The sequence below is a fragment of the Dermacentor silvarum genome, chromosome 4, assembly GCF_013339745.2.
Source record: "Dermacentor silvarum isolate Dsil-2018 chromosome 4, BIME_Dsil_1.4, whole genome shotgun sequence".
In the NCBI taxonomy this organism is placed as follows: Eukaryota; Metazoa; Arthropoda; class Arachnida; order Ixodida; family Ixodidae; genus Dermacentor; species Dermacentor silvarum.
The window spans coordinates 120,399,623-120,543,801 of record NC_051157.2 but is presented as its reverse complement, the minus strand read 5'-3'; the positions used below and the strand labels follow the sequence as shown (position 1 = coordinate 120,543,801).

Sequence of the window (144,179 nt, the reverse complement as noted above, 5' to 3'; positions counted from 1 at the left end):
GCTTAGTTGAGTAACGTGGAATCCCAGAGTGAAACGTTCTGTCAGTGTTTCTAACAGTCAGTGTAAGCTGTCCACGCAATACTGTATCGCATGAGTGGCGAAGCTTAGCTAGCATAATAAAACTGCTCAAAGTGCTGACTAAGCGTTACTGTGTGAAAATCTCTTTTAGCGCAGTGTTTTGCAGAGGCTGCTGAAGTTATATTGGTGAGCAGCTTTTTTTGTAATAAATGCAATTTAAGCAGGGAGGTACGGATTGTTGATGTTACTAAAAGGCAGACATGCAAACACTGACACAAGCATGGGATCGAAAATCGTTTGCGTTGTTATTTTGGTTCTTATACTTATTTCCGGGTTAGCATGCCTGACTTTTTCAGTAATATGAATTGCTTTTGCTTGCTTTCACAGCGTCTTGTTGCTTTCACAGCGTCTTGTTGATTCTGGGGAATATTTTGAGCCCGAAGGAACCTTGTGAAGGCTTGGATGACTGCATATTTTTCATTACCGAATATCTGTGCCCATGAGTAGTGGATCGTTCGGTCATGATGACTTATACCGAGGAAAACTGTATGCTTTGGCTACTGTGAGGCTGAGGAAGCAAACACAAAAGAGTGCACGTGTGAAAGATTTGTTACTAAGAATCGCTGTGTATATACTTACGCGTCACAGTTGGTGACGGCAAAGGTTTTGCCTACAATTGTTCCAGAGTTCGATCGAACTATGGTCGAACTGTTCGATCGATTGTTCTATCGAACTGTTCGCAACGATTTGAGCTGATCTGACAGCTTAACCCAGTTTAACGATTCATATGTTCGATAGAAGTTTCAGCTCGCGTTTTTAATTTTCATGTACTTATTTCTCTGATAAAATAAAGCGGTTCTTCGGAAGAGCTAGCCTTGCGCGCTTAAATGCTTTTTGGTTTCCTTCTCAGGCAGGAAATAAACACTTTGGCAGCCGTCTCGTCAAGTAACCGGGGTTCATTTTTCACTTGCAGGAAGGAAATTACCTGCGCGTTGTCAGCGGCATGGAGATCAAGGTCTCCAAGCTCCACTGGTTCCCATGGATCTTTGTGTTCACGCTGACGATCAGCGTCATGATCGTCTACACGTGGAGCGTCCTCATCGGAGACGTGCCCGTGTTCCTGCCATACGTCAGGTAAGACACATTTTCCGGAACTTCTTCTTCGACTTCACAAACACTTGATTGGAATGACCGACAGTGCTTCGTGCGATGTCTGCGGTTGCGAAGAGAAGCGTTCGAGCGTTTATTGTGGCCCTGTCCTCGATTACAATCGCAAGGGCAATCACTCTCCAACGCATTGCGACGCCCGGTCGATCGGCCGCTGTGCGTGGAAGCGCGACTCGAACACCGTCGGCCCACAGGAGAGTGAAGGCACTTTCGCGCTTCTTTAGGGCGACTGACCTGTGTGGACGACGTCTACTGTGCGGCGCCGTTCGGGCGTATGCGAGTTTTCACCACGTTTCTCCTTGCCATTTCTCTCATCTTTCTATTCCGCTACTCCCTTCCCCAATCGCAGGGTAGCCAACCAGACGCTTTTATGGTTAACATCCCTGCCTTCACCCCTTTCTTTCTCTCTCTCTCTCTATCATCTCTATTTTTCTTTCCTATTTTGCATTCCCTCTATAGTCATCGTGGAGAACAGCTAAAAGCGGAGAAATTTACGGGGTTTCCGATTATATGATATGAGAGTTAATTTTTCTTTATTCTTTTACAATTTTCCTGGAAGGCATATACTGTGTGATGTGCTCACGTGTTCTCATACAATCTCGTGAGACTTCTTGTACATTATAATACGCGTGGCCTTCAACAGTTTTCAATGCTAACTCGGAAGCGAATGCGTAAAATAATCACTCCGAATATAAAGCCGAATGCATGAGGAACTGCATGGAAGTGGTTATGCTTGCCAATCGCCTTTTGTAAAAATGAACGCGATTATTGCAACGTTACGGACAACCAGAATCGCCCGTTAAGTGCTTTCGAATACCGTCAGCTGGCATGAATATACGGGATGCAGAATCTTCTTTCTGGGGTTTTACGTGCCAAAACCAGTTCTGATTATGAGGCACGTCGTAGTGGAGGGCTCCGGATTGATTTTGACCCCCTCGGGTTCTTTGACGTGCACTACAACCGAAGCACACGGGCTTTTTCATTTTCGCCTTCATCGAAATGCGGCCGCCGCGGCCGGGATTCGATCCCGCGATCTCGTGCTCAGCAGCGCAACGCCTTAGCTGACTCAGCCACCGCGGCGGGTACGTTATGCAGAATCAACATGACATCAACGTAACACGAGATGTTATACCTCCATGTCTGTGTTTGGGCAAAGAAAAACGGTTTTCAGGGCAAGAAACATGATGATACAGCTATGTTCTCCGATACAGCTATGCTGCCTTTAGCATCGAACCCGGGCATTGAAAAAGAAGAGAAATAATTTTTGTTGAGGGGAGAGATTTACATTCGTCACGTGCAAGCCGCGGTAATAAAAAGCGAGTAATAAAAGCGGTAATGAAGAGACATGAAGAGCGATTATGTCTCACAGCGGCCTTCGGGTGTAAACAAAATATTCACAGTGCCTGTCAGCGTATTTTCTGTCCCTTGTCTATAGTGCGCCTTTCATTTTTTTTTGTTCGCTAATTTGCCCTATGACGTAAATACGGAGTTGCGTATCATGTGTGCATACATTATCTATAAAAGTTTTAGTTATCCCGTTGACGTATATTGTCCACTTGCCCAGCTTGCGTTTGATATGACCGTTTAAAACGATCAGTTTGACGCATTTCATATCTTGCTTAAATTGCTAAATAAATAAAAGTAAAACATTATGAGAGAAACAAGACAAACGTGATGCAGGGGAAAATCTGAGCTTCATCGCCGTCTTTCTTTATTATGATGATGGAGCTTATCGCAAAGTTAGCCCCCTCATACACAATTAATTATACATTTCACATAAAGAAAGAGTTCGTCCCCTCCACCCCCCTCCCCTCGACTTCCCTTGCTTCGTTATTTGTAGGCTTCACATGTTTCTTCCTCAGAATCAAGGCTGTTTGTTCTTCTGGGGCTGAATTAGCAAAGCGTTTCTGTTGCAAGTGCTCTTTTTCATTGTCCGGTCCATTTCACTAGTAATGCACCCAGCCTTATGATTGGATAGCGTTTCATCTTACGAACAATGTTAGAACGTAAGAGCTTTTGGAGTATACCATCCCTGATTCGTCTTGGTGGAATTTCCGGCATTTTCCTTTATTTTTTTGTTTGTTAGTTTCAGGAAATCCAATTACTCGGGAGATTTTTTTTCTTTTTTGTCTGTTTTTAACTTTTCTGCTAAGGACAGGTTGCATCATATGGTTTCAGAACACAGGGAAAACCACTGCAGACGCAACTTCTTCGGTAACCTATGCGTTACGCAACCAGAGCAAGAATGGATGCCTTTTGTTCATTGTGTCATTGGGTGTCGCTTCACTCGGTGCGATTATACTAGCGGCCTGCACATCTGGTGAAACGGCAATACTTTCTCGCGCTTCCAAATCTGCTTCCTTCAACGATACACTTAAATTGCACCATGTAGAACTAAACGGGTTGCATTTGTACTCATTTTCTTGTCAGTGAGTCTGCGCGCAAGGTAGCCTATTATATCCCTACGGATGTCATTGCGATATTCTCTCTGCCTTTCCCACCACGTTTGTCTCTCTCTCTCGCATTGCGATAGCTCTGCAAAATAGGAGAGTTAGTTCCACTACGTGACCCTATGTTTCGTATGAGGAAAAGTAGCTTCTCCGTACCTTCATGCATACGCCTGTCAGAGGACTCAGCCATTTCATTGAAAAGATAGCGGCCGCACCGCTCAATGAGGGACACGTGGAACATTGCATTTGTGTGTTAAAGTCATTGTTTCCGCAAGGTGAGTTCTGTTTTGTTGTACTCTCCACAACCTTCACATTTGCCGAGACGTGCTGAATGAGGCAAGTGGAAAGAAACGTGTTGTAGGTCACGTAGGAGGAAGTGTATACATTACGTGACAATAACACGGAAACATATTGTAGAAGAGGAAGCTGCGAAGGAAAAAACGGCACTCTTCTTGAAGGTCACGGTACATTTTGAAGACATTTGGTGCTGTTATTTCTGCAGGCATTAAATGGCTGATTCCGTTTGTCGATACGGAGCTTTTTTTTTTCTTTTTTTGTGTATGTGTGCTCTGAGCCTTTGCTCAATGTTTTCTTGGTTTTCCTCCCGAAGTCTATTATGTTTTCATGTTTCTTTTATCGTTATTACATTTGCCACCTTTGCTATTTAGCCTGTTTCATGTCGTAACACTGGCTGAAGGTTGTGAAAAGTTAGGTCAAGGAACAGATCCCTTAGAAATTGAGAAGGGATTAGGTACTTCGTAACTCCGCGTTAGGCATCTATACCTATTATCATGTTACCCATTACATTACGGATATGTCTTTCTGGTTCCGTGCATCTACGGGGAACGAAACGTTGACATCAGGAAGACAGCAGAAGCAAGTTATCTTGATCGCCTGTTGACTCTTATCTCCCCAAGTCACTTTTATGCAATGCCCTTAGTTTAGAAATAACTTCTTAGAAGCAAGAAAGCGATGATAAGACAGAGCAAGTGATGTTATAAACCCTTTCTACCCTAACGAACATACTGTAGATAGTTAGGAGCAATCGTAGATTTCAGTCATTTTGTTCCCACTGTTTCCTTTCATTATTGCGAAACTTGACTTTAGTGGGTATCACACCACGAATTCTATTGGTAAGTATAATTGATAATTTCGGTTCACTTTAAAGGGGCACTAATTGATACTATTAAGGTCAGCTTCGTTAGTAAGTTAAATTTCTGTGATAGCAAAGCGGCCACCCTTACCATGTGAGAAGGCTTGGTAGGCCTCCTTTCGCGATCCCTGAAGGCAACCGGGCCGAGCGACTGCCTGTGATGCAAAGCTCAGAATTTTTACTACGGTAAGGGACTATGTCGATGGCCTCGTACTCGATTAAAAGGTCTCGTCTCTGTAAGCCCAACGCGCACCCATCCACTCGTCTGTCCGTGTAGATGACCGAGTCTGTCCAGTGTCTTCTAAAGGGGGTAGGGCAGACACTGGCCCCTCCCTATGCTTCTCAACCTACTCAATACTTCGGAATGATTGCCGCTAAATATACCCGCCAGACAGCTGATTATAATTTCACAACCTTTCTACAGTCAGCCTTTCTACAGCCACTACAACGAAATGATCTGTATAGCGAAGAATTTACTCTGTCCTGGCTAAAGACTATCTTTCATGTCTATTGTTAACGCCTCTACAGCGAATACCACTAAAACGAATTTTCTGTACAACGAAGGAATTTAGACGTCCCCTACGGCTGATTTGTTGCTTTACAACGAAGACCACGTAGCAGTGCCACCATTGCCCTCCCCATGTGCGCGCCACTGAGCTGCGCTCTATATACGCTAGCGCTAACGGCAGCACTAGCGACGCACTTCACGTGCATGCCGATGTCAGCGAGCGTTACAGTCCTGCTGCAGTGCTCCACGAATTGCCCAAGCCGTAAGATGCCTTTAACACAGCAGCGGGCGCGACGGCTGACGAATACGTTACGGTTGATGACGACGGGATGATGTAGCCGTAACTGGCGATCGACAACGTCTTCAAAGCGATCTCCAGTGGAATGAACGCGAATGTCAATGAAAGAAACAGTGATAAAGAACCTACAAATGGACCAACGTGTATGACGGCAAGGGAGGCGATGGCAGGATTTGACAGTGTGCAGCTTTCTATAACTTGCGTCACTGCCGTGTTTCTGTGCGGATCATGCCGTGAACCTCGGTGCAATAAGTTTGGTTGCAAACGCACATTCTGTCAGACGAAGTGTCACAAAAAAAAAAAAATCACCTTCACTACCTTGACTAAGTCTCCCTTCAATTCACGTTAAATAACGGTTTTTCGTACTTCAACGTACTTAGCTTGCTCTACTGTGAGCCTTATTATGTGCGATCTTTACAACGAACTGACCTGTACAACGAATAATTTTGGATGTCCCAGGCACTTCATTTTTACAAAGGCATTTGACTCTATTTTCTTTTATTTTTTTTGTTACTGTTACTTTGTTTGTGGTCGTCTCTGTTCTTCTGTCTCCTCTTCCGCTCTGTTGCTTTTTTTATCTCCCTACACTTCCCCCGGGCAGGGTAACCAACCGGAACTACCTCTCGTTAACCTCGCTGCCTTTCTCTGCATCCTTTCACACAGGTCTGGTATGAGGCCTGTGTGAAATGGCGCGTCAATGGCGCAGAAATCTATCCGTGCGCTAGTGCAGTTCTTGAAGAGCACCCGCCTCAGAGACCGATTGTAGCCCTGTGGTGCATTCTACTGCGAGCGCGCGGTGCGCATTCTCTCAATTTCTCCCTTTTCCCACCTCTTTCTAGTCCTCCTTTTCCTTTCCTCGGGCAGGGTAGTAAACCCGACGCTCTTCTGGTTGATATCTCCTTGCTGTCTCCCTCTGTCTTTCTCTCTCTTGTTGTTTTACGGCGGAAGCTGTATATGGCTAGGCGACACGAAAAACCGTTCGTCCCACGTTTCTCTAAACGTCTCCGTTGCCATGGCTGCGCCGTCAGTTACGTCGTTCTCTACGTCGCACCCAAGCGCGCGCGCCATTAGCAGCGCCATTAATGACGTCGTTCTCTGCGTCGTACATCTACTCTGGCGCAACGCCGGCTCCTCGGCTCGCCGTTGTCGCATGCGTTCGATATCTCGAGTTAGCTCGGCGTCGTGGTTAGCAGCGTCCGCCCGCCATTGGCGCTTGCGTTCCACTATAAATAGGAAGCCTACATGCAACGCCATTTTAAAACGGCGTTGCATGTAGGCTCCCTAACTAGAAACACAAACATTTAACCAATAATTGAGAAACGCTTTAATACAGCGTCGGGATTGACCCACTGCTGCTAAACACCGGGGCTGCACGTTTCAGCTTCGCTGGTTAACCATCCGTACGGAGTGCTCGGGCGGCGATCTTTCTTTTTTTCTTAGGTAGGATTTCGAGACATCTGGTCCTTGCTCGGGCCAAACGCTCCATGTTTCTCGCCCTATATAAAGAAGAAAGCTCATCGCTGTGCGTGTGACCGCGCCTCCACTCGCTTGCCCTCCCGCGAGCCGTGAAGTCGAAATGGAAAAGCTACAGTGCGTGCGAAGCGGCGCAAGCCGCAGTTAAAAACTCGGCACCGGGCCCAGACACAATCACAAATTCAATGATTCGAAACATGGATTCGGTGGCCCTAGCGAAAATAACAAAGGTTTTCAATAGCGAGTACTGGGCCAAGGGAGATTTGCCCCAAGAATGGAAATTGGCTAAAATAATCATGATCCCCAAACCGAAAAAGAATCCCCCGATTGATACCCTCCGGCCGGTATCGCTCACGTCCTGCCTCGGTAAGCTCTATGAGAGGGTGATCCACAGCAGACTACAGCGATACCTGGAAGAGCGGAGCTGGTTCCCAGACTCCATGATAGGATTTCGCACAGGTTTATCGTGTCAAGACGCGTTCCTCCTACTAAGGGACGAGATTCTAACCAATATTCCATACGGTGACGAGAGACTAGTCCTAGCACTAGACCTCAAAGGAGCCTTCGACAATGTCTCTCACGGCGCAATACTCGAGGAACTCGAACGTTCGGGTTGTGGTGAGCGCACCTACAATTACATAAGGGCATTTCTTTCCAACCGCGAGGCCAGCATCAGTATTGGCCAAATCACATCGCAGATATTTAAAATGCCGAGCAAAGGAACCCCTCAAGGAGCGATAATATCTCCTTTGCTCTTCAACATGGCGATGTGTCGCCTCGCGCGCGATCTCGATCGGATACCCGACCTAGGTTACACGCTTTACGCTGACGATATCACGCTGTGGGCGAGCAGAGGTTCCCTAGGGGAAAAAGAATGCACGCTCCAAACCGCGGTATTAGCGGTGGAGAAATTTTCCCGAACGAGCGGGCTGAAGTGCGCGCCCGAAAAATCCGAGGTCATCCGGATACACGCGAAAGGCTACAAATCCAGAGGGTCGATTAACATTGTGGTTGAGGGCCAAATGGTCCGAGAGGTACCTACGATGCGAGTCCTGGGTTTGTGGCTTCAGAGCGACGGGAGAGCAGCACAGACGCTCAAAACCATCAAATCCGCAACCCACAACATAGCCCAAATGATACGTCGAGTGACGTATAGAAAGGCGGGAATGCGAGAAATCGATACCCTAAGGCTCGTACAGGCCTTAGTGATTAGTCGAATCACATATGGCTTGCCCTACCAAATCCTGAACAGGGAAGAGGAGAGGCAGGCCAACACGATAATTCGAACAGCTTTCAAGGCGGCTCTGGGCCTGCCTAAATCTACCTCCACGGAGCGCATGCTAGCTTTGGGAGTACACAATACTTTCGACGAACTGAGGCAGGCCACTCTGATGCGACAGAGGGAGCGCCTCAGCTTCACAAAAACTGGTAGGGCAATATTGGCACGACTTAATATCCCAGCATACCCGATTTATCTCACCGAAGAGGCCGTACCTCTCCCTCCTTCGGTGAGATCCAAAATTACAGTAGCTCCAATTCCCAAGAATATGCATCCCGAGTACAACAAGGAAAGGCGCAAAGCACGCGCACAACATATTCAATCGATGTACTCCAATAACGCTAAGTACAATACGTACTACACGGACGCAGCTGCGTATGCAGAGGCTACCGGGCAGCGCTACCAAAGGAGGTACGCCCTGGCAGTCGTGAACGCGATCAGCCAGCAGCAAATTACCGCGTCGACCACGGCGGGCTCCCCCACCTCAGCCGAAATGTTAGCAGTGGCGATCGCGCTCGCTCACGCGGAGCGTTCGGAAAGGGACTCAGTCGTGGTCACTGACTCCCGGGAGACATGTTGCATGTTTCTTAAGGGGCACGTGACTGCGGCTAGCCTCGCGATAATCCCCAAATCGTTCAACCACCGCCATCGCCTACTCTGGTGCCCGGGACATTCGGGGGTACAGGGGAACGAACAGGCTAACGCTTTAGCTCGAGCGTCTACTAACCGAGCGATGGCGTCCTCTTCGAACCCCAACCCCTCACACTATCCCTCACAAAATCCCATCAATTTAAATGCAAAAGACATCCTTGCTCATCAGCGCGGAGTCCGCAGAAAATACCCGCCGCCTAACCCACAACTTAGCGGGGAAGAGGCCGCCGATTGGCGCAAAATACAGACCGGGGTATTCCCCCATCTAAAACTGCTAAATGCCATGTATCCCACCCGCTATAGGGCCACATGCCCTTGGTGCGGTGGCATACCTACACTAATACATGTGACCTGGGAGTGTAGTAAGCACCCTCATAGGCCCACTAATAATATCTCAATGGAGCAGTGGGAGGCACAGCTCGCCCGTTCCGACTTGGCAGGACAAAAGTCCTTAATTAGCCAGGTCAGGCAGGCGGCAGAGGCCAGTGGGGCCCTGGACTGAGGGGCTCCGACCACCGCTATACTTCAAATATTTTCCAGCCAAATAAAGTTTCTATATATATATACAGTGCGTGACATCAAGAAAGCCTGGCGGCGCTACCGTCACATTCCGTGCGGACTAAGGTGCAGTTTTTAGAACTATACTAGAGAAAATGAATAAGCATGGCCAAGAGGAGAAAAGTCCCCCTAAAATAATGTACTTTGAAGCGGTGAACAGCGAAAAAAGAAAAGTGACCACATAGCCGTCTGCTCTTTTTGCATGTGATATGTTTGCTTGATAGTTTGTTTGTTGGGAAACATGTTGATTGGCTATAAGGCCTCCTGGACGACCAGTCCATGCAACCCTATATCTGAAACGAGAAGTGACTCGAATTGAAAAAGGCTGGCTGCTGTCATAGCAATGCGCATCGCATGACCTACCCGGACCAGGCAACACGAAGCAGTGAAAGGAGAAGTAGATAACAAAAGACACCCCCAAGGGACAAATGACTGCGTTTCTTTTTTTCGAAACGTTTTTTTTTTTTTTTGTAAAACAGGTGAAGCATCCTAGAAGTACTGGTACAATGCCAAGCGATTGGAACGTGATACTCGGAGCGCATATGGGCAGGACCTTTTTGCGCAGCCGGTGAGCGCTGAGTGATTGCTGGGAGGCCAAATATAGTCAAAATGTGTCGCAAAGCCGCTCGCTTTCATCGTATACCACAATGCATCCGGTCGATGACCTCAGAGCACACCGGCTGCTCAAACAACGCTTGTAGCCATGCACTCCAAGCATCGCATTTGAATTGCTGAGCACTGTAGATACATAGCTAGTTCTCTTCAGTGAGGTCCAGCAGGGATTTATGGTGCAGTCCATAGATCCACAGATGATAGTCCGGTGGTTGGCTTGTATGTAACCCAACTTTCAACAGGTAATGGCGCCTTGATGAACGCCGTCCGGACGAACTCTGGAAGAGGTGAAGTAGGTCTTCGAAGGCCGACTAAAGATGGCCGTTTAGCTGAGCTAACCTTATGCGTAAACAGGGCGCGCACGGTGATGGAAGCATTTGTTGTATGCTCAACATCTAAAGCGGCGGAATTATGTCAGTGTGGAGAACTTTTGGCACACAAGTTATGAGCGTATTACACTGCCGTGTAGGTATGATTTACCAAAGCGCAGTATTAATAAATATGGGGTGCCACTGCTTCATATATATATATATATATATATATATATATATATATATATATATCCATCGTAGTGAGAATCATTGAAATATATGGCGTTCCTACAGCCTCCTGTACGCAGATTATACGGCCTTCACGGTAACGTGGTTTCTTTCTTATTTTTTCTCGCTTGCTTGTTTTATAGAATACTCGTTTGTTTTATATGCACCTTATTTCAGTGATAACTGGATTCTTACAATGAGCGGGTGGTGGTGATATACTACTTTTTCTTAAGTGCATACGTTTCTTTATGTTCTGCTTTGTGATGAGTCCTATATTATCGTCGTTTTATGTTCTTCCAGCGACGCTGGTGGCAATCCTCCGCAAAGCGCACTATTCGGACTCGCCCTGATCGCCTGCATCCTTTCGGGTAAACAGCCGCAGCTTTTGCTCTCCAAAGTGTTTTCGCTGTTTTCTTGTGAGCTACGCGCTCGTGACGTACCTTTAGTGCTGGCGAGCATTTATTGTTTTCTCTGGTATTCAGCGCAATCAAGACATTCACAATAGAAAAAATATGATCAGTGCTATCTCATGACTAAAGGACTATTGTGAACACGTAAAAGCATACGTTATCTGAAGGAGAAATGTGGCAATAACAGAAAGCTGATTAAAAACAAAAGTTATTATGTATTGTTGTGATCTGTCAGCAAATACACTCGTTGGCTTGGTAAGAGCAATAACAAATGGATGCGCTAGCACGTGTTCTTTGTTCGGACAAAACTTACAATCTACACTGCAGATTGCTGAGGATTATCTTATCTAGAACTATGCGGATACACATTATCAGCCCGTTCTCCGTTGCTCAACCGCCCACTGCGCTGACAAAATATGAAGTGGCGCTTCGTATACGATCGGGAACCTTGGCGTATTTTGTGCCTTTAATAATTTTTTCTACGCCACGGATACTTGCCTAATTTTTTTGAAATATTCGCATGTTGGTTATTTTAGTAAATGCTATTCTACTAGTGCTTTTTATTATTCTTGCATTGGTGTTTTTTGTTTTTTTTTCATGTGAGTTTAACTAAGCCTTATAGGTTCCATTAGATTGCACATTGTGATCAGCGTCTGGGAGGGCCTTTTCTAAAGCCTATATTATACAGTATAGGATATGGTCCCCCTGTGGTGTCCTGAAGGGAACACTCATGGCACATTTGACTGGTCATTTCCGAGCGCTTGAAAAGAGCTTGAAAGGTCGTGTAAGAAAGCAGGGAAACTTTGCAGTGATTACGAACCGGTTCTGATGGCTAAAGTAAAGCCTAATTATGCCTACTATACCTGCTCATTCTAATAAGACAGCTCTAAAGTATTTTGTAGGAAGGTTGCATCATTTGTTGGTGGCTTTTGCAGGATAGTCATAGCGCTGTAAAATGACCAATCAGAAGGTGCCTTCAGTCATCACGGAACACCAAGCAAATATTCTTGCGAGATTTTGCAGAATCACTCTGAAAAATTCGGGCCTGGTGGCTCGTTGGTTGCCTCAGGTACCTGGTAAATGGCGCATATTTTTTCGTCCTACCGGTTCCCAAACTTTCGCATCTATATTCTCTCGGCTGCCATTACGCTTCCATGTTATCACATCAGTTGTCATACAGTGTACCCGAGAAGAAGGGAAGAATGGGCGTTCTCGCTTGCAATCGCAGGCCTCATACCCATGCTGGTGCGCTTCTTCGCTGTGCGCGCGGTGGAGTGCAAGCGCAAGAAGTTCGTCACGCTGCTCAACTACCTGTCACTGGTTAGTGGCCTGCTAGCCGGCATCGGTTTGGCCATGGTCGCTACCAACCCCGTCAGTCACATACGTCGGGACGGCACATGGGTGAGCCAAGCTCGATCATGGGCGAACTGATCCTATCTATCTATCTATCTATCTATCTATCTATCTATCTATCTATCTATCTATCTATCTATCTATCTATCTATCTATCTATCTATCTATCTATCTATCTATCTATCTATAGATCTATCTATCTATCTATCTATCTATCTATCTATCTATAGATCTATCTATCTATCTATAGATCTATCTATCTATCTATAGATCTATCTATCTATCTATATCTATCTATCTATCTATTTATCTATCTATCTATCTATCTATCTATCGATCTATCGATCTATCGATCTATCTATCGATCTATCTATCGATCTATCTATCAATCTATCTATCTCTATGTTTTCGAATCTTACTATGTTGCGTTTCCGCCCTTTATTGACAGACTTTTTTTTTTCGTAAATAAAAAAAAACAACAATAGAGTGCTAGTAGCTCGCACGCTTGGGAGTAACTACCCGCTCCATACTTTATATCTGACAGCTTTTCTGCTGCCTGATCTGTATGGTATGAGGCTGCGCTGCTACGTAGGCACACACAAGGACACTGATACGTAAGCAAGAAGCAAACTCGGATCTTGGTTCGTGTTTCCGTGCCAGTGTCCCTTTGTGTGCCACCTTAGCACCTGCATATAATAAATATCATTCCGTACCAGCTATCTCCCTTGGAAGCACGTCCTCATCTATATGCGCTTATTCTGCTCGCGTCCAATCAGAATGAACACACTCCACTTGGGTCTGGACCAACTCTTGAAAATGTAGCTATGAATGAGACGCAAAATAATTATTTTGTTCTTTTGGTCGTTTTGTATTTTCACGTCTTCTATCTCGTGTCCTGGCAGTGGCGGCTTTTCATGTTTCAGTCTCTTGGCTGTCTTGTCACATTTCCATATTGAGTAGCAGTTTTGACAAGTGTCCTCAGCTTCACCCCTGAAGGTGCAGCACCCGTGCGCTTCCCGTGATTGAATCGTATGGTGAAGTACGAGCCATGTCAGCGTTCTCCCCTTCCATCCCCCTCCCCCACCCCCCGATCCTTTGCTACGAAACTAGGAAATTACGACGTGCATTCATTTTTGCCGTTCATGCACTGTTGTCCTATTTTCCCCCAAATTAGGGCATCCTCCCTCCGCCCCAACTGCACCTTTACTTTCACCCCTTCGGTCCCCTGAGATTTAGTTTTCTATTTCATTTTTTCCCTTTCATTTGAAGCTCTACAAAGCAATGACAACATAATGCCCTCTATTATACAGTGCAATCCCGTGATCATAAATCAGGATTTGAGAACTTCATCTCCTTTTTACTGCCCTGCCCTCGGTCTTTCTTTTTACAGCGAACTTGTTATAGGCTAGGTTCCAAGAGATCGCGTCCGGCAACGGAAGCGGACAGACCGGATCCTCTGTTGCATGTAGCTGTTGCATGTAGCATGCAACAGAGGCGTGCAACATGACTGTTGCATGTAGGCTCCCTAACAATTTCAGGCGCGTCGCGTCACCTTGTGTCGTCGTATAAAAATGTCGGGATGGCGGCGTTTTTAAACTTCGGGGTCGCAAAAAAACTTGTGCACCCCACCGAGCTTTTAACAGGAACTTATGTTTGCTTCGTCATTACGTGACGTAGCTCACCCTGCCGGCCACGTGAGCACGTCAGCGCTAGTAAGCACGGTGCGATTGGCGCATCCGTCTTTAAAAGCATGCTGCCCGCCAGGACCGCGAGGCGGAAAGAAATGCGAACCGTTCATGTGGCCCCGATCCCGCAAACTTGGAACATTTCACCAGAGCAACGGTCAATTACCACATACACAGCTTCGCTGGTCATCCACGTTAAAAAAGTGGAATGACACTGAATCCTTTTTTCTTTAATGTTGCACGCATTGGAATTTGGAAATTTTGGGGGGTTCTCCGTGCAAGACAGCTGCAGCGGAAGAGTTCTTGATGTGTGGAATTCGCCATCCTTTCTCATTTGCTTTTTGAACGCACGAAGAAAGAACTTGCATTAGTGGGCTGATCAGCACTACAGCACCAATCGAACGCGCGAACTTTCAAGTGTATGTAACGTAGCAACTCAAACATGTTCTGTAGTGCCGATTAACGCGTTCCATTGCTTGCCCTACAGAAATTACGAAATGCCGTCGGCGCCCGTGTTCATTGTTCTTGAGGCTGTTCCCTTAATTCCTTTAGTCGACCCTCACCTGAGCGCTCGGCGCAGCGGCATGAAGAGCTGAATACTCTTTCTTCGGATCATACTTCTGCAGTATTTCATCGCGACAGTACTCATCCACCTCTCAGCCACTCCTAGCGTCATAGTCACACTAGTGAGAGCTAAGTAAGAAATGAAATGTCTTCTTGCGCCTATTACCTATATCTTTAACTCCTTGTCTGTCTAGAGAACTTCCCATGAATGCAGTTTTTCCCTGCATTCCTATCTCAAGACACTCGCTCCTTTCAGTGTAAATTGCATGTCAGTTTCACTACCTCTTTTCTTTATCTGTTAATGTCTCTTATTGCCTTCTTATACCTGAACGCTACTTTCTCCTATCTTTCTCTTCCACTTTATTGCAGACTCTCAAGTCGGCAAAGCGCCTGCTTTCGTAAGAAGCTAATGCGCAGACAGTAAGTGTCGAGTGGTTTCCGTGGGTCAGCCGCTACGTTCAACCGTTGCCATTTGCACACTGCTGATGGGATAAACAGTTAACGTTCAATTTTTTCGATACCCGGTAACGTGCGAACGTCATTTAGTGAATACTCATCTTCAGTAAGCAAACCAACCTGCAATATTTTGAAACACGTACACACTCCAACAAATTTTTATGCACGTGAGCACGCTAACATGCGTGCACGCGCATTTACTTAAAGGGACACTAAAGAGAAAAATAATTTCAGTCGTATAAGTAAATTACTATTCTACAATACTAAACAAAAACTAGTCTTACCGTGCGAACCACCTTGGTAACCCAGAAAATACGCAAGAATAAAATACTAAAATACAGGTAACGACGCCGCCTCAAAGTACCAGGACCAGCTCGCCGTGACGTCATGGGTTCTTGCGGTGTCTGCTCAGGCCTAGATCATTTTTTATTGGTAAAGCCAGACCTCGATATAACCAAGCGGCATATTACGAAATAACGGAAATAACGAAATGAAATTACATTTCAAATCCCCCAACGAGATCCATACTGCAGTAGATGCAATAATATATTTAACGGAGTAATACATATAACGAAGCAATTTTGACTCCTCCTTGAACTTTGTCATAACGAGGTTTTACTTCACATTGCATCCTAAAGAAGCCAAATACTAAATTAAGTAAGCTTCAAGATCCTTTACTGGGTCACAATGGCTCAAATACAAAAATACACTTATTTGGAATCCGTGACGTCATACTCCCAAATCAGTTTCCTCGTGGACCACTGACTCGCTTTGTAACATTAAATAGCTTCCTCTTACCTAAACCCAGGACCAATTACGGCAAGTCTGCGGCAAATTTTTCATCAATTTCACTATGCAATTATTTGCCTGCATGTATTAAGAAAGGATCTATGGTAATATATAAAAAAGAAACGCGTTCGTACTTGTTAAGCTCATGATTATTTCATATAATTCATGCTAACTCCTTTTCCGAGTTTAATATGGCCAGCTATATTCATTTCCAACTTGCATCAACATTTAGTATAATTTATTTTCTTGCGTTTACCACTGTTCACCACGATGTTATTAAGCCATGTACGGTCTAACAAGAGGTCTCGCTCTCATTCTCGTGGCTTTGAGACTTCCTTCAGCATTTATGTATCTTTCTTTTTTTTTGCACTGTATCACATGTTTTCTGACTCCTAAATACCATATAATAAAAAAAATTGTGAAATCTGGGCGCACTGGCTCTTGAGTTTCGGCGCAATATTCATGAAGTGGAACTTTGTCGTTCATTTTCTCTTCTAATATTTACCCATTACGATGAGATTAACAAAAGTAGAGCTTGAAGGAATACCTTATCAGTCTAACTGACTTAGTGTTAGATACAATGCGGCACTTTCACTGTTCACGAAGGATGTTCTGCTGTATACAAAGAAATAGCTTTGAAAGTTTCACGGACGCTATCACTAACGGTAAATACGCTAGCCATTTGCGTCAAAGAGATATAACACCGGTAACGCCATGATTTATGTTTTTATTAAGAATGCTTCGTTTGAATCTGTACGATGCTATCGACGATCGAATGCAATTTATACTTGAGTCCAATCACCCGGTCATAAAGTAGCCCTTGTTTTAATTTTGCCTCTTGCAAAAGCGCAATTTCTATTTTTCCCAATTGCTTCTTTATCAAATTGCAAGCATGGCATCATTTTGCTATATGCTTTGCTACATCAGACCTAATCTGCATTGTAGTGCCGTAAATAAGTGCGTTCTTAATATGCAAGCAGTTTTGATGCGCAAGCGAAATGTTTACGAACGTGCGTGAATTATACGCCTGGCTTTTTTTATGCTGTTTATCCTGAACTTTGGAGTCTTATGTGCTGATTTTTATTGCGCAGTTGCTCCCGGTTCTTCTTCCACACATCGCTGGCGCTGGTCTGGCGTTCGTTTTCTCGACGGGCTACTTCATCATACAAGCCATGTTCGTGTGGTTGCTGGGGCGCGACCACTGTCGTCCAATGCTCGGATACGCCAGGATAGTTCTCCTGCGTGGCCACCATTGGCGGTTCTATGGCCAGTATCCTTGACGAACACGTTGTTTGTTGTGAACATGCTTCCCTCTTCCAGGCTCGGAAGAAGGGACGGACTTATCAGCCAGTATTAGTGGGTGGCCGGGATAGAGAGGGAGGGGTAACTTAATGTAAAATTTGAGTTTTATGGAAAGTCGAAACATATCCTGACACCCCTAGCGAATCGTTGAAGCCAGAGATGTTCTCGCATGCGTTGAAGTATGCAGAAATGAAGTATTCTAAATTACCAATTGTTTATACAACAAAAAATACATAATTAATGTGAAGTAATTTAGACCACAATTCCTGAAACACCTAAGGATAATGGTACCCGTTTGAAATTTACGGCGCTGCAAACAATTGAAGTAAGGTAGGTAGGAAAAAGCTTTATTTCGTCAGCGTTAGATGGGGTTATTAAGCGCGGTTTCTTCAGGCTAGCCAGATGGCCTTCAAGCGATGTTTGATGTCGACCTCTACAGCTCATTCTATGGCCTGGAGTGAGAAATTATATTACTCGTAGAACAGTAGATATTAGCTCGTGTCAGCTACGTCATGAGTGAGGAGTTGCGTTCACTCCCCACTCTTACACTCTCCCACACACACACACCTTTCCGCCAGCCCGTGTTTGGGGCTGTAATCTTATGTGTCGCTTTTTTAACACGAAAGTGTTTTATGCCGGGGTCCACCAAGACTTCACTGACGTATTTCCGTCACGGAAATACGTCATAGAACATAATACAAAGAAAGAAACCAGAAGAAAAAGTTCCACAAACATGCAAAATTTGGAAATCGAACCCACGACCTCTCGGTCCGCGACGATAGATCGCCGAGCGTTTAACCCATTGCGCCACAAACGCATTTGCAGAGAGCTACACAGACGCGCCTTATGTATCTAACACTCCTCCGTGTACCCGCGCTCTTGCTCGAGGCGGTGCCGCCGCCTACGAGCAGAAAAGAGAAGTACTGCATTATGACACTAACGCGCACCGACAGTGAACGCTTCGGTGGTCTCAGCACTACGACTATAGTGCCTAGAATATACTTACTAGTGTGCCGACCGCGGGCTTTCCGGTGGCACGGAGAATGATGCGTTCTGCCGGCGGCCACCAGACGGCGATAGCCGTACGGACCGTGCTATGCCGAGCGGCGTTTTTTTCCATTCGTTTATCGTTCTTCGTAGTTTAGTTTGATCAGTTTGAACACGTTGATCTTAACCAACAGGCTAAGAGGCCGCAATGGCTGCTATATTGTCGCACTGCTATCACACTGGCATGCGACACGCGTAACAAGCACGTAATGCATAACAGATGAACAGCGGGTTTCTCGACCTTGTTATTTCTCTTACATTTCTATGCATGCTGTCTTTGTCGAATAGACTGTAGCTATGCATCGAACTCGAATGTCAAACTATTGAAAGTGCGCTGGAGAACTTCAGGCTTTAAGTTATGACACGATTCTGTGACGCGATTAGTGAATGTGTTCTAATTGCCAAACTTAATCTTACAAAGAGAGAGTGTGTCAGTGTCAATCTGACGGCATCAGTCTCCACGCCGCCTAAAAAAATGCACTTCCATGTAAGAGTAGGTTCTTTTTTTTTTCAGTTCTCTTCATAGCAGTTTTCTTTTCTGATCTGGGATGCTAGTCATTCACGCTATGATTTCTACTATCCTGTTTTGGTAATTCCAGCAATGTTCGTCACATTTTACTGCTGTCAAGAACACGCATAGGACTTCTCGCCCCGTTAGTTATAAACAAAGTGTCCGCCTGTGGTGGTGGTGGTGGTAATGTTTGCCCTAGTGTTTCCTAATGACGCGCTTCTTAGAGAGCCTAGTTTTGATGGTATTTAAAAGTTAATTGATAACAGCTGTTTGCATTGCGTTTAACGCTGTCGCCTGTTCTGGTGGCTGGGCGTTGAACAGGTAGCGTACCTGTAGCGCATTATAATATGCAATCCCCATGCGAAGCGTATTCCTCTTTATTACGACTTCTATTCTTCACGTTTAACTATTGGCATTTTTTACGATGTAAAAAAGTTCCGAATGCTGGGCCCGTTCAATTTAACAATTTCACACAATGTCACACAATTTCGCACAAGGCCTCACAATTTCAGGAGCAGCAGTTGTGGTTTATGTTGTTGGTCGCGCTTTTTTCTGCATTGCCTGCCAAGCTGTACGACATTGGCCAAAGATTTTTGTCTGCACCAAGATATTTGCGCATGAACTGGGTTCTTTCTCAATCAATCTTTCCTTATATTTGATGTATTATGCTCTGCATGCAGCCGCCAATACGGTATGATTTATATTTGTCATCGTCGCATATTTTGCTAAGTAGCTGCACATTGTTCCTTCGGCAAAGATGCCCCACGGTATCGTGTTTTCTGCGTTGGTGCGAGAAGTAGGGGAGTTGTTCGAATATCTATTTGCAAGTGATGTCCGCACAGTTTCTTTCGAACCATCACATTAGCCATCGAGCAGATGTATAATAAAAGAGAGCTCTCTCGGCTTTCAATACCTTCATTGTTTTAAATATATTTTTTCCCGGAGAGCAACTACTGAACTGATTTACTGTCTCTAGAACTGTCGCGAATTGAGCTAAAATGGGAGGGACCGCGCACAGACAACTGGCTATAGGTACCTAGCGCCAGGTATCTCTGCTTCAGCTACGTAAGCAGGACCCAGTTAGCGTTCAATATTATTTCAAACACCTGGTATTCTGGGAATGTTTTATAAGACGTGAAGTCCCAGAAAGCAGAAGTACCGCGCTGTAGGACTCTCTCAGAAGATGCGAGCGCCGCGTCTTGCAAACAAACCCATCACCTTCTGCTCGGCGAGCAGAAGGCTCTACGTCTGTACAACTATTGGACGTGCCTCTAAACCTCGCATTTGATGCGACTACCGCAAAAACTCACTCTTCAAGTTTCGCCACTCTGACATGATACATTGCGTCGCTTACACAAGAGCGTGTGAATCTACCCACGACGTAGCGGTTAGCGGCTTGACTGACTGCTAACTGTCACGTCCCTAGCAAAAAATACTCGAAGACACCACTGCATGACTTATATCAGTGCGACATACTGTAATATTTTGTACAGATGACTTACCCGTTAGAACTCCGTTATGTTACTTCCTTGTCACATTAACCTGTAAAAGCAAAAAAAAAAATGATGCACACACACTTTCAGCGGTTGGCACATAACAACTGAAGGCATTAACACAGAATATTTACAAAGTAAGCACACAAGAACGCGTTAACTAGCCACCATTTCAGAAAATAACAGGTTTCAGCAAACTGGTTTTCCAGAAATAAACCGTAAAGTGCGAACCAGATGCTGCTCACATTCATAACATGTCCTTCTTGCCAACGTCTCGTTTTGGCACTGTTGCTTTCGCTTTCTCGAGCTCTGCATTTTCGTATAAATTTCAATGTAAAGTGGAGGTTTTCTTAATATGTTTTTTTTTCAACTCGAAGTGTATTAGTATTGTCCGAAGTACTTATTAAATATGTAAACTTTTGTGGTACATATAGGTTGCATATCCAGTGGACGTTCTGGATACTCACGGACATTTTTGAGTCCTTGAATGATGCACATCTGCAGTCTATGTCGAAGCACACAAGCTACGAATTTCAGAAGCCCACATCATAAATCACGCTGTGTCATCGAAAGACCAGCATAACGAAGTTACTCTAAGGCGAATGACCTTGCTAATTCCCTCCACCATTTTACCGCAAAGACGCGTTTTTCTCCCGCTGACTTCCGTTTCACGAAGACAACGTCATCGCCCGGCGTGGCTGAACACAGGGCAGAACACATTGAAATAAGTGGTGTATGCGTAAGGCCATCTCTACTACCACTACAACTGCGCTAGTCACCGGCCTGTTTGTTACGGAATTTCGGATCAAAACAGCACAAGCTACGTAAATACCCTCGCTGCTACAAACATGGTTACGCCGTCAAGCACACCACTAATTGATAGTGACTGAATTGATTTCATGCCTATTTCTCTAACTTTAAGACGAATCGTTTTCATTTTCTCTTTCTATATAGAAAATGGTCCTATTTTTTGTTCAGCAATGTACTTTCTTTATAACATTCTACGCAAGTTTCCCTAGCGAGCATGATTGTTAGGTTCTTGTGCAGTGAAACGTACAACTATTACGATGAAATATCTTCGAAATGAACGTGAGTGGCAATTAAATGAAAAAAAGGGGGTAGGCTCTCAGAATCAGATAGATGTGAGCGCCAATAACCTGTTTATCTCTCTAAAATAAAACATTTTAGTCAACATGGCTCCATGTCAAGCACACTAACCACGAGGTACAATAGCTTGGTAAGCGAAGCGTGTTAAAACGATAATGTTATTGCAGGCAGTGAAAATGTGGCACTGTGTACCTTCAATATGCGCTTGCGATATGCTTTTTGTACAACCCAAAGAAAGCTGATTGTTACTGCAAAACCTTGGTGTCCTCTTTTACCTTGACGAAACCAAACAGTGGCCGCGTTTGCTCCATTCAACAGCCTAGATGACTTCAAGCCCAACCCACATCGTGGCACTATTGTAAGTCTGGATGCCAACTTGAAATGAGAATCTTGAAACGAAATTGTACGTTCCTATGATTTCATGAAATAAGGAGATTAATTGGGATAAACAGTTACATGGGGGACCTGTACTTCATGACCTACAATATATTACCGTGCGGGCTTGCATATGTTGCTTCCCCAGTTTTTTCCAATTCAGATTACTAATGCCAACGGCAATGACCATGCACTGCTGAGTGCTCCTTACGTATTGATGTGCAACACGATCCCGAATGATTCAATAGCACTGTCAGTATGGGCGAGCGTTTCCGAGTAAGCTCTTAGGAAATGGAATCTACACCTTCGATCGACGCAAAACAATGCTACCTCCACTGCTGCAAATTCGCGAAAGCGTGCCTGACGAAGGTGCTGAAGTTCGTAGCAAACTACAAACCTTACTTTACCGCCAAAGCTGCCTAACAGAAAGAAGGAGGCTCTGCCTTGGGACATAGAAATCATTAGAGAGAGCAACGGATTAATGTGAATTCTGGAGTTTTATGTACCAAAACCAGTTCTGATTATGAAGCACGCGGTATTGGCGGGCTCCGGATTAATTTTGACCACCTGGGGTTCTTTAACAAGCCCTACAACGCAAGCGCACGGGTGTTCTTGCATTTCGCCTTCTTCTAAATTAGCTCACGGGGCCAGTCCTTCCCCAAGCTTTACCGCAGCTCGTCGGCATGCTACGACTTCAGACACTCACGCCAGGTTGTGGAGTAGCAGGCCAGAGACAAGCTCCTCTCGCCAACTTCACCGCTTTCTCTCACAATAAGCATTTTTCTTCTTCTATCTCATCAGGCATGATGCTGCTACTTCGCCACTGTGTATATTATAGGCCTATCTCGCATACCTGAATGTACACTTCACACCTCGGCAGCAACGCCGTCGAGGATAAAAGATGTCTGTGGAGTTTCGTTTCCAAAGCAGTGCGTACTACATGGCAAGCATAAGTGTTCACATGCACACTTGTTCGCTTTTCGGTAGCATTTGCCATCTGTGCGTATCTTTACCATAACATAAAGTTCGCTGTGGTTTAATCGAGGGGCCCTTAAAGAGAAGCGAGATTCTGAAAACTCTATATCCATAGAAATACTTTTTGGGCGAGTTGGTGATTACTGTACGACACAATTTTTGTAGCGCAAAAAAAAATAGGGAAAGGAAAACGAAAAATGCCAGCGAAAAGAAAGAGAGAGCAAGCAAGGAGAGGGAAGGAAGGCAGCGAGGTCACCCGGACTAGCGTACGGTTTGCTACCCTCAAACTGGGGAACAAGGGAATCGGAGTGTAGAAAGAGCAGAATAAAGATAGAGTGGGCACTGGGTTCACGTGGGATGATGCGCATGATCACTATCAGCGGTATGTCAGGCCGGCTCAGATCAAGTAATTTACTAGTGCACAAATTGATTTTCTGCCAATGACGGATGTGGCCAGGGTCCGAGTACCTTTGACTCAGACAACGGTCTAAAGTCAAGTTCATGTAAGGTTGCCCGGAGAAAGAGGCATTTTACGCTGTATTCTACGCGCGCGCTTAGAATAATATAATCAAGACATTAAAATTATGCACGTTCCTATTGAAGCCACTGCTAACTTGTTTCCTCACTTACGTGACATTAGTTTAGCAGTTCATGAACCTGTACATAGGCACCAGAGCATTTAAGCATAAAATGATCATTATCCTGCTTCCATTGCAGTACCGCGGCCTCAGCCCGTGGTCCTCCGTTGGAGAGTGGATTCTCATCATCGGCCTCATGTGCAACTTCCTCACGCTTTCCGCGGACATGAAGGCAGTCAACATCACCATCAACCTAGAGAACGTTGTTGTCAACAGTGAAGCGCAGCAGGAGAAGGAATCGAACAATGAGATGATGAAGTTCTAGTGAGATCACGCGGCTGCGTGGACATTGCAGTGCGCGTTTCGCCGTTAAGGTCAGTGGGCATTCAGGGTGCCTCCCAGCACTGGTCATCAAACAAGCCTCACGAAGTGGTTTTGTGGACGAAACGGGGAAGTTGCATTAGGAAGCGGGACTCATTCCTGTGAACTGTGTGCATTGCCTTAGAAACTGTTGCTGTCTAGCTCACCTTAGTCGCTGAAGAGTCGTTGCTGGCTCCTGGCAGAAAGACTATGATGATATTCTAAAGTGTATGTAGTCAGGAAGGACACCTCGCTCGCAAGTATGAACAATTCACTTAAGATCTGCTACTTTGAGCTTCAAGCAAGAGGGAGAGGAAGCAAGAGAGAGTCAGCACAGCCGGATCGTTTGACTTCGAACTCGTTTACTTGGAAAGCAATGTGATCTTAAGCAGCAATGCTCAACTTATCATGCAATACAAGAGGAAGCGACAATTGAAAATCTCAGAAAGCCAAACAGAAGCTATTTAAAAACATAAGTGTGATTTGATTTCTGAATCAAACTAAGTGACCACACATGTTGAGGACGACGAACGCGGCAGGAACAATTAAAAAGGTAGTCGCCATTAGGTGTGCAGGTAGCACGTGGCCAAGGTTCTTTGCTTAAACGATGACATTGATTGCAATCAGCATTTTGCTCAAACTTGGCTGTTGCTTAACTGATATACGGGGCATAATCCTATCTGTTGAAAGAAAACAATTTAGCCAGATGAAGAGCCTTTCTGGTGACTAGCTATTATGGAATTCCATAAAGGTGATTTTATCTCGTCCAATCTGCGCGTCAAATTCTAAAGCACGCCGTCGTATACACAGACAATACCATTATAACACCAATTTTAAAGCACCACATGCAGTATCTAAGGCGCCACGTTGCTTCTAAATGTACACTTTGAATGGGAAACACTCACAGAAGCTCGCAGCACCTTAGTCGCGGACTAAACCTTTGTTACATCGTTTTTAAAGCACCACATGCATTATGTAAAGCGCCACGTTGTTTCTAAATGTCCACTTTGAACGGGAAACGCTCACAGAAGCTCGTAGAACCTTAGTCGCGGACAATACCATTATTACACCGTTTTTAAAGCACCCCATGCAGTATGTAAGGCGCCACGTTGCTTCTAAATGTCCACTTTGAACGGGAAACGCTCACAGAAGCTCGAAGAACCTTAGTCGCAGATTGAGCACACTCGTATATATATATTGAAACCTGTAAATACTCTGTACAGTTTTGTATTAAAGTGTTTCATTTATTCATGTTTTTTATTTCTTCAACATTGTCTTTGCTTTAGTATCCGCTATCGCAACTTTGTACATTAAGTTCCAGCGCAGGAAGAGGAACTGCCGAAGAAATATAACTTCATGTAAGTATATTGACACAAAGCATTGTGATCTCATCCTTGAAAATCTATTTGGTTTAGTCAGGCTCGTCCATTGAAGTCAAGGCCAGCATAGGCGATAACTGAGTTTCCCTAGTGTTGACGTGACGCACGTAGTGAGCTTGCACGCCGTGTAGTGTGAAGCCTCTTAAGGTTAGTCATCTGGGGAAAAAAGGATGTGGCTCAAAAGCACTGGAGCCGAATTCCCAAAGATTCTCGTTCCCAATTCTTCTTTGCCATTGGCTCACCACCTTCGCTAATAAAATGCCCAGCATTAGGATTGGCTAGACTTTGTTATTACGAACTGTTTTAGCGTGCAAGATTTTCAACAGCGAAGCTGCTTAAGCCAGCCGTAATTTGTGGTTCGTGGTCCGTATTAAGAAACTGCCGCGCCGTCGCCATGGCAACCACGAGGGCGGCGACACCCAGGAGGGCGGCGCAGCGCATGCGCACGCGGTCTCTTCCCCGCCAGCTACCTCCCTTCCCGACCCCCGCCTCTCTTTTCTCCACGGCGTGCTGAGCCAGGACGGAAAAAAAAGCTGGCCAATTGATATCGAGCGGCTAGCCTCCAACGCGTTCGGCGTCGGCAAGCAACAGCGCTCTTGGCACTGGGCCAACTTTGGCTAGCCTGCCTGCGTTCGTCGCATGCCAGGAACGCTGTCGCTCGTATAGGCGCCGACGCGTCCAGCGCTAGTCATGCGGAATGTCGCGAAAGGGAAGGTACCTCCGACAATGAACGCTCGAGAATACCTTCCTGCATGCGTAGTTAAGTTAAACCAAGTTAAGACCTAGCAGCAAACAAGTTAATACCTAGCAGTAGCAGCCAATAAGACTTGAAGATCGATAGTTTCGCTGTGCCTAAGCTTTGCACGACCAAGTGCAATATTGCCCGTTTTTTTTTTTGTGTATGCGAGCCCTGCTCCTTATGTGGTGCAGTTGGAAACACAAGTTTGAAGTAGAAGCTTGAGGAAGTTGGCATAAGAAATTGATCTGCGATAAATACTGTAGGCTGCTATACGTTGGGCAGCCTGATGAATAGGGGGTTGTTGATTGTAGTTAGCCCTACTCCCATACTCAGGTACGGGCCTTGCCACGCAGATTTTTCTTGACTCCGCCCCGTTACTGCCTATAAGAGCACAGTGCCACCCAGAGACTAAAGAAAACAGTGCTCGGTATGACAGCGTTTCCCGGTGTCTTGCATGACCGACAGTTGCTTGACGTACAACCCCCGGGTTATCATACACATATTTTACGCCAAGATACATTTAATGCTGCCTGCGAACAACGTCGTCGTGTCTACACTGACGGCTCCATCACGGCTTATCCATCTGCTGTAGCTGTGTAGATGTAGGCTAACGGAAGCCGTTTGACTACCGCGGTGTCTTCACTTACGTACTAAAGCTGCCAGTGAGCATCTGACTTATCTCTACAGACTCGCATGGAGCTGCGTTATTTTTGAACTTGTGATGTGCCGATTGCCATCCTATCAACGACATCAACTTCTTTGCACATTGAAGCCTGTGGGATGCAGCACACGGTTGCTATGCAGAAGCTACCCTCTCGTTGCGGAATAGCGGGCAATGTACATGCTAATTGAACTGCTGGTGCATAACACAGCCCTTTTACCGAGGCACTTCCGGTATATTCTCTAGACAAGACAGATTAACTCCTATGTCTTGTTTTACGCGGCGTTCGCTGTGTGCTATCTTGACCGACTAAGAGCAGCAGTAAGGACCTATTCGCACGTACGAACAAATGTGCGAGTTCCGTATGCCGCGTGGCCTTGACAGGCACGATCGGTGATGTGTACGTCGTATTGGGCTGAAGATCCACAATAGGAAATACTTCTTTTTTTAATTTAAAAGGATAAGATCACCTCTGTGCCCTACCTGCAACTTACGGGAAGACATAGCCCACTTAAGGTGCTCTTTCAGCCCATTCCCATTAGAAAGGACAAAGTGCATGGGCGTTCCAGTTAACTTTTTGAGGAAAACGCTGTTTTATGCATTGAAGTACAATTTTCACTGGAGCGCCGATGCATTTCGTCGGACACTTTGAAAATTAATATCTCGAAACTGGTTCAGTCCTGAGAATTCGTTCCAAGTGCGAACTCAGCGGCTATAATTCGTAGATTGAAAGTTATGCCGTAAAGTAATTAAAAAGTTAATTAGGGTAATTGTGTTAATTATTCAATTAGGCGTTTTGATTTCTCGTGGAAGTAATGGCCGCCTCATCGAGTAGTTTATATCAAGGATTATAATTGTGCTATCGGTCAAAGGCATTTTTTTTTAATTTGGTGCAGCTTAAGTGAAACACCCTGTAGGTATAGTTGACTGCTTCCATGTTCAGCATTAGATCAGTGGTGTCTGCTGCACGCTTGAAACAACAATTTTAAGTCTCCAGAGTTTTCCAAGACGTTTTTAGACATCCTATAAGAGCTCAAATTACACCACTTTTTGAGCAATCCGCAATCAAAATATTTAAGAGAGCTCAAAACGAACCTAGAGAGTGAGGAGTTGATTATTCAATTGCAGGTCGCGGAGAATTACAGCTTTGTGCCGTGTACATGCAGAGGGCAGTGCTGGGCCCTGCTATGTGGCGTTCGTTGTAAAGCAACAAATCAGCCGTAGGGGACGCCTAAATTCCTTCGGTGTACAGGCAAGCTCGTTTTAGAGGTATTCACTGCGAAGTCGCTCACAATAGATATGAACGGTAGGAGTTCAAACCGGGAAGGCATCAACTCTTCGTTATATAGGTCATTTCGTTGTAGAGGCGTCCGACAGTATTCAGTAAATATATTCAAAGCACACACTCAGTCTACATTTTTCAAACTTTCAGTACCAGTCATCCATAATCTGGAGGAAACTCTATAAACTTTCGTATTACGCCTCTAAACACGCACAAAACGAGGATTTAGCGATTTCATTTAGTCATATTTATCCACACACTTCAAAATCTCATCACTTATAAGTTATAACGGGCCCAACATTTGCACTAAATACAAAATTCTTCAATAACCTAGCATTTTACAGGTTACCGTGAAAACCCTCATATAACGTTTTCGATCTCTTCTGCAGTCGCACGAGCAGCTTCCCTGTTAAAGAATTATACGGATCCTACGCACTGAAGTAATCGGCATACGCAGCGCTTCTTGACGGCTTCAATTTCACTCTCACTACATATTTCAAATGCTCATTGTCTCACCGTGTAAGTAGAATTACAAGCATAGATGTAGGTACCAGAAGTACGCAAAGTAACGACCGATGCATAACGAGTAAGCGCCGTACAAAGAGACGACATATTGCACCTTCCAGAATTGCAACTCTACGAACATTACTTGTGACTTAAAAACCAGCGCCATCATACGCTAGTGATTCTCCAAGCTCCTCCACACTGACGTCACAGCTATGCGTGCTTTCTCTTACCTCGCCACATTTGGGTGAGAGCCGCCCCACTGAGTATACTAGCAAAGACACAGACGCGAATTCCAAAAAGGCTAGGCTAGGTCCGCATGCTATACGTAAGCGAGTACACACGAGTGACATTGAAGCCCATGCAATTACAAATAGTATAAAGCACTAATGTCAGGATCAGCCCACCAAGTGATCACCTTTTAGTGCATCATCTACCGCGTGGTTCATCCCAATTTCTGTCTCCTGGATGCACATGGTTTACTCGGTGACACAGGCAGTTTAGGACAGGCGAAACCCTTGCGACATAGACAAAGAAACCTTCGCTTTGAGAGAACTGTCCCCTAAAAAATAATATTCACATTCGTGCAATTACTTTTGTTGAAAGGGGATTGAACAAAGTATTATCGCATCTCACTTGACACATTTTAGTAGCCTGCAAGACCAAACAGACTAGAACATGGACCTTCATTTTTTTAGACGAATGTATCCATATGTTTATCTAGGTCAATTACTCACAGGGGACCCTGATCATGAGAAACAAATTTACAGAAGAATAAAATTGGGCTGGAGTGCATACGGCAGGCATTGCCAAATCCTGACTGGGAGCTTACCACTGTCGTTGAAAAGAAAAGTGTACAATCATTGCATACTACCGGTGCTAACATATGGGGCCGAAACTTGGAGGTTAACAAAGAAGCTCGAGAACAAGTTAAGGACCGCACAAAGAGCGATGGAACGAAAAATCCTAGGAGTAACGTTAAGAGACAGGAAGAGAGCGGTGTGGATCAGAGAACAAACGGGGGTAGACGATATTCTAGTTGACATTAAGCGGAAGAAATGGAGCTGGGCAGGCCATGTAATGCGTAGGATGGATAACCGGTGGACCATTAGGGTTACAGAATGGATACCAAGAGAAGGGAAGCGCAGTCGAGGACGGCAGAAAGTCAGGTGGGATGATGAGGTTAGGAAATTCGCAGGAGCAAGTTGGAATACGCTAGCGCAAGACAGGGGTAATTGGAGATCGCAGGGAGAGGCCTTCGTCCTGCAGTGAAGAGAGGCGCACGCGAGCAAGAGACACCCCTCTCCATGTGAGAGCTTGATCATTCAGCCGGAGAAGACAGCCCGATGTGAAGTGCGTGCATATTATTTTCCCTAGTCCTTCTGTCAAACTGAGGTCACGCTGTTGTCCTTCTATTGGCTAAGAATTATGCGGATCCCACGCACTGTGGGAATCGATAAAAGCTTTCTGTGCTGTTTGCGTTGATTCGCGGTGATTAAGTTCATCAGCGCTTAGTGCAATACTGGAGTGGTGAGTTGATGCTAAACATCACCTTGCGTGCACCACTACTGCTTGTCTGCGTAGTACACAGAACCCACATCGAGACGTGTTATGTTGAGGCCTTGTTGTGCGCCATTGTTCACAGCCTGCGAGAAGGGTTGCGCTATTATTGCCTCACACGGCGCAACGCATAGTGGCAGAAGTGTTCAACATCAATTAAATTAGAGCGCCTTACGGGCCAAGTCCCACACTCTGATTATGAGGCACGCGGCTGTGGGGCACTCCGTTTTAATTTTGATCATCTCGGATTCTTTAACGTGCAACTAAATCTGAGCACACTAGAGTCATATTTATTTCGCACCCGTCGAAATGCCGCTGCCACGGTCTGGATCCAGCCCACGACCTCGAGCAACGCCCGTGCCACAAAACTACCGCGGCGGATACAGAAGTGTTACGGTGATGAGTGGCCGCTTCCGTAGGGTCGTCTGTTGTCCGCTTACTGAGGTTGCACAGGGTTTATTTTGTAGAAATACTAGAAACGTACCATAGCGTACCTTGATTTTAAATTTATCCAGGTTGTCCGCAACCGCTGCAGTGTCTATTAGTAGAGCTTCCTTGCCTTCTTACGTCACCTTTTCCTTACTGCCCCCCTCCCCCCCCACCTTTGTATGTGAGCGAGGAGTGGTAAGGCTGTTATTCACTAGTTTCGTGAGTGCGTCGGTTCTACCCTTTCTCTGCCTCGTCTCCCTACGCCCTCCCTACTTCCTCTCTACCATTCCATCTCCGCTCTAGACGGTTGCACGTTAGTATAAAGCACTGAAGTTTCTGCAGTGCTTTTGGGGCGGGGGAGTCACGTTTAATTACAGCAGCCGAGAGGGTATTGTGGCAACGCCCAGGGAGCTCGAGAGGGCGTTGTTGCTACGCGATGGAAAGGTCCAAGCGATTTTAGCGCGTCGTCTTTTCTGTCTGCCGAACTCCCTCTTTGAACCACCCTCCGGCGCGGCGTGCAAGGCAGCGACAGCAGCAGCAGCAGTGAAAAAAATCGAAGGAAGAGGCAAGGGGAGCTTCGCTTTAAAAGGATGAATGCTTGCTTGATCCTAAAAGCATGCATCGGTCTTATGGACTCTTTCTTTTCGTCTATATAGTTAATAAACGCCCTCCCGAATATGCGCGCTATTCTTCAGCACAGATGAAGCGACATTATACAAACCTATACGCGATGAACACATGGAAGAATTGGTTCTCTCAGAAACTTATATCGTTCCAGCTACAGCCCGGTCACCAACCTTTTCGCAACAGGGCAGGTCTTGAAGTGGCTCTCGGAGGTCATGTCACTTGGGTCATTTCAGAACGCTTACTGGAGATAGTTCTGGTTTTTGCTTCCAGCAGCTTATTCAAACGACCCTGAAGAGAAAAGTATTACGCATTTTGTAAATTTCACGAATTTCTCTGATTTCTGTCGCATTATCAAATTTTGACTACGCTTGTCGTGAGCCACAAAATGCGAGCCGTACGGCTTCGTAAGCATGCGCCACACCCACGAGCGTGCAGAAGAAGATAAAAATGGAACCGTCGCCGGTGAGCCTTCTCGTTTCGCTCCTGCTATTTGCACGAAATATGTGTAATTTTTCGCCGCCTAACTCCGATTTTTTCGTCACCAGGAGAGCTCGAAGGTGTTCAGGTCCTACAAGCACGCTCTCTCACACCTGGGATTCTTCGCTCGCTTCGGAGGTGCCTTCGGTGCGGCCACCATCATCGCGGTCTACATCATCGCTGTGGCCAACCATGACATCGATCCTTACAAGTCTTACGTCAGGTAAGGCTCTCGAGTGTGCTAGCTATAATTTTTCGTCGCTAAGGACGTGCGCGAAGAATCTATGCCGTATTACCGCACCGCATACAAGTAAAGAACGCGACCAGAGGCACAGTCACCATCTGCGCTCAAAGCCACTGCTTTCAAAACCCTTCATTGCTTAACTCTGGCAACCAGCCGTATCGCTAAATGGAGAGGCTAAAAGTCCCGTAGCCAGAAAAGGAAAACCTGAAACTGCGACGCTCACTGGCCACATCGTTACATTTGTATCTGGATCAGACGTACAACTGGCGGCCCTTTTAACAAATACGTTCCATCTGAGGCGGCTGCTGCAGCCATATGCGCCCGGCACTATTGCAGTCTGAAGAATATAGCGTTTGCGCTTACGTTTCATGGAAAATATCTACTCATCACGCACATGTAGTCTCAGCGTTGCCTTTCCCAAGCCGTAAGTACGCGATATCACTGTGATCAGCATCAACACAATATAAAGCGAGCTGCCTGCCACACTTTTAATTAATAATTAATTATGGGGTTTTACGTGCCAAAACCAGTTCTGATTATTAGGCACGCCGTAGTGGGGGACTCTGGAAATTTGGACCACCTGGGGTTCTTTAACGTGCACCTAAATCTAAGCACACGGGTGTTTTCGCATTTCGCCCCCATCGAAATGCGGCCACAGTGGCCGGGATTCGATCCCGCGACCTCGTGCCCTGCCACACTTTCACGAGCCTTATGCGCACTTTTCTCGTTAAAATTAGTTACATGCCCAGAAAGAATTACAACATGCAGCACCGCATTATGCCACGAGAAGATAGGTCTAAATAAAGAAAGTAAATTCTATATAATCCAGGTTTTATGCGAGTCGCGATCTATCCTTGGGGCAATTTCCGGTATCCACTTTCAGGCATTGTCTTGTTTGTCCATCGAAACTTCGCCTTACCTTACGGAAAAGACACCATCTATTCCTCAACTGTGGTCTACGCGTTTCGTCCGTCAGGCGAAAATTTTTCGCGTATCATGGCCATTCTCTTCCCACCCGAAAAGCGTTGCAAGATGCACTACTTGAACAAACAGCTTTTATTACGTAAGACAGCCACGCTTGAGACAGTGTGAGATGCAACGAACCTTTTTGGAAATATTATTACGGTAATGCTAATGGAGCACTGCATTCACTCGAAGTTGAGCTCCACTTGCCTTTTATACAAGGTACGGAGGGACGCCACTCCAAGCATGGTGTGACGAGAAATGCGCTTAAAGGACGTAGAAACTGTAGGCAACGAGCTCTGGCTCTTGCCTAGCTTCAAATGTATACCTCAATCTGGAATGTGAACGAAATGAGATTGGTTCTTTGCATGGACTTCGTACGATGAGAGAAATACGTGGTCATTTCGCTGGGTAATCTTGCTTCTAAGTAGGCTTCTGCCTATAGGTACTACTGTACAACAAACGAGAAAGGGGGGCTTGTTGCTCCGTTTGTCCCTAGCCGATTGCGGTTAAATACTGGACTGCGATTAAAAACGCGACTGCGGTTAAATACTCCTGAATAACCTCGCTGTCCACTCGTGTTGAGTATCAATTTATAAGGTCGCTACCAATTTATAGGCAGCTACTGCTTTAGCGGCAGCAGACCAATGAATAATGACACGTTGTTACTCCCAATTTGTTGTATTGTAAAATGTTTATTTTCAGGCTATACTGCTGTTCTTGTTCAAGGCTAGGTGGCACATACGCAGAGCGTGCCAGTGTGGCAAGTACTCCTGCGATCGCCGACGGCCCTGACATTGCGAATCGGAGTGACAGGGACACGAACATTCGCCGCCCCCGCTTGCACGCAAGGATGGCGCTTTTTTTTATGAGGTGGGGGGGTGCTAAAACCACGATTTCATTATGAAGCACACAGTAGTGGGGGCGCCGGATTAATTTTGACTACGTGAGGTTCTTCAACGTGCACCCAGTGCACGTTCTTGCATTTCGCCCCCATCGGGATACAGCCGAAAGAAGCGGTATATACGCCTAGCTCGCTGACCGCCGCAGGGACGACCGACAGGGCAAGCGATCTGGCCTGCAGCTCATCATAGTGCGCTTATTTTATTGCGATAGCAATTATATGGACACTCAAAAGCAGATTTTTGCCGTCGGCGTCACCGTCGCCGTCGCCGTCGCCGTGAGGTTCCGTATGACGTCAATGGAGATGAAATCGTCGCCGCGCGCCGAACGCTGTATGTGCGAGTGAAAGGGCGCGAGGGGCGCGCGCTTGACGGGGAGTGAACGCACGGCGGAGAACAAACGCGCGTTCTGCGCCGTGCTCCCCTAAGGTACAGTGAGCTAGAAGTACCCAATATATTCTAGTGCACTGTACTTAAGGGCTGCAGAAGTTGGCGTCTCTTTCCTCCTTTACAATCACCATATATGTAGAGCAAACGCGCCTTCTTCCGAGGCGCGAAAAGCCGTAGGGGAGGGGGGGGGGAGGGAAGGGAGGCGACGTTTAGCTGCGGCACCAAGTGCCTATTTATATCAGAGGCTCCGGCAACAGTCACCAACGCCGCACGCATTTTGAGCGAACGCGGGCAAAACGCCGACGGCGTGAACAACAGTTCTGCGTGTTGCTGGTGCTGCGGCATGTCCAAGTTTATACAGCTGATAAAGCTAATATCATTACTCCGTATAGCTCTCTACAAATTTGCTATCGCAATTGATGCTTCGCCTTTCAGGTGAAACTGCGACAACTTTTTGACAAAGTGATTAACGTGGGCTTAAATGAATTGGTTTCCTGGGTGCCTTTGGTGAGAATAGCAAGCGAAACGAAGTACTTGCAAGCCAGCCGAGCCACCTCGCTGAGACGGCCGGTGTTTGGGTCTCCGTCTGCGAGACGAAATGTCATCGGATCGTTGCCTCCGATTGCGCCAGTGGTTTAGTACTGGGCTCTGCTTTACGAAAAACGCGCAGATACGCGATTCTTTTTAAATTCAGAACTATGTCATGTTAAAGAAGTCACAGGCCTGCGCGGCACACGCAGCAAGGTCACAGCGTAAGCTGGTGGAGCGGCTCAAGAGTATCTCCAATTTGGTCACCACGCACAACAGGGTATTCGCGGCAGTCTGTTCGCCTCGTTTTGACGAGAACGATCGGAACTGTCCGCCCGGCGTCGACGGCGACCTGAGGCTTGTAATGCTGTCAGCACAGCAGACTGCTGAGCCCGATCAAGCCTTACAACTACAACTTACATGTCAGGCGCGCCGCGTTTGCAGGCACCTTAACTAGATGGCGCCACCATACTGGCGGAGGCTCGGCAGCTCGGGAGCGTGTTGGTTGCGCGCCTCGTCTGAATCGCATATCGTCGTCTGCGCCTGCGGACACTGCGTTTGCAGGCATCTTACCTAGATGGCGCCACCATACTGGCAGAGGCTCGAGTCGTCTCTCCCTGCGTTTGCCTTAGGGCTATTTTCCGCGGCCCGATAGCAAGTGCTTGCGTGGCTCGGTGGTAGAGTATCCGGCTCCTGAATTGTTCACGCAGCGGGCGTGGGCTCGATTCCGGCGGGAATCGGGAACTTTTTTCACGTTTGTTTTCACGTTTCCGGCGATAGCGGTTACGCGGCGGCATCATCGTGACCCGAAACGGCTGTTGGAATGAGCCCATAACAGCTAACGCTGTAAAACAAGCTGTAGTTGATTTATACGTCGCGCTGAGCGGCGGTAGAAGCAATCGCCTCGGTGATGGGACCGTCGAGATACCGGCCCTAGGGCGACACCGGCTGTGTAGGCCCGCGCAATCTGAGCTGTTCGCCGCGGCCGTCGGATCGCTCGAACGCTTTACTAACACTGTACATTTTATTTCGCACATGAAATTTAATTGAATCGTTTAGGCACGTTTATGACATCCACACTGCAATTAACGGAGCTGTGACTCTGTTGCCAGCGTGTATGAACGTTTGGTAGCATATCTACACTCAGGTGGCTCAATTCCTTGAGATGAAAATAAATTTGAATGTGGCGCGCTTTGTGGGGCATCTGCTCGCTCGACCTACATTCAAGGCTAATCCTAATCTAGCTTTCCCACAGTGCGGCAAGAAATTGTAATGACACGCTAATAACGATCCTAAGATAATAGATTGGCTAATGAACGCCACTCAACATAAAAGTCAAGCTTAAAGGCTACGAAATATTTTGCGCATAATGAATGATCTGACATCAGAATCCAACTTTCGCTTTTTACCGTGGTGGCCCATTGCTTGCGACGGTTTTCATCAACAGGAAACCTATGAAAACTTGAGCCTCTTCCATATTTCGACGCAACTGAGCTCGTCGACATACTGCGTTTCCTTCGTTGTAAAATCATAGAATAAAGACCTAACACGTGGAACACACAACCACCCGAGAAACCCAGCGGCTGCTGTGGTAATATAGTTTTCCGCCATTGCGCACTACGAGGCGATCGTCTTCGTCTGGGAAGCAAGACGACAGCTGTAGAACGAAGTTGCGGTTTGCGCCCTTCCCTCCTCAATGAATGGGCGCTATGTCCCATTACCTTCTCTTGTGTGCTGTGTGTTTTTTGACGCCTTAAGATAATTATAATGAATAGATACCAACTTGCCCAACATGAAGTTCTCTTAAATATGCAGTTCATTGCCCATTCACTGGATAAGAACGCGCGCAAAGCAGAACTTTGCTGATTTGAGAACACATACTACTCTGTGTGGCTCAGTGGCTAAGAAACACTGCAATGCACTTGTATTTATTGGCCCCGCTGACACCCAATGAACTTCATTTTCATAGAGTGCAGACTGCCGGTGACGCTAGTGTTAAGGGCTTGTCAGCTTCACCTAAACCGTACTTACGTCATTCCACAAATCATAAATTTAATCACGTCCCATACATCCTTTCACTGTATGCAACTCTTCGCGATGTCCTCTTTCGCTCTCACTTTTAACTTGCTCGCTCAGTTGATCGCTCGAGTCATTGAAATGTCAAAGCGATGCGTAACTGTTGTTTTCTTTTTTTACTCTGCAGCGACGCCAGCGGGGACCCACCGCAGAGCGGCCTCTTTGGGCTTTGCGTTGTGATCATGATTGTCATGGGTGCGTATACATGACATCTTGACTAGTTTTTCTCTTTGGCCTTAACAAATACCAAATTTGCAATTTTTTTGCAAGCAATCGCTGTTACACAGGCCAAACTTCTCGACAAAGCGCCGGAAATCTTCCGGAAACTTCACCACGAAAGGAAGCATGGCACCTTACCGCTACTTCGTTGTCTGGGTGTGATGCGTGAGTGTCCACCTATGAAAGGAAGCCGCACTTCGGGGAGCGATTTTCAAATTGTCCGCATACCCGGCTCTATTCGGTGTGCCACCTCTGGCAAAAAAGAAGTAAAAGAAAAAGCAGCACCGGGATAGGTATAGAGAGGGCGAAAGAGTTGCAATTTTTCTGCGTGTTATATTCCAAAAATGCAAAGAAAACAAAGCGTCGATACGCCGAGTGCAAACATTGCATGATTGCAATTCATTGAAAGGATTTGCATTTTAAGACGACCAGAAATTAAAGCCGCTGAGCGTCGTTTCTGTAGCCCTGACAATGGCGGGGTCATCAGAGCGAACAATGTGCCTCCACTTCCCTCACGTGGACCGAACTGGTCAAGCCATCTGACTCTACAAGCGCCAATAGTGGGTGGCAGCTGTGAATGTGTGTCAGGGAAACATAAGTTTAGCTTGCACTCACAGAGGCAAGAAAGCTGAGAAAAATAAAATAGAAACGAAAGGATGGACTGCTCAGTTTTACTACTTCTGATAACGTGAGAGTTTCACTACAGTGAACAGCTTTAAAGTTTACTAATGAATCCTGTTGAGACAATTAAGTTTTCTACGTATGAACACGAAAACAGTGCTTGCCACGCAAATTGTTCACATTTATGGACAATCGCAAAACTGGCGCATGGCATGCCGATCGGGGGGTCGTACCGGCAGACGGCACCTTTGTCCATCGGCTGTGCCGGGACATGAACAACCTGTCAGGTGGCAAACCGCAAACTCTATTCATACGCAGGTGTAACAGACACAGTAGAATTGGCTGTATGTAGAGGCTACATTTTGTCACGCAACACTGACAAGTTGCAAAATGTACCACTGTGGTTCTAAAATAAATGGACCGTTGGGGCTGTGAACCTACCTATGGTAAACGACCGCGCGACGTAAGCGTGACAGGCTGGTGCGACTGCTGTGAAATGGCGAAATCAGCTCCCGCTAGCGTATGGGACAAGGTTCTCGTAAGTTATCATGCCAATCATTTGTCAGTTGGAACGATCAAAAGATAACAAAAAGTAATCACATCAGCCACTACCCCCCATGCTGCTGCTTTCCCGAGCGATTTAAATTGGGAAATATGGCACCACATGTGTTAACTTTCATAAAGAATATCTCGGCGTATCGGTCATCTAATATAGGCATAGGTCATATAATAATCTACCGCACTAGCTAACTAGCACATTTGGTTTTAGTCCTCACCCGCCGTGGTGGATCAGTGGCTATGGTGTTGGGCTGCTAATTCAGCACGAGGTAGCACGGTCAAATCCCGACCACCGCAGTCGTATTTCGATGGGGGCGAAATGCGAACACTCCCGTGTACTTAGATGTAAGTTCACTTTAAAGAACCACAGATGGCCGAAATTATTCGGGAGTCCCCCAGTGCGTCGTGCCTCATAATCATATCGTGGCTTCGGCGCGTAAAACCCCATAATATATTTTTTGTCCTCCTTTCAAAGACGTGGGCTCCTAGATGTATCAGTGCATACACCCATATAGGTCGCTGTGTATGCTAGGTAAGACATTTAGGTGTCATCATCAACATCAGCCTATGTATATGTCTACTGCAGGACGAAGACGATCTCCCTGTGATCTCCGAATACCCCTGTCTTGCGCAAACTGATTCCAACTTGCGCCTGTAAATTTCCTTAGTTCATCACCCACCTAGTTTTCTGCCATCCTCGACTGCGCTTCCCTTATCTTGGTATTCATTTTGTAACTCTAATGGTCCACCGGTTATCCATCCTACGCATTACATTGCCTGCCCAGCCCCATTTTCCCTCTTAATGTCAACTAGAATATTGGTTATCCCCGTTTGCTCTCTGATCCCCTACGTATGTAATGTAGGTTAGTGGTTAATGTCGATAGTTAACTAGCCACCGAAGCATCTATCAGTGAGCGCTCTTATGGTAATCGTTAACGTTCGCAGCTTAGAATTGGTGAAGCATGAAATAACGAAACAAGAGCGCGTGCGAGAGAAAGAGAGAAATAAATGCGAAACAAAGGACAAAACGGCAAACACAACCCTGACGAACAATCATTTTTTACTCTATTGTGATGTGGGTGTGTTACCCCATGCCCTGATTGCGTCATTCTCATTTCACTGTTGGTGTTTCCTTTGTATTGAACCCACAAACGAGATAAAGATAAAATTATATCTGGGGCACTATTTACCGCCTCTCAGCTTTGCTCGTATTGTTCTGATGCTCTTGAATACATCCCCACTGTTTGGCATTTGATGTGGCTTTGCGACGTGTTTGTACTGCGACGTGTTTTGCCAGCTTCGATCCCTTTTTACAGCGAAGCTGTATATAGCTAGTTTCCAGCGGATCAATGTCCGTAGACCAAAAACCGGGTGCCAATCCCGAAGATTGTGCAAACACGGGGATGACCCATGGCGGAGGTGAAGCAGGCTTCAAGCACTCTGCCAACATGCAAAAATAAGTTTAACATCTTGGGTTCAAATATAACCCGTATCAGCTGTTAAGCTGATAAGAACAGATACTACACTCTGACCCGCCTCGGCCATGTCAACGTTCTCACCATTCACGTGTACGCCATCCCGCGTATTCAAACTAGTGCCTACCAATCTGAGTGCCTTCTGTCTCCAGACGTCATGCTCTACGTAGGCTCCTTTCCTGATTTCTGCTCCTGCTGTGAAATGGTATAGGCCGCGTGTTGTATGGTCTGTAGAAGAACAGCGTGCCTACCAAGAACGATGACGTAAACAGAAAAGGGAATGGGCGCGGCGGCGGCGGAAGGAGACCACCGACGATGAGCTGGACGCGGACGCCAAGCGTAAGCGTGCTGCCCGCCAGGACCGCGAGGCGAAAAGAAATGCGAATCGTCCATGTGGCCCCGATCCCGCAAACGTGGAACGTTTCCCCAGAGATATGCTCAATCACCACATGCACAGCTTCGCTGGTCATCGACCTTCACAGAGTGGAATGGCAAGCAGTAGCGGTAACATCTTGCGGGTCGGCGACCCATCTTGCTGGCTGAAGTGCCGAGCAAGAGGAGAAAAAAAAAAAAGCTGGAATGGCAATGATTTTTATTGCGATAGCAATTATATGGACACTCAAAGCAGATTTCTACCGTCGGCGTCGCCGTCGCCGTCGCCGTGAGGTTCCGTATGACGTCAATGGAGATGAAATCGTCGCCGATGATGATGATGAAAAGTTGTCGCAGTTTCACCTGAAAGGCGAAGCATCAATTGCGATAGCAAATTTGTAGAGAGCTATACGGAGTAATGATATTAGCTTTATCAGCTGTATAAACTTGGATATGCAGCAGCACCGGCAACGCGCAGAACTGTTGTCGACGCCGTCGGCGTTTTGCCCGCGTTCGCTCAAAATGCCTGCGGCGTTGGTGACTGTTGCCGGAGCCTCTGATATAAATAGGCACTTGGTGCCGCTGCTAAACGTCGCCTCCTAAAGCCCCTATAGATATTATCGCCTCCCTTCCCTCCCCCTCCCCCCTCCCCCACGGCCTCTCGCGCGTCGGAAGAAGGCGCGTTTGCTCTACATATATGGTGATTGTAAAGGAGGAAAGAGACGCCTACTTCTGCAGCCCTTAAGAAAGCACGGCGCAGAACGCGCGTTTGTTCTCCGCCGTGCGTTCACTCCCCGTGAAAGAGCGCGTCCCTCGCGCCCTTTCACTCGCACATACAGCGTTCGGCGGCGCGCTGGCGACGATTTCATCTCCATTGACGTCATACGGAACCTCACGGCGACGGCGACGGCGACGGCAACGGCGACGGCAACGGCGACGGCGACGCCGACGGCAGAAATCTGCTTTTGAGGGTCCATATAATTGCTATCGCAATAATAAGTGGTTCTTGAGGGAAAGGGAAAGGTTGGCGCTATCTTCTGCAGCCCTTGAGGGAGCACGGCTCAGCGCCAAATGCGCCGAACGCTGTATGTGCGAGTGAAAGGGCGCGAGGGGCGCGCGCTTTCACGGGGAGTGAACGCACGGCGGAGAACAAACGCGCGTTCTGCGCCGTGCTCCCTTAAGGGCTGCAGAAGTAGGCGTCTCTTTCCTTCCTTTACAATCACCATATATGTAGAGCAAACGCGCCTTCTTCCGACGCGCGAGAGGCCGTGGGGGAGGGGGGGGAGGGAAGGGAGGCGACGTTTAGCTGCGGCACCAAGTGCCTATTTATATCAGAGGCTCCGGCAACAGTCACCAACGCCGCACGCATTTTGAGCGAACGCTGGCAAAACGCCGACGGCGTCGACAACAGTTCTGCGTGTTGCCGGTGCTGCTGCATGTCCAAGTTTATACAGGTGATAAAGCTAATATCATTACTCTGCATAGCTCTCTACAAATTTGCTATCGCAATTGATGCTTCACCTTTTAGGTGAAACTGCGACAACTTTTTTTTTCTTGCCTCCACAGTGCCGCGTGACAGATGTAAGGTAATTTTCTTGGTGGCACGTCGAGAGAATGACATCGAACACTGGTTGTCCAACTACAAACGAGTGAGCGAGCTCATGCGGTAAAAGTACGATGCCGGGAAACCTTATGTACTATTTTAACTAACTTATGTCGCTAGACTCGTATACAGCGAACACAAAGTAGACCATCGCTCCTGGTGTGGCTTTAAAAAGTTTCTGAACCTCGCTACCAGCAACCAAATAAAACCTTCACTAGCCAATCAATGTCGTTATTGACCTATGCAAGTCTTCAAAGCGTTCATGACCAAGACAAATCAGACTCAACATATCATCGAGGGTATCACCGACGACGATTACAGGTTGATGCCTTGAGAAGATACGTGCCATGGTTGCACAGTGGCCATGGAACTGCGTTCCTGAACTCGAGGCCGTGGCTTCGATACCGCCCGCGGTGGTCGCATTTCGATGGGGAAAATGCAAAGAAGCTTGTGTACTTAGGTTCATGCAAAAAAAGCCCAGGTGGTCAAAATTAATCCGAATTCCTCCACTACGGCGTTCTTCACAATCAAATTATGGTATTGGCAGGTAACACCCCAGGATTCAATTCAGTCGAAAAATTGAGCCCAGTACTGCCGTCCAAGTTATTCAGTGCTGCAGAAGTTACGGCGAGCTCTGTGGGCAGAGCCCATATTCGTCAACACATTCCGAGACGTAAGCAGAAGATCGCTCGGTAATTTGATTATGATTTCAACACTCCGCAGCTCACAAAGACCAAGTTCCAAAAAGCACGCTTATCCCCATTGATAAACTGTCGGCTTGAAAGCGACGCAAGCCAACGAAACAGTCCGAATGTGTCTGTCGGTCACGCCCATTGCAGCTCCATCACTTTTAACTAAAGCGACACGTGCCTTTTTACGTATAATTATTGCTTTTTCATCGGGTGCTCTGTTGAGTTCTCTCCTCGTTTCTCCTCTCCGGCTGCTCTTCTTTGCCAGGTTTTCCTGTAATGTACCTCCACCACATGCGAAACCAGGTCACCATGGAGGCAACGGGCTGCGTCGGCGAGCGTCTCAACAACGTGGCCCTGGCTTCCGGCGCTCTCTCCTGCCTCGGAATGGCCGTGGTGGCGCTCAATCCCGTGTCACACGTCCGCAGGGACGGCCAGTGGGTGAGCGCATGGCAGTGGCGACCCAGTGTCACGCTTCAATACCGGTAATGTTTGCAAAGAGAGCGCGCCTCTACGCCTATAGCCATACCTATCTCTCACTGAGACGACAATCGTTGACATGCATGCGTCAGTGTCGTGGCATGAAATTCGTCCGTCTACTGATGCATGCTATTTCATGCGCCGCTACATGACTTTTCATTTGTGGCAGGTGCTCTGTCCAGCTTTTCCGCCATTAGAGTCATTTGGCTGCAGTAGAGTGGGTGTTGCCAGTGACCCCAATCATGTGAATTCTCGCATAGCGATGCGTTCACGTTTTTAAATAACGTGTGTCATTAAGCTGCTCAATTTTGCGTGCTGGCAGAAGTTTTTGACGAGCGGTAGTCAGGACAAAGCAAAATCTACTTCTAACTTTATCATGCTGCCATGTAAAAAACTTTCGGCTGTGAACACACACACACACACACACACACACACACACACACACACACACACACACACACACACACACACACACACACACACACACGCACACACGCACGCACACACACACACACACACACACACACACACACACACACACACACACACACACACACACACACGCACGCACGCACGCACGCACACGCACACGCACACACACACACACGCACGCACACACACACACAGACACACACATTTATAACGGTTTCAGTTGCCTGTGGGATATTTTTTGGCGGCACTCGTGTCTGAAAGTACCCCAAAAAGCGGTCAACTCACGAGGAACGGAGAACGAAAGCAAGCGAAAGGAGAAGTAAGAAGCTGGAACAGTTGCAAAATTCTGATGCATAGTCGGCGCTTCCACCAATTTTGTTCGACGGGGTCCGAGATTCAATGATCGGAAGCATTGCCAACAGCTTACAGTTATCATCGTCAAACGGAAGTGTCATTATGCACCGGCGGGCGAATGCACACGGACGTCATATTTGTCGAAAATATTAGAAAAGGATGAATCAAACTTGGGCAACAGTGCCGAATTCCAGGTAATATACTATGTGCAGGCTACGAAAAATTCTGTCTTCTTTCGAACTCTCGGTCACTTCTTTTAAGGATAGACCCCTCCGTCTTCGTGTCCACCTCTAGCTGGAATAGCCACTGATATATCAAAAACTGCACTAGACAGCTGAAGAAATTTGCGAGGGGAAGCGTAATGTCTCTGCTTCTTGTCACTCAGCTCACGAGAGCGTGCGTCACTGACCGCGTACCATGTTGAAGCACGGTGAAGCCTCAGAAAACGATCGCCGGGGCATTAAGAAAGAAAACAAAAAATCTCAAGTCCAGAAGACTTTCGCAGGTGTCTGAAACGAGCAGTGTTTTCTATTGGACAACGCCGATACAAAATTTTCGCCCATTTAGAGGCGCATGATTCAACCGCGTACGCCACCTCAAGTGATGAAGCAGGTGCGGCGACCGAAGCGCTTCTTCCTGCAAGCCGTCCTCATCTGACCCTCGTATCACTACTGTTGTTCAGATTTAGCACCATGTAGTCTACGGAAGGCCTTTATAACGACCAGATTATCTGCAGTAGTGATGCAACGCTTGGGGGCCATCGGTTGTATTCCAACGCCTCACTGATGTAAGCATGAACAGGATAAGCGTCCCCACTATAGTTCTAGCGACATCCCCTCAATTCTTTGTTCAAGCTTTGATAGCAAACGCGACTTCACTTTTTATGGCGAAGCTGTATATGGCCAGCCGATTTGTTCGTCCGTCGCCTGTACGCTGAAAGCATCATCAGCAATGGCTCGAGCGCCGTCGTCTTCTTCCACAGCTGGCTCGTTGGCGCCCCTCAGCGCAACCACGTGACTGCGCTCGTGCCACTGCTCCCGTATTCGTCGTCGCCTTCTTTCATAGCTTGCTCCGTTGCCTTTCATCATTCCAGCGTAGAATTTCACTACTCTTCTGTCGTAGTAATGGGGAGGCCGCGTTTACGGGGGTATGAGCCCATAGAGTTTCTCACTATACCATAGAGGGTAATCTGGTGCCACCGTTTATGGGAGTTTCCTAAAGGGTGCTGTGCCAGTCATGGGAATGACGGGATATGTGTCTGCGAGGCTTGTGTTGGCTGGTGTTGAACTAGGCTTGGTCTATAACGTGGATATGGCTACACAAATAATGCGTTCTTAAAGTTAAATCTACACACAAGCCTTTCATTCCCCTATAATACATCTCTCAATAACGTTTACCGACGTACAATGCAGCATCAAGCGGAGAAAAGCAAGAACAGTAGACAAGTTGTTCCGAAAGCGAGCTAGAATCGTGTCGTCTGTCCTCCACCTTTAGCGGCCAACTGATACTTTTTTTACGCTTCATATAATTGTACATCCAATAGTAAGTCCACAAAATTAAACAGAACATGTTCTTGCCTAGTAATAAAGCTGAAACAGCTTTTTACGTGGTGTTTCAGCAGGAAATGAACCATTGTGACAGACGGAACGGTGCTAGCCAGGCGCGTCTTCAAGGCGTCCTGATTCCCCGAGAACGATGCCAATCCGAAGTCACAATATACTGCCATACCCATGCATTCCCATACCACAGCGCAACAGCGCCAGATTTCCCTCTAGGCAATATAGTGAGAAACTCTATATATGAGCCATTGCTTAAGGGGGTATGAGCCCTTCATTGTCTTACGTGACGCACAGATTTAGTTTTGAAGCATCGCAAGCGGCAGTGCGACAACGGCGGACTGCGTGCATACCGTCAGTGACGTCGTTTTCTTCGTCGCAGCCGAACGTGTGTGCAACCTCATTAAGAGACACAAAAATGTAACCAATGATTGAGAAAGGCTTTATTAATGTACCGGCGGGATTAACCCAATGATAAACACCAGGGCCGCATGTTTCAGCTTCGCTTGTTAGCCATGTGTGCGGAGTGCTTGGACGGTGATTGTTTTTTTTTTTTTTAGTATGCTAATGAATTGGTCACATCTGTGGTCCGTTTGGCGATAATGCGATACCTCCGCGGAAGCTACCTGACGCTCTGAACTGCTCTCGTGGGTTTCGAGAGACGATGCTGTAACGGTGAAGGACACATGATGCGCAGGCATGTGCACTGGCGTAATCATACTACTGATTGGCTTACGGCAGTTGTAGCTCCTACTGCAATGGGTACCGGGGAGGGACGCGATGGGGGGGATGTGGTTAGACACTTCCTCGCCAAGCGAATGAAAAAGCAAGCATGGCGAAATTCAACAGTTTTCAGAATTACACTTTCGTTGTGCGCTTTCTTGGAGAAAGTCGGAGCGGGATTCAAACATAACGTTTGTCGATGGGCAATTTTGTATCCAAACACCGATTTGGCTTTACCGATTAGCCCGCCGTGTGGCAATGGGAATGTCTCTATTGTATAACGTACATTTCCTGTTAATGACGAGTGATTACACAGAGCACGCACGCAGAGTTAGATAGCGTAACTCAAATTGCGCTTATTTTCGATTCACTTTGCACTGCGTTAACTCGTTAATGCTAGGTCAGTGCTGCTTTCGAGCCCGACAGCTCGAACCGTACGAACTTGGGAATTCCCGCACAAATTCTGCACCACTTCTGCCACGAGTGCGCACACTGTTGTGAACGAGCCCTGAACGAAGCCTGCACTGCATGAAACGAATGAGTTCGGATTAGCTTCCGCCTTGCCGAAGTGGTGAAACGAGCAGTAAAATGCTGTGCGAACTGAATTATCTCGGAAACTGCCGGTGAACCGAGTGGATGCAAAAACGCAGTATTTACTTATGCTTCTTTGTCTGTTACCTTTCCGGCTCGCAACAGATGTGGCCCGTGTTCCTGCCGCACGTGATTGGCGCCATCCTGTTCTTCGTGACGGCGTTCGCGCACATGTTCGTGCAGACGAGGCTCATGTACACGCTGGCCAGGGCCCCCGGCGGCTTCACCGGCGCTGGGACCGTCAGAACCAAGACGCTGCTCACCGCCATCGCCAGCGTCTGCGTCGTGTTCAGTATCCTTCACGAAAAGCACCCGCCTCCAACCGAGAGTGCGCTTGATTAACAGCATGGCTTCCGAGATGTGCGTGCGGCGCGCGCAAATCTTGAAGGCCTTGTTAACATTACGTCGTTTCCTTACATTACATTCCCAGGGGTCACTTTGGCGCTGCATTCATTCAATTGCTCTGGATTTGTCTCATTTTCATGCTTGTTGGCTTCGGACGTTCTTGTCGCGCTATTTATTGATTTTTTTTTCTAAATTATCAAGCGATCGTAGTTTTCTAAACACAGCATCGCAATAAATCTATACAGATATGCATAAATCATAACAGATTTTTGCATTTATGACGCAGTACTTCGTTGAAAATAACCCTTTGCAAAGTTGCACAGCCGTTTCAATCCACAGGGATGAAGTTTACACAAAATTCATGTATTACCCATCATTCCTACGCTGGCTGGACCGCCATGCTTGCAGCTTTCGGAGACATTAGCGCTAGAATTTCACATAGAAACTTTTGTTCGAGACTCTATTTTTCATGCAACGCAGTCTAAAATACATAATTTTATGCACCTGGTGGCGGCAGTAGTTTAACCCCTGTGGGAGTGATGGGGAGTTTCGGCTTCGGAAGTAGCATTTCTCAACTTGCGAATTGCCTGCCACGGATTCGATTCTCCGGCCCTTTGATTTTCACTTCCTTAGCAGCTTACTTTCAGTTTTCTCTCTTCTGGGTAGTTTTCACATTATTGCAACAAAGTTCCGCACAATTTTATACCTGTTTCGGTTTTAGTACCTTTTCGCCAAAGCAATTTCCTCATGCTATTCTGAAGTTATTGCTGTATAAGTTTAACCTTACAAAGCACGAGCACGAAAGAGAGCTTGAGAAGGAAACGCTCGATACTGTGCTGTATCGGGTGGCATTATACAATGTGTATGCACGTTTCACAGCGTATTTTGCAAAGTGCATGGCGTTTGAAAAAAAAATTGTAAAGGGAATTTGTTACATATATGACGTGAGAAGTGAAGAACTGTGACTGGATTGCTTACAACATGAGTACTTGGTCAGCGAAAGTTTCAATCGTGTGCTGAGTGACAAGCCGATTAGAGCTGGCACTTGTCCTTCCCATGCTACAACCGTGCTCATTGAAGCACTACTGCGTAAGCCTGAACAGGTACTATAACGCCTCTTTTTCACCTGCGTGAGGTGTGAAAGTTAGTGGCTGAATGGAGCTTTATACTAGCTGCGTAGCTCTATATGGCGTTTCCGTGCGAGGCACGATATACTGGTATACCGTTGTGCTATCCCACGGCACTTCTTAAGTGGTAAGCCAAGAGAGCAAGAATCCATGCTGGCTATCCGCATCTTTCTTTCGCAATTTGTCATATTGGGTGAGAGTCTTAGCACTTCAAACCTTGTTTCCTATCCGGCAAAACTCGGGCAACTCGTGCTTTCGTAACTCTGGTCACGTCATAGGTTCGTTCGCGCAATTGGAGAAACGGGGATGCTCATTTGTAGACTGCCAGTATTGACTTTTATGACAGAACGCTGTGCCTTTTCGACAGCTTACTTCAAAAATAACCACGGCGTTTAAGCAGGTGGAAGTAGTCTATGCACTTTGTACGAGCCGTCACCGCCGTGGCGTAAGCGATTGTTGTCACGAGTTATATTTCCTCGGCCGGCGCTGCGTTCAAAGTGTTCATCGCCTTTATATGAAAATATATGTAACGACGCGGTAAGAACTCTTTTCTTGCAATTTTGACTGCATAATTTATATCACTCCCGTCTCACTTCCTGTGAAACCTAACCTCCGGAATTTACTTTCTGAGACCAGGAAAGTAGTACAACATGGCAGCCATTGGCTGGAAGGCTGGGTGTAAGTGCAGTGGGTGATATTGATCCCATGGCGTGCAATTGGGCAACGCATCTGTATACAGGTATGCAGGATTTTAAATTAACGTCCTTCTGACTTTTCGAGAAGAACGTCTGCTGGCAAGGTCTCTCAGTTTTTCTTTTTTTGACGACACCAAATATGGCCAAAGAGTTCAAATGGAGTTTGAGATTGACGGTGGATCACGCGGACAAGCGGCGTCATTGTTAAATATTAACCTGGTCTATTCGCGCTTGCAACATTGTGCGGCCCACAGCGAGTAAATCCTTTGCCCAACAGCTTGCAAGTGCAGGGATTGTACGTGCATTGATCTGTCCAGTATACCGCCTCTCAATGCACTCCTGCTATCAAAGTCACGTTGCTAGTTCAGTTAACAAGCGCCCTCTGCAGCGTGAGCTGGCGTACTTCTGCGACATTACAGAGCTTCTTAACTGCAATGTTTGCTTCTTAACTGCAATGTTTCAGTGATTATCTTCGCCCCCGTGGGTGAGACCTTCTACATCAAGGTAGGACCTCTCCCAGTGAAGTGCAGTACTGTCGCGAAGTGAAGCCGCCGACACTTCACGCATAATACGCGAGTAAAAGCTATCCCTTTTTGTAGTCAAGCTCAAGAGTAGTGAACCCTACTGTCTGCCAGAGGCGATATCTAAATTCGGGTGAGCTAGCAACTCGTGTTATGATAAAAACTCGTGATATGAATATCTGTGCAGTTGAACGTTAATGCGTTCCGTCAGCAAATTGTTCATTTCTGCACTAAGCGCTCGTGGTATGCCAGTGAAAAACTAATGCGAACTAGCGGGGCCAAAAGGATCGTAGTGACAAGCACAAGCGCCGCTCCTGTTTTTGTTACTTCGCGTTAGCTTGACGCTAGTATACTGTCGTACATTATAATTAACCGAATCCTACAGCTTTTTTCTGCCTCAAATTTCCACTTTGCGTAGTCCAAATTCCCGTGTGTATGAATGAAAATTAATGCCGTCAGAGCCAGCGCCGCTGCATGCATTATGTACCTCCACTTCATAAAATACATTAAGGTTAGTTGCCTCTGTGATGTGATATTCAGAAAAATATTTCTACGTCTCTTACCGGGGCGCGGCCACTAACGATTCAGGCGCTGTTCATGTCTACAATTTTCATCCCTTCCACTAATACTGATTTTACTGCTTGACTGCGTGTAACCCTTCATTTCGGCTGTTGGCCTTGACGCTTTTTACCATTACTAAATCTTATTTAGTTAAGCAGTCCCTGCCTTCTTGAAGTGATTGTGTTCTGGGCAACGCTACACAAAACACTGCTTTGAAATTGCACAAAACGCTGGGGGAAAAAAGCTCTGACGGCTGCAGAAAACTTCTAATTCGCTGATATAGTTTGCATGCTAATGGAGGTGTCTGCTGACGAAACGTCGCCTGCCTGTTTTTTTTTTTTTTCTGGTTAGGGCAAACCCGACGCATTCGGCGAACCTGCGTACAATTTCCGAAGTATGAGTGTACGCCTCTTCGAAACACTCCCTCCGGAGTACGTCAACCAAAGTCTCTTCCAACAGTACGCTCGCAACGTAAGTATACATTACTGAAAAATTGGTCCCAAACGTTTCTTTCTCGGCAGAATAGGCACCATGCTGCCCTCGTACCGTGCCAGCAGTGCTTTAGCTAATAACGCCGCCAGTAGCGGGAACGTCAGCAGCATGTGAAGCAGCAGACCAGACCGGAGAAAAAAAGGCGAATAGTGCAGAGGTATACGGTCCTGTTTCTCGCTGTTTCGGAAAAGACACAGTTGTTAACTTACCCGTGGAACATTACCCACGGATAGCAGTGCCATCCGCTCCGCTGACGGTGATTTCGAGATGCGTTCAGAAGACGTACAATGCCGGGCTAATACAGCGTTCAGGGCACAAACGTAATATCGAATGCCGCAAATTGCGCCGGCTGAGTGTGACATACGATAGTTGCATCTTTCTCTGTTGGGAATATTTTTTGGCATACTTATTTGCACACATATCCCAATATAAGATTCTGGGACTTTACGTGCTAAAACAGCAATATGATTATGACGCGCCCCGTAGTGGGTCACTCCGGTGCTGGTCTTTGCTGCAACGGAAATGCATATCGTAGACCCATATCAACAAGTTTACAGTGACAAAATGTACAGGCTGTACTTAAATAACTTAATTTTTTTATTCACCTAGGCTCCAAATAACGTCATGTAGGCGATAAGCAATCTCAAGTCTTCCAGTGCCTGTCACGTAAAGTCAACCTACGATCAAAGGGGAAAATTTTCATGCACCCGAATGTAGCACAGAGCTCCATTCGGTTGGATGACGATTTTTCCCTTTCATGATACTTGCTCCATTCCGGATTCCGCAGAACTGATTTGCCAAAGTCAACCTATTTAAAGCTCGGGAAAAGGCTTTTACTGCTAATCCCCCCGTAGTTGTCGCTGCGCAAGCCCACATCTTAACGTTATTCTTCAGTTTAATATATTCACCCGCTTCGCATGGATTCCAACCCGTGACTTGTACCTCCATAACCTTTCTTGAGTGTTTTATAATAGAGCTGCTTTACTGCTCATACCCGTTTACGTGCCAACCTTGCTTGGGCTAGCCAATGTGTGCCAAGCATATGTGTGGCGTCAATTCAGGCTAAGCGGGAACATCGCCGGACCAGCAGTTGTAACGATAAGAGCTAGGGATATGCAAAAGTTTTGATTTTTCCGCATTTGTGTGGCGCGGTTTCCGTGGAAAGGACATTGAGATCAGTAGCACCAAGACCAATTTTTAATCGCACTAAGCACTATAACTCCAACCAACCTGTCTTTCTGTCTTTTTTTCTCGCTTGCTACCCAGTACCCGCCCAGCGCCTCATTCTCCATCGCCGCAGAGTGGGTGTTCGTATTCTGCTACCTCCTGTACTTCGCCACCTACGCCAGCGACTTCCGCGACTGCACCTTCTTCCTGGACATCTACGTTCTAGATTACGCCCCACCGCCACCGCCACAACCACCGCACGAACTCTGAGAACATTCTGTGCTGCGTTTCGCAGCACGATGCATTTCCTCCTACTAGGGATTTCTTTCTCGTTGTAATTTATACAGTACTTGTGTTTACGATTGTAGCTCCAAATAATTGTTCACCACCGCATGATGAAATCCTCGCGTGTTAGCGTTCCTTGTGTTGTTCCAGCTGTCATGTTCCTGTGAATTAAACCTGTAAATACAGAGTTAGAACCAATAAGAACTGGAACAAATTGTTCCTCTATATTTTTGGCCATGGAGAGTAGATTTGCAGAAAAAGAAAGAACAATTATATGTTATTCGAGTTAGAACTTATAGCATAATTAGTATAGTAAATAATTAGCGATTGGTTTGCGGAACTGTACACAGCTGGAAGTGCACTTCCGCGCATAAAAAAAAACACAATTATAGGCTTTGCTTTAAGCTTTCCGCGCTTAAATAAACATTTTAAGCTACCAATCTCAGGGTAATGCCCTTGAGGGCATTTGATCCCTTGTAATGCCTTCGAGGGATGAAACGCTGTGAATGAATTGCCTTTCAGTATTTTCTTAAATACTTTTCTGCACGATTGTTTGTTTCTCCAAGCTGAAGGGGAGAAAAAAAAAACTGTCATCCCTTCCACTGGGGTGAAGATGGAAGACCAGAGAAGCTGTAATGTGGTGGAAATTGTGTATTTTCAGTTAGAATGTGATGGTGTAATTGGTTATTTGAACTATTAAAGAATGGGAAATATATATGATCCGGTAGTTTTACTTTATTTAGTAACCATGGCCTTATGGTCACTATGGTACACCGCCCATATAGGTGTACGGCAAAGGTTGGCACATTCTTCATGAACACGTCACCAACGCTGCGCGCGTTCGGTGCGAACGCGGGCAAAACGCCGCCGCCGTCGACAACAGTTGTGCGCGTTTGTGTGACCCCACACAACCGATTTCAAAAAGCTCGCTACGTTATAGAACGGCTAAACGCCGGCAAGAGGCAGGCGAGAGCCCAGAGAGAGTCGGCGGCATAGGCGTAGTAGTAGTAGGTGGTCGTGAGGAAAGGGAAAGGTTGACGCTATCTTCTGCAGCCCTTGAGGGAGCACGGCTCAGCGCCAACAGGGAGGGGTAAGTGGGAGAGAAAGAGGGGTAGAGTGGAGTCGTCACCATGGCTGGACGGGGCAAACCGGCAGGCTGAGGCGGCACGTATCGGCCGAGGTGGTAGGCCGTAGAGTGCTGCAGAGTCTGCAAGGGTGTTGTTCCGAGCCTGTCAGGCCCGGGATGGGATGGGAGGCCGTGAGGCCTTCCCGCTTGCAGAAATGTCTTAGAGGCGTGCGGAGAGCCCTGACGAGTCAAGGTACTCCACGACGCCTCGAAGTGCAGAAAGGTGGTGTCGGCCGGGGAAGAGGAGATCTTCCTCCTTGCCAGAGGGGAGGCCCAGGCAGCGGAACTCCTGCAGGAGTGGGCCCCGCTGCTGGAGGTACGCCGGGCAGGCCAGCAGGAGATGTTCAATGGTCTCCGGCTCCCCGCAGGAAGTGCAGGCCGGGGACGTCGCTCGTCCAAGTCGGTGGCTGCGTGCTGCCGTCCAGCTGCAGCCGATGCGAAGCCGCAGCAGCAGCGAGGTCTCCCTGCGAGCCAGGCCTCGCTGGAGGAGTGGGCGTGGGGGGCGTCCCCGTGACACCCGTTTATCTGGGTGGTAGGTCGCCAGGTGTCGCCGCAGCCGCAGCCCTGTGAAGTCGCCCTCCGTCACGGCCCGGCTGAGGGGCACAGTGGTGTGGTGGGCGTCCTTCGCCAGGGTGTCGGCGGCCTCGTTGCCCGGGATCCCTACGTGGGCGGGGATCCAGTGCAGGGACACCGGGTGGCCTGCATCCTGCAGCGCTGTCAGCCGGGTAGACAGCAGTGCGACTCCAAGGCTGGAGCTTTCTGGCCTTTGCAGGCCGAGGAGGGCTGCCTTGGAGTCGCAGAGGATGGCCGCCTGGTACCTCAGGAAGCTCCTCGGAGAGTAAGGTCGACGGCCAGGTGGAGGCCTGCCACCTCCGCTGCAGTCGAGCTGGCGTGTCTGGGCAGTCGACACTGCCTGCGCTTCTGCAGGGCTGGAGCCGTGCAGGCCGCCGTGGCAGAACCGGTGTCCGGTACCACCGATCCGTCGACGTACACCAGGAGGTGGTCTCCGAGGGTCTCATCCAGGAGGCAGGCTGCTGTCTGCTGCAGGGCGCAGGCAGGCGAGCGCCTCTTCGAAGTCCCGGGAAGCTCCGTGGCGATGGGGACAGGAGGCCTCTGTGGTGGAGGCAGCTGTACCGCGTTCGGCGGTGGGTTGCCAACCACCTCCTCGTAGAGGCGGCACAGCTGACCCATCCGTGAGGAAGGCCGGGACTGGAGGCGACACAACAGGCCTCTGCCATCAGGAGCATGGTGGAGGCGGTCGACGTGCCTTAGCCCCTGTTGCAGGAAGAGGAGCGACAGGGGCCATGCTCCAGCCTCTGCAAGGGTGGCAGCGATCTGGGAGCTCCGAGGGACGCCCCGGCAGAGTCGTATGGCCGCCCGGTGCGGCATAGGCGGCAGAGGCCGGCAGGACAGCGCGCATGCGCCGCAGTGGGAGAGCGGGCACGCACACGCACAGTCTAGGATGCCTCGATGCCCTCCTCGCCCACCACTCCCCCTCCACTGGGAAGTCGCCTTTGCTCTCCGCCGTGCGTTCGCTCTCCGTGAAATCGCGCGTTCCTCGCCCTCGCGCGCTTTCACTCACACGTACGTAAGTCGCATTTGCTCTCCGCCGTGCGTTCGCTCCCCGTGAAAGCGCACGTCCCACGCCTTCGCGAGCTTTCACTCGCAAATACAACATACGGTCAATGGGAGTTAAATTTTTTTATTGCGATAGCAATTATATGGACACTCCAAAGCAAATTTCTGCCGTCGGCGTCGCCGTCGCCGTCGCCGTGAGGTTCCGTATGACGTCAATGGAGATGAAATCGTCGCCGCGCGCCGCCGAACGCTGTATGTGCGAGTGAAAGGGCGCGAGGGACGCGCGCTTTCACGGGGAGTGAACGCACGGCGGAGAACAAACGCGCGTTCTGTGCCGTGCTCTCTTAAAAGGGCTGCAGAAGTAGGCGTCTCTTTCATCCTTTACAATCACCATATATGTAGAGCAAACGCGCCTTCTTCTGACGCACGAAAGGCCGCGGGGGGGTGGGGGGAGGGGGAGGGAAGGGAGGGGACGTTTAGCTGCGGCACCAAGTACCTATTTATATCAGAGGCTCCGGCAACAGTCACCAACGCCGCACGCATTGTGTGCGAACGTGGGCAAAACGCCGACGGCGTCGACAACAGTTCTGCGTGTTGCCGGTGCTGCTGCATGTCCAAGTTTATACAGCTGATAAAGCTACTATCATTACTCCGTATAGCTCTCTACAAATTTGCTATCGCAATTGATGCTTCGCCTTTCAGGTGAAACTGCGACAACTTTTTTATTGCGATAGCAATTATATGGACACTCAAAAGCAGATTTCTGCCATCGGCGTCGCCGTCGTCGGCGCCGTCGCCGTGAGGTTCTGTATGACGTCATTGGAGATGAAATCGTCGCCGCGCGCCGAACGCTGTATGTGCGAGTGAAAGGGCGCGAGGGGCGCGCGCTTTCACGGGGAGTAGAGAACGAGGGCGTGCGCTTTCACGCACGGCGGAGAACAAACGCGCGTTCTGCGCCGTGCTCCCTTAAGGGCTGCAGAAGTAGGCGTCTCTTTCCTCCTTTACAATCACCATATATGTAGAGCAAACGCGCCTTCTTCCGACGCGCGAGAGGCCGTGGGGGAGGGGGAGGGAAGGGAGGCGACGTTTAACTGCGGCACCAAGTGCCTATTTATATAAGAGGCTCCGGCAACAGTCACCAACGCCGCACGCATTTTGAGCGAACGCGGGCAAAACGCCCACGGCGTCGACAGCAGTTCTGCGTGTTGCCGGTGCTGCTGCATGTCCAAGTTTGTACAGCTGATAAAGCAAATATCATTACTCTGTATAGCTCTCTACAAATTGGCTATCGCAATTGATGCTTCGCCTTTTAGGTGAAACTGCGACAACTTTTTTTCTATTGCCGGACGCGACCATCTAAGAGTGAGCCTTTAACAGCTTGGCTGTAGAAATGGGCAAGTTTGCACTCGGTCGCGCAAAATGTAGGTACAGCGAAACTTACGGCATGGCTGCTACTGCTAGGTATTAACTTGGTTGCTGCTAGGTCTTAACTTGGTCTAACTTCACTACGCATGTAGGAAGGTATTCTCGAGCGATCATTTTTCGGAGGTGCCTTCCCTTTTGCGACATTTCGCGTGACGAGCGCTGGACGCGTCGGCGGCTACGAGTGACAGCGTTCTTGGCATGCCACAAAAGCAGGCAGGCTAACAAGGTTGACACAGTGCCAATAACGCTGCTGCTTGCGGACGCCCAACGCGTTGGAGGCTAGCCGCTCGATATTAGGGAGCCTACATGCAACGCTGTTTTAAACAGCGCTTGAATGTAGGCTCCCTACTGGATATCAATCGGCCAGCTTCGCTGTGTCTTGAGCTTTGCGCGGCCTAGTGCAAGCTTCCTAGTACAGCTGATAAAACTACTATCCTTACTCCGTATAGCTCTCTACTAATTTGCTATCGCAATTGATGCTTCGCCTTTCAGGTGAAACTGCGACCACTTTTTTTTTTAACGCGAAAGCGTTAAGGGCTCCGTGTCGCTGAAAATCCGGCGTCGGCGACCGGTGTCGGCGTGCGATGTCAGTGCGGTGGCGGAGAAAAAAAATGCTCAACCACCTCGATCACGCAGGCCCTCCACGTGGTGCAAGGTTTTTGTGAACAAAAATTGAATTTCTCACAGTGAAATCCATCAGCAAAATTGTAAAGTACGACTTCACCATTCGGCGTCGGATTCGCCGTCGGATTGTCTACCATTCAGCGTCGGATTGTAATTTGAATGTACGAGAAAACATAATTCTGCTACGAGGAAACTCAAACACAAACCCTTTTTCCAGCAATTCTACCAGACCTACAGCAGCGCGTTCGATGGCGCGATATCCAGATTTCGCTCGCATCCTCGGCATTCTAGGGAGCCTACATACAACGCTTTTTTAGGGTACTTGCCGCCGCCGGCTAAATTGGCGGGTTAAATGTGGGGCACAAAATGACGAAAGATCAGCCGACAGACCACATTTCCCGCAACCCTTGATGACGTGAAATTAACTTCTTTTAATAAACTTTGGCCTCAGCGCCAGAGGCAAATGGCGTGTTTGAGCGCCGTACACGGCACGTCTACGTTTTAGTTAAACAGACTAGTAAGGGCAGTCTTTATTACAGCACACTTTGAAAAGCACCCTTTATATATTATGTGCAACTGGAAGGCAACGACAATGCCTAATGCAGTTCACATTCTTGGCATGAGATAATCCTACCACAAGCACGCCATCGTGCCTTATAACTTGTTGCTTTATATGTGTCGCAAGACGTTCAATAGAAAAGTTTGATGTGTTAAACAAAAGGAAAAGGCAACTAGTATGTTAAAGATGTATACAGGTTTCTTGTCCGCATTGGCGCAAAACTACATTAAAGAAATTTAATAGATCGCGTGCCAACATGAGTACATCAGAGCGTGACAAAAAAGGCAGAAAGGCTGGGGACCAAAATGGCTACCCACCAAATTTAGCGGTAAATAGCGGTCAAAATGTTGGTGTTGTCACCACACTAGAGCGGCGTTGCATGCAGGCTCCCTACAGCAGTCAAATTGGGACTTCGCCTGCTAATGCTCTTTGGACACGCGCGCGCGTCGGGGCAATAGCAAGCAATTAACAAAATAATAAAAAGGTGCTAGGGCCTTCACATTTTAATATAAGACCACTTATATTGCCCCTGTAATTACGTCTTCCCAGCAATGTATTGCTGTTTAAAAGTGAAGCCGACTTAAAGGGTATCGGTGTAAGCTTGATCCTTGTAAGTTGGCTTTTCCGCGTTCAGTGTTGCGGTGAATGAAGCCTACTTGCCGGATGCGAACAATGCAATGCGAATGGGTCCCGATAACGCTGTCGCGTTTTACCCTTTAGGCCCGTATTCTGAAACGCTCCTCAACTTAGACCATTTCCTTACCTTACGTGAGGAGCCCTTCATGCCTCCTTACCTCAAGGAGCTCCTTCAGGGCTACAGTGTATTCTAAAAGCTTCCTTCAACGTTCCTTTGGAAAGGGCCTCCTCAGTGAGGTAACGTGCGTATTTCACGAGTCTTGGTTCGAGGGTAGATGTGAAATATTAAATAAACGTTCGCTTTCAAGCTAGAATCAAGCATATGTGTAATATTTTGTTATGCACACCGATAAATGTTGACGTGCGCACTGCTATTTTGCTAGGCAGGTGCACATATTGTTCTGCTTTATTTAACTTTCTGCTTTTGCGGCAGGCAAAAATGTTGGTCTAGCAACATTGGCGACAACCTTCTGACCATTTCTGACCACGCTAACCACTCTTCTCACTGCTTCTGACCACGCTTCTGACCAACGCGTCATTGTTCTGACAAGTTTTGATAGCCGCGTACGCCAGAAACATGCCCGGGAAGCTGTTTTACTGCGACGACGAAAAGGACCTCGTAACAGAGCTTGTACGAAAGTACAAGTGTTCAATCGAGAGCAAGAAATCCGATACCGTGTCGCTGACGAGAAAGTTGAAGGCATGGGAAGCTTTGACTGCCGAGTTCAATAGCGCTGAAAATGTGCGGCCGCGCACTGTCGCCCAACTACGGAAGCTATGGGACAACATGAAGCAGCGATGGAAAAAAGAAAAAGCAAAGCAAATAAGGGATGCCATGGCTACAGGTAAGATTGTGCTATATTAGAGTTTGTACTTGTGTTCGAGCCGGTGTCTATCGCAGGAGGTGGGCCGCCGCCGGAACCGATGGATGATCGGCTGTTGCAGATCGAGGCTGCAGTTCCCCATCTATCGGAACGGGTCAACAACCCCTACGATAGCGACCGACCACCATCAACGCAACCGGGCGATCGCGTGGCCGATATAATCGCCAGAATGACCCAGAGCAACGCGGAGGACAGTGAAGACGGTCAGTGACGACCGGCCTCTACACGCAATATTACAGTGTGTGTTTCTGTGACAATGCTAGGTTTGATAAATCGTTGTGCATAGCTCACCGGTGTATACGATGTGTCGAGACAGCTGCAACGCACCTGCACGTGCACGTAATGCCGCCGAAGCGTGCATTCAATGCTGTTTAACTTCTACTTATTCAACGACCAGTTATTTCATGCAAATGGTAAAGCCTCGCTTTCACTGATTCCCACAGTGTGTGGGATCTGTTGTCTTCACGGTGTTGAGAAAAAAAGAAAAAAGATTTGGGGGGGGGGGGGGGGGGCAAGCAGAGTGAGGGCAGAAGCACTGTGTCACGTTTGTTTGCATGACACTGCTTATCCATTGTGATGTTAGCATTATCATGCATACCAGCTACGCTGAGCTATATATATATAGTTGGTAGCACCTTCAGGATGCAAAAAAATACACGCACAAATATGCAGTTCTTTCATTCCTTGGTTATTTGTGTGGCCAGTATGTGCATGTTTTATTATGCTGTGATACCGATACCAAGCAGTGTTATGCATGCGAACAGTAAGATCACTCACCACTTACTGAAATTTTATCTTTCTTAGGCACTGCCTCAAACACGGCGCACCATATCTACATGTAGATAGATGTGGCTGTATAAAAATGTAATTTTGATGTTAACAAAAAAGCCATAGTGCCATAATAATACTCTTAATCCAAACGTATCCATGTTTCTTTATTGTGTAGCCTTGTGCACGTCAGTTTTTCTGGGCTCTTGAATGCACGAGTAATATACAAACCACAATGAGAGCCAAGTTCAAGACGAAATGTGCAGGGTCCTCTATTTTCTTGTGTATAAGGACCATGAAATAAGACACTACCACATTTTCCGTGGCCTACCGCTTAGTTTATATGAGTACGATATTTAGCTTCAACTGTAAGCACTTGAGATGGCCAAATAAAGCACAAACAGCGGGCACTGGTATTCAGTCAATTTTTATTTCACAGTATGACAGAACACTACACAGCAGCATAGATAATTGTCTTTGTATTTTCAACAAATGCATTTTTATTTTTGCAGATCGTACCCTGGAATTAAGCAGCACTGACTATGCGTACATGGATTCTGCAAATGCAAGATCACCGTTACCAGCAGACCCTACTGAGGGCTCATCTGAGCCTGTGCAAGCCACACAGCAAGCCTCTCAGCCGACTCAGTGCACTGCAACCCAGTCAGCGTCGTCGCAAGAAACAGTGGTTAGCCGGCGTGCGTTTTGCAGCAGACGCTATCCACTGAACTGGACTCCCGGCTGCAAGTGTTGCAGGATGAAAGATGCCAAAGAGCCACAGAGCACAAAGCCAGAATGATAATGATGGAAGAGGAACATGGATGGAAAAAGACAGCAATATGCTGACGAGGAGAAGAAAAGAAGTTAGTTGCACAGGATGCAACTGCGGCTTCTGAGGGCTAAATTGAAGGTCTCCTCAATGAAAGCGGAAGTTCTTGCCAAGCAGCTGGCCGGTGATGAGGCAAACTAGCTCTAAATAAACAAGTTGTTACAGTATTTCGTGTAATGTTCCATTTGAGCCATTACTCAACAATTATAGATAGGAAACAGGACATACACATTACATAAAACGACGAATGTTTACATGTCCTGTAATAGCGCACTAGTGGTGTCATCATGTTATAATGTTCTGTGGTTTGTTCAGTCTATCTCCCCATTCTGGTGAGCTGCAGTGCTCGAAAAGCGTCTCTCAATGAGCCGCCTTCGCAGCTGGTTGCCACGAGGAGTGTCAGCTGGTGCAGGCCCTGGTTCACTTGCTTCTTCTTCTTCATCGCCATTCAACCACAAATCACGCAATTTAGACGCCACATTGTGAAGTGATGCACATGCTGTTATTATTGCACATGTCCTCTCCTTTTTTGTTTGCAGCTTTGTCTTCAGGCAGCCAAACCGCCTCTTCCAAACTCCAAATGCTCTCTCTATTGAGTTCCTCGTTTTGATTTGGCTCTTGTTGTATCTGCACAAAAGTACACAAAGTTACAGCAGAATTAGTTTAGATAAATCTGTCGGCCTGTTAGACCACAGATGAGCTTAATTATTCGAACTTGCTCTATACAAACAGCTGTCGTACATTCCCATCAAAACTGTATGTTAAGTAGTGCGTTATGACACTACATAACGTGCATGGCAGCTTTTGAGCAACATGTAACAAAGGGCACACTTTCCAGCTGCACTGTTTCATGCACAAAGCACTTTTTTTAACTGTATATCCTTTAATTCAAGTGGTGCATGTTCTCTATGACACTCACCATAAGATACATGTACACTGCCAAACTGCACAGAATCAGTAGAAGTGATCAAATTAAATGTGCATCCTGCCTTTTTTCTGCAGCTGTCTGGGGGTTTTTCAGGGGTGGCATGAGGTACGGCAAACAGGCGTATCCCTGGTCTCCCAGAAGCATCCCAGACACACTTCTCTGCTCGTATGATGTCATCACACGACTGTTTTCAAAAATTCGGCTGTCATGAACAGACCCAGGCCAACCTGCAACAACTTCAAAGAACTGGAGCTCGGGTCCTGTCACAGCCTGGAACCGCAAAAAAAAACTAAATGTGATTTTAGAAACACTGCGTACCTCTGCCCACAATAACACTTCAACACAGAATGAAGAAAACGTTTGTGACATACATTCATCATCATCACCCTATCTTTATGTCCACTGCAAAACGAAGGCCTCTCCCTGTGATATTCAATTACCCCTGTCTTGCGCTAGCTGATTTCAATTTATGCCGACAAATTTCCCAACTTCATCACCCCACCTAGTTTTTTGCCGTCCTCGAGTGTGCTTACCTTCTCTTGTTATCCATTATGTAACTCTAATGGTCCACCGGTTATCCATCTTGTGCATTACATGGCCTGCCCAGCTCCATTTTCTTCTCCTAATGTCAGAATATCGGTTATCCCCTTTTGCTCTCTGATCCACACCACTCTCTTCCTGTCTCTTAACGTTAGGCCTAATACTTTTCGTTCCATCGATCTTTGTGCGGTTAACCTCCAAGTTACTGCCCCATATGTTAGCACCGGTAGAATGCAATGATTGTACACTTTTCTTTTCAACGACAGTGGTAAGCTCCCAGTCAGGATTTGGCAGTGTCTACCGTATGCACTCCAGCCCAATTGTATTAAATTTCCTTCTCATGCTCAGTGACATAAATTACTTCAGCTATAACACGTTACACGTTAAAATGACACGAATAATACACGAGAGGAAATTAATACACAGTACAACAAAACAACAAGAAACACTGCAGACGGGCGCTGGCGCGCCCGTCTGCAGTGTTTCTTGTTGTTTGGATCAACTTACCCAGAAAAACGTATTATATCGTTCAAATAAACTCGTGACATACACGATACGCACAGCTACTCATCGTTCAATGGTATTTTAGCTACCTCGACATGTCACTAACGCGCAGAAGTGCGCGGGCGTCAATCAACGAGGTATTTCTTGAAAACAAGTAATAAATCAAATGCCCACAACTTACCTGCACATTTATTGAGAACACGCCTTTTCGGTTCCTGTACACTTCTGCAGTGTCTCCTCCGGGACTGATAATTTGTACGTGCGTGCAGTCGATGCAGCCAGTTACACCCGGAAAGACAGCGATATTAAAAAATCTTGTCTTCACGGACTTGACTTCTCCACTTGTCGGCATGCGCACGTACTTGCGGAACAGTCTCGCGCATATTGCTTGCGTCACCTCCCAGATGCTCCTGCCCACAGAGGGCTGCGACATGTTTACAAGGTCCCCAACAACAGTCTGCATCGCGCCAGTTGCGTAAAATCGGAGTGTGATGAGGAGCTTCAACACAGGCGGAAGAGGCTCTCCTCTTTTGTCGTCAGTTTTGTTGAGCCGCCGCTCGTTCAGTAGCAGCACAACAGACTGCTTGGAGAAGCGATATCGTGACCGAAATTCTTCATCGTTGTATAGTTCCAAAGGGTTCAACCGATCTCTCAGGTTTCTCGTTGCAGGTGAAGGATAGCGGTGCACCTCACCGTACACGAAATCAGTAGCTCGTAGCGCAAATTCCACAAAATTATCGACATTGCTGGCAGTGAACGAGCCACACACCGCCATTTTTTTTTTTGTTCAACTGGCAGCGGCGGCGCGTAGGCCGCGGCACCGAAGCCGCGTAATGGCCGCGGTGCTTCTAGTGCCATCTGTCGGCAAATGAGAGAATTTACAAAGTGCTGCAGAGAAGCGCCCTTTTAGTGCAAGGAGTGAGGCAAGGCGGAACCAAGGTAGCGCCAACGCTACCTTAACTTAAGGGAGCTCCAAGGAAGGCCTCAGTGAGGGCACCTTAGTAAGGAGCGTTCCAGAATATGTTATAAGGCGTCCTCAAGCAGTTGAGGTCTCCTCAGTGAGGTAAGGAGCGTTTCAGAATACGGGCCTTAAAGGCGAAGCTTAAGCGTCCTCCAATTTTTTCTTTCTCCTGGCTCAGCGCGCCGCGGAGAGAAGAGAGGCGGGGGTCGGGAAGGCAGGGAGCTAACGAGGAGGAGACCGCGTGCGCATGCACGTGGTCTCCTTCTCCTCCTCTGGCTTGCCATGGCTACGGCGCGGCAGTTTCTTGGCACGCACCACAAATTACGGCTGGCTTAAACAGCTTCGCTGTTAAAAAGTTCAGTATCGCATCTACCCTACTGAAGCCCTTCAAACTCAGGTAAATTCTGCACTGTACCGAAAGGTACACACTCAATATATTACGGTTCATTCACTGACCTGGTTGATCATTGAGTTTTTCTGATACAGGCGTAATTAACTTCCCTTGATCTCCGTATCGACAGTGTATTTTGTACAGTGCAATATTCGGCGTCGAGTGATCCGGACAGTTTCCGAGCACGAAGCTATGGTGCTCATCATAGCTGTAGCTGCTCCGTTATATAAACAGTCCGTACCTGGATTCTATACTGAAGTAGATGGAGCCGAGAGCTGTGCTAATTAATGGCCCATACTTGACGAAAGACTTTTATACCACTACCATCTCCTCCTCTTTTTTTCAGTTCCCGCGATGTCTAAAACGGACTAAGCTTACTTTATTGCTTGTAATTGTGTGCCGTGCTGTTTCTGTGTCAGCTTGTACAACCAATATATTATTTTTGGTGAGACACCGCCTCACCGCTGCTTAACCCTTTGAAATATCCCAAGATGACAATATGCCCTACGATGACGCTCATTATCTTCAACAAGAACAGTTTATTTTCAAGTGAATGATTTACAATAGCGCAAGATAAATATAAAAATTGCTCGCTCCTTGTTACGGACAATGTGCTTAGCACTGGATATCGTTCAAATTTTCTTTAAGGTTCTTGCAGCATGTATATTCTAGCATTCAACTACGAAGATGACCACGTTACCAGAAGGCACTTGGATTCATATCATTACCGGCCAAATGCGCAGTACGCATTGAAAAGAGCATACGTTACGGAAAACGTTGCCTTTCTGGATTCGTTCGGTCACTACACTACGGCCAGGGCCGAATGAGCGTTGAACGATCTGTTTCGGCAGTTTAAGCTTTAAATTTGCAGCTCTGCACTGACAGAATGCCGTACAGGCTCCGGCTGAATAAGATTCAGCTTATTGCAGGTCATTCGAACTATATTAAGAGGAATAAGAAACACGAAAAAATTGCAGTATCTTTACTTCTCTCCGTAGTTAGTGTTATTTAATAAGAAAATAAATTTTGAAAGGTAAGAGCCTTACGCTTTATTGCTCTAGGATATGTCCACAGCATTTAAAGGAGCAAGTGGTCATCAGCGAAACCCTTCATTTGTTTGTCGCTAGCAAACGCTTTCAAATTTTGCTGGTGACCTTGCCTTTGCCGCAGGACCAAAAAGCATACCAATATTTGAGAGCTTCCCGTAACGGGACACGTGATTGCATTATACATGCGCTCTTTTCACTTACGACTAAGATATATTATCTACGAGAACACTAGACACTTTGACTCCCAGCACAGGGACATTAAGCCATCTGACGCAAGCCTCTGGCTGGCACCGAAGAGCCATAAGAAGAAAAAGGCCGAAGAACCAACCTTCGATACGAGGTAGTCCAGGGAAGATTGAGAAAAGCCCATTAGCTCCCGAAGGATACTCTGACAAGCAATGACATGCAAACATCACCTGCGCTCAGGTAAAGGGACCCTATAGCTCTCTACCGGAGAGCTGCCTATCAAAAGTTTTCCTCTAGTAGAGACATCCGCCACTGAGGCTTGGAAGAATAGTCACGAATAATGCTTATGATATGTTAGCACTCCCTTCACGGAAGAGCCACGTGCGCTACGGACATCTTGCATATCAAAACAGTCACTCGTTATAATACTGCCTGCAAACCGTCGTTCCATTCGGATGCCAGTGGCAAATGGCGCCACGCACGTCGTCGTGGCAATGGAAAGACAGAAGTTACGTCCCATAGTTCGGGAGGAGCAGGCGACCAAAACACAGCACCGAGAAGAGGGCAGCAGGCTTCATGCAACATTTTCCTGGAAAGAAGGGAGCAGTTGATTTTGTGTGGTGGCCCAGTTGTCAGACTGTCCGCGCCTTGTGCAACAACCTAAGAAATTAGATGCAGTCCCCATCACATCGCTTGTCTTTCCTGGGAAGTTGAACCGAGCACTCGTAGCCCCGGTATGCTTAAACAGCGCATTCGCGCCCACAGACCAATTTTTCGAGTAATCACATCGTCACGCGAGCTGTCCCACTCCTATCGCACTGCCGATATCCGCACCCTCTTGCCTTTCTCTTTCTCATTTTCCTTTTCTTTGTCTTCCTCCGGCAGCGGTGGCCTGTGGTGCGCCAGCCGCAGCTCTTCGTCCAGTTGCAACCTGGTGAGCTTGCAGTCAATGAGGAAAGTGGCCACAAGGGGAAGCCGCCACTTGCCCTTGAACTTGGGCTTGGGCATGGCGAAGATGACCAGCTTGAACATGCCCACACGCTGAGGCACAATTTGGAACGTCACGCGACGGTCCTTGTCCTCGCGCGTGATCATGCCCTTGAGGTCCATCTCGACACTATCCGCATCGAGCAGCTGGTGGCTCACAAGCATCGTTTCGGACAAGTCGATGGTCAGCTTTCGCTTGGCGCCCCACGACACAATGACGGGCCCCGTCTGATCGACGAGCCGCATGTTGTAGTCGTAGAAAGCTTGCGTGGGTCCCCACGGGACCTCGTTGAGCGGGTACGGCACCAGGTACTTCTTGGCACGGAGGCAGTCCAGGAGGAAGACGCCGATGTTCTGGAGGCTGGCGGCGGCGGCAGCGGCACCCCCATCTGTTGCGGCCGTTCCACGCATGTCGCGTTCGCGGTTGGCGTAGATCTTGAGGATGTATCGTCCTTCCGCGGGCGGCGTGACGCCGAAGCAGGCCACGCACCGGTCCTCGAGCAGGTGGCAGAACACGTAGTTGTTGAGCGCCGCGTTCTCCATCTCGTCGGACGGGTAGAGCTTGAACTTGTAGCGCATCGGCTCGTGCGAGGCGATCCGTAGCTCCGTGCGCACCTTGAATACGATGGGATTCTGCGGCCGTGTTCGCAAGCGCATGTTGAGGTGGAAGAAGTGCGGCGTCACCTTTGGGAGCGAGTTGAACTCGTCGAGTGTCAGGTGCTTCTCCAGTAACTGCCACCTGGATGTCATGAAAGGAGACAAAGAAATATTAGAATACCTCACCAATTTGCGCTAGATTTGCAAGTTTACAATGGCGACGTGTAAACTGTCAAAGCAAGAATAGTGGGGCGCGTAACCATGCCCTGCCTTTGAGAGGCCCCCGTTGGGAGCACGCAATACTGTGAAATAGAAGTTAGTGACGCATGGTACATGATCGAGAGCTGGGCGTGCTCTCAATCTTAACTATATGAAAAAAATTATACTTTGATTTTAGATCATTTAAGTGTAATTATAGCACAGATTCTTTTTTTTTTCGTTCACAGATGCCTCTGAGTGTCCATGCCGTAAGCACTCTGCCGAAAGCAAATCAAATCTGCATGTCCAGAAGAAAAATTGGCATGACAAGAAAACTTACGTTAACCGACCTCTACAGCAATGCTCATCCTTTTATAAGTTTGACAACGATGCGCCTAATTATTTCAATTATTCAAATGAGCCTAGTTATTCCCATTTCTATGCAGGCAAGTACTGCTCGCTCGCTCGCTCGTTCGTTCGTTCGTTCGTTCGTTGTTCGTTTTCTTGACGTTGACTACCATCATTGATAGCTCCTGCAGATTTGTTTTTTTTTTTTCACTGGAAATGTCAACCTGCGCTACTAAGACAACTAACTTGTTCGCAGCGATACCATTTTCTGCCGACCTATAGCGGCTTCACGCACCCTTTCGTAGTGTTTTGACCTCTGTAGCAGTGTTTTTACTAAGGAAACGAACAACTGCTTGGGGTAGTCGGCATCGTGTAATCTTGACACCTGCGCGGTAGGTCTGCTTTCATCTGAGTGCATGCACGGGGCTAGGTTTACTTATGGCATTCGAAACCGCGAGTTCGCCATAGCCATCTTGACCAGCTTAGTGCGGGATGCATTGAACGAAACAATCAGCTGTCTCACGCATGTTGTCCGCAGACTTGGTTGATTAAAAACGCTAGCCCCATATATGAAAGCCAGATGGAGCCCTCTTCCGGAAACTCGTACATAAGCGTTAGTGGATGAAGGTTTTCATTTAAAATTGTTAGTGTTGTCGAACACAAGAGTAAAAGAGTGAATCATCAGTGTCAAATAAAATAAAATAATAACATCAGCGATCCTGAAAACTTTATATTCTCTAGAATCTGGTTGGTTAGATGTCACAGTGTTTTCCGGGTAGGCAGGGACAGGTAACTTAACAACGGCGCAATACACAAACCGATAAAAGATCCTCTTTTCTGCAAAGACGCCATACTGCGCCACTCGGAAAACGTCGACGTTCGGCCCAGCCGCAACAAATCAAGGAATATGTTACACTACATGGGATATGTGTAAAGGCGTTTATTGCACGCAAGCGTTAGAGCCGACCGTTGGATCAGCTCAGGGAACTGCGGGAGCGAGCGGCGTAGTCCGAGCGATGAGCTAGCTGGAGAGTTTGACCCACTAGACAGCTCTGGTAAGGATGCCCCACTGCATCGTCCCTCTTCTTCACTACTATTACCCCGGGGACGAAAAAGGGAGCCGTCCGGCGACCTAACAGTTCGTCACTATTAGTGGATCGTAATACGGCTTGAGGCGCTCGATGTTGACAATGTCGCGTCCGCGACGGCGCATGTCCGAAGATGGTTCAACGGGCTCAATCACATAGTTGACGGGTGATGCACGCTCGACGATGCGGTAGGTACCTTCATACTTGGGCATTAACTTGGAAGACAGACCAGGTGCAGCGGAAGGAACTGAGAGCCATACAAGCGATCCAGGAAGAAAGGTGGGCGCAGAGGTGGTGTCACCGCGAGTGTTCTTCTGGCGCTCTTGGTCATTGGAGGTAAAGGCCCGGGCGAGGTCGCGGCACTCTTCGGCATGTCTCACCGTATCAGAAATGGGCACACATTCAGATGCGTCGGGCCGGTATGGTAGCATTGTGTCGATGGTGTGTGATGGGTGCCGGCCGTACAGCTGGTCTGCAGCCACCCAGCGTCGCATCATCCATGACCAACCGTTCACCCCGTCCATATTACGACCCACCTTCCGGTGTGTCACCAACATACCGCCCGCCGCTGAACACCCACCGTTCCCCATCTCCACGCCGGCGCTCGCTATCGCCGATGCGGCCTCGTGCCGGCCCTCGGGATGAGGAAAACTAACAGTCGCAGTCCAAGAGGCAAGGGCTGCGACAACGTCGAACTGCACAAGTCCTCATTGCAGCCCATCCAATGTGATAGACGTGTTTGTCGACGGTGTCCGCGCGTCTGCACTCGTGGACACAGGAGCAGCCGTATGTGTTATGGACGCTAAACTTTGCCGCTTCCTTCGGAAAGTCACGACACCCCTGTCCGGACTATCCCTTCGAACAGCCAGTGCTCAGCACATTCGACCCTTGGCGTCTTGCACAGCTCGTGTAGAAATTCAGGACGCTGTATACGCTGTAGAATTCTTCCTCATTTCCTCCTGTTCTCACGATGTCATCCTCGGCTGGGATTTTCTCTCGCGCCACAATGCCGTTATGGATTGCGCGCGGGCCGAAATAGAACTATCGCCGCTGCTAGAGTTTGACCCACTAGACAGCTCTGGTAAGGATGCCCCACTGCATCGTCCCTCTTCTTCACTACATATGTTCTAAAACGCCACACCACCACATTGAAAAGTGCATTCTTCAATACTGGACACTTCTTGGTGTGGGAGAGAATAACAAAAATGTTAAGTGTCTATATTAAACGCCTAAATCTGCCGGTCTCGGAACTCAGTCAGGTACCGAATTACTTGGTACGAATTATTGGCCAGGAAAGAGCCGTTTACGGGCAGCCACCTCAAAATTTCTTGCAAGTACAAACCGACTGTAATAACGACTGCAGTTGCACAATACATGTTGTGTGTCCTCAGTAACTGAACGCATACGTGAGCCACACCTGAGAAGTGAAGTTTGCATCTAAAGAAGTTGGCGTAAGCCACGTTGAGCCGCATGCTGTGTTCAGTGAAGAAACGTTTTATAGTGTCCGGAGCAAGTCTCTAAAAGGTGTGATATTAAGGCAGCCAAGTTTATCGCTCTTAACTCTGGCCTCGGTATTTGGTGGTTGAGGTAAGCAGAAAGAGTCCGATTCATTTCTGCGGTGAAATGTCACAGTAAAGGAGACAGTAGGGTGGCTCCGTGCGCAGATATAGTCTCTAGAGAGAGGCACTCGGTAAGAGATCGAGAAAGAGAGTGCAAGAAAGGCAGGAAAGTGTGGTTCACCTTGAGTAATTCTTTTCCATCTCGTCGTAAGGAAAGTGCGTCCATATCAGCACCTCAGGGTCGGTCATGAAGAAGTGTTCGTTGATTTTCCTTATAAACTTCCCGGTGTGGTCTGTGTAGCCTGTGCAAGAAAAGAAGGACAGAAAGCGAATTTGAACATCATTGCCAGCAGTAACACGTGTGCTTTGACAGTAACAATTATCCTAAAATGTTTAACTTTAAAGAATTACGTTTGAGATCACATCTAATTAGTTAGCTGGCTACAGGGTAAAACAGCCTAGCTCATAAAATGTTCTTTCTCGACCTTAACAGCATCTGCAGAAACGTTATGGCTGTAAAAAATTGCGATGTAACTCCGTCACCGATATATGCTCGTATTCTAATGAAAATGCGGTTAAACTACGTTAGGTACTTAAGAAATGAGGTTACGATGACGAACCGTTGTCATTGATAGATGCCCTTGTCAAAATTAAACTTTTGTCAACTCAACCGCAAGCTAGAAGCTCAGCGGTTAAGAAAGGAATATTGCCATCACATGGCACCAGCTTACATTGATGTATTTGCCCAATGTCTAGAAATAAAGAAAACAAATTGTGTCTGTGACCTAATGGGAAGACAATGGAGCTGCTGTGTTCGGAGACTGGCTCGAAAGTCACCGTCTGGTTCGAAAGTCACCGTCAGAGACATAACTTTATTTCTATTAAGAGGTGTCAAGCCTGTTGATAGAGCCACCTAGGCAGCAACCAATTTTGTTTAAAAGCGCGATCCTTGCTCCCTATTCATATACCGACCGATCCCCTATTGCTCGGTAAGAGGCAAAGAATGCGCCACATTAATTACCGCCATCTCGCGTAGAACGCGCAACGCTGAGCCAGACGTGCAATTAGACGTATACGAGAGAAGAGAACTTATGACGTCACTGGCTAAGCACCTGCTCACAATACAACAAGGTCCCGGACACTGAGGCTAATTTCTCCTGTGCCATGGATGGCGCCACAATCGTAAATTCTGTTTCACACTCATCACCATGCAGGAACGCTTTTTTTTTTTTTTTTGTTAAAAGCATACACACGCTGCTGCCTTAGCCAATCCCCATAATTATATATTAGTACCCCTAATAGTTTGCTAAATATGTAATAAAAAAGAATAAAGAATGTGTGCTTTGAAATGGCTCGAATATGAAATCACATAAAGTGGTGGTTAAGAGCAGTAACAAGCCGAGTCGATGGACGATCCAGTGTTTGGGCTCTCGCCGTGTGTGGTTCAACGAGTAGAAGCTGTGTGATGGTACTGCTATCCCGTGCGCGCTAGCGCACGCGGGTGCGTAGTCACATGAGATTTTTTTTTATATTTCGCGGGTTTTCTCACTTCGCCGGAAACGACAAACACGCGATGTGTATCTCACTGGAAACATCTCATTTTGAAGTCTCTTCCAATTGTCTACAGCTCCCTTATTGGCACCCTGACGATCATCGCAAAAGCGTCTCAGTTATATAATTACTTTTAAAAACTAATTAACGAATTAGTGTGTCTTGGAGTATAAAATTACTTGCGGTATCTTCCCTGTACTCAGACCAACATGATGGTGGTGCTATTAGCGTGGGACGATCCGTCTTTCCCTAAAGCTTCGTGTATGATAGCTGGGACAGCCTGTATAATGCTTTTTACTACACTACGTCTGGTCGGCTCGCAATTTAGATACCGAGCCATAAAATCGGACTCTGATTCCAAAGTTACGTTGACTCAAGCTGAACTTATTCTGTGTGGTGATGTATTATGGTAATGTCTTGTGGCAGCCCTGTCCAACGGAGTCCCGGAATAGGGACCCGCCGGACCCTTTCCAGCAATAATTAATACAACATATAATTTTCAATAAATGTTTTATTCATTCATTCTTCTGACTGTGTCATAACATCGATTGTAATTTCCCAACGCCACACTAAGCGTGAACGCAATCAGAGTAAGATAAAATGAACTGAAATACCCCGTTTGTCGCTGGGAACGTAGCAGACGAGAAAGGCCGAGTCTCCTTACTGTCGTCAGTGGAGTGCCACTCGCAGCGTCACCATTGGTCTCGTGGAAGGCTAGTAGATATATCTATGCACTACATAACACGTACAGCTTCCAAGTAACGCAGGTGGTAAATGGGAGACATGCGGATCGCAATGACGTGCAGGTTTTCCCCGTGCCAGCTCTTCATCATGGAGGTCGCGATGACGTCATTGCGTCAGGGTTTACCTCTTCTCTTTGGCGCTGAAAGGTTCCGAGATTCTTTTTTTTTTTCTTTCGTGTGTCTTAATTATTACACAAATGTCATTCCGTAATTCCTAAACAATGCATTTGTAATGGAAACTGAATTCGGCATTGATTTCGCAATGGGCCCTTTTAGTGCACGAAGGTGCGTGCAATGAGCAAAGGCAGTTTCCGGATATAAGCTTGTGAAACCTGATTAACGTATAAAGTATCTAAGGTTTACTTGCAATGTTATCAAAATTCCGGGTGACTTCAAAGATAATTATTGCAGCATCTAAGCGGCATATATATATATATATATATATATATATATATATATATATATATATCATCAACAGGTAGCCAGGTTACTGCCCAGTAAAACACTTAGACTTGCCTTAGGATTCCTCGCCCTGAATGCGAATAATTGGACTGGCGGCAGCCGTGATACCTCCAATTAAAATTATGTTTATTGTTATGTATTATTGAGCCATTAGATTCATTAGCCATTCAGATGCAATAATGAATAGCAGAACTATTTTTGCAACGTTCAGGTGCCTTGTAAAATATGCCGGGAATTGCCTGTTCGTATTCAAAGAAGCACAGCATTCCTTGGTGGATAGTGATATATACATTGCAAGTAAACTGAGCAGCCTAATTCTGTATGTTAATTATGTCCTTGCTGATTACCATCAGGAAAGCACGGTCTCTCGTCGATACACGAGTTTGCGCAATTGAACGTTCCGAAGTCACAATTTTTTTTTCCCTTTTCTTAAAGGATAGTAACTTTATTCTTAGACATATGACGTGCTCCGCTCGTAGCTTGAAGCGAGCGCTAGCCCGACCTAGCATGGCTTTTCAATAGATACGACTGCACTTGCAAGAACACTGGGAACTGCTGTCATTGGTTTAGGCCTGATTTCTCTAGCTGAACAATACCAGGATTCTGACAATACGTTTTCTGAATGAAACTACTTAAGTCCAGTGTTTATCATTCGGTCATGTAGCCCCCACACATCCTTGTCTATTCGAATGGGTACTTATTTGCTATTCCTTGCAGTAGTGTACTTTATTTCTTATTATCATTTTTATCCAGACCCGCCTCCTTGCTTCTCACAGTAAAAAAATACTTTATTCCACTAAACAATCTAGTGCAATACGGTGCAAGTACATCTATTATAAAAGCGAAAGATTTTTCTTTCGCTTCAATTAACCTCATTTAATCTCAGCACGCAAGTTCGGCGAAAAGAAGACGAAAGAGCTAATGATACATCAAACAAAGTTTATTTTTTTAATGAGAACCAGCAATCAACCACAGAACCGATGATTCCCACGTGGTGCTAACGTTCCAAACACGTCAGACAACAGAGAAAACTGATTTCGTCACTGTGCGAGCATGACACTCCTCGTAAACCGCTTTGCGCATTATGCCGGCCCATTATTCTTGATTTTCGAGCACATGGTGGCACTCCTAAGTTTCTTGAATGCTAGCTGAGTGTCTGAATCAGTTATTGAGGACAAATCAGCCCATAAATAAAATATTTTGCGCTGATTGTCCGCAGTAGTTCGCGAATAATGTTCTGGGGTAACGCGGAAATTATTCATACACCATCTAACCATATCGAACGGTTAAATAATTACATTGGTTCAGTTATAATTATATTTAGCCCACCAATGTGGGAACTATAGCTGGGTGCCAAAATTTGCTTGTCTGCAAACGTACTTGGCAACTACCCAAATTATCACTAAAGTTTATTTGCAAAGATTCTAGAAGTAACGTTATCGAAATTTCAAGCGGCTATTCGATCCGGGAACTAAACTGAATGGAGCCTTCTCGCAAGTTTATTCTACTCCATTATTTTTTTTTCGCTTCGACTTTCCAACCCGTAGCTCTCTTAGGTTCTTTCGATGCTAGGGGAGCGTCTGAATCAGTTACTGAGGCCAAGTCACATGTAAATCCAATAAAATGCGCTGAATCTGAAGCCGGGTTTTCAGTGGCGTCTATTCCGATTTCGGGATGTACAGTTGAACTGTAAGAGTTGGCCACGCTTACACGCAAGCCTCCGACACAGTGCTTTGTTTTGAAGGCAGCTCACGCAGTCACGTAGTACACTGTAGTATATCATAAGCACAATATACAAAGGTGCCCGATTGCTGTGATACAGCTCCGGTGTTAAAGCACGCGCATGTTATTGTAACCATTCTAAAAACATCATTTCTGTATCGTGATGCGTTCTTTAAGATCATTACTTAAAGATCATGATCATTTAAGAGGTCATTACTGATATACTTTCGCTAGCTTTCTCATCAAAATGACATCATTAAGGAGTCTATAAAAAGCATTAGACATGACAGGGTGTATAAAAAACAGCGGCTTGCCTCTGCAATAGTAATGCTACTATGTCACCATCTAAAAGCAATGTCACACTGCCTACAGGCGCTTGCAAGGCTTGTGCGCATAAAAGTGCTTCGTGTAACTGTGGTATCTTTACAGTGTCGAACACCGTCGTACGGTTGGTGCCGCATCATGAATCAAATACCAACCTGTGCCCCAAGTTGTGTCGATAAGCCTCCATGCACCTAGGATGAAGACCGCGTTCCAGGCGTGGGTGACGTCTTGACCCGGATGGAACTGGTGACCGGGACGGTAGTCAAAACCCTTGGCGAAGCCTTGCAGAGTCTTTTCTCTGATACCTGCAAGCCTGCAAAAAATACAATTACGATGTTATGTTTCCAATGCGCTAAACCAAGCGGTAGTCCACAGAGACTGGGGCTCCTTCGCCCAACTGTCGGCTACATTGCGCACACGATGCCACTCCCCATGTATTTCGAGATCGCATAATGTCGAAACACATTCACGCACGCAAGCAAACACTGGCATGCGCGCGAGTGGCTTGTCATACCACGTGACCTTCGCTTTAAAAAAGTGTTGCCTCCTAACACCGGGATTTAGCCAGCCCCTCCTTTACGTGATCCTCGTTTTACATCAAACGGGAGTATGCCTTCTCTCCTGCAGCAATGGGACATGCCTTGGCATCGCTCTATAAATAAATTACACCCGCATGGTACATTATGGCCGTGAACTGTCCATCCACACAGAGGTATGCTTCCAGCATGCCCAAACACCACCCAGTGCAAATTTGGTGAATATTGGACACTTTTCCGACAATCAATAGGACAATATATGTTTGGCAACTGCATTTCAATAACAGGCAGAGTATTACAGTGACAAAGACCAAGAAAACAAAGAACCTACACAAACAAGACTCGTATGCAAAAGACTTCACTGCAAACGTAATCCGTACAAACTGAAAACGTGAACGGAGGCCAGCAATGACCGGCTTCAGATTCAGATCAACACGGAGTACTCAACCGGGTGACAACGATGATGATGCACTTTGTCAAATAAAAAATAAGAGCAGCAGTTGTGGAGAGGGTCCCTCAGTCGAGGGTGCCGCCGGGCCCACCTTTCATTGCTTCAGCCATGAAGGCTGCCAGCTGCTACTGAGCCAGCAGTGATGCTGCGAGAGTCAACCAAGCACTCGCAGGCGTAGGTGATAAGTTGGCGGATGTTGGGTGAGAAGGGTGGAGAGGAGGGCAGGGCCACAGTATATGAGAGCCATTGGGATGCATGCCAAACCTGTGACATCACGGTGGTGGTTCCTGCGCGCGTGCGCGAAGGAGTTGTGAACGTGTGGGAGAAATAAGAAACCCTGTCTGAGCTTGTCGGATAAGATCGCCGTATGCGGGAACGCGTGGCGGGCAATTCGATAGGACTGGGAAGAAATTGGAGGAGTTCGGGAATCATGTGAGCTTGGCGCGGGGAGGTCGTGAGCCTGGCAAAACAGGTGAAGCAATTAGCCCGTTCGTTGCCCGACAGTATCCGCGGGGCCAGGGACGCATACGATCTCAAGGGGTGTAAGAAGACTACTTTGGAGAATATGCGTCAGAAGGGTAGGACGTTTCCCGCGTAAAAGGAGACGAGAGGCGGCCATGGAGTCTCTGAAAATGATAAGCAGGTGAGGGATGACAGGGGGAGGACAGCGGCAAGCAGCTACTATGGCATGCAGTAAAGCAAGTGTGTGACCTGTAACCGAGAGGACTTCTCTATGAAGGATGGCATAGCGGTTCGAAAGAACCACTATGGCGGAGCCGAGTTTAAACCACGCTAGTATCCGTGTAATAGAAGTTACGATTTGGATGACTGTGTGTGAAATGCTGAAAATAACGGATTCGAGCCCCGCGGCGTTGTGTTTACACAGGGGTTCACGTTGCGAGGTAATAGCGTGATTCGTATAAGTGCCCCGCAGGATGACGAAAGTTTGGTAGATGTGGTGGAGAAGAGAAGACGGAGAAGAGAAAAGACGGAGAAGCTGATATTGGCCAGGATTTGGCGCCCCTGATTGGCGATGCTCAGGCGAAGTTCTTGATCCTGGTTGTGACGCGTGAATCAGGATGTTCTCTTCTGTAGTGTTGTGGACGTCCAGCTCATTTAGGCGGTCATTACTGGCACTGATTGGAAAGCCCAAAGCAACTTTTATTGATTTGCCTATGAGTGTGTCAAGATGGTTAATGTCCTGTTGGCGAAGAGATCAATAAGGGAGCTGGTAGCGATAGTGAGATAAGAGGAGTGCTTCCCTGAAAAGAAGACGTTCAAGTTCGCGTAGGCAACCTGCTAGCGACTCGACGCATTAGGAGTAAAATTTGTTCTCCTTGCTGTAAAATGTCCCGGACTGCCGAAGAGTTTTCACCAACAGATTGGTGAAATTTTAGTAGTGGAATGAGATGACGATCTAGCAGTAATGCTAGGGGAGGAGGTTGACATCGAGGATAGTGGACAAGGAGGAGAGCAGATTTAGCAGGGGAGTAAGAAAGCCTGATTGTTTTGGCAGCAGCCGAAGCAGTAGAAAGGGCGTCTTGTAGGCAGTCTTTCATATATCTCGGTGAACCTAGGTTGGACCACATGGCCGTGTTATCTGGATACATAGTACAGTGGGTGGAGGTTAATGGTTCGAGGGTGTGGTGAATGATGCACGTGACGAGGTTGAAGAGGAGGGGAGGGAGAACTGAGCTCTCTGGTGTGCCGCGTTCAGGATGCAATATACGGATGATGTCGGGGCATCTGCCAATCGTCGGGAGGAGGGGCGTCCACGTAGGAAGGGTGACGACGAGACGTAGTTAACTCAAACCGAAAAACAGTAACTCTTGGTTAACATCTAGAATCCGAGAAAATGCGAGACAGTCACTCAGACACCTCTCTATTCAACATGGACGCTAACCTAAGACATAACCACAACATTAGCACACAAAACAAAACTAATCGAGATTGCAGAAAAGGCCCGTTACACGCAAAATCGCTGAAATGGAAAAATGAGCACATCCTCATCGGCAACTAGGCAACGTGAAGACAATATGGACACAAACACATCCCTCGAAGAGCAGAATAACAAAAAGAGATCCACAAACTATTAACACGCACAAAACTAAACAAGCATGTAAACATGAAATAGGAAACTACAGTTTCAAAGTGTCAATACGCTTGGAGAAATTGTACGCGGATACAAATTTGGAAACGGATGAAATGACTGAAGCAATCCCGAAATCTTTACAAACCTAATAACGAACATAATGGCAGCCGTGTCAGCTTTAGGAAGAAGACGCGATGGTTGCCGAGGAGGCGTGCGATCGTACCTACATTTATTTGTGGAGGTGGAGGACGGAGCAGCGGCTGCATCCCAAATCGAGATAGAGTGAGTTCGCGTTCTACTCTCTCGTGACATGAGTTCGCCGAGATTCGCGGCGCGATGACGGCCGAAGATGATCAGCGATGAAGAAGATGACGCTACATCAGCCAACGTACAATTACTGACCCAATTCGTTAGACATGTAAAGTTAACAAGACTCCCATAGAGTACGCTTACGCATTAGAAATGAAACAAACCTGTAAAGAAGATTAACTGCTCACAAACAACAGTCCGTGCACAAGACCAAAGTACCTGCAATGTGCAATGGCTAATAAACCGGCAGCGTAGCAATGGAACTTCAAGACGCTAGCCCGCCATCGTGCGCCGCTATCCTTTCAGTGCGTGGTAACGAAAGGAGAAATACCAGCCATTCTATTCCCTACAAGATGTCCAACTAATTTTGCTGCCAGGCTTCGTGGCACATGTGTCACAAACAGCCCATGCCACATTTGTCGGGAGAGACTTGGTGAACAGACAACCACTCGAAGCACCATACATCATCAAAAATTACACCGAAACGACAAGGAATAAAATCTCAACAACAAATTTGTGCAGCAAATTATGCAACATACACAAGCAAACGCAGGGGTGTTTTGTTGTTGATGCAGCTGTGCTGCGATTAAAAATACACTTTGGTCATTTATTAGAAAGTGACTTCAATGCTACATGCAACTTATGAGATTACAATAAAAACAATCTGTAAAGAAATCAGCTGCACAAAAAAAGCGTAAAAAATAACGGCACCACTGGGAATACACAATTTCAAACAATTCATAATCTCACAGAGAAAATGACAACATATTAGAACTTTGAAAAGGCAGAGTACAAATTAAAACACTCACGGTGCGCTAACAAGTGACCGCACCCTATACAAGTACGTTGCACGCAAACAAAAAGGACATCGCAACAGAAGAATACAACATATAGGGGTCATTGGGAAATATTCCGCAGGTAAAGCAATGGTCCCGGGCACGAAATAACCACGTAACCATGGTTTGACTTGGTACGAGCATGGACACAGGCACATGTGCAGGAAATATCAGAAACCACAATAATTCAAAACAAATAAGCATCTCTTGCACCTCAGCTGTAAAGACACGCATGCGTTGAATAAAATATTGAAAACAAACAAGTGCAAGAGGCAACTCAAAAATAGCATCAAACGCATCCCTAAGGAATAGTTGAATGCTCCCATCTCGTACCATCTTAGCAACACTTGTCGCATCATAAGACGACTACTAGATTCCCATCCAACTACACAACACCTAATTCACGAAACACTCACAAAGCTTATTGGTGAGTCCGAAACCGAGGGCCAACTGAAAAACACATACATAGCCACATCATCACATCCCCTGTGCACATATCACACGGGCTCCACCGCACATAAATCGTACCTCAGGGAAGTAATGACATTGCAGAAATGAAAGGGATGATTACAGATGTTAGGCCAAATCACATGATCTGAAGCACATGACCGAAGTTTAGTTGCCTAAGCTCACTGACAAAAACTACGAATAGCTATTACAATGAATCAATAAGGTATGGACAAGAGCACACTACCAGTGAAATCGGAAGAGGGCACTATCATGTTAATCGCGAAACACACCTCTATAACTTCTTGTGTAGGAGAAATTATGAAGGAGATTATCCCCAATAAACTTACGAATCACCTAGAATAAATACAATATTTAAGATGCAATAAAGCCGTATACCGTAAACATATATTAACTCAGGACGCATTATTAAAACTGCAGCAAGACGTAACAAATAAAGAAGACAACTTGACGCTAAAAGTTGTTTTAGTGATATTATCTAAAGAAAGTATTCCATAATAGAATAGGCACGGTGCCATAATAAAAGAAATAACATCTATTGATTGCGGCCACAAAATTTGCAATTACGTAAACCACTTCATCAGTAAATGACGTCAAGTATTAAACTGTCCACACCCACTAAGGGGAGAACCTCAAGGATCGGTCTTACGACAATTTTATTTATTTATATATTTACTTACTTGTTTATTTTATACTCCTTCCACCCACTTTCCTACTTAGACTAATGAGGAATCAGTACAGATGAATGATTTATTCATTAGTCAAGTCATTTAAACCTTGTCACAAATCGCATATACCAAGCCCAGGGAAAAGTATATCGTACATATAATACAGCATATATATATATATATATATATATATATATATATATATATTCACAATACGATATTGATCATGTAAACATACCTAAATCCCATACAGGTACACAGAGAGGGAAAAGCAGATGGATAATTATCTCCTAAAAAGGGCACCGTGACCACCCGCTTAAAAAAGACAAAAAAAAAAAGGAAAATAAGGAGGCACATAACGACACATCACATCATACACAGTGTATTGTACTGCAGACCAGAGTGTACTGCCGAAGTCGACAAAAACTCCAGCCCACCTTTGTGAGCCTCGTATCGAGTTGAAGGTCAACCTTTCAGAAATAAAAAAAAGGGGGGGGGTATCATTCAGCGCAGGCCGAGAAAGATTATGTTTCTGAAATTTGCTCAGCACTTCAGAGCGACAGCTACTGAAAGTTGGGCATTCTGAAAGCAAGTGCTTAAGTGTTTCTCTATAGCGTCCGCAAGCCGGGCGCGATGGGCTCGGCGCTCTCCCTCGCCGCTCAAGGCGATTTTCTATATTAGCACACCCGATGCGTGAATTCCGAAAAAGCTATCCTGAGGAAAAACCAAGTGTGCCCGGCATATGTATAGAGGACGCTGCATTGTGGCCCTGAATGTCAGTGAAAATACTACCGATGACAGGACTCAAATTTGCTCAAGTACGATCCGAGCTCCTGCTTCTCTTTAACGGCAGATTACGACCGTCAGCCATCATATTAACAAACAAAAGCGCACGAATACTAACTGCGCATTGAAATAGATTTAGGCCTGCATATACAATAAGGTATATAGAGGTGCAAGAACAACAATACAGCACCTACTCAGACGACGACTAGCCGATGCTCCGGCTGCGCAGATGACCCAATAGAGTCAAGGCCTTTACGAAGATCGATCACGCACCGGTGCGTTTGTGCCAGTTCACTCGACTATAGAGCCCCGGAGAAGACAAGGGAGAAGACCTGTTGTTTGCAGGTTGTCAGGTAGAGTCTTCCTTTCGACATTGAAGTGCAGGCAGGACCAAATTAAGTATTGTCGCGTCACCAATTTCTTTACATTCTTCGCATAATGAAGAGGCACTTCGCCCATTTTTGAACGGTCTTGCTGGAGTGCAAGCCAATCCTGTTATTCTATAAGTAGAGTCGTTTTCAATCAGTTATGCCCTTTCACCCACACGGCTCATATGGCGAGGTCCAAAGCGACCGAAAGTATTTCCGAGCTCGTGTGTGCAAAAGGTAATGTTCCCCGAAGAGCTGAGGAGAGTTTATAAGGAAATTTCATGCATTCTGCTCGCCTGCCTACGTGTCATTGAACCCATAGGCATGTGGTGGCAGATTCGTGAACACCGAAAGAGACGAACAGGCGGAGCAATTGCTGGCCCAGACTGAAATGCTAACGTAGCCTACAAACACACCTCAACCTACCAACCAACCAAGCCAAAGTCAGTTCGATTCGCCCTGCACTTCTGAGAAAAACAAAATATGCCACTTATAATCTAGTTTGGTTTACGGGCAGAACAAGCGCGTCTCCTACACGCGACCTGCACTGCCTCTTGCACACATGCACGGCGCACCGCATCACATAGACGTCGTCGGAAACGTACACAATATTATCTCTTTCTTGAACTGTTGTCGGTGACATCTTCGCTTTGGAGAGTTGACATCTTCGTTATGTCGCCGAGATGCGACATAACGACAGAGAGTGAACTTAGGGAGGTATTCTGTAAGCGTTCACCTAGTGGACATGCCAATTTCGTTTGCTGCTTAAGTGCTCATTGGCTGGGCTGGGATACGCATGAGAAGGAGACAGGCGCCCACAACCAATCAGCACTTCAACAGCAAACAAAACGAGCATGTCCACTAGTTGGAAGCTTACAGAATACCCCCTTCCCCCCTACCTTTGCCCCCCTTCACCCCCTCTGGAGTGAGGGGCTCTGCTCAGCCGACCGCCGGCAATTTGAGATTAATAAAGTTTTGCCCTCTTTTACTTGTCGTGTGACACGCGTGGCGACAAGTAGATACCGATATGTCGCATTAGTGAAACAATTATCAAAGCACAGCGCTTCCTGAATTAGTTCATGTAGTGTATAGCTCATATTTATCGAATAAACACCACGTAATTAACAGCTGTCACCCACCTGCACATTTCGCTGAGCAAAAGGCAGTAGTCCTTGCAGACACCGTGCCTTGACACGAAGACTTCTTCGGGAGTTTGCTTGGTTTCCATGTGCCTCCAGTCATACCTGAAAATAGGTAAGATAACTTCCCGCAATTCTTAATAAGTTATAACTATCCGAGGAGGAAGCAAAGATTCTTGTGACAAGCAAGAAGTAAACAGTTTACCGAACAACGCCAGAACCAACCAATTAAATGTCATTTAAATTTGTCTGTTAATTTCTTCGAAACAGCGCCACAGAAAGACACGTTTATCATCTATTCGCTACAAAAATAAGACTTAGCTGACTTTCCATCTGTTACATTTTGGTTTCTTAGCAATGCTGGCTCTACTGAAACACTTTGCATTGCAACCCCCCAGTTCTTTTTTTTTCTTTCTCGATCTTTTTTCTCCCAAATTGCTTGAGGCTGCCCGCAACAAACTGGCCGCCACCCTGCTTCGTTTGTTATATCAATCATAACTTGTTCCTTTTGTTCTACCTGCGCGTTAGCTTCATATAGAACCGACGCGGAGCTTGAAGTATTAGGCTGCTGTCGAAAGCAGCCGCTTTATTGATTTTTCACGACAGCTTATAGCGACTAGATTCGGCGTTTCTTGCTTCTCCCTCTATATTTTCTTAAAGCATGCCTGAAAATAGTGTTTCCAGACAGTTCGTTCATAGCAAAGGCTGGTGCTTTCATTTTTGTTGTTCCTTTTATTGTTTAGATAGTAATCGTTACGTTCGTGCGCACCGAGCAGACATTTTGAGCGATAATCGATCGACGAGCGCCTCTACGGTAACTAGCTGTGTACCGAACCGCGACGGCGTTAATAATTAACGACGCCCGGCACGCTATAAGGGCTATTACCGTTTATGACGCAAAACAAAATCAAGCTCAAAACTATAGCGTGCACCCGATGGCGTGTCATAAAGGGAATGGCGTACTGCGACCAGTGCTTGCCGTGACACTGTTCCGGTTTCAACTTTCACTTAAGCCATTGATCCACAAAGCAATAGAAAGCAGCAGGTCGCACCGTCTCGTCACAACGTTCAGCGTACCACTGAAGAGGAAATGCAACTGCAGGGTAATCTAGTGATGAGGCATCAAACAATTGAGCAAGCCCAGACTTAATGGTAGCGACCGAGAGGCAGTGACGCTCTCCCACTTTGTTGTTTAACTAAAGACAAATGGGGAAAGTAGGCTACATAGAAGTGACTGTCAAGAAAATGGAACTGCTCCCTAGTGTTCACATAAATGCGCATACACACCACAGACACATGAACGTGCTAAGTCTACTCACTAAAATGTAAATGTAGGCAAGACAAAACAAAACTACACCAAACAAAATATCATACCAAGAAAAGTGTGCCCCCCCCCCCCCCCCGCCCCTGATATGCACCAACGTTAAATAAAAGTTCATGCTCCCTGTGCAAAATAAAAGAAACAAAAAACGCACGCACATTATACTGCGCCACACACGAACGTCATTGTTCACGTATTCCTCATCTTAAACGCTCACTATATGTACAGTTAAGAGTTTACAACTCAAATCGTATTAATTAGCTTCCTGCTAAAAAAGAAATTCTATTGGGCTCTGTTCAGCGGGGCATCAGCATGGGCCAAGTATCCATTCTCTTACAGGTTGCCAACAAAACCTCGCAAATACAGCGCACGTAGCCCAGTTACTCGTTTATTGTTGCTAACACTCGTATGACCACCGAAACGCATGTTCATATTGGCCCACAATTTTAGTCAAATCGAACTTTCCCACAACGTTTCACGTCATCAATGCATAAGGGGATGTTCTCGGTGGGGCCGATTACATCTCGTAGGGCTATTAGGGTTGCTATCTATGTCCACCGTGATGTCCGATTCCACCATTTTGACTTGATCTGCCATCACAGTGATCATGTCCCCTCTGATTGGCTCGAAGAAGCACGCATGGTGAAAATCAACAACATCAAGGGTTTAAAGCGCCGTGAAGAATAGTAGCAGCCCGGTTAACACTTTCCTTTCAAGGCGCATCACTGCCGAGCACGTTCACAACCTGCACGCGCATCGGCAAAATCGGTCAAGGCGGTGCAGCTGCGCGAAGCTGCGATAAACGCAACGACAGAAAGAGCTGAACGAGGGATCAAAAACGAAGGCGAGTGACGGATGTGCTGACCACCGATTGAAATTTAGTTTTCATCATGCAAATCATACAGGCAGGAAGACAAATGTGATGAGAGAGACACCAAAACACAAAAAAAAAAGGGACAGGGAATCGGCGACCATATCGATGGAGCACGGGAGCTAGAGATTGCTCCGATACGTTTTGTTTCTTTCCTTGTCCAGCAACTGAAATGCCACAATGCTCCAACAAAAGAGGCCGTGCCTGCTTGTTGTGAAAGCTTTCGTAATCACGCTATAATCTGATCTGCGTGCTTCCTAATGACGTCGACTCGACAAATATATCATTGCATAAGAACACCAGCAGCGCGCAAGGCCAGATTGGTGCCTGTCATATGAATGGCGTTGTTCGCATGCTCTCTTTAAGGCGGCTTTTAGTGCACATATTACGGTGGGGCACCAGATTCACTCACGGTGTCTCCTATTGGGCTTATTTGGTGTGTTTCCTTCAGCACGTCAAGCGAGCAAGCGGGTTTGTCGATGGTCGACGCCTTTGGCACTGCCTTGCCTATCTTTATCAGAATTGGCGGTTGTGCTTCCTAAGTATCCGCTCATTGTCTCTTGTATACAACTTCCACCATTTTTGTGAAGGGTTACAGCGAAGTCCTCTTCTCATCGCATGTTCATGGAACCCGTAATGAATCTCAGTGGACATACTCCGTCATACAGACAAAGAATCGGTGCGCATATTCTGAGTTTGGACGCATCTCGGCTTTCACGCAACACGCTCCTTACGGCGCAAGTTCCAAGTAACAGGCGGTGGGAGGTTTGGCTAACTAGCAAAGATCTATAGAGCCAGAGAACTCTTCTCGATCAAGCCCTGCGAACTGCGGAGACCAGTGGAGCCCTGGACTGATGGACCCATCCACCGCCCAAAACCACTAAGAGAAATGAAGTTTATATTACTAATACTTCTACGTTCTTAATCGATGAACGACTTGGAAGTTTCACATAATAGATTTTACGTCCGCTTATTCAACACTGCTGGCATTACGGGCCGATGAACACAGGGCACCGATAGTCACCAATCCGGAAGAGACAAATCGTCCAGAGCGGCAGAAAAAGCGAGGCGCCCTGGCAGAGAGGGAGGAAGTTCCAGGAAGTGACGCTAGGTGAAGGTCGGCCACCGGACCGGTAGTTGAAGACGGGCCGTCGGGTTCTGGACCCGAGCTACCAGGACTTCACCCGGCCGGGGCCTCGAGCTTGTCATGCTGTTCCCGGGCGTCATAACTCCACCCGATCACGGACTGCAGCCCGAGGCCGGCGAACTCCTGCGCCCGTGGGCAGAGCGGGAGCAGTCGGGCTACGAGTCCGAGTTCTACGCACAGCTGCCGGGCCAGAACGCCGCCTCCATCTGCAGGTGCCGCCAAGCCGCCTGCGTACCCTCTCCGAGCCGGAGCTGCTAGGTCGCCCGTTCTTCGGTCCACCTCACCGACATTTTGATGAGACGAACGCCGCTTCTTCCGTGGTTTCACCGCCGCCCATCCGCGTCGAACTGTTGCACGAGCTTACACGCGTGATCTTCATTAACTCGTGTGCTGTTGGTACTTTTATAGCTCTGAGTGTATGTTGTTTCTTCTGGTAAAATTTTCATTGAGTGTTTGTTTTATGTGTTTCTTTTATTGCGATAGCAATTATATGGACACTTCAACCGGATTTCTGCCGTCGGCGTCGCCGTCGCCTTGAGGTTCCGTATAGATTCCAAGGGCGATAAAATCGTCGCCGCGCGCCGTATGCGCGAGCGAAAGCGCGCGTGGGACGCGCGCTATCACGGAGGTCGAACTCCCCCGCGCGCTATCACGGAGAGCGAACGCTCGGCGGCAAGTAAACGCGACCGTCGCGTGGGGGTATGGGAGGGAGAGAGGCGGGGCGGCGCTGTGCTCCGGCACCAAAGGCGTATCTTGCCACTCAATCTCCCACGCGAAAGCAACAAAGCGGGAAGAGGGGGGGAGGGGGGAGGGGGGGGGGCAGCTTCTCCTCTGCCAACTTCTCCTCTGCCCTTTGCGCGGCGGTGCCCGTCGCCCGCGCCGTCTCTTATCTCCACACGGCTCTGATCTTTGTATGCGCTGTGCATTCGCCGCTCAGTTTCTGTTGAAGCGATAGACCGCGCGAACCTGCGCTTGCTGCCAGCGTTTTGACAGTCGTTGGCTGCGGTCATTCAGTGTGAACTATTCATGTTTGCCTGTGCGCGCTGACACCACGATTGTTAATTCAGTTAGTAAGCCAATGTGTCCAAGTTTATGCAGCCGATAAAACTACTATTCCTACTCCGAATAGCTCTCTACTAATTTGCTATCGCAATCGATGCTTCGCCTTTCGGGCGAAACTGCGACATTTTTTACACTATTTGTATTAAAAGTTTTGTGTGCGTTTTGAAACAAACGGCTTTGTCCTCAGTCGGGTTCTCGGAGGCTCCACTTCAGGAAACCAACCGTCTGAAACAAAAAATTCCTCAGCCCTTCCACTCCGTGAAGATGGTTAACCAGCGAAGCTGAAACGTGCCGCCCCGGTGTTTATCAGTGGGTCAATCCCGACGGTTCTTTAAATTATTTATCAATTCCAAGGTTACACACACGTTCGGCTGCGAAGGAGAGAACGACGTCACTTACGGGATGCCCGCAGTCCGCCGTTGACGCTTGCGTTCGATATCTCGAGTTTGCTCGGCGGCGTTGTTAGCAGCATTCGCCCGCCATTGCCGCTTGCGATTCCTCGAAATTAAATTGCTTGAAAATTAAATCTGTCCGTTACGTGAGAGAAAGAATGGCTCACACTCCCTCAATCAATGGATCATACCCCCGTAAACGCGGCCTCCCCATTACGACGACGGAAGAGAAGTGAAACTCTACGCTGGAATGATGAGCGCCAACGCAGCCAGCTGTGGAAGAAGACGACGACGACGAACGCGGGAGCAGTCGCACGAGTGCATGGCAATACGAGCACGAGCGCAACCCGAGGGGCGCCAACGAGCCAGCTGCGGAAGAAGACGACGACGCTCGAGACAATGCTGATGATAGTTTCCTGTACACGGGCTATTTCGCCTAGACATATAAAGCTTCGCTTTAATAAAGAAAGAAAAGAACATGCATCACAGAGTCCGCATGGCATGATTGAGCGCGGACGACTCCCCGTTTCCGCAGCAGATTATAATAAGTGCTTGCGGTACGTAAACGAGTGCTTGGTGCAGCCAAGAGAAGAAACAGCAGTATTTAGCGATACCTTCGGCTCTGAACTCATTGACTGGGACGCCAGCATTCTTGCATACTCGTCGCGGTCGCCCAGTACTGGGCTACCCATAGCTACTCATAGAACGTCATAGCTATGAGGCTATGGGGTTCTGTGGGCTCGAGTTCCTGGGTTCAATACAGGTCGTGACGACCGCATTTCGATGGGGTGGAGCTCAAAAAAAAAAAACCGAAAAAAAAAACGATCGTGTACTTGCATTTAGTGCACTTTAAAGAACCCCAGGTGGTGAAAATTAATCCGGAGTCCCGCACAACGGTACGCATCCCACAATATACGTTAATGGTTACAGTTTCTTTCACGATGAAGACCAACTTTTTATTTTTGCTTTGCAACATTTATTACTGTGTTTTCTACGCTAGCCGAGCAGCTACAGTTGGGTGAATACGCTTTGAGTTTCATAGTGTTTTGAGACTTGCGCTTATTTAAGAAACCTTGGTGTTAGTGAAGTGAAACTTTTTCCTCTAGTGAAGCAAATATATGAATCGGTACAAAATGACATATTTTAAAAGAAAAGTTTGCTTTATTAAAGGCAATGCCGTTATTACGGCCATATTGTTAAAAGCACCTATGTCTAGGAGACAGTTTGGCTTAGTAGAATTATCCTGCCGTCTTCTGATTGATTAATGGTATGCTTCCTAAATGTGCAAGCGTATACATTTTATAATAAATAAATAAATAAATAAGTAAATAAATAAATAGCGTATACATCGTTTGGACAATTGTATGACTCCCTCCGAAAAAAGAAAATCCTGGCTACGTGCGTGGTTCAACTTCAGTTAAGGAGCCTACAATGAGGCGGTGTCACGTGCGTTGTAGGCTCTAACCTCAATCGTGCACAAGATGAGATAAAAAAAAATGTCACAGTTTCGCCCTAAGGGCGAAGCAATGAATGCGATAGCAACACAGCAATGTCATATACGAAGTAAGGTGAGCGGCTTTGGTAGCAATGTGAATTGTAGTAAACATGAGCTGATTAAGTAAGCAGGTGTGCTGCGCCGTAAGTAGACCTACATGAAGAGAGACTCGATGACCACGAGAAGGCGCTTGTGAAACGGCGGTGTTGATGAGAAGCGCTTCCCGTGGGCAGCGCGTGCGAAGGGACACACCTGTAGCGCTGCACTGCCGATCCGGGCAGCACTGCATGTGGAGCGTGCGTTGGAAAATGTGGCCCGAGTATTACTAACTGAATGAACAAGCGTGGTGTGAGCGCGCACAAACAAACACGAATAGATCACACTGAATGACTGCAGACAACGACTGTCAAAACGCTGGCAGCAAACATACGCCGCAGCGGGCGAAGGTACGTGCGGTCTATCGCTTCAACGGAAACTGAGCGGCGCATGCACGGCGCATAAAGGTCAGAGCCGTGTGGAGATAAGAGACGGTGCGGACGAGCGACGAGAGCGGTTGTTGGCACCGTAGAAGTGCGCCCCCCCCCCCCCCCCCCGCTCCCTCCGGCGCTGGCTTCCTGCTTCCTTGCTTGCGCGTGGGAGATGAGTGCGTTCGCTCTCCGTGATAGCGCGCGTACCCGCACGCTTCCGCTCGGGCATACGGCGCGCGGTGCAGATTTTATCTATAGGGAACCTGACGGCGACGGCGACGGCGACGACGACGGCGACGCCGACGGCAGAAATCCGGTTGAAGTGTCCATATAATTGCTATCGCAATAAAAAGAGAAGAAAGCTATTATTATATGACAATGTAGTCCGAGTCATCCCCGCTTAAGCCATTCGAATTTGTAGCTGGAAGTGTGTTACTGTCCATTCCGTTCAGATCACTGTATGCACAACGGTGTCGTGCACACACAGGTATAGACATCAATATTTGTGCGCACAATGCTAATGCCAGCAGCAGAAGGCAGAACGCTGTCGTGGCTCCGCTGCAAGATAGATTGGAGCTCAATCGGCTTTGAATGACTTGGTTTGGTCGTTTTGCAAGCAAACATGGTTTGGAATTCAACGACTTGGTCTGGTCGCTTTGCAGGTAAACTTGGTTTAGAATTGAACGACTTGGTCTGGTCGTTTTTGCAGGTAAACTTGGTTTTGAATTGAACGACTTGGTTTGGTCGTTTTTACAGGTAAACTCACCGCCCGTCTGTACGTCTCTGGATACCCAACCGTCCACGCGCGAGCTCCGCATTCAGGGTTGGGTTATGTCGCTCATGCACGACTTTTTATCGCTCCCAGAAAGCGTTTTCGACTGCTTCTCTCTTTACCGCTTACCGGTGGGAGAACCGCGCAGAGGCGCTCAAAAAGGCCACGTGATCGCCTCTATACTGGGCAACACGCGCCTGCAGCTGGAGCTAGAGCGAAGGCTCACGCCGCGGACGGCCACAGTATGTGCGCTCCCTTCTCGATCGTCAGTCGTGCGCGATGGGCTCATACATTATGCAAAGCGCGCCTTTGCCGCTTCCGATGCGTGCCCGGCGAGATAGGAACCGCGCGAGCGGTGGGGCGGTCAAGGTTTTCCCGAGCGCCGTGTAACCCTCTCTTGCCGTCACCGGCGAATCCCCGCTTCTGCACTTCTTTCGGCCGTCCTCCCTTGTTGCCGGTGACGTGGTTTAGAATTTGGGTCACTACCATCAAGACGGTATCTTATCCATTCCCCGGCGGCTACTTTGAGGCTATACTCCCCCTATATCTTACACCTGCTGCTTGGTGCGTTGAAGGTTGCTACACAGCGTAATACTGTACAGTGGTATAGTACGTATCCGTGAGAAAACACAGGACCCTATTGGAGAGACATTCTCAGATGGTATTAACATGGCATTTTCGAGTTATCGGCTTTATCGATAAATGAGGGTCCTACGAGTATACCTCTAAGCCCTAGAAAGAACACTGTCGAGCCCTAATTTGTTTACTATGATAGCATTCGTACTGATCGGTTTAGGTTTCGTCTCCCATGCACGAGGTGTATATGCAATGACGAAGAAAGTGGTCACGTGGGAGCAGCGTATCGTGAAATCCTGGCACTAGCTTCGGCTCCATCTGTCGTCTGCTATGCTACTACATCGAACCGCACGACGGGTCCACTTTAATTTTCCTTTGTTTTGTGTGTGTGTGTGTGTGTGTTTTTAGGGGCGAAGCTCCTTAGGGTGTGGGTCTGTCCCTACTCTGTAGTAGTAGTAGTAGTAGTCGTAGTAGGTAGCCACGTCTACTTTTATGAGAAAAAAAAATTCCGAAAGTTGTGTCCGTAGCGCGGAATCGAACCAGGGACCCCTCGCTTCCAAACGCGCGGCGCTAACCACTACGCCACGAAGCGCACATGTACACACGCACCACGATGACAATAAATACCCAACATTAACGAAAGACTGCGCGTTTCTTACGCGTTTGTGCTAGCGCGTTACGGCCCGTGTAAGAAGCTGGTGTAAGACGCTGTGGCCTCTCCGCCTTACCCCCGTATTCATAAACGCTCCTCGACTTGAACTTGACTTGCCACCGCCTTGGGCAGCGCGTTCGAAACGCGTTGAAGGCGGTGGCAAGTCAAGTTCAAGTCGAGGAGCGTTTATAAATACGGGTGGTTATACTCTCTCAGCAGTCATGTGATGGCGTCGGCAAACGCGGTGCACGTTCCGGCTTGTGTAAACGGCTGCGTAAGACGCTGTGGCCTCTCCCCCTTACTAGAGAGTACTGCACGTTTCTAACGCGTTTGTGCTAGCGTCCCCTTAAGTGGGAGATGGTGCAATTATAATGAAGGGCGCTGTTATAAAATAGGAATGACGTCACATATGGCGCGTGTCATTGGTGGAAGTCAATCGTTCGATTTAGTGCGGCGAGACTGGGCGAATTACACGGAAGATTCACGGCTTACCGATGATTCCCTCCGGAGCTTCGCCCACTCATCATCATTCACCCGGTGGATATGCGGGTTTTTTTTTTTTTTTTTAAGCGAAGCTTTCTTTGCAAACCCTCCCTGATTTACCTGATCCTGGCTGCTGGGTGCTTCTAAGTGCTGCTCCTGTTCTGCTGAATAGCTCACATTAGAGAAATGTTAGAATAATTTCAAACTTCTCTTAGCTTTAGAGAAAGCAGCGGAAGTAGCAGCGTATCAATACGTGTTGCTTATTGTTATTTTTTTACTTCAATGGCGGAAATTAACTATGCCTTCAAGGATCTTGATCTGTTTCGTGCTTGCACACGCATTTCGTATTTGACCAGGTTCTTTGGCAGACTCTGCGTGAGCATTATGTCCTGATTTTTTTTTTCTTAATGGTCTTTCTGTTATTATTATTGCAACCTACATAGTATGCAAAATTTTGCCTGGAATAACTTGTTTTGAGTCCGTGCTAGGTATGTGTTATTTACTTGCTTTCATTCTGTCATGTGTCGTGTTATTTGCCACAATGAACGAAATCGAACTTTCCCAACTGTAATTTCTACCGTTTTTCCCCTGCCATATACAGTATGTGTACAATTCTACCGCACCCCGAATTGTAACGCGCAGTTATATTACCGCCCAAATATCCTCCAAAATAACCTGTTGCCGATTCTACCGTGCGTATCAAGTAACGAAACCTGAGCCGACCAGTACCGTGTTGAGACAATCTTATGGAACATACAGAGGCACACAGACACGCACACAGCTGAATCTTAGCGGCTAATGGCTATAAGAGTCCAACTGCACCTCCTATTCGTGGTCTACCGACCACAGAACACCATCTACACTTCCATCTAATGCATTAGAAATGCCACGCGTGCAGCAAAATGGAAAATGGCGACCGAAAACCAAGGCATAAGAAAACAAAGTCCGTGTCATGGCAGTGTGGCTGGCTACCTTGCATTGAGCTTCGTTTTCGTTGAGCTTCAGTTTTCAGATTTTAGGTAGAATTAGCTACGATTGTAACGCGCATGCAAATTTGAACGCACTTCTTGTTCAAAAAAGGTGAGAGTTAGAACCGTGCGAATGTACGGGAGGCTATCCAGTGTTTCGACTAGCCGTAAAGGGGATGGCGTGTTCTAATAAAAAGCGTGTTTATAATGCAAATGGGTGTCCACGCCGTTGATATTACACGCTTATGATGTTTCGTGCATACCACATGCAGACACCCTAAATGCACCGGTTCTTTATAACGTGCTTGCAGCGCTGAAATAAACAGAAACATACAAAATGAAGCAGACAGGACGAGCGCTGAACGAACATCAGTTCTGTCTGCATCATGTACCTCAGCGTTCTGCCCTGAACTACTAAAACGATTCTTTGATTATTTATTCACACTGATGGCTAGTTCCTCCGAAAGAGCGCCGCTACAATAAACAATGCTGACCACCATCAATTCGTGCCCTTTCTCTCACTGTTCCAAACACACCATCTTCGCCTCAAAGGCCATCACAATAGGGAAATCATTTATGGACGTTAACATGGGGGCACTCATTTCCAGCACTTTATTTGGTACGACTGCGCAAAGGAACATAGCGTCGTTAATGTGCACTGCGTGCCTCGTGAACCCATGACTTTTTTTTCTGAGATATTTTCCCTTGTTTTTTTTTTCTTTTTTTACCTTGAGCGCCGAGTTTCAGAGGTCGTGTGCCAAGGTTGTGGCTTCCTACGTTCCCCTTGGCTTTCCCATGCGTCCTCGTTAATTATTAAGAATAAGGTCGTGAATTTCAAGCAAGCAACGTGCCACTGGAAAACGCTACTCGTCAACTCCGAAACTTTCCCATTCTTTGTTGAAAAAGACCGATTGCCACATCCGGCGCAATGTTTACTCACGTGATGTTTTCCGCAATCCAGCGAAAAAACATGCGAATCTTTTGCAGGTCGTTTCTGCAGTAGGATATCAGGTGATAGACCAGGGTTTGTAGCGTGGATTTGGCAGTGTTAGGAACCTGCATAGTAGATAGAAAAGAAAGATATAAACGATGTAGATTTTGCGTAAGCGATTTCGTAATACCAAAATAGGAGTGCAATCCCATAATTGCGATTTTGCAAAATTTTGTTTTGTTATGTGCACCCGCTCACAAAGCTTTACATTAGGGCAGCATCGACAAGCACTTTGGATTGAAATGCTAAAAGAACTAAATAACAACTCTAAGCAGCATTTCGTGTTCATCACTTTACGAGCTAATCCAGTTCGAGTCGATGAAGTTCTGTCTGAGGGGCGCTGAAAAAAAACAAGAAAGATGAAAACAAACATCATGCTTTTGCAGTGTTTATCGCTTTTGCCATCTGTTAAGATTGTGTATTAAGAGGAAGCTTTAGCTCGGGGCTCCTATCTAAATACATGGGAAAGGAGAAATCGTTTTTCTCGGCAACCACTGCGCCAAATTTGGGGAGGTTTGTTGTTCTTAAAAAAAAAGTTAAAATATAGTAACTTCGTAACTCGGCAAGAAAAATGATATCACAGTTCTGTAAATTGCATCTAATAGTATCTAAAGCGGGCAAAACTGATTTCTTATACACCGCTCTGCAGTATGCCGTTCTTATGTGAGTATGGCTTTTGCAAAACGCATGTAAGCATTAGAACAAATTCACGTAAGCTGTACATTTATATATCAACTTTGCCCGCTTTAGATGCTCTAACGTATGCAGTTTACAGAACGGCGATATCTGTTTTTGATGCATGGTGCAGCCACCTGGGGGCGCCGAGCTCAAGCAGACAAACACAGCTAATATTGCAGTGACAAAGTGTATTTTACTTTGCGGCTAGTGTAAATTTTCGGCAGCAACACGCAGGCGCGGATCCAGGGGGGATGTCCGGATGTCCTGACCCCCCCCCCCCCCCTCAGATTTCTGCGTCGCCCCCTCGCTGACAGGGGGATGGCCCTGTCGCAAAAAAATATGGCCACCAGCATTCTTCAAAATTATTTTTCGCGAACGCCAGTGGTATCAGCCATATAGAGGGAAACTAGCTCGCTCACAAGCGTAGTTGTATTCCGTAGGAGTGTGGTGTCGCAAAGTTGCCGTAGTTATTTTTAAAGACGATAGTCTTTCTTGGGGAACTTAAACGCTGAAAATTTGGTCTGTCTGTCTGTCTGTCTGTCACCCGATTCAGCCACCCGGCCAAAGTTGAACCACTTGCTTACCGCCCACACTACTTAAACTGGTACGGCTGTTCATACTTGTCAACGTTATCGATCACAAAGTAAAAAAGTTGGCCGCATATCTGCTTGCTTCGCTGCAAATGACATCGAAAGACGATAGTCTTCTGCCACCCCTGATAAGTAACACCCTCTCTTGTCCACCCTCCCTCCCCTCACGCTCTTCCCCTCCCCTCTCACTCCTCCCATGATGGATGCAATGGAGATTTTGCTGAATTCAATTCAAATTTACCGCGTTCGCCCTGCTCTCGCGCCATCTGTTGGGACCTTTTATTACCGTTGACTTAAAGCCGGCTGCAGAGCCGCGGCTTCAGTCGGCTTCTTTTAACGCGTAGCGTTTCCTACACCATTTCTAACGCATTCGACGCCATTTCTAACGCATTGATTTTTCATTTACTAACGCAAAAACCAGTACAATATGTATTCCTAATTAAATGAACGCTACGGATTACGGTTATGTGCCTCAAAACTCTGTACTGCTAAATTAGCCATCCTATACTCCGTTTCATACATCAGCCAGGTGCAACGCTGTAAAAGCTGCGCAAGAAGTACGGCCATTAAAATGTATTACTCCGCGCGTTCCGTCTATGCAGCGGTCTATGCTTCGCTGCGCGCCAGCGGCGTTTGCTCGCGCGAGCTTGCACGTGAGGCTGCAGCGACGGGCTGCAAATAAAACGCGCATAGCATGGCATTTTCAGCGCAGCTTAAGAAACTAGGGTCTTTAGAGTTACGTATCTATGTATTTTCTATTAAAGGAACACACCTCCTAATACTTACCTAGTGATGTTGCGCCTCAGATATGCGTAATATTTACTTTGTGATCGATAACGTTCACAAGTATGAACAGCCGTACCAGTTTAAGTAGTGTGGGCGGTAAGCAAGTGGTCCAATTTTGGCCGGGTGGCTGAATCGGGTGACAGACAGACAAACAGACAGACAGACAGACAGACCAAATCTTCGAAGAGTATGCTATAATATCTGGAGCAAGAATTAATAAAAAAAAAGCAAAGCACTGCGATTTGGGGATTTCAGAGAAGAATCACTTGGTGAAGTACAATTTGTGCAAGCTGCAAAAGTTCTCGGATTGTGGTTTCAACCAGGAGACATTTCGCCAAAAAGTTGGGACGAACCCCTAAAAAAAGCTGCCCAAGTGGCCGAAAACCCACGCCATCAAGATTTAAGCCTAATAGAGAAGGCGGAAGTAGGGAAAACAAAACTATGTTCTCCTGCCTTCTATGTAGCAAGAATCGCAAAAATGCCTCGACTGGTTGCAAACAGACTGACTACCCTCATAGGGAGCTTCCTTTGGGGAAAGAAACCAGCACCACTTACAAAAACAGTTACTAGAATACCCCCATCACGAGGGGGTTTAGGGATACCAAACGTTTCTCTAACAGCACGAACTCTGGCAGCAAAAACAGTAAGCTCATTAATTTACGAGAATAACTTCCCTGGAAAACCTTTACTGAGATATTGGATTAGTACTCTTGATCGCTTTGTCACAACAGAGATCTGGAAAGGCCCGAGAGCCGAAATCCCGCTACAATTTTACAAAGAAGCAGTGAACACAAAAAAAGCGATCGAGGAACTCTGTCCAGAAACCCCGCTAGCAGACATAAAGACCGCAGAAATAAGCGCTACAATGGCTCTGAAGGAGTTGAAGATGGAAGATGTACCAAAAAGTCTACCACATAAGTGGAAATTTTGGAAACACACGCAATTACCGAAGGAAGTGAAAGACTTTGAATGGAAAAGACGGTGGGGAGTTCTCCCGACAAAAATAAGACTTGCACGGTTCGGGATCACACCATCAGAGGAATGTCCTAACTGCAAACAATCTGAATCGCAAAGGCATGCATTCAAAGAATGCCCTTCAGCAAAAGTTGTTTGGAAGATAGCCAACACCAAGTTCAGAACAAATCTAGCCAAAAAAGAGAAGAAGAAAAGCCTCTTTGAAAAATTACTGACCATAGTAATAATGTATAATTTGTGGAAAAGAAGAGGGCTTGCTGAAATTAAGAAAAAGCCCCAAAAGGCGGTATATCCGGTATTAAAAAACACCAGAATCATGATGTGCAAAATATTAAATGAAGAGCTAGAAAAAAATGGAGTAGATAATTTTCTTAAAAAATGGCATACAAAATTTTGGATAGTTAAAGAAAACACAGTTGAAATCCCACTTATTCCATACTAACACGCCTTTAAATCTTTGAACTTTAGGAAAAAAAATGGAATTATGTGACCCCAATAACATTTCAAGAATACCAATTTTGTGAGAAATAAAGGGCAGCCTAAACATTGTATAAAAATACAAGGCTGATCCATTTGCAAGTGCATTTTCCAATGTATTGTGAGTCAAACTAAACATTGTATAACTGTGCAAGTTTGAACGAAAGTACAATATAATAGCCTAAACATTGTATAACTGTTCGCAACTAATCAAATTTTATGTTACAAATGCCTAGTGTATAATTGTGTGTAATAGTATGTACACAGATACCAGTATATCAAGAAAAATTAATGGTGTTACAGCTGTGAATTGTAAAAAATGTAGAGATGACAATAAACTTCTCCTTGTGTAGCAAATTTTCAGCGTTTAAGTTCCCCAAGAAAGACTATCGTCTTTAATATTACGCATATCTGAGGCGCAACATCACTAGGTAAGTATTAGGAGGTGTGTTCCTTTAATAGAAAATACATAGATACGTAACTCTAAAGACCCTAGTTTCTTAAGCTGCGCTGAAAATGCCATGCTATGCGCGCCGACGAACGACGTTCCCCGACTGCGCGCCGACGAGAGCCCTCTGCCATGGAGGAAGGAAACCCTCTGCACAAGCTCATGTTTCCCGATGTATTGCCAGATGGCGTCCATGTCTCACGCAGCGCCTCCTCAATTTTATCAATGCCAGCCAGATGCGGCCGATTCAACATAAAGGAAGCGCTGTCTGAGGCAGGGCAAAACATAAATGGCCGCTTGATGAAATAATGCGGTAAAATGAAATCTGTTCAAACAAACCTTCATGCCAGGACGGAAATGGTACGAGAACAGCATCACGGGTGGCCGCGGATCAGACCAGCACTCATGTAGTACGGCCGGCAGAAGACTATCGTCTTTCGACGACATTTGCAGCGAAACATGCAGATACGCGGCAAATTTTTTCTCATCAACACCTTCAACCTCCTGGCGCCGGCAGTGCCTTATTCGTCCCGTCGGTGGCGTCGAATGAACGAGGGGACGTCCCTTTTGCCAAGCACGTCGATGTCCGCGCGAGCGCCTTCGCGCCTGATCAACGTAGTTCCCCATTGGGGTGTCATCGGTTGCCTCATTGGCTGTGATCAATTCCGCGACCAACCTGCTTAATGAAAGAGATCTCTCGCTGAGGGGTTCATATATAAATAATAACAACTAACAGCTAAACTAAGAACTACGCATAGGCAACTTTTCTTTAACTGTAGCACTCATTGTGATCACAGTTACACGCTGACAATATCCAGTACGAGCACAGTACCGTTCGTACGCTACAAGTTTTTCATTGTAACTTTGCAGTTTTATTGTCTTACATTAAGCATAGGAGGCTCAAAGCCGCCGGATCCGTTTATGTGAGTGGCCGTTCTCGCGGAGCGGGGCGAAGCCTCGAGCAGCGGCTGCGAAGTGGGGGAGCGTGACGTCAGCGGCCAACGCCAGCCAGCGCGCGGGCCTATAGGATGGCGTCGCGTGGTTAGAGAACGGGAGCAGATGCGCGCCTTGTGTAAAAGGATGACGTCGCGCGGGAAACAAAACATGAAGACACTGGCTCGCGCTATCGGCTACTACGCCACATCGTTCTTCTTTTAGGTGGCGTCGTGAGTCTTCATACGCGGTGATTCGCATATCGTAAACAACAGCATAGTGGTTGCAGCGTGGGAGCGGAGCGTTACGCCCGTATTCAAGAACGTTCCTCTATAGTCAACACAATAGCTCGACTCGAGAGAGAAGATAGCACCACCATCCCTCCACATAAATGGTCACTGAGCTTCGTGATCTTTCACGGGAATTCTTGAGAATTGTCGCGTCTTTATCACTCGAGAGGCGGCGCTGTGCTCAACAAGGTGGTGTGGAGTAAGAGCTTCGAGTCGAGGGTTGTTTGAGAATACGGGATTTAGTCCAAAGCAAGCGAAGGTGACTCAGCTAAACACAAAGAATCTTCTTAAGGAAATCAAAGTGTCCCAACAGAACTCCAAAGACGGACCCGTGCTTACCCATTTATAACGAACCTGCGACAGATCATCCCAAACTTTATTTTAAAAAACAATACAGGCTAGATATACCGGGTGTTCAAAATTAAGCTTTATGGTTTTCTTAAAATTAGGTACCGGGAGGCACGTGAAGACCAACTGCGCAAAAAGGTTATGTGGCCAGGGGGACACAAAGTGAGATGATAATTATCGCTGTCAGCAGCCGAATTCACTAAAATTGAATAATTAACTTTTTATTGACTGCAGTAAGTGTGTATGTTTGTATTCAAAAGTTAGAGGCAGTCGTGTTTCTACACAGTTTCACTTGGAAGAATTCTTCTAGCATGTCTATGCTCCGAGATATCCAACTCCAAATTTTAATTGTCGTTTGCATGATTACACATGCAAGAGAGTGACGATCGGCGCAAAGCTCCCCCCTGGTGTGACGCGGCTGTTGGGTGCGGCGTTTAGTCTGACAACACGGCGGAGGCATTGGCAAAGATAATAACTGTCCCCTTCCCCTCACGGCTGGCGAAATAAAAAAATGTCACAGTTTCGCCCTAAGGGCGAAGCAATGAATGCGATAGCAACACAGCAATGTCATACGAAGTAAGGTGAGCGGCTTTGGTACCAATATGAATTGTAGAAAACATGAGTTGATTAAGTAAGCAGGTGTGCTGCGGCGTAAGTAGACCGACATGAAGAGAGACTCGATGACCACGAGAAGGCGCGTGTGAAACGGGGGTGTTGATGAGAAGCGCTTCCCGTGGGCAGCGCGTGCGAAGGGACACACCTGTAGCGCTGCACTGCCGATCCGGGCAGCATTGCATGTGTAGCGTGCGTTGGACAATGTGGCCCGACTGTTACTAACTGAATGAACAAGCGTGGTGTGAGCGCGCACAAACAAACATGAATAGATCACACTGAATGACTGCAGACAACGACTGTCAAAACGCTAGCAGCAAGCCCATACGCCGCAGCGGCGAAGGTACGTGCGGTCTATCGCTTCAACGGAAACTGAGCGGCGAATGCACGGCGCATAAAGGTCAGAGCCGTGGGGAGAGAAGAGACGGTGCGGGCGGAGCGACGAGCGTGGTTGTTGGCAGAGTAGAAGTGCGATACCCCCCCCCCTCCCCGCTCCCTCCGGCGCTGGCTTCCCGCTTCCTTGCTTGCGCGTGGGAGATAGTGCGTTCGCTCTCCGTGATAGCGCGCGTCCCCGCACGCTTCCGCTCGGGCATACGGCGCGTGGCGCAGATTTTATCTATAGGGAACCTCACGGCGACGGCGACGACGACGGCGACGCCGACGGCAGAAATCCGGTTGAAGTGTCCATATAATTGCTATCGCAATAAAAAAAATCGAAGAACCCGTAACCGCTGTCGTAACACGCGACCGCGCAGCCTGTAAAGATGGCGGCAGATGCCATGCCGAGATAATGGCGCGAGCGGAGAAGCCGGAGGGCAGTGCGCGTGCGTTATGGTCACTAGACGGCCGGGCATGTTCCTTGCCTGGGCTACGCAAATAAAGTGACTGCTTATTTCCAAGTATTGTAAGTTTTATTGAAATCAAAAGCAACAACTGCACCATCAACAGCAGAAACCTTTTTAGCTATGCTAACGAATATTTCATACTGCCGCTTTAAGTTTGGTGTTGTCATGCACAAATCTCATGACAACACTTCACCCATCAAGATGTCAATGCCCTAAAAATGTTCAATATGACTCCCTTCCACAGCAACGCAAAGCATAAACCTCTCTTGCGTCGACTCCATAACTCTGCGTAGTACAACAATTGAAATTTGGAGTCGGATATCTCGGAGCACGAACACACTACAATAATTGTTCCGACTGATACTGTGTAGAAACACGACTGCCTCTAAGGTTTCAATACAAACATACCCACTTACTGCAGTCGACAAAAATAATTGTTCAATTTTAGTTAATTGGGCTGCTCACAGCGATAATTATCATCTCACTTTGTGCCCCCCTGGCCACATAACTTATTTCCACAGGTGGTCTTCGCGTGCCTCCCAGTGCCTAATTTTACGAAAACCATAAAGCTTAGTTTTGAACACCCTGTATTATCAGGCACAGCCGCCAAGCACATGCCTGTATTGGGCAACGTCCTTTTCCTATAAGCTCGGAGAAACCGATACCTGGCTTAGCTATAGCCAGGTATCGGTTAAGCCAGCTTAACCTCTTTCTGGGGTTTTACGTGGCAAAACCAGTTCTGCTTATGAGGCACGCCATAGTGGAAGGCTTCGGAATAATTTTGACCACCTGGGGTTCTTTAACGTGCTCTACAACGCAAGCACACGGGTTAGAATACACTTGGTTACTGCAATAATAACGTTGTGTTTGTTTAATCGAACTTTGCGCCACCAGGTGGCTGCACCGTGCAGGCCATTCACGCTTGTGCTGCCGCTCATCCGGTAAAACGCCCAGTCCGTTTGAGTTTACCCGAATACTGGATACGTTAAAACTCTCTAACGGAAACTTAGTTGAACCTGCAACGCTCTTCACAACTGAGTATTGTCTGACGGGACATCGTCAGTTGCGTGAAAGGATTATGTGCGCATTATATGTCCAAGACGGTTGTGCAACATCAGGTTTATGGCCCATCCTGAAAAAGCGGTTCGAAAATATTTCGTAAGAACAGGCACCAGTTAGGTATGGATACATATCATTAGTGATGGCAGGCTGGCTAATAATGCACACGTACTCGTGAACGAAATTACTTGTGAACACAGCCCAAGAGAGAAAAAAAATTTATTTACAGAAAGGCAGAGAGGTAGGCCTGAGCTGTAACTTGCTCTGGCCTGCTACCATACCACATACCAGAAGTTTCACCGTTTCTTAGCTGTCATTATTGACAGCGGCCTTTCATGGAGCCCTCACTACATCTACCTGAAACTGAAACTGATTTCGGTTGTACATATTGCCACGAGACAGTAAAGGGGCTGCTACTGCGCGCGACAGCCTGACATCCGTCGCCGCTGGTTGTCCTAACCTTGTATATAGCCATACTCCCTAAATAAACGTTATCCCCGTAACATCTTTGGTGGAGGTGCGGGCTAAACCTGTCAACGTGCCGGCTCCGTCAACCAAGCACGGAACTTCCAAGCGGTCGCCGTCTTGGTTGCTCCGCGATGACCAGTGAAGTGCCGACGGTGCAGCAGCCCCTTCACTGTCTCGTGGCATTATCGACACCTCAACAAGATCACTAAAAAGGACGTCTATCCCTTGCCCCGTATCGACGACGCACTCGACTGTCTTCACGGCGCCCAATATTTCTCATCTATTGACCTTCGCTCAGGTTATTGGCAGATTGCTGTTGACCCACTGGACCGCGAAAAAACCGCATTCGTAACTCCCGATGGCCTCTATCACTTTAAAGTGATGCCTTTCGGCCTTTGCAATGCGCCGGCCACATTCGAGCGCATGATGGATTCGCTTCTTCGTGGCTTCAAATGGTCAACCTGCTTGTGCTACCTTGACGATGTCATTGTTTTTTCGCCAACATTTGACAGCCATCTTCAGCGCCTCTCCACCATTCTCGAGGTATTCCGCAATGCCGGTCTCCAACTCAACGCCTCAAAATGCCGTTTCGGACACCGTGAAATAACCGTACTTGGCCATCTCGTCAACGCGACAGGTGTCCAGCCCGATCCTGAAAAAGTTCGCGCCGTGAAGCATTTTCCTGTACCTTGTTCGGCCAAAGACGTACGCAGTTTTATAGGATTGTGCTCCTATTTCCGACGTTTTATTCGTAATTTCGCCTGCATTGCGCGTCCCCTTACTGCGCTCCTCAAAAAAGACGTTGCTTTTACATGGGGCTCACCCCAAGCTGCTGCCTTTTCGGCGCTTATAGATGCCCTCACGACTTCCCCTATTTTAGCGCATTTTGATCCGACTGCACCGCCGGAACTTCGCACAGATGCCAGCGGCCATGGAATCGGTGCCGTCCTCGCTCAGCGGCAGAGCGGCCACGATTGTGTTATCGCGTACGCTAGCCGCCTCCTGTCCGCACCGGAGAAGAATTACACCATCATGGAACGAGAGTGTCTTGCTCCTGTCTGGGCTGTCGCCAAATTTCGTCACTACCTGTTTGGCCGCACCTTTACCGTCGTAACTGATCATCACGCCCTCTGTTGGCTTTCTTCGCTCAAAGACCCTACAGGACGCCTTGGTCATTGGGCTCCGCGCCTCCAAGAATACTCGTTTTCAGTGGTGCACAAGTCCGGTCAGCTTCATCAAGATGCCGACTGTCTCTCACGGTATCCCGTGGATTCCCTTGATGTCACCGAGCAAGACACCGACGCCTGCGTCTTGTCTATCTCGGACCTCGTTAATATAGAGGACGAACAACGCCGCGACTCGGCTTTACGGTCTATCATCGACCGTCTCAACTCCGCCACACCCGACCCTTCACTCCACTTGTTCTTCCTTCAGGACGTCACCTTATACCGCCATAATATGCATCCTGAGGGCCCTGAACGCCTCCTTGTCGTGCCTGCCCATCTGCGGTCAGATGTCCTTCGCCAGCTTCACGATGAGCCCACTGCTGGTCACCTTGGTGTCACCCGCACTTATGATCGCGTCAGGCGCCGTTTCTTCTGACCTGGTCTCTATCGCTCCGTCCAACGATATGTCGCTAGCTGCGACAAATGCCAGCGCCGCAAGAGGCCAGCTATGTTACCTGCCGGTCTGCTTCATCCTATAGACATTCCCGCCGAACCATTCTTTCGTGTTTGGCTCGACCTTCTTGGTCCCTTTCCAACCTCGACATTAGGCAACATGTGGGTCGCCGTCGCGACCGACTACGCGACGCGATACGCCATTATCCGTGCCCTCCCAACCAGTTGCGCTACGAATATCGCCGACTTTCTCCTTCATGACATCATCCTGCATCATGGTGCTCCTCGACAGCTTCTGACCGATCAAGGCCGATACTTTTTGTCTCGCGTCATTGATGACATCCTTCGTTCCTGCTCTACCCACCACAAGCTCACAACTGCTTATCACCCGCAAACGAATGGACTCACAGAGCACCTGAACCGAACTCTGACCGATATGCTTTCAATGTACGTCTCCGCCGATCACCGCGATTGGGACGCTACTTTTCCGTACGTTACTTTCGCCTACAACTCGTCCCGACATGACACTACTGGCTACTCCCCGTTTTATCTCCTGTATGGACGCGAACCTTCTCTGCCTCTCGATACTTTACTTCCTGTCAGCTCAACCACCACGTACGTTCGCGACGCCATAGCGCGCGCCGACACAGCTCGCCAGATTGCACGTGAACGGCTCACAGTGTCTCGGGCTTCCCAGGAAGCCCTGTATGATAGTCGCCACAGAGACGTTTCTTACTCCCCAGGCGCTCTCGTGCTACTGTGGTCTCCGTCCCGCCGCATCGGTCTCTCCGAAAAGCTATTGTCCCGCTACGATGGTCCTTACAGGGTGCTACGTCAAGTCACCGACGTTACGTATGAGATCGAGCCAGTCACCGCGCCAGCGCCGTCTACGCCCCCACCCTCTGCTATCGTGCGCGTTGCGAGACTTAAGCCGTACGTAACTGGGCCCTCTGGTCCGTCGTAGCAAGCACCGGGTCGGCGCCCTCGCCCCCCCGGGGGGGGGGGGGGGGGGGTAGTGCCACGAGACAGTGAAGGGGCTGCTACTGTCGGTCGGACGAAGACGACGGCGACGAAGTGGGCAGAGGCGCGCGACAGCCTGGCATCCGTCGCCGCTGCTTGTCCAAACCTTGTATATAGCCATACTCCCTAAATAAACGTTATCCCCGTAACAATATCATGAAATTCCTGTGTGGAAAAACCTGGGGCACGTCGGTACGGTACATGCTGCAGCTGTACAGAGCACTGTTTCTGGTACGATACAGCTTGCCGGTTTTGGGCGAACACAAGCAAAACAAATATTCGCACTGTTCAAAGTTTCCAAGGCCGGGCTCTACGGGCATGTCTTGGACCACCACGATGCACCTCGACTCCTGCAACAATTATGATTGCCTGAGACTACTTGGTTCCAACATACATCACGGTTGACAACCTCAGAGCACACATTCGACGTCTGTGTCACGTACCCAGTCACTAGATTGCTGCTCTGCCGGCACAAATACCTCAAGCCACATTTTATAATCTTGTTGCGACTTTATCAAGGCTGCCATCCGTCGGGCTTTACGCCAGCAGCAAGACCACTGTTACCCCTGTGGTGCCTACGACAGCCACAAGTGCACCTCACGATTCCGGGGATTGCGAACAAGACCCTTCGTTCCACAGTGGCTCTATGACAGTTGATTTGGTCATTACTGAACGAGGTATATGAACAAAGAACACACATTTACACCGATGTATTTGTCTCAGTCACCAGCTGCACAGACGCTGTTATCATCCCGGCCTTACAAGTCACGATGAAGTTCAAGATGTCCCTCATAACGACCTCTACGGCAACAAAACTTGACGTCCTACGTACTGCTGTTAATTACATCCCACAAGCAAAACCTCGGAAGTGGACCATCTTTTGTAACTCCAAAGCCACCCTTCAGAGTCAGCGTCAGCCTTACGACGCAAGACCCATGAACAACTGGTGTTTAAGACCAAAGAGGTACTCCATAAAGCCCTCACAAACGGACATGACATCATCTTCCAATGGCTTCCGGGGCATTGTGGCATCGTCAGTAATGACCTTGCTGATGATGCCACCCGATCAGCCCATAAAGAAACCCTGGCCATTCCTATGCCCTTATCAAGGAGGGGTCTTCGTTTACTTGCTCGAACCAATCATGGAACACCCCAATTTTCTGAAACTGTCATCTCCACCGACTGAATGCTACACTGAAGCTGCAGATTCCATCGAACTTCTCCCGCCGTGATGCAACTTTACTTTTCTGCCTCTGGTTACGGGTGGCTTGTACGAAAGCCTATTCATTCCTTATTGGAATGTCCGACACACCGATCAGTGACTCATGCAACTGTGAAGAGACGATCAAGCACGTGTTGTGTTTTTTTTTTTGTAATATTTATGACATCGAACGCGACAATCTTCAGAGTGTGTTAAACCGATTAGACAGCAGACCATATTCAGAGACAAAGATTCTTGGACCCACGCGTCGCAGGTTCGGGCATGCCTACGATTCATGAACTCGACTGGCCTCAGTGACCTATCGTGAAGTGTTGGACAACCGCACGTGTTCACACTGGGAGTACCTTCTTCCCTTTTTCTCATTTCCTTCTTTTCATCCCATTAAATCCCTTCCCCCGTGTAGGGTAGCAAACCGGACGTGCGTTTGGTTGACCTCCCTGTCTTTCCTTCCTTCTTTTCCTCTCCCTCGTTCTTAAAGTCAGTAGGAAAAGTGTACAAAAGCAATAAATAGACATATTTACGCGAGAGATTGGGTCAAGAGGTTGGAAGCGCGTGCTTTCTACTTTTCTACATCGCTACTATGGATTGTTGTTTTTAGACCATTCAGATTTTATAATAAAAAAAGTAATCAGTGATTTTCAAGTGGCATTTTTGCAGAGGAGTTCCTAGGTGAAAAAGACACTTTGCCGCTAATAACGTGAGCTCCAAAGTGCTAATAAACAAAATTTTGCTCAGAAAGAAGAATTAATATTTATTAACACTTTCCCGGCAGTTCTTTATATTACAAACTCAGAGGCAGTTACACTTTAATGTACCCTATTTTTTTATCTTGAAAATGCCACCTGTAATTAGAAATATCAATCAGCAAGTTTCCTCGTTTTCTGCCTGCATGTTATTGGCGAAGTAGAAGCAAACTATGCTGTGCAGCTATCAGGGAGGTACTTCACATTTCTTTATCCTTTCTATCTCTACACAGATTTGTGGCTGCGGGTGAATCCATGGTGGGTGCTGATATGCCGTTTGAATCCGGGAAGGTTTGTAGCTGAGCATATAAATGAAACCTACTTATTAAGGTTAGCGTTGCCTATAGGTAATGACATAGATGGTGCGCAAAAATGCGGAAGTGGCGAAATTTTTATCGTTGTCGTAGCACGGTTATAGGTGGCTCTTGTGCCTCTGCCATGAAGAATGCACTTGATATCGTCATCGGTACACTACCGAAGACACGAAGGCTCCTTGCCATTATGAAGTGCCACTTCTCCGCCGAACACGATAATTATTGCAGCACTGGCAACCAGTATCCAGTGTTGATTGTACCAAAATTAAATGTTATACTATACCGTACTATAGTTAAATAGTGACTGTTACTGTGGTTACTACAGCAAGTGTAGTCACCGTTTCTGTCTGCCGCTGCAGCAACCTCGAAGACGACTACCTCTAGCGCACATATTACGTAACACTACGATTATCTACGGCCAGCGCACACGGCAAGATAAAAGAGCTTTACCAGACCGCAGCCTGCCAGTCACGTACACACACGGCCAATATACGAATTCGGAAGCCGTATTCTTCTAACGTTCGTCGCGCATTTTATTCTTTTTTTTATTTTGATGCTAAAACATCAAATGGTCCGTTAAGCGAAGAAGCCGGCGTCTGTAGCAGCGAAACGGCACCTAAATTCCAATTGGCTGCGACGCCACGTCACGCGCGAGTCTCGACGGAGCCGAGTGGGCGAAAGGGAACACCTGCTGCCCCGATAGCGCGCCAGGTGTTGTGTGAGGGGATAGGGCACGTCACCCTCGGCGCTGTGTCCTGCTCTCTAAAGGGTTGCAGAAAATAGCTCCTCTTCCTCTTCACAGTCAGTCTCTCTCTCTCTCTCTCGAAAGCCTGTGTTACCCACATGTTCCTTGTCCGCACAAGCTGTCGTCTGCGTTCCTCGCTAATCGCTATAAAGTAATTATTGCACAAAAAACAGAATAAATTCGAAAATAAAAACAATGGTGGTAGTGAGTTTCAGACCTGCGACCCCACGCTCAGAAGCCGAGTGTCTTAACCATTGGGCTAAACCATGCCAAGCGTCTCAACGCGCTCGACTGCCGGCAAGGAGTTCATAAATCGAATTACCACTCAGCAGTGGTAATTGGAGATTAATGCTCTCGCATTCACAACTTTTCTTCCTTTTTCATTGTACTTTTTTTTAGTTCGTGTGGCCGTGGGACATAATTAACCTTTCAACGCAGACTCATCATTTTCATTATAATTGTTTCTGCAGAAGACACTGTTGATGATAACTGAATGCTCCATTCCATGTAAGCTACACTGAGTATGAATGTAATTTTAAACTTCGGAACGCGCGTCCCCCTCAGTCTGCATGCCGGAAGTAAGAGCACATGTACAGCACAACGAGGCATAAACGGCGTAAAATGTTATGCCGGTGCGCGACCTCGCCGAGCACTTAGGCCGGACTATTCGTGACTCGCCATCTAAGCTCCCGCGTCGCCTTCTTTCTTTTCTCTGTTCTTTTTTTCTTTAGATTTTGGGAGAAAGAGCGTTCAGTGCACCAACATTCATTTTTCTTTCTCAAACAGCCATGAAGGAAACATGTACGCTGTTGACACCCCCTCCCGCCTTTATTTATGTACATTTATGTTTCTCTACACCAGGTTCCACGCATGCGCCATTGCATCAGTTCTAGATTGTTGGTAAAAAAGTTCAGTTCCAGAATTCCGTACAAGTCCGTACAAGTCCGTGTCCGTAGGAAAAGCGACGTACGTACTTTCTTTTCTCTGTCTTTCTTTCTTGCTTTCTGTGTTTTCCTTTCTCTGCTGACAGCTACAATTCTTTTGCCACCTGGACAAGGGCAGTGTGACACTTCCTCTACAAGGGTTGATGGCTATTGATTCGCACCGCACCTTCGGTTCGATATCTTTTGTTCTCACGGCACAGTACATGTACACTCTGCAGGAAGCAGGAGCATTGATTTCAGCTGCAGCCGTACGCGCGCGTATAGACTGCGCCTTGATTAGTTCCGTGCAGCAGCAAGCTGGTTCAGCTAACGCTGCGCCGCTTGCGTTCCCAATCCAGAAAGAGTAGAGGCGGGGACATCTTTAACCAATTTTTCCAGCGCAGTGTCTCCTTGATCAGCTAAACAAGGTACAACGAGTGAAGCTACGCTAATGCAACAGTGTGCGCGCTGCTGCCCCCAGTTGCCTTTCCCACTCGTGTGCGTTTTCATTTTTATCGTTTTTTTTTGTGGAAAGAATTACTTGATATGATTTTAAAAATTATTCTGACATGATATTTACGACTTTCCTAGTTCTTGCTTTAACTGGAAGTCCTCGATCTCGAAACCCTAGAAAAGACAGGATGCCTTAAATATAACTTCATCAGGGTGGCTTGTTGAGCGAGTTGGTACATGGTACTTGGTAAGGGTATGCCAGCAAACGGAAAGGATAACTAGAAAAATATCGTGAGGCAAGACATGGAGAACGGAACAGGAAGAGTGCCGGACTAACGACAGACTGTTTCTGAGAAACGGCGTCCACAAAGGCCGAACGGAGCGTGCGTGACAGCACTGCAAGTCACTTGAAGGCAAACTATCTAACTACACGCGACAACCTTTACCGAGAAACCGGAACTCTTTGCTTGTCAAGAACACAGATGGCGCGCTCACACGTGAGGATGCGTGAGCATGACTATTTACTTCTAACAGGCACGGGCGGCAATCTACCGATACATTGTAAACAATGTGGTCGCGCCGTGCTCTTCAGTAACGTTTCAGTAATTGGGATAGCTAAGAAGTAAAGTGAAAGAGAGATATATAGAAGCTTTTCACACCTACAAACCTGGCCCGGACAAGTGTGCCAGCGCGCCATCCGTGTTCTTAACAAGCAAAGCTACATTTCGGTGTTGCAACCACGCTTCTCCGTTTCACGATTCTTTTGTGGTGTTTTGTCGCACCTGTACCAAACACAGCAGCATACGACGACGAAACAGCAGGTGATTAGTAGCAAATGCTTACGCATCATTTAGATAACTCCCACAGGAGATTCTGCGTGTAATTTTTTCAGCTCTGCCTCGTGCTCTGCCTCGAACATTTTGCCGTTTCAATCATTCCGTCAATTTGTGCCTTTATTCTTCCTCTACCTTTTTATACCCTGATCTATTGATCTTGTTGAACCGATAGTCTGTACATACATTATGTTTATGAATTTATTTTTCTAAAAAAAGTCGCAGTTTCGCCCCAAGGGCGGAGCATTGATTGCGATAGCAAATTAGTGGACAGCTTTGCGAAGTAAGGATAGTAGTTCTATCAGCCGTGTAACCTTGTAAACACAGGCATACTAATTAAATTAATAAGCATGATGTCACGCGCGCGCAAGCAAACATGAGCGCACCTCACTCGATGACCGCGGAAACTCGCTGTCAAAACACTGGAGAGGAGTAAGCACGGCAGCAGCAGCGAGCGAATTGACTTTCGTGCCGTCGCTCGCATCAACGCGAACTAAGCCGCGAAAACGCAGCGTAGGGCGGACTCTGTCCCGCCGCAGATGGCTTTCAAGATACAGCGGCCCGAGCGCACGCGCGTGGCGTATAATAATTTTTATACACTGGTATAACAATTTTGACTGCTTTCGCTTTTAAGCTGATGCATTTTAATACGCGCAACGCCCTTTGCTGTCAGTAAACAGGACTCAAAATTTGTGAATGAAATCACAAAGTGACCGCCATTGCAATTAAGAACTTAACACGACGAAAAGTATGTGCTGATTGCAGCAAAAGAAAGAGCGAAAAATCTTAGGTGTACGTGCCAAAAACACGATACAATTATAAGGCACACCGTAGTGGAGGCTCCGGAATAATTTTAGTCACCTGTGGGCTCTCTAACGTGCACCTAAATCTAAGTAAACGAATGAGTGTTAGACGTTTATGTTGGCGGATAATGCCACGGCTCGCTTCACGCCCCATCACGATGGTGAAATGCACAGACGAAAGGAAGCGCTGAAACCAGCAGGCGTTCAAGGCTTTGAAACAAGCTCACAAAAAGATAAACAAACATATAACCCGCAAATTGGGAAGTATAGTGCGTTTCCGGCACACAAATGATTCTCGGATGTATATTTCACTTTGCATACCAAGGGAAATGTAGTGGGAGTATGATTGTGGTAAGGAAATCGACGCATATGAAAATAAATAGGTGCCATCATGCGCCTTGCCCCTCGTAGACCACCAGCCGTCATTTCCGAATCAGTAAGGAATCGAATAGATGCGCAAAAGCGCTTTTTTTTTCTTTTTTTCTCGCCTCATCCAAGCCACAGCAACAGTACCGGAGCGCACGAAATAGCCTCCCCGACGCATAAAAATTCCTCGGCTGCGAACGCCGCGGTGGGGAGAAAACCCCGGCCACGCCCACCACTGAACTTACACACCCTCCGTGCGAATGAGGCCGCCGGAGCAAAACCTGCCAGCGCGCGCAACTTCGGACGCCATGAGTAAGGAATACACATTAGGGCTACAAGGAAAGAAAGACTTACCTCTGTATTCCTAAATGCACCTTAACTTGAAGCCCATGCTTGGCTTGGTCTAAGTGACGCCTGCAGCGTGAACGTGCCCAAGACGCTCATTGCGTTTCCTTCGGTGGGTTCCCGACAGGTGTCATTCAAATCGAGTCAAGCACAGGCGTCAAGTTAAGATGCATTTCTGTTTGTAATTAGGATGTATTTCTGAATATGAGGGTTAGACAGGAGGAAGCAAAAAGAAACAGAGCGGGATCTGTTTCTTTCTCCTTCCTTCTTCCTAGGTGCTTCTTCCGTTTTAGCGCTAATGTGTATTTCTTAGGGACGGACACTTCCGGCGTGGTGAGGAAGTGCGATGTAAAGAGAAAAAAAAAAACCTGCATCCAAGCGCCAAGAGTGGCGCAAAGAAAGGGAAACCTGCGTCGTAGCGCGTTCGAACAACATATAACTGTGACATTAGCGTGGAGCAGTAGCGTGGAGGAGTAGCGCGTAGTGTGGCTCTTCCAATTGGTCTTAGCATAGCTGACGTCTCAATTAGTGTGCACGTCACTTATGGTGTTCGTATAGTTTAAAGCGACCCGAAAGGGAACTTACCGACTTCTCACTTACAAAACGGATCATGTCTTTGCAAGGGATGTGAACGCGATAGATGTCAAGCGCTACACGTTTCGTAATTCTCAGTCTATAGACCGCGTATACTTTCGATTCTACCTGCAACGCGAAACCAATAGTGTCTCACAATTGAGAGGGTGACGGATGCTGTCGCGGGGGTGGATATGCTTGAATGTGAAGCAAACGTTCACTTCGCTAAAAGAACAAAGGAGTCAACTTTATTCATTATCGTGCATTGCTACAACACATGCGATGGCATTGCCTGTGTGACGTCAACATAGAGTCTGCATATCGCCAACATGGCATCTACCTGACAAAATAGATTATCTGCATAACGTGAATCATACAACATTAACTCATTTACGTCAAAGAAGCTTCGCGTCCACCAATTCTCACTGTAAATGGGATCCTAATGATTTTCCTGCTCACTTTATCACAGCCGCAAATCGTTCAAGATCCCACATATCATTCCTGCACAGCATAATCCAGTACCACTCAATTATGCACGTAAAGTTATTCCTATTCTTGCTCGGACGAAGAAGGGCCGGATTTTGCCTTTTGAATGATGGATAAATGAATGGAACTCGCTCCTTTCTAAGATTGCTGCAATAACGGACTTTTCATTATTTCACTCGGTGCTCTTAAGTATGAACTCTAGAAAGCGGAAAACCGTGACAGTCTGAAATTTCTGGCTCTACTACCGCCGTGTTCGCTGCTCTTGAACGTTACGCAGTGTCCCTCGTAACTTGTGCCAAAATTTAAAAATATGCGAGTGTCACGTGTGTGGCATTCGCATATTAGTGAACGGCACTCACTCTCTTGCGTGCTTTGGCGGGCTTTCTTTAACGCTCGGGAAAAAAAATTTTATGTAGCACGTATTGAGCAACAGAAAGATGGATCGGGAATTTTCCATGTTCTACAATTTTCTGATTGATAATTGTGCTCTGATGATAATATTTGCCGCATTATATAATTAATAACTAATTATATGATTGGGCGAAATAAAAAACAATATTGCCTGGCTTGCTTCAAGCGACGGCAAACAACATTAGCTTGATTCTGTCTATAGCTTCGTGGCACTCGCATATTTTTTTTTTCAATTTTGGCACAAGTTATGCGGACGCACTTTATATTTTGCTATCTTGTGTTGAACGTCTGTATATTGCCATATATTCAACTGTTTCGTTGTCTCGTTGCTCTTCTTGCGCTGGTCAGAAAGCGGTCTTGTAATTTGCAGGACGTGCTATGCCTCTCCATGTTCCTTTCGCGCTGAATCAATCTTGTTCGCGACACAGTTATTATGGACGTTGTTTTGATGTTGTTTGTATGTTGTTTGTATGTTGTTTTTATGTTAGTTTGACGATGTTATCAACACCTTTTTGATGTTGTTGTTGTTTGCTTGCTTGTTTTATTGCATTTCGAAACCCTGATCATTTTATTTGCCCCTTCGGTTGCCGACGTCTCCCTTCAACTCTGTGTATTCACTCCTACCCCTGCTACGTGATGCTTTGCCTGGCACATTGAGAATTCAAGTAAATAACAATAAATAAATGTAATGCTACTTTTTGCTTGTGCCTTCTTTATTGTTTTCTACACACGCCTGGCTTCTTCTATGGCTTCTTGATAGCGTACCAATTTCGCAACTTCTATCAGGCCAAAGAGCCCAACGATAGTGTCCGCTTTGCCCTTGACGTGAGATGCCATCTCGAGAGACGTCGCACAATCATCCTAAGCCCTGGCTTCGCTCAGAAAGCTTGATTCGTTAAACACCGGATCAACGTAAGTTGAGGACACTACACGATATTTATTTTATTATTACCTTTTTTTGGGGGGGGGCGGGGGGGGTATTGTATTTTTCTGTGATATATGGAGCAATTCCACCTTTTTAGGGGGGTTTGAGGAAAATGCGGAAATAATGTTATTGAGAAATAGCAATGTCCAAGTAGTTGATCGAGAAATTCACTAATTAACTATTTAATTACTCAATTTAGGGTGAGTACTGCAACTGCGAAAGTTAAGCCGAGCAGTGCATGGTGAAATCATGCGTGTTTGGCAGAAATGAGAAGACTAGCAGCACTCCAGCGATATCCTTCCATAAAACATGTGTTAAATACAGTGACGCTGCAGGTAAGGGTAAGCTTTACCTCGGAAGGAACAGGAGGAGGAGAAAAGGAGGGGAGTTTAATCGTCTTCTAGCAATATGTAGACATGGGAACGCAGAAAATCTAATGCTGGGCATTAACTGCCCCGAATTTGATGAAGTTTGTTTCATATGATAAGAAACGTTTAAGTCTACCAACTGTATATGAATAGACTTACAAATTTGGTTATCATTCTTGTTGCAAAAATTTTGGGATTTTCAAAATTTTTGAAAATCTCAAACATTTTCAGAACAGTAAAGCGTCAAGCATACACCTCTGTAACTGAGCTACGCAAAATGATATCGCAATTCTGTAAGGTTCACCTATTGAGACATCTCAAGCGGACAAATATAATGTATCATACACCCCTCTGAAAGTTACCACTAATCTCTGATTAGGAAATCTGCAAACATTGTAAAAATTTTGCGCGCACTGTAAACTATTATATTACAGCTTTCTCGCTTCAGTTGCTCTAACAAAGGTAGCCATTATTTACCAACTGCAATGTATGTTTTCTGGGGCAGAGTTTCGAATTAGTATACGTCGCGCGTTTTTTTTTTTAAATACCAATTTGCGAATTTTTTTCTAAATCCCTGATAGTCCTAACTCGAACCTCTGCTTCGGTAAAGTTTTTCTTACCTAAATGCTACACACTTAAATCAAATACGTTGAACCGCTGTCTAGTAAGAGTATTCCGGTGTTTCGCGTGTATTTTAATCGGGAAATCGGAGCTGTCCAGAGGTAAAGCCTCCTCATACATTTTCCCAAAGGCCTCGTTTCATCATTTACGAACGATCTTAATTGAAACGCCAGTTCACTTCTTGGTAAATTTGGCACGAAGATATTGCATTGCATATTTAAGCATATCGCCTGGAAGCAGAGGTCTCTAAGACTGTGAGTTGCAGTCGTCTCGGCGCACACTTCTACTACTTAAGTCGCCGCAGAACATCAGTTGTTTTCTGCTATCCCTATTTTATGTCGAACGCATGGAGACTGCTTATTGAACTAGAAAGGTCTATAGCACGGCCTCAGCTGACTCTCGTTCGCATCAGTTCCACCATGTAAATGGAACATTTTTGCAACTAGGAAACCAATATGAAACGGGATTATGATTTTCAATTTACTCTGTGAAACCTAAGTGTAATAATTGTAACAGTGACATGCAGTAGCAGTGGCTTGAATCTCGACCAAAGAAACAGCCAGCGCTCAAAAACGTTGGATCCGCATAGGTTCGAGTTAATAAGCGAAACATTTTTGCAAGTAAGTTCCACTTGCTTATTGGAATCCCATGTAAAACGAGATTAGCAATGAACACGCTTGCGCGCGCGGTGTCGCCGAGTATACCTGCAGGGCGATCCTGTCGACCTCCTGGAAGACGGCCATGGAAGGGATCATCTCGCGCTTCTTGCAGGGTGGCGGTCGTGCGGCGTACTCGGGCGCCTCGTCGGTCACCGGGTCGTTGACGGTCTGCACTCCGGTGTCCCGCCTGCTCACGGCCCGAACCGTGACGCCCGTTGCCGTCCTGCGGGTGCGCGGCCGCGTCCTGGGCCGGGGCTCGGCGTCCATGTCCTCGAGGATCTGAGCGATGCCGTCGCTCAGGCCTCCGCTCTCCGCGGCCCCGATCATCTTCTCGATGTGCGTCAGCGGCGACGACAGCTCCTCGTCGGACAGCAACTGCCGGCATTTTTAACAGGCATATGTCAAGAACAGCCTCAACTGAGAACGAATACCTCGTAATTTCTCCCAAGAACTTGCAATCGAAAATGAATGCAATCGTAAAAGAATGCAGTCGAAAATTGCCAGTAACTATTATTGCAGGTTTGTGGCTTTTATCAATCTTTAAGTGACTCCTAAATGACTGGTATCTAAACACTGGGTGAACTCACTCTCTACAAAGTTTAACATTATCACATCTGTTTTCCTGCTTGTGGAAGTTCTTCGTGTACGTTTACGAACGTATATCTTTCTAAGCTCCGGGTATGGTCACTCGCGTGCACGCACCGTCGCTCCTAAAGCACGTTGGAAATTACTTAATTTGGGCTTCAGGATTTCAGCAGCCATATTTAAGGAGTTCTCCTGTATCAACACATGCGCCAGACTCGCTGTCTGCATGTTTCGACCCGCTGCCCCTATTCACCTGCCTCTGCGGATGTTTGGGAGCAAGGCTTCTGTACACAAGCCGAAACATCAAATATTCATTGCCCAGACCGTTTTGGTAGGAGCCCTTGTCTTGCTTTTAAGGCAAATTTTCTATACCCGGCCAGGCGAGATGTTGGCAAACCTGCGATTTCATGAGAAGTCCATAAGTGACTATTGCAGCTAACAACTACAGTTAGAGGCAGAATAGCTTGGAACAAGTCTGACGTTTGGCTCGAACTGGTTGGGTCTCGGCCAAGGCAGCTCTTAAGTATTTAAAAAGGCTTCACTGAATTTATTTTTTATTGAAGTCTGCTTTGACGGCGCCAGTGAAAGGAGACTAGAAAGGGAAGAACAATCTAGGTTGGTCACAAGTGTTTAACGTTGCTCCTATTTGTTCCTTGTTGGCATGTTGCCCTTTGTCTCCGTATTTGTGTTGCTGCTCTGTTCAAATCTGCACATTTTCTTTTTCAGCCAAGATCTATACGCGCATTTATTAAGAATCCGGTTATGCCACTTTGTACCTGGATTCGTTCCTCCTTCCGTCAATTCAGTTCCCCGTGTTCTTGTTTAATTTCGTAACCACCTTAGTCAATTCCTCACTTGTGTAGTGGCGTGTTTAATTAAACAAGTGAACACGTGTACTGCACGGTTTCTCCGCGCACCTCGTGCTGTCCTCCACCGGCAGCGTTAGCTGCGGGCGCCCTGCTCACTGGATCGGTCTGCGACTCGATGTCCGTGGTGCGCGAGGGTCGCGCAGCCCCGCTCGCATCGGGAGGTAGCCCCATCGGCTGATGCTGCAGGGCGCCACCACGCGCCACCGCCGTCGCCGCTGAACGACGCTCCGTCTGAGTCCACCTGCAACGCACAGGATCCACGTGACCAGCCGTGCACACAGCGCATCAATCATGAAGACTCGCCGTCGATCCTTATAGCACCTTATGGCATATTCGACCGCGAGAAATCAGCTGTCTTCGACCCTTCTATCACGTCAGGCGTCATCTCGCATATATTGGCGGTGGGGGATTGGAGGAAAAATAGTGCAGTAGTTAGCACGGACATAATTTACCATGTTTAGGCCTAAAGAGGAGGCATGCAGCTGGAGCTGACCCGGGGACTGCGCCGCCCGGCTGAGTGAGTCGGTGATTGATTGCAAACAAGTAAATGTGCCCTCAATTCTATCGTATTTCGGTGTGTCAGTGTTTCATAAATGAGCTCGGGTTGGGCGGTCCTGCCTTCACCACCAGCCCGGCCACCTGATACCTTTAGAGATTTGCACCGAGACGGATGGGAAAGCTGGGATGTCTCTATCTCGAGGTAACTGTCTGATCCAACAGCTGCATTCACGTCGTAGAGAAGTCGCGAGGCAGGGCCTGGCGGTGTTCCACGGACACATGTCCGGGAGAGACAGATGGCCGTGCTAGTTGCTAATATGCAAAGCAGACTTGTGAAGAAATCAGTTAATTAGCGAAACGTTTGCATTTAGCCAGTTAGGCATTTCATTTGCTCGTGCAAATTATGTCCTCCGCATATCCAGATGAAAGACTAGAATTGTGCTACACGCCGTGGACGATATTAAGTAATTCTCTTCACACTAAAAAGCCTTATGTACAGGCATGAGCAGTAGTTGAACAATGAATGTAGCCTAAGCCAACGTTTCGACAAGGGGACTTGTCGAAATGTTGACTTAAGCTACATTCGTTGTGCAACTACTGCTCATCACTTCAAGTTTCCATCTACCTTCGAACTTCTGTCTCGTTTTCATTATGTACAGGTACGTCGATCAGCTAGCGTGTAATCTTTCAAAGCGCATCGTGAGAAGGGCGTACCAAACGACCCGCACAACAAGGGGTTTGCGCAGGGGCACTGAATTTACGGCGGCTCGGGGAAAGTTCGTGCTCGCGTACACCCAAACCCGCAGCTCAAGATCATACTACAAAGCGTGCTTTTCAGGAACCTTTAAAACCGATAACCCTCGTTCTGCGGTTCGAACCTCTCGCCTGGCAGCAGGGTGCGAATCGATCGCTCGGCTCCGTGCAACCAGCCTCGGGGAAACAATGTGATGTAAGCGCTCGCTCGCGGCGAGTGCAACCCTCTCTACCGATACAATTAGCGGCGAATTCGGGAAGGGGGGGGGGGGGGGGGGGGACCAGCGTTTACGCTGACCGCGCTACGTGAGAAGGTTTTCATGGCACGGCGCTGCCCCCCGACGCCTGAGAGGCGCCTCTTCATTACCTCCTTTCGAACGTAGCTGCACACGGGGTGCTCTTTAGTATTCTCGGAGGCTGGTCAACGTTAACGTTTACAGCCGTCGGCTCGTGCGCGCGTAGTTCGCGTGGCCGCCGCAAAACGCAACAGCCCGTGAGAAAGAGAGAGAGATGGGAGGGCTCTACACAGTCCGGTGCGCGCATTGGCATTGCTTTTCGTCTTCCTGGAAATGCAAACGAAAAAAAAATGAATACGGAATCCCAAAGAGAAAGTCACGCGTGAGGTATATAGTTGATTTGGGGTAGGGAAGTGGACACTCGGTGAGTTGGCCTCGGGGTTTATCGGTCAAGCCCGCGGGTTTATCGATACCGTCTATGTAACTAGCTCGTTTGTATACGGGAAATCTCCCCGTTGCTCTTCTTCGCATAGGAGGCGCTTTAATGAGATGCGCGGATGATGATGAAAAGAGAGAGAGAGGGATATAAGGAACGCAGGGATGTTCACCAGTCAAGAGTACGGTTGGCTACCCTACGCTGGAGGAAATGGGAAGGTAAAGCGAAAGAAGGGAGAAAGAGAGAGGGGGGGGGGGGGGGGTATGAAGACGTGCACGGACCGTACTACAGAGTGAAAGGCGCTCGTACAAGCCAGACGCTCTCAGAAAGCACAAAAGTGCATTCACTGCCTTCTGAGCCGATGATCGGTGGGGTGATGAACAGAAGCGGGGAAGAAGCCACTGGCGTTTGTGCGGGTGCGTTCTTGCTGTCATTTCGGTCTTTCATCACGTAATGCACGAAAAAGAAATAATCAAATTGTTAACTCTCAAGTAAGCACAATACGATAGGCAATGATATCAAGGAAAGAGCGAGGCTACTTTGCCGGGTATTGTCAAGTCAGTACCGGTATCGCCGGAGAGACCCCGCTTCAGGAAATATGGCCGTGACGCAAGAGGTTGACGTAGGTGATTAGGAGAGAGGCATTCGGGGTAACATCAACAAGAACACTGTCAGATGAGCAGAGGGAATGTGAAAACAGAGGCTGTCTTGGCCTTCATTCTGAAGTGGGTTGGAAGTGTTCCAGAATGGGCTCGTAACATTGTCTTGCAATGCCAATGGCGAAGTTTTGGAACGTTAAACGAGTTTAGACAGGGCCTAGCTTTTGCAGAGTCATACTTCTGGCGCATGATTGATTGTTTAATTCTAGATTTTCAGAAAGCATTCAACTCCGTGTGCCATGTTTCATTACTGCAAAAGTTACAGCTCATTAACCTGCCTATTGCACTTCTTAATTGGACAGAGGCTTATTTTCATGATAGAGAACATTGTCCGCTGCTTGATGGTGAATGTTAGTCGTATTGTCTCGTGGCGTCAGGTGTCCCACAGGAGTCAGTGGTGGGACCACTGCTATTTCTGATATTTATCAATAACCTTGCTGAACTCGTATCTAGTTCTCTTAGATTGTATGACGAAGACTGCTGTGTCGTCGTCATACGACGACACAGCAGTCGTCGTATGACGCTGTGTCGTCGCAGCAGTCGACGTATGACGCTGTGTGGACGCAGCAGACGTCGTCGTCCGCTGTGTCGTCATCATACGACGACACAGCAGACGCTCTTCTTTTGCAGAAGGACCTGGATTCCGTAAAGTGATGGTGCGCTCCCTCTTCATTGCAAAGTGTAACATTATGAAGTTTACGAACAAAAAACAGCCTTTTTTTTCAACTTTAAGTATATCCTGAGTGGCAGTGAACTAACAACTCTACTTGAATACAATTATTTAGGTGCCGTCTTTACTAACAACATGTCCTGGAATGTGCATGTAGATAAGTTAGTAACAAAGGCAAGCCACAGCTTAAAGTTTTTAAAACATAACTTCGATCCAGCTCCAACTATGCTTAAAGAAACTTTATACCGGGTGTTCAACATTAAGTTTTAGAGAATTTTTAGAAATCACCTGTGGCAGGTAGCGTAATTCTTACCATTGAGCTTGGTTATTCGATGAGGCGGACATTAGTATCACGATAAATCGAAAGACATATCCAACTAATTAACAAAAATCACTAATTAACTTCTTAGTTAATTACTTTACGACGCATATTGCAATTTACGAATTATAGGCGGTGAGCTTGTCAAGCGTATCCACTTCGAATAAATTTCCAGAAAGCCACCAGTTTGGAGATATGCGCCATCAAACTCGCCGTAAAAATGCACTGTTGTTCCACTTACGTTTCTCACCAAAATGCTGCTTTAAACATTGAAGCACAAAAGTAACTGGAACGCCCATGTATTTCGTCCCACACTGTGGGAAATAGTATCTCGAAACTGATGTCATCCTGGAAAGTAATTTCAAGTGGATGCGTCTTGCAAGCTCACCGGCTCCTATTCGTAAATTGCAATATCTGTCGTAAAGTAATTAACAAAAAGTTCGTTAGTCAATTTTTGTTAACTAGTTGAATATGTCTTTCGATTTCTCGCGCTACTAATATCCGCCTCTTTAAATAACCCAGCTCAACGATAAGGATTACGCTACCTGCCACAGGCAATTTTTAAAAATTCCGTAAAACTTAAACATGAAACACCCTGTATATGTCTAACGTGCACCCAATCTTAGAATATGCATGCAGTATCTGGGACCGCTTCACAAAGACTAATGTCGGGAAGTTGGAGCGGGTTCAGTTAAAAGCAGTTCGATAAATTTCAAATGACTATGATTTTTCTAAAAAATATTCCGAAATAAGCTAAAGATTTCGCTGGTCCCCTCTCCATATTAGGCGAAGCATTTGAGACTTTCCTTATTTCACATGGTATATAAATCTAAGACTTGAATTTTAAAAGTACTCAAAAGACCTTAATTATGTCTCCCCCCGGACAGATCAGCTGCTGAAAGTCAGCGAATATACATCTAGATCCAACGTCATTGGGCATGTTTTTTAGACCTGAGCTCTTAGGCGCCCGTTCCAGCGGCTATAGCGTTGGCGTCGGCGTTGTCCCTCGTAACCAGGAGGGTGCAGCGGAACCATGATGGTATGGCGAAAGCGTGAGAAGAAAAGCGTAGGGCCGTGCAAGACGGGCTTTGTGGCGACGATGGCAACGAAATGTCGCCAGACTAGCGCGCGTCCGACATATGGAAACAAAGCACTGTGTGAGCGGAGGTCTGTCTGCGGTGGTTGCTGTGATCGCGCCCACTAGTCACCCACGCACTGCCTCTCGCGATCTCCCGATTAGGGAGGCAGTCGCGCCACGCTTCGCTCCGTTTGAAAAGTGCCGCACGAGACAGATTGTCCGCGCCAACCAATATATCGCGATATGAAAACACGTATAGGGCTGCGCTCAAATTTCGCATTAGGGAGTATCGTAATCGTCGGTGAACGTTTTTTTCCGCGCACCATACATGACTGGAACTTCCTGCCTTGCATAATGTTGCTTCTTCGTCGTACTCCTCCTTTTCTGCTGCCCTATACAGAACCTCTTCCTATAAGTTGTGTAATTTAAATATATCCGCAGTGCACGGTTACCTGACATCTCTTTTGTCGCTTAGTTGTTGGCAAGCAGGAAAATTCAGTCAAGTGTCTTACTGTCTGCAATGTTTTTTATGCCTTCATCAAGATGTATAGATTGTCGTTTTCCCCATACAATAATGTCATATGGGCGCTGCAGGTACTAAAAAAGTTGGCAGTCACTTTAGCACACGCCAACGAGGATGAAGGCGAAAGGATGCGTGCTCAAGAGATATTCATTAAATTACTTGGCATTCTCATTCGAATGCGTTGTTACTTCCTATAACTTGTTTCCTGCCACCAAAGGTCGTAGGTTCGACTCGCACTAAAGTTCGAGGGTTCGACTCCCACCAGAGGTCATGGATTCAAGTACATTAACTAACTGTATCTTAACTATATAAGGCACTCAAACCCCCAACCTTTCTTGGTCGCACCACGGTGGCACAAACACAAAGTGATACCATGTGGCATGGGGTTACTATGTGTTGGTGCCATCAATTTTGGCGCCATTTAATTTTCCGGACGGTCAAATGTTAGACTCACGAGTCAGCTAAGGCTTTTGCCCTAATAAACAGATAAATACCCTAAAAATGCGCATCCTACGGCGATTTAGCAACGCTTGAGCACTTTATGTCGAGTTGCCGACGCCGACAAAATCAGTCGAGCCGAACCGACCTGTTGTTGCGGCAGCTTCCCGCCTGCACTCCGACGTCGCTAGTGGCCACGCTTCTGGGCGTCATGTCGATGTCCAGGTGGATACGCTTGCTGAGCATCAGTATCCTCTGCTCGGCGTCCATCATGAGCATCTGCTGCTTGGACGCCGGAGTGCTGCCATGGTTCGGCACGCCGCCCCCTTCCGTCGGAGCCACCAACCTCGGGTCGGCGAAACGTATGCCCTCGTGCGAGCCTCCAGGTGAAGCCCCGTTCTCGACGACGCCTTCGTCGGGGTAGTCGTCGCCGAACGACGACAGGCCGTCCTCGTCGAAGTCGAAGTCTTCGTCGAAGTTGCCGCGGGTCATGCTGAACTGGATGTCGGTCTGGGTCACACGGTCGCGCTGTTCGTACGTGTTCTCCACCTGTGTAAGGTAAAAGCGAACGTTAGGTAATCGGGTCTCCTATGCATGCTTTCTTTCTTGAATGCACGATTGCCACGTGTTTAAATGGAGGCGTGCATGTATTCATCGTAAAAAATCTGCATATAAGCGGTCTGTGGAACTAAACGTCCATGATTAACCATTCGTAATTTTGACGACTAATCTGTCCGTATCCCGACATCTCTGAGAGCTTTCTCTATTGTGGTGTTTGTCCCTGGACGCCGCCACAAGAGAGGACGAGCATCCACTCCTGACTTAGGACCACTTAGGACACTTCATGGTGCCTTCATGGAACTTGGTCCCTATACATGGAATTCGGCACCAGACATTTGCGCTGATGGGACTTAGCGATAGCGACGCGTGCCCTTACGTAATTGCAATTGGTGTAATCTTGTTGCGGACAGCTAAGTACTCATTGGAATTTTTTCGCATACAATATCATATTCAACGCTTGGAATTGAAAGTGTGGTATTGCTTCCTGCGACGTCTTCCCTCTCTTTCTTTCAGGAAAAAAAAAGTATTGTTGTGCAACCCGTGCGGCGCATTTATTCTTCCAAGAAACGCAATTTCATTTCACATCATTTCCCTTTCTTGCTTCCTTTGTAGCGATTATTCGATCCTTTTCTGAATCAAACATAACTCTCCCGCCCCAAAACGTTTTTAATAATCGCAATTCCACTGCAATTCGACTGTACACTAAGGGCGCTGAGCCGTGCTCCTTCAAGAGATGCAGGAGATAGCGCCAACCGTCGCACTTTCCACACGAACAACCTCTCCACGCTAAGCCTAAAATAAGCGTGAAAGCACTACTCGAATCGACGAGAACACCTCACGTGCGTCATTCTGATTTGGAAGCGCTATGTGGCGTCGCAAGTACGTTGTTCCTCTACGCCCAATGCTAGCAATTCTCATTACAAACAAATACGCAACACTAGAACTCGCCCTACAATAGCGAAAGCGGTAGCGCGAATGTTCGTTCAAGCACTTTTTTTTTCCTTACTATGTCTATAGCAGCATCGATCGGCTTTGTTGGCGTTATGATCTCACAATAGCGTGACAGCGGGCACTGTACGCAACACGCATACTAGGTGTTCTCTCACGCATGCCGTGCCATAGAACGAGAAGTGGACTCTAGTGGGCAAAACCACGAGGGGCTTCGAACCAATGTGGCCACCTACTTTTGGAAGTGTAAAGGTGTCAGATGCGGGCGGAATAAGGAAACACCGATACAGTGAGATTTAAGCACGCGTGAAAGAAAGAAGAAAGGACTGCAGCTAGAGGTCAAAATTATTCAGGAGTCCTGCAGTACGTCTCTCATAACTTGGAACGCTTTGACCCGCAAATTTTTTGACATGCTTTCGTATAAAATTGTCGTCAATATTGTCGGTAACCAGCAAACGGTGTTTGTTCTAAACACCATCTGTTTTGCGATTCTGAGTATTCTGCAATATAAGCGACCAACTATAGCTCAAACCAAGGGCCACGGTATATCATAATTTTGCAATAGTCATTATGGGTTCTTTGAAGTATTGAAAAAACTGGCGACAAATGTCGTACGTGAGATGAAGAATGCCCGGAACAGCCTTAATTGCTATCTCTGTTGACGTGCGGCCCCTTGAAGGTGCCGCAATAAGGTCACATTTCTAGTCATATTTGTTACAGCGACACCGCTATTATTGTCCAAGTTCGCATGCCCTGCACAGGACATGGATGGAATTTTGGTACATTGCATATAAGCGACCAACTATAGCTCAAACCAAGGGATACGGTATATCATAATTTTGCAATAGTGGTTATGGTTTCTTTGAAGTATTGAAAAAACTGGCGACAAATGTCGCACTGTGACGCTTAAAGAATATCTTTAGTGCACGCGGATGCTATAGGTCTTGCTGGGGTGTACCTTAACGCATGAAGGATAATGTAACAGTTGTGCCAATGCTATTGCATTGTTCTCGACACAGCACTCGTCTACATCCAACCGTCTACAATCGTCTGTTAGGGTTCAGTGCATCTGTTTCGCTACTGTCCATCCCATTATAGTACAACATGCGTTCAGACGAGCCAAAGTTCACAGGCATATAGAGGCTTGAACTAAATGACAGTCGTATAACAAGGAATGTCGCCGGTTTCAAGGTTTCTACAAGAGAAGTCGAGGACGTAGCAGTAGAAGTATCACTTGTCCTCGTCTGTCCCATGTGTTCTTGTGTAATTTGTTCGCGCTTAGTTTTCCAATCAACAAGTCGAGGACAAGGACATTTGTTGAAACGTTGGCTCTGGTGACATTTCTCAATCGGTCATTGTCATTAATTATGTGGTCTTGTCTTCCCCAATGCTCATTTGTATGCTGTTGAGTTCAACGAGGTGGTTTTATTTTTTCTTGCTTTCGGAGCTGTTTTGAAGAATATCGACAAGCTACGGCTACCATTCTCAGCTTGTGATTTTATTTTCTGTGTGCATTTCCAGAATAAGAAATATATTCGGACTTGGATTAAATGTTCGAGTTTGGCCTTTTTGTAACATGAACGAGTGCGTTTTGATGAAACAGACTGACTTCTCACACATTTCTCTTTAATCTTGAATGCATTCAGCATGTCTAGTTTAAGGGGCTCTGATGTTTTCGCAAGGCTTTAATATCATACACGGTACACGAAGCCAACCATTGGGGCACCGGTGACATTAACACTACCACTCGTTTTTACATCGACATTGCAACCGGCCACCTATATTGGACGATCTGGATAGGCCATATATACTCGCTGTAAGTATGAAAGACAAGCACTTATCTTTGTCCAAACAGCGATTCTTCTGAACTTGCACTCAGCACCTCACTCACTGCTATTTGTTATGTTGATCTCCTGCTGAAGAATCCCGCTCATGGAGCTTTTCCTCTTTACAAGCACACCGAGGAGCATTACCGGCTTTCAACACGAGCTCGGTATTTCCTTTCACAGTGACGGAGACTAGTGCACATGTTAGTAACCAGCCACACTTTCTAACGGAGGAGATAGGTGGTAAAATTGCATATTTGGAGAAAACTTTCTATACCGGTGATCTTCCGGCATCCATGGTCTGTGTATCGTTGCTTCGGAATGCAAATGCGATTTGGTTTTCTTGGATTAAATCGAATTGGAATTGGATTGCGCTTTCATGGTACTCGTTCGAATTCAAGAAAGCCCAATCTGATTCGAAATCGACTTCAAATCCCATCGTTGGATGCTAAGGTTACAACTTTCATGCGGAAAATGTCACGCTATGGAATCAACTCTGCTTTCGCAAAGCCATCTTATGTCGCCAAAAAAAAAAAAGGCTTCTCCTGTCAGAAGACAAGCGATGTCAGCCGCCGTACGCTAGAGGAAGTAAATAAGTTCCGGCTGAACAGATCTCACGATAACAGTCGACGTTAGTTCGATTAGCATTCAAGCAATGCAGCAATGCACAGTATTGCCACCACTGAAATGCGTCGAGTGTATGACCCGGTAATGCAGTAGGGCCCCTGTCTTGTGCTTGTCTGGGCACGCTGCGGTATCTAGCGGCGCGCCGGAATGTTTTGCAAAAGCATAGTTTGGGCTACTATACATATGAAATTCGGCATGGAAGGTGTGACTAAAGACTGTCGAACCCAAGGACACTCATTAGCGTATGGGCAACGAAGCAATGACGCGTGAAACCGAGGGCCGGGGAACGGTATAGAAGCCATTGTGGGGGCGTTTAATCGCGTCATGCGTGAACACCATCTAGTAAACAGGCGCTAAATCAATTATCAATGGTAATGTACTCTTTAAAAACTGGATTTCCATCCATTCGGCGAATAAGCTCGTTCTTTTTATATAGAACGCTTCAAGCAGGGGCGGTATTCTGTAAGAGTCCACCTAGTGGACTGTCCATTTCGGCGACCGTTGATTCGCTGATGCTTGACGTGCAGGAAGGTGCCAGCCAGTCTCCTTACTGCACGTCAAGCAGCAGCGAATCAACGGTCGCCGAAATGGACAGTCCACTAGGTGGACTCTTACAGAATACCGCCCCAGTTCGCGCTCATGCTTCGACTTCCCCCTGCCGATGATACTAGTGCTGTGAAACAAAGGCGAGCAGCGGTTACAAGCTTTCACATGCAATGCCAAGTTGCTCCCTGTCCCCGATCGGCGCGCTAAATCATTTTTCGGTGAGAATGTCCTCTTTACAAACTGCATTTACACTCATTCGACGATTAACCGCCCGTTGTTACAGGAGACAGTAAAAGCCAATGTCCCGTTTCTTAATTTTGCGCCAGCTGGGGCTTCAGCGTTGGTAGGTCAGTGTGGTGTCGCGGGCTTAGACCATTTTAATGCGATTAGCATTCTTTGGAAACTTCGCCTAATTTGCGGTATGTTGGTCTGTAATTAACCTCTTTCGCGCCCACTTGGGTCATTCGGCATGTGCCACTGCGTGGCATGCGCCACTCTTCAATAAAAAAATAATAATTGTTGAAGATTTCGCCCGCTGCTTGACAAAATCGAAACCCGCGTTATACATGTATATATACAGACGCCACGCAGGCTCTTTGGGGCGGCGCCACTAGATGAACAGCTTAACTCGGTAAAGGTGCCTGGCTGCTGTACACGTCTCATACATGACGTGTTTCCGCGGTGGCATTACGGTGTGTCCCTATACATTGATTCAATGCTAATCGCATCAACGTCGGCAGTCACCCTGAGATTGCTTCCGCCAGGACTCTTCTCCAACTCGGTCAGAAACCTATACCAAGTTTCCTATACCTATAGATTAAGTCATTGCTTGTTGGAATGCAATGTGGTCCTTATAGTCATTCTTGTCTGCAAATATATACTAGAACAAAAGAGACGCTCTCAACATCATGACGTCCGGGGAAGTTAGCGCAGAATCGTCTTGAAGACGTCGCCATCATCTTTAGTTTTATTATGACAGCAATTGTACGGATGCGCTCGAGGCACATTCGGCGCCGCCGCTGTCTGGCCGTCCTGCTCTCGACGGCGCATGCGCGACCCGCGCATGCGCCATGGAAGTTAGACGGTCTTTAGGGACGCGGAGTGCGTTGCTGCAAAAATGTCGAAGCTAAGTGGATGCACCGTCAAGCTCCACTCAATCATCTTGGCAGTGGCGCAAGGGCTGTGTTATGCCTTCCTCATCTGGCATGACCATTGTGCTCAGGCACACTATAGCGTTCCTGCTGAGCTGCTCTCTCTACAGACTGGTATGAGCGGAATGGACACTAAACTTCAAGCTAACGTTATCCATACATCGTATTTCGTTAGGCGCCGACGAACGCCGAAAGTTTGCCGTCGGTCTCGAAGTATACCGAAAAGAGATTTAAACCCCCTTATATATACCCCGTGCTGCAGGACACGCAGCAGCGGGTTGTTAACCTGCAATGCAACTTGCGACGCGATCCTCATCACACCAGAGTTGCGAGACGCCTGCACGTGCTACGTCGCGCCAGCGTGTCGCACCCGCGCATTATTAGAACAGCGTCCGCGGAATTCGAGAGCAACGCTAAGCCTTGATATCACTGTGAATGATTCATCCTTTGGGTCATACTGCACGGTTTTTTTTTTCACGTTTTTTTTTTTTTTTTTTTTTGGGGGGGGGGGGGGGGCCTGTACTGCTTACCAAGCCTCCTCATTCGCGAAGAGTGACTCTTTTGAGATCGCAGCAAGTTGCAGTTAATTTGCTATTATAGCATAACACGATATTCCTCCTTCGTAGCCGTTTAGCAACCGATGTGCGCTGTTGAACACATCCTACCACCAACCACGGCAGCACGAACGAATTACACGTATATGCTCAATAACGATTTCTCGCAGCCGTCAGTGCAAACAGTGCAACTCACCTGTACCTGGGCGTCTACCAGTCGCTCAGCGACTGCCGTTGGAGTGGAGCGCTTGGACGCGTCATGTGCCCTGCGTACCTGGGCGGCGAAACCTCGCTTGGGCTGCGACGAAGGATCGGCGGCGGCGTGCACTTTGCTCACCCCGCAGCCCATCGTGCGCACCGCCTGCAACACAAACAGGACCACTGCTATGTACCTCGTTTCTGTAATGTAAGCCGTTTGCATTGCGTAACGTATGTATGACATGAACGCCCTAGGATGGCTGATCCGTGCCGTGCCGCAACGCAGTCGCGTGTCGCGATCACCCATTGTTTGGAAGTTGGAAGCATGCACTCGACGTCCCGTCGTTAATTATGTGCAACGCAGTGGATGCGCTGCACGTAGCGAGCGGGCCAGTAAGCCACACGTCGGCAGCCCCATGCCCTCCTTTCTTCCTGTCGAAATGGCCATTCTAGCCGCAATTCACATGACCGGTCGAAGAAAAGAAAGAAATAGCTGAAGATCTTTTTGTTAGCCTTGGTTTCTGACGTTTAAAATTTGACTCCTGCTGCTTAGAACATAATAATGCAAAAGTTTGTGTTTGATATATGTCTCCTCGCTGGTTTGCCATGGAGGTGTAATCAGACAATAAGGTATCAATAGACCCTGTGAACTGTCCCCCATAATGAAACAGCGCGGCATGCGCCTAGATATAGTACAGTGCACAGAACCCCTCAGGCAGACTGTGGGGGCATCGGCACTGGGCACAGTGAGTGATGCATTTTATTTGTGCCTTTAAAAGCCATATCAAGTATTCCTCCACCCGGTTTCCTCCACCGTCCTAGTATAGACCTTGTGCACATCACAGTCCCACTATCCTAGAATATAAAATATTGCAGCAGATCCATTGAGCTGTATTATATAATATATTTATACAGCGAAGCTTAGTGTGAGTTAATAAAGAGTCGAAACAAGAGTACACGCACGCGCGCATGCACGCACGAACACACACACACACACACACACACACACACACACACACACACACACACACACACACACACACACAAGCGTGGGCGCACACAAATTATACCGAGCCTTTTGTTAAGTGGAGTTGCTGAGTACTAGCGAGTACGACTGACGCCTTGAACGCCTAATAGTTTCAGAGACAGCATGCGCAATTCGAGTCCATCCTATATACCGCACGAAGCATTTACTTCCACATTACCGTGCAGCCGCGGATCAGCGAAGGCGAGCTTTCTGATTCTTTTATTGCGATAGCAATTATATGGTCACTCCAGGCGCATTTCTGCCGTCGCCGTCGCCGTGAGGTTCCGTATAAAGTTGAAGGCAATAATACCGTCACCGCGCACCCTGAGACAACCCGAGACTTCAGTACCCTAGAAAAAAGAAGGGGACTAGAATATCAGGAAAATAAAGGACACACTCATAAACGTACACACACAAAGTACAAATAAAATGAGAATTTGCTGTATATCAATCATTGGACACTAGTCTGCTATTTCTTCGAGATGTTATTAAGTCTTTAGATAAGGTCCAAGAAGCGTTTGCATCTTTGAGGGCCGGTCATTAGATAGGCTACAACACATGTAACAATTTTTACCACACGACTTCGTTCTTGATCTTACCTATGACTTCGCGCTTTTGATAGTCATTTCGCCATCTGTAATATTCGGCAACTAACTTCAGTTGTGTACTCACTGTCATTGAAGGCACACAATGCACCATATATTGAGTCCCAACCAGAAGTAACGGAAGTTGCTCTAGGGCACGAAATCTGTGCAATGGCCATAATTATCTTTCAAGAGTTACCTTTCTTTTCGCTGGAAGCCGACGCCAGCGCTACGCAGGTACTTCATTCCCAGTAATAAAATGGCGCTTAAGTGGAGCAAGAGACTATATCATGCAGATTTTACTCAGCTTCATGGATACTTCGAGGGCGGCGCTGCGTCGGCTATCGAGAATTTTGTTTCGTAAAAACACAAAAAAAACAGAATAAAAAAAACCGGACATCCCATACAGACAAGTTGCCGAGATGTGTGACGTCATGATGATTCGATGGCACGTCCACTAGCTACAGCGCAAGCAAAATAATCAAATGGCAGAGTTCCTGGCGTGAATTTCGGCTAGCAAGATGTACCCATGTGACCGAGTTTTGCAAAAGTTACTTGTAAAATTTAATTGTTTACAAGGAGAAATTTATTGTAAATCAATAACTACAAGTAACAATGCGAGCCTTGCAACCTTATGACAGGGTGTCTTTTTTTATTTTTAGGCTATATAGATGTTTATATATATAAATAGGCTATGATTGTAGCGAACGCGGTGTTTTTTCCAGAGCTGTTTCTGGGTGAAGTGTACGACGGCATGCTCAGTTTCGATATTGCCTATATTAAGCGTTGCATTATGATGCACTGGAATACGGCAGTTTGTCGTCCGGCGGCGAGAACGTGGCTCTTTTTGCGATGACGGCTTGGGGCGCTCAAGCACTCCGGTATACTGCAGCGTCATCTGTCACAGAAGCCTGGACTAATTTCTGGCAAGCGGAACCATAACGGTGCAACACAGGGCCTCCTAAATCAACGGTTACGGTCGTCGCGAAGGTGATGCATGCTCGTGTGGAGCTCACCCATTGCTGGCTGCTTTTTTTTTTTTTTTTCAGCTGCGTTCGCATTTTTTTATGTGCACTGCAAGCGCTAGGTTTGTAAAAATGTCTTTTTAACAGAGAAGCTGTTCTCAATCGACCTTTCGCCGTCTGTCCAGCGTCACGCAGGTCACGTGACCAAGAGAGAATGAGAGCGCGCCGGGGGAGGGCAGGTAACGTGACCCGCAGAGGAGGAGAAGCGTGCTGGAGCAGAAGGCGACCAATGAGAGGGCGCGCGCTGGGGGGAGGAGGCGACCAATGAGAGGCCGCGCTGGACGCGAGGAGAAGAAACGTAACAGAAGGTGTTTCTGTGCGGCGCGCCCTTTCATATAACGCGCAGCGCGTAGAGCTCCTGCCGACGCCGTGCGCGTTTCCCCGCATTCACGCCGAACGCGCGCGGTGTCCGTGACTGCAGCCGATGCCTCTGGCCGCGGCGACTCGGCAGGTTTCGACCAGACAACTGGACACTCGGCGAGTAGCGTCGGAAGTCGCTGTCTCTTCTCACCTCGCAACGTTTCCATATAACTTCCTGTTGTAGATCTGTGTTTACTTGTGTTTACGCAATTGCATCACATGCAACACATGCACATGTAACGCCTGTAACACTCGGTGTAACTAACACAGCTTCGCTGTCCTACCATCTTGACGGTGTGGAAGGGCGGTAATGTTGTTCTTTTTAGGGGCAAAGCTCCTTAGGGTGTGTGTCTGTGCCTCCTCTGTAGTAGTAGTAGTAGTAGTAGTAGTCGTAGTAGGTAGCCACGTCTACTTTTATTTTAAAAAAGCACCGCATATCCACGGGGTGAATGATGATGAGTGGGCGAAGCTCCGGAGGGAATCATCGGTAAACCGTGAATTTTCCGTGTAATTCGCCCAGTCTCGCCGCACTAAATCTAACGATTGACTTCCACCAATGACACGCGCCATATGTGACGTCATTCCTATTTTATAACAGCACCCTTCATTATAATTGCACCATCTCCCGCTTAAGGGGACGCTAGCACAAACGCGTTAGAAACGTGCAATACTCTCTAGTAAGGGGGAGAGGCCACAGCGTCTTACGCAGCCGTTTACACATGCCGGAACGTGCACCGCGTTTGCCGACGCCATCACATGACTGCTGAGAAAGTATCACCCCCGTATTCATAAACACTCCTCGAGTTGAACTTGACTTGCCACCGCCTTGGGCAGCGCGTTCGAAACGCGTTGAAGGCGGTGGCAAGTCAAGTTCAACTCGAGGAGCGCTTATGAATACGGGGGTAAGGCGGAGAGGCCACAGCGTCTTACACCAGCTTCTTACACGGGCCGTAACGCGCTAGCACAAACGCGTTAGAAACGCGCAGTCTTTCGTTAATGTTGGGTATTTATTGTCATCGTGGTGCGTGTGTCCATGTGCGCTTCGTGGCGTAGTGGTTAGCGCCGCGCGTTCGGAAGCGAGGGGTCCCTGGTTCGATTCCGCGCTACGGACACAACTTTCGGAATTTTTTTAGGGGCGAAGCTCCTTAGGGTGTGGGTCTGTCCCTCCTCTGTAGTATGTAGTAGTAGTAGTCGTCATCGTAGTAGTCGTCGTCGTAGTAGTAGGTAGCCACGTCTACTTTTATGAGAAAAAAATTCCGAAAGTTGTGTCCGTAGCGCGGAATCGAACCAGGGACCCCTCGCTTCCGAACGCGCGGCGCTAACACTACGCCACGAAGCGCACATGGACACACGCACCATGATGACAATAAATACACAACATTAACGAAAGACTGCGCGCTTCTAACGCGTTTGTGCTAGCGCGTTACGGCCCGTGTAAGAAGCTGGTGTAAGACGCTGTGGCCTCTCCGCCTTACCTCCGTGTTCATAAACGCTGATGGCGTCGGCAAACGCGGTGCACGTTCCTGCATGTGTAAACGGCTGCGTAAGACGCTGTGGCCTCTCCCCCTTACTAGAGAGTACTGCACGTTTCTAACGCGTTTGTGCTAGCGTCCCCTTAAGCGGGAGATGGTGCAATTATAATGAAGGGCGCTGTTATAAAATAGGAATGACGTCACATATGGCGCGTGTCATTGGTGGAAGTCAGTCGTTCGATTTAGTGCGGCGAGACTGGGCGAATTACACGGAAGATTCACGGTTTACCGATGATTCCCTCCGGAGCTTCGCCCACTCATCATCATTCACCCCGTGGATATACGGTGTTTTTCTGATAAATGTAGACGTGGCTACCTACTACGACGACTACTACGACGACGACTACTACTACATACTACAGAGGAGGGACAGACCCACACCCTAAGGAGCTTCGCCCCTAAAAAAAAGTTGTCGCAGTTTCACCTGAAAGGCGAAGCATCAATTGCGATAGCAAATTGGTAGAGAGCTATACGGAGTAATGATATTAGCTTTATCAGCTGTACAAACTTGGACATGCAGCAGCACCGGCAACACGCAGAACTCTTGTCAACGCCGTCGGCGTTTTGCCCGCGTTCGCACAAAATGCGTGCGGCGTTGGTGAGTGTTGCCGGAGCCTCTGATATAAATAGGCACTTGGTGCCGCTGCTAAACGTCGCCTCCCTTCCCTCCCCCTGCCCCCACTGATTTTCGCGCGTCAGAAGAAGGCGCGTTTGCTCTACATATATGGTGATTGTAAAGGAGGAAAGAGACGCCTACTTCTGCAGCCCTTAAGGGAGCACGGCACAGAACGCGCGTTTGTTCTCCGCCGTGCGTTCACTCCCCGTGAAAGCGCACGTCCCTCGCGCCCTTTCACTCGCACATACAGCGTTCGGCGGTGCGCGGCGACGATTTCATCTCCATTGACGTCATACGGAACCTCACGGCGACGGCGACGGCGACGCCAGAATCTGCTAGGAGTGTATATATAATTGCTATCGCAATAAAATTCCGAAAGTTGTGTCCGTAGCGCGGAATCGAACCAGGGACCCCTCGCTTCCGAACGCGTGGCGCTAACCACTACGCCACGAAGCGCACATGGACACACGCACCACGATGACAATAAATACCCAACATTAACGAAAGACTGCGCGTTTCTAACGCGTTTGTGCTAGCGCGTTCCGGCCCGTGTAAGAAGCTGGTGTAAGACGCTGTGGCCTCTCCGCCTTACCCCCGTATTCATAAACGCTCCTCGACTTGAACTTGACTTGCCACCGCCTTGGGCAGCGCGTTCGAAACGCGGTGAAGGCGATGGCAAGTCAAGTTCAAGTCGAGGAGCGTTTATGAATACGGGGGTTATACTCTCTCAGCAGTCATGTGATGGCGTCGGCAAACGCAGTGCACGTTCCGGCATGTGTAAACGGCTGCGTAAGACGCTGTGGCCTCTCCCCCTTACTAGAGAGTACTGCACGTTTCTAACGCGTTTGTGCTAGCGTCCCCTTAAGCGGGAGATGGTGCAATTATAATGAAGGGCGCTGTTATAAAATAGGAATGACGTCACATATGGCGCGTGTCATTGGTGGAAGTCAATCGTTCGATTTAGTGCGGCGAGACTGGGCGAATTACACGGACGATTCACGGTTTACTGATGATTCCCTCCGGAGCTTCGCCCACTCATCATCATTCACCCCGTGAATATACGGTGTTTTTTCTTCAGCGAGACCTGGCAACTGCTTTTCTGGCTGATGCAGCGTGAAAGGAATCCCATGTAGCCCACCTGATCTAGTGCAGGTGCTCCTTCGGGGATGCTAATCCTCGTGTATTTCGAAATTCTTTGATAACAAATACAAATGCGTGCTTACTGAACGCGACGAGCAGCCATGCGTTTGTTTGCTTCTGCAACCGAAACACTGAGCAAACGATCACGAACACTGCATGGTCTGTGATTTGAAACGTGCAAGCATGGACGACGTCCTGATGTATCCTGCCTGATTTATTTTTGCAAATTATATTAATTTAACAACATTTTTGAGAGGGTTCACGTTTTAAATGCACAAAGTTTCGCACAACGTATTTAAATCTCGCGCGCTAGGCATATCGGTCGATCGCAGCGCCCATCTGGTGGCGTCATCGCAGAAGCGATCATGGTTCTCCCATTGTTATGCTATACGGACTACATACTGCCCCATTCTAGCACACCATAGATTTGGACGTATAATATCTCGAATTAGGCCCCATTTTCTTTTTGTCCTTTTTTTAGATAGGGATGCTATAAAATTTGACTGCCTCCAAATTTGCCATATACATAACTGCCATTGATGTTCCAATTAAGAGGTTAATTCACAAGAGTTTGTTTGTTTTTTTAGATAGCCTTGTCAAACTCCCGTTATTAGCGGCAGAGTACGTGCGCTTCGCTTTGTAACGCCACTGCAAAAACGCGACATATTCCCTACGATTTAGCTATGTTATTAAAAAAAGTTTTTGATCCCTCGTTTAGAGAAATCATGCGAAAGCGAAACGTGCATTCTAAGAAGCAGTGTCGCCTTCGTTGAACACTCACAGACACAAGTCCGTAAATGTCCACAGTCTTTTTTTTTAATTACACTTTTGCTCGAATAACACCGATATAAAGCACGCGAGGCATGTGCTGCTGTACAGGGTAAACAGCACCCGGGAGGCTACCAGGCGTCATAGGTATATTCGACGCACCGGAGAGCGCGTATGTGGCGAAACTGCGTCGTAAGAGTTCCGGCGGCATCGCATGCCCATACATATTGTTACGTGGAAGCAGAGTAGGTAAACTATTTACATGGTGTATTTACAAGGGGTAGCAAGCACTGGCTATCATGGAAGCCAGCTAACATTCAAGCAAGGCACGTCGTCGTCCTCAGGTCAGCCAGAGGCTGCTTATGGGTACGTCCCAATAAATTATGATGATGATCCTCTGTACAAATGGCACATACCCACCGTATGGGATCGGCCAAGAATTGCGTGGTTTGGCGAAACTTGAGGAAAAAATTAAGAGAAAGAAAGAAAAAAGGAAGGTGAATTCTGCTTGGTGTCGTAATTAATTATTATAATTGTCTATTTTAGGAAGGCAGTCAATTTGAATCAATGATAAAGTTTTGCATTGCAGTGCAAACATTCTGGTGGCTGTACCCCAATGTGGAAGCTCCAAATGAAAGCAAGACGGGGGCGTTCATGCTGAGGTCAAGTTTGTTTAAAGGGTCCTCAAGCACCCTTTTTCTTACTGAAGAGAATCGTTGGTAAGCAAGGAGAAAGTGATCAATAGTTTCTGGTTCACCGAACTCTATACACAAAGGAGATGCCGCCAAACCAGCCCTGTGTGCATAGAAATTTAGTGTCGGGATCGCGGCAACGTAGCCTCGTTAGTGTAATCTCTATTTTTCGTGTTGGAGAGAATTTACGACTGCAAGGGAATAGTAGATGGTGGTAGTCAGAATGCGAAGCCATACTATAATTATATATGTCATTCATCATTGTTAATCTCCTAAACCTAGCGGCAGTGATATAGGCGGTTGGGGGAACGGCAGGTACTGAAGGACCACCCAGGGAAGCCTTTGCTGACGAATCTGCACACTCATTCAAAGGCAAACCTTTGTGCCCGGGCACCCAAATTAAGCGAAGGAAACGCAAGTGAGTCGGAGCCAAAAGATATAACGCCTGCAAATTTTTTGAGTCAGTACGCGTTGTAAGCGATGAACATAGGGAGAGTGAGTCGGTGATAATAACGACTAATGAATGAGAGGGGTTCAATTTCCGCAATGTCAAAACCACAGCTAACAATTCTGCTGTGTACATAGGACTAAAATATGGAAGTCTAATCGAATAGGACCAATCTAGCGATTGAGAAAAAAATTCCTACACCTGCCTTTTCGGTGTTTTTTGAGGCATCTGTAGCTATTATAGCGTTGGTCCAAATATGACACAAGTGGTCACCCAGCAAGGCATGGAGAAAAATCGAAGTGTCGACATCATCTTCGTCAAATAGGACGTAGCAATATGTTACAGGGTAACTAGAAAGATTAATCCCTTCGACCTTACGTCTGGTGCGCTTATTATGGGTACCAGGTCACCATGGTTTGTTCTTAAATGAAATGGCCGAGGCACTCGCACGTACATCCCTACATGGACCAGTCATGCATGTTCTGCCGACTTCTGCTTATATCACCGCGGCTAGGTTTAGAAAACTATGGCTCTTAAATTCCTCTGCAAGACAGACATCCTAAATCACAGACTTAAAGCATTTGCTTTACCCTTGGCATAATCAATGGTGTCCCACGGGTAAATTGGAAATCTCCATTACAAAATTACGATGCCGTATTCCACCCCTAAATATTTATCTACACAGGTCTGGTCTGGCGATGTCCCCTCTATGTCATTTTTGCAAAGAACCTGAAACCATTGATCATTATTTATTAAACTGCCGCTGATTCGCAATCCAGAGAAAGAAATACTTCAAAATTCTGTTCCGAAAATTAGGCATCGCTATAAACACTGAAAATGTTCTATCCTTCGGGGCATACACGCTGGGTTTTAGCCACAGGAACGCATGCGGGGCCGTATGCGAGTTCCTTGGTGACACAAGGAGAATACCTAGTTAATTTACTGATATATTGTTTATTATTTTACAAAATTCCAATTTACGTTAATTTACTGATTGATTATTTATTAACTTCAACAATTCCAATTAAACTGATCGAAATTTATTACCTTAAACCTTGATCTCCTTCCAAAAGCACACGCTTCCCTATAAGATAAAATAAAATACGGCTCTAACATCAGTTAGTTTCATTGAATAATTTCAACCCACCTGTTTAACCGCCGGCTTCTTGGCCAATCTCCCGTGGTGGGTATGCGCCATGGCATAGGAAGCAAGCAAGCAAGCAAGCAAGGTGAGCAGATTTGCAAAAATGACGTGGGCCACCACGACGCCACCAAGCCAACCGAGCTTCCAACCACTATACCATCTTTACTTCCTTAATACGCGTCCAAGCTGCTGGCTCTACTTTCTACAGAATTACTCAGCGATAAAAATTCAGAGCCCTTCCACTACTGTGAAGATGGAAGCCAGTGAAGCTGTGACTATGGTGGGTCTGCTATAGTGAATATATTGTGAGCATTATCTTGCCGCGTCGGTATTCGTGCACAAGTGCGCCCTGGCGCCGACAAAGACGACGACCGGGCTGCTCGAGATTCCGGAAGGCATCTAGAGAAGAAGAAGAGATTCTTGTTGTTGGCGCCTCTCTGGTTCCTTCTCCCGAGTACAGCACGGTGCTTCTATAATAAAGCTCCTGAGCTTTGTGCATCGCGACACTGGCGGAGGTGCGGGGTACCGTCGCCTCATGATCGGCACTCCTACGAGCAGCCCTGCATCTAGCCCCACAAGACACCCACGCGTCGAGATGCCTGTTCACCGCCCGAGCCGCCGCCTGCAAGGTTTGAGCCCCGAATTTGGCGTCTTGCAAACATCTTCATCAAGGCCGCCACCCCAGCTCCAGTAATGGCACTTCCAAGCAGCCCAACTCAGGTAACAGTTCAAAACCTTCGGATTCCTGAACCATTTCACGGTGACGCGCATGAAGATGCGGTGGACTGGCTGGAGAAATATGAACGGGTAGCGAGATCGAATCCCTGGTGCCCCGACCAGCAGCTTTTCAACGTCTATTTCGCACTCGAAAAAAGTGCAAAGACGTGGTTTGAAAACCGCGAGGGAAGTCTGACAACGTGGGAGGACTTTTCGCGTCAGTTTCTCGACACATTCGGGGACACAAATCGACGTGAAAACGCACTGCGCCTTCTCGATACGCGCATCCAAAAGCCAAATGAAGGTGTCGCCATGTTTGCCGAAGATAAGGCGCGTTTGTTTCGCCGCGCAGATCCCAACATGCCGGAGGCTAAAAAGCTCAGCCATGCATGGTGTCAAGGAGCAGCTGTTCGCTGGCCTTGTGCGCAATCCGCCGACAACAGTGGACGAGTTCATTAAAGAGGCCACAGCAATCGAGGGGGCGCTGCAGCAGCGGTACCAACAGGACGATCGTCTGATTGCCGGGGCACCGAAACCTGAAAAATGTCACTTCGGGTTTGAAGAGCTTCAGTTTTTAGGTCATGTAGTTAGTCAAGAAGGCGTTAAGCCTGACCCCGATAAAACTGCAGCAGTCGCAAAGTTCCCTCGGCCTACCGATAAGAAGGTGGTCAGACGCTTCATGGGTGTCTGCGCTTATTACCGACGATTTATTGCCAATTTTGCGCATCTCGCCTCTCCACTCACCCGCCTCACAAGAGACGATGTTGCGTTTGTATGGGGAGAGAAGCAAGAAGCGGCGTTCAACGAGTTACGGCAGCGTCTACAAACTCCGCCAGTACTCGCTCACTTTGACGAGGATGCTTCAACAGCGATCCACACCGATGCCAACAACGTGGGCCTTGGAGCTGTCCTTGTTCAGTGGCAAGACGGTGCCGAGAGAGTAGTTGATTATGCAAGTCGAACATTGTCACGTGCCGAGTCCAACTACTCAACCACGGAGAAGGAATGTCTGGCCGTCGTATGGGCAGTCACGAAGTTTCGCCCGTATTTATACGGTCGCGCCTTTCAAGTAGTAAGCGACCATCATTCGCTTTGCTGGCTGACCAATATGAAAGACCCGTATGGACGTTTGGCACGCTGGAGCTTACGGCTTCAAGAGTACGATATGACAGTGGTGTACAAATCGGGAAGACAGCACCTCGATGCCGACTGCCTCTCCAGATCACCTATTGAATCACCGAGCGCAGATGCAGATGAATGCGCAGGCTTTTTAGGGATTGTTGATGCGGCCGCCATCTCTCGGCAACAGCAAGCCGACCGAGAGCTCAACACCTTGATCGAGTTCTTGGAAGGGCGAGCTACGAAGGTGTCGAGATTATTTTCACGGAGTCTACCTTCATTCTGTTTGCGCGATGGCGTTCTCTATAGGAAGAACTTCTCTCCAACAGGGAAGAGCCATCTGCTAGTAGTTCCCGAAGTTCTCCGCCGCGAAATCTTGCAAGCCTGCCACGACGAAGCCACCTCGGGCCACCTTGGTTACACGCGAACACTAGCACGAATCAAACAAAACTACTACTGGCCTAGGCTCGCAGAAGAGGTGAAGCACTACGTGAGGACATGCCTTGAGTGTCAGCGACGCAAAGCACCACCGACTAAACCCACTGGGCTATTGCACCCCGTTCCAGTACCGGAAACGCCGTTTGCTCAAATTGGCATAGACCTCCTGGGCCCCTTTCCACTATCTGACAGCGGCAACAGATGGGTCATAGTCGCGACGGACTATCTAACCCGATATGCGGAAACCAAGGCAATTCCGAGTGGCACGGCAGCTGAAGCAGCACGATTCTTTATCGAGAACATTTTCCTCAGACACGGTGCTCCAGCGATCATCATAACCGACAAAGGAGCCGCCTTCATAGCTGAGCTTCTGCGCATTGTGCTCACGCTGAGTGGCACAGTCCACAGGAAGACGACGGCCTATCATCCACAAACAAATGGGCTTACCGAGCGCCTCAACAAGACCATCGCAGACATGCTTTGCATGTATGTCGATGTAGAGCACAAGAACTGGAACCCAATCTTTCCATACGTCACATTCGCATACAATACGGCACGCCAAAAAACAACGAAAATGACGCCGTTCGCTCTAGTCCATGGTCGAGAAGTCACTACAATGCTTGACGCTATGCTGCCTCATGACTGCAATGGTTCAGGTGCAGATGCCGCAGATTTCACTGAACGCGCCGAGGAAGCATGACAGCTCGCCCGCGTCAGGATAACTAGTCAGCAAGAACGCGACGCACGATGCTACAATCTCCGCCACCAATTTGCCGCTTATACGCCCGGGCAAAGTGTGGATTTGGTCTCCCGTCCGACGCCGAGGGCTCTCGGAGAAACTTCTACGCCGGTACTTCGGACCATACAAGGTTCTACGCCGTATTAGCGACGTCACCTACGAGGTGGTTGCATGGTTCATGCTGCTCGAAACGCCGTCAACAGGTGCCTGAGATAGTGCACGTAGTGCGCATGAAGCCATATCATTCAGAGTGAAGTGGACACCGCCAAGCTATCAACTACGAGTCTTTCCGCTATGATCTGATCAGCATCAGGAGGATGCTCGCTCTGGAGGGAGGGTAATGCCGCGTCGGTATTCGTGCACAAGTGCGCCCTGGCGCCGACAAAGACGACTGGGCTGCTCGAGATTCCGGAAGGCATCTAGAGAAGAAGAGATTCTTGTTGTTCGCGCCTCTCTGGTTCCTTCTCCCGAGTACGGCGCGGTGCTTCTACAATAAAGCTCCTGAGCTTTGCGCATCGCGACAATATTACCCCTTCATCTTCTTCATCTGTAGATATTCATCATCATGGCCAGCGCATTCGCTTCAGCGCGCCGCCTGTAAAATAAACCGTCGAGGTTTAACAGCTGTCTCGCAAGTGGTGGAGGCTGCTCTCGATCCCTTGGTCCTCTACGACTTCGACTTTCCCTGGAGCTTCGTTCAGGCCGCCGCTTGCTCCGCCTTTCCGCCGCCATGCCCCAAGAAGATCCACCAGGAGCCTCTGGCGTCACCGTCACTGCCCCACCGGCCGTTCCTAATGGACTGTCAGCACGCGGCAGCGCGTTCCCACCATGTTCGCTGGTCTTCGTAGTGACGACGTTGACGACGACTGGGATGACGACTGACCGCGTGAGGAAGTCTAACCGCTGGGATGATTTCCACAAGCTTCGCAACGTCGCATTCCATTTCACTAACGTTGCCAGGACTTGGTTTCTTAACAATGAAAGCACCTTGCCTGACTGGGCGGCATTCAAACACCAACTTCGGCAGATTTTCGGCGCCCCATACGTCCGCTCCGAAGTCGCCAAGAAAAAGCTTTATGGACGCATGCAACTTCTCGGGGAAACATACGCCTCTTATATCGAGGACGTCCTCGCCCTTTGTCGCCGTGTTGATGCCACCATGACGGAATCTGATCGTGTTCACCATATTCTAAAGGGCATTGCCCCCGTCGCGTTCAACGCACTGGCGATAAAGAATCCGAATACCGTCAACGATGTGATCACGACTTGCCAACACCTGGACACGCTGCAGGCCATCCGTTTACAACCTGTCGCCTGTGACACGCCTCCTTCCTCGGATACGGACCTGCGTATGCTGATTCGGACTCTCATACGCGAAGAGCTCTAAGCGTGTAGCCTGCTCAGTCCTCCCGTTTTTCAGCCTCAACCATCGGTTCCTGGCCTGCGCGACATCATCAAAGAGGAGCTGTCCTCCATGACCTGCGCTGCGAGCTGTGCCCCTCCTTCGCCGTCAACCTCGTGTGCTCAGGTTGCGGCTATGCAACCAGCGTTCATTCAGACAGCGCCTCCTGCTCCTGCTCCCAACCATCTGGCGACTCTAGCACCCCGTACGCCTGCCACAGCATTTTACACTACCCGGCCTACGCCCCGCCCCATTTGTTATTATTGTGGTATTCGCGGGCACATATCGCGTTTTAGATGCGAAGCAGCTTATGGCGGGGGCTTTGTCCGTCCCTCCTTCCGTCCCGCGGCGTCCCACACCCCCACAGCGCATGCGCGTCCCCTCCACCTCTCTCTCCTCTCCTACGCCCCCCCCTTTCTCTCTAGGAATCCTCTACTCTAAGGAGGACGCCTGCGTCCCACACCCCCACAGCTCATGCGCGTCCCCTCCCCCTCTCTCTCCTCTAGGAATACTCTACTCTGCTGAGCGGCACGCATGACAGGTGGTACGACAGCTGCATACTCCGCTGGGAGCGCCACGGTAGTTCCGCGGTATGAAAATGACGGAGCGCGCGCACCTCATTCTCTCTCCTGTGCAGCGCCGCGATGAGCGCTCGAGCCGCTGCCGCGAAACGGGAGTGGCGACGTGGCGATCCCGAACTTCGGGCTCGCGAAGCCGAAAGGAAACGTGAACGGCGGCAAGCGGACCCTGAACTCCGGGCTCGGGAAGCCGAATCGAAACGTCAACGTCGAGCGGTGGATCCCGAGGCGGCGCGGCAACGCGAAGCCGAATCGAAACGTCCACATCGAGCGGTGGATCCATCTCCCGCTCAAGCTAACCGTCTCCCCGCTGCTTCGCATCCACAAACAGTTCCCTTTAGCGGGAGATGGAGTAATTTTTCTTTTTTTGCGAAGACGACAGCAGGACGAACGCCGTGGCTACGATGTTTATGAGAGAGACCCGTTGCTTCCTCCGAGTCACTACCAGCGCCGGCCTTCCCCACGCGCCTCTCAACTACCGTCAAGGGCGCCGCCGCTCGCCCTCCCCCTCTCCGCTGATCGACATCACCCTCCCCTGCAACCGGCCACCCGTACTCCTGACTACCAATCGGAAATCTAGATGGTGCAGTTTTTGGAGGGAAATCTGCATGGCTCGCAGACTACAATTCCTCCACGGCCAATACTTTATTAGTGTGTGTAGAAGGTGTAACAGTTCCAGCATTATTTGATACGGGAGCAGCTATTTCTATTATTTGCGCTGACTTGTGCTCTCGTCTACGCAAAGTTACTACACCTTACAATGGAGCTCTTCCGCGTGGTGTAAATAATGTTGTGATTCGGCCATCGGCGCAATGCACCGTTCGAGTTTCGGTTGACGGGATACGCCACCATATCCAGTTCGCAGAGTTGACTTTATGTGCTCACATGCTTATACTAGGATGGGACTTTCTCTCTTCAGCATCTGTTTTCATCTCTTGCCGCCAACGCCTTGTTAACTTGGCAGAGACCGACAATTCCGACGACGTGTACGAACCACGCCTTCGCTTACGAACTGCTGACGATTGTGTGGTGCCACTTGGCCGCGAACAACTTCTTGTAGTGAACTCTGATACCACCGATGGTGACATTTTAGTTGTACCTTCAACCTGTTGCCCATCCAAAGGAATTGCTTTGGCACCCAGCCTTGTTCGCTTCACAAACGGCGCGACCACTGAGCCAGCACGGCTGCCTAAAGGCGCTGTTGTCATTTCCGTCTTGGACACTCGGCCTGTCTTTGTGCTTACCTCGACTACTGCTGTTTCACAATCACCCACAGCTATAGATGCGGTCCCTGCTTCTGTTCTCGCTAGTGCAATCAGCACCGATCTAACGCCACAGCAGACGGAGGAGTTACTGGCATTGTTATCCAAGCATAAAGACTCCTTTGACGTACACTCTCCTCTTCTGGGACAGACTTCTGCGATGGCTTATCGCATACACACAGATGGCACTTCCATCGTGAGCCGGCAGCCATATCGAGTTTCTTCCGCCGAACGCCAGATCATCGATACCCACGTTGCCGACATGCTGAAATCAAGCATCATCCGCCCTTCCTCAAGCCCTTGGACGTCACCTGTCGTTTTGGTGCGTCAGAAAGACGGCTCAGTGTGATTCTTCGTAGACTACCGTGCCTTGAACAAAACCCACAAACTTGTATATCCACTGCCCCGAATTGACAATGC

General features: G+C 47.4%; 5 protein-coding genes, 1 non-coding gene and 1 pseudogene across 12 annotated transcripts in view; 4 read left to right on the top strand and 3 right to left on the bottom strand.

Annotated features, from left to right (window-relative positions):
• LOC119450598 (DNA damage-regulated autophagy modulator protein 1) overlaps positions 1-24,958 on the top strand; it is a 391,336-nt gene extending 366,378 nt beyond the window's left edge. For all 7 annotated transcript variants that reach the window (XM_049666011.1, XM_049666008.1, XM_049666012.1 and 4 more), the window contains 6 exons: positions 992-1,152; positions 11,007-11,074; positions 12,345-12,517; positions 17,055-17,233; positions 21,717-21,781; positions 23,491-24,958. In XM_049666011.1, the coding sequence (XP_049521968.1) occupies positions 1,022-1,152; positions 11,007-11,074; positions 12,345-12,517; positions 17,055-17,233; positions 21,717-21,750 (585 nt within the window). In that variant the 5' untranslated portion in view covers positions 992-1,021 and the 3' untranslated portion in view covers positions 21,751-21,781; positions 23,491-24,958. The remainder of the gene's footprint in view (positions 1-991; positions 1,153-11,006; positions 11,075-12,344; positions 12,518-17,054; positions 17,234-21,716; positions 21,782-23,490) is intronic.
• Positions 24,959-31,312: 6,354 nt separating this feature from the next.
• On the top strand, positions 31,313-42,440 carry LOC119448866 (uncharacterized). Its single transcript, XR_007466486.1, has 3 exons — positions 31,313-31,592; positions 36,600-36,667; positions 42,278-42,440. It is a non-coding gene; the product is annotated as an uncharacterized LOC119448866 (transcript).
• On the bottom strand, positions 39,235-39,415 carry LOC119451117 (U2 spliceosomal RNA; annotated as a pseudogene).
• Positions 42,441-46,250: 3,810 nt separating the features above from the next.
• Positions 46,251-51,323, top strand: LOC125945006 (uncharacterized). Its single transcript, XM_049666533.1, has 3 exons — positions 46,251-46,473; positions 48,776-48,816; positions 51,153-51,323. Exons 1-3 carry the CDS (start codon positions 46,251-46,253, stop codon positions 51,321-51,323), a joined length of 435 nt encoding a protein of 144 aa, XP_049522490.1.
• A 6,054-nt stretch (positions 51,324-57,377) lies between these two features.
• Positions 57,378-60,363, top strand: LOC125945005 (myb/SANT-like DNA-binding domain-containing protein 3). The gene is made up of 4 exons (XM_049666532.1): positions 57,378-58,131; positions 58,188-58,373; positions 59,451-59,626; positions 60,307-60,363. The coding sequence occupies exons 1-4, from the start codon at positions 57,864-57,866 to the stop codon at positions 60,361-60,363; spliced, it is 687 nt and encodes a 228-aa protein (XP_049522489.1). The 5' UTR covers positions 57,378-57,863.
• Positions 60,364-60,734: 371 nt separating this feature from the next.
• LOC119448865 (putative nuclease HARBI1) lies at positions 60,735-62,202 on the bottom strand. Its single transcript, XM_037712076.1, has 2 exons — positions 61,921-62,202; positions 60,735-60,965 (listed from the first exon to the last, which is right to left on the bottom strand). Exons 1-2 carry the CDS (start codon positions 62,200-62,202, stop codon positions 60,735-60,737), a joined length of 513 nt encoding a protein of 170 aa, XP_037568004.1.
• Positions 62,203-63,685: 1,483 nt separating this feature from the next.
• Positions 63,686-128,321, bottom strand: LOC119448864 (uncharacterized). The gene is made up of 9 exons (XM_037712075.2): positions 128,167-128,321; positions 121,906-122,306; positions 116,196-116,388; positions 114,739-115,068; positions 92,705-92,820; positions 81,559-81,663; positions 74,061-74,218; positions 69,285-69,405; positions 63,686-66,052 (listed from the first exon to the last, which is right to left on the bottom strand). The coding sequence occupies exons 1-9, from the start codon at positions 128,317-128,319 to the stop codon at positions 65,137-65,139; spliced, it is 2,493 nt and encodes an 830-aa protein (XP_037568003.1). The 5' UTR covers positions 128,320-128,321; the 3' UTR covers positions 63,686-65,136.
• Between the last annotated feature and the right edge of the window lie 15,858 nt (positions 128,322-144,179).

Coding starts and splice junctions, on each gene's coding strand:
- LOC119448865 (XM_037712076.1), bottom strand. CDS start 62,202: ATGCAGACTGTTGTTGGGGACCTTGTAAACATGTCGCAGCCCTCTGTG. Junction 60,966..61,920: donor TGTTCTCAATAAATGTGCAG/GTAAGTTGTGGG, acceptor TTGCGGTTCCAG/GCTGTGACAGGACCCGAGCT.
- LOC125945005 (XM_049666532.1), top strand. CDS start 57,864: ATGCCCGGGAAGCTGTTTTACTGCGACGACGAAAAGGACCTCGTAACA. Junction 58,374..59,450: donor CGCGGAGGACAGTGAAGACG/GTCAGTGACGAC, acceptor TTATTTTTGCAG/ATCGTACCCTGGAATTAAGC. Junction 59,627..60,306: donor CGTCGTCGCAAGAAACAGTG/GTTAGCCGGCGT, acceptor TTTTGTTTGCAG/CTTTGTCTTCAGGCAGCCAA.
- LOC125945006 (XM_049666533.1), top strand. CDS start 46,251: ATGTGGCCCGTGTTCCTGCCGCACGTGATTGGCGCCATCCTGTTCTTC. Junction 46,474..48,775: donor GCACCCGCCTCCAACCGAGA/GTGCGCTTGATT, acceptor GCAATGTTTCAG/TGATTATCTTCGCCCCCGTG. Junction 48,817..51,152: donor GTGAGACCTTCTACATCAAG/GTAGGACCTCTC, acceptor CTTGCTACCCAG/TACCCGCCCAGCGCCTCATT.
- LOC119448864 (XM_037712075.2), bottom strand. CDS start 128,319: ATGGGCTGCGGGGTGAGCAAAGTGCACGCCGCCGCCGATCCTTCGTCG. Junction 92,821..114,738: donor TCGACAGGATCGCCCTGCAG/GTATACTCGGCG, acceptor TCTACTATGCAG/GTTCCTAACACTGCCAAATC. Junction 66,053..69,284: donor ATGGAAAAGAATTACTCAAG/GTGAACCACACT, acceptor CATGACATCCAG/GTGGCAGTTACTGGAGAAGC.